We start from the raw sequence: 121,896 nt of genomic DNA, 5'->3' as shown, positions 1-121,896 counted from the left end.
ACACGCGAGGAGACAAGTGAGAGAAACACCCAGGACCGATCGAGTCCGATGAAGGAGAGGGAAGACTCCCAACGAAGAACTGTATTTAAAAGACAAAAGCCGACCTTGATGGCAACCACAAAACTGTGAAAAGAGCGCAACAAAGCGTGAGACTACGACATACTAGGGAGCAGCGAGCCGGGCGACCCGGCTGTGAGGCGATCAGGTGAGATGAACAGGTGCCCTGATTAGGGAAAGGGCAGGGCACCCAGGAGCTTCAGAGCGAGAGGGCTCCCACTACACAACCACCCACCTTTATAGACTGCGCCCCCTAGCAGAGATATGCTGATTCTGCAGCACTAATTAACGTGGCAGCAAGATTGCAGGCCCATACTGCTACAGAGGCAAAGGTGTTTGAAACGGTGGGCACAAAGCTGTTCTGCAGAGACAAGGAAGTGGCCTTTGAGGACAGCAGCTGTAGCCTTTACCGTTTTCTGGAATATAAAGTGTTCATGTTCATATCACGTTCTTTGTCTTTATCTTGCTTCACCGAAAAAAAAGAAAAAAAGTATGTTTTATGACAGCTTTACCACAAGCCACAATCAATGTGGAATCAATGTGATCATAATGGAAAATCATTCTCATGTTTGTAGAAACCACAGACAATTCAGGTGAAGCGACTTAAGTCTTTTACTTTGAGCCCATACTTGTCAGTGTCCCAGACTGAAAGGTAATTTGGCAGATGCTGTTTTTGTTAGAGTACTATTAATCCCAGTACCATTTGTTAAGATCATGTAAAGCTTGGTATCTTCTGTTCTTTTGTAAGTAACTACAAGTCCTGCAGGCATTTTCTTGGCCAAACCTAAACCATTGAACTTCATACCTGTTTTTCCAATTGAAGTATTTCATGTATTCAGTAATATTTCGTTCGAGGTAAAGTATCCTCTCTGCCAACTCCTTTGGAGTGGAAAAGTCATCGACATGAATGAAAGAATCCGCTGGGGTGTGGTCCTCATAATCTTGTCTTGGAGGTCCCAAAACTATTGGTACACTTCCTAGCTTCAGAGGACGACATAACTTCTCTGTAATATAGTGTTTGTGAATAGAGTTTTCAAAGGAGAGGTAGAATTTACAACTAGACATTATCTTCGTATAGTCTTGATCACTCACACGTTGGCCAAAAGCCCTCCCGTAAGTGTTTATCTGGACATGTTTTTTCAGTTCATTGTAGAACTGAACTCTTCTCAAGTTCGGATTCCAGTTGCTCACAATCCAACAGACCAACTTGTCCTTTGGTGGCAGTTCAAAACCCTCAATGCCAGATGATAGTGGCAACAATTGCCCATAAGGCACAGGAATATTTGAATCGGGGCGATAATTGCATGTCAAGTTGAATAAGTGATTGATTTGAGGCTTTGGACGAGAGAATGTAGGTGACTCCATATTAAACCACACCCATTTCTGAAACCAGGGACGTTGCTCTTTCGGTAAAGACTCAACCTTTAAGCTCCTGTGGTGGAAGATGACCCCGTTGGCTTTATGGTAGAGAGACTTGTCAACTGTCAAGTGGCATCTGATATTGAATATACTGCAGTTGAGATCAAACTTGTTGCCAAATGGCCACATCCAGATCAACAGAAGAGTGTCGAGCTCAGCGTCCTCTGATGCAGCCTGGACCCTCTGGGTGTCATTATGAAGTGAGTTGATGTGCTGGTCTGCTGAATGGTTCGAGACCTGGGCCTGTGTTTCCTTTGCACACAGATATGTGGGGAAATTGATTTCAGGCTTGTAGTATACAAAGAAAAGGACTAGGACACACACTGCCAGCAGGCAGCTGAAGGCAACCTTGTGCAGGGAGGGCCTGTGGAAGCTTGAGGACATGGTTCACCTTTGGAGAGAAAATAGATCTGGTTATTGTAGACAGAACATTTGATCTGACAATACATTATGTTGTCAGGTGTCCTATGGGCAACCAGTGTAATAGCAAAGCAAAAAAAAAAATGTTATCATGCAAAGTGAATTCATAATGATACCAAAGTTATGAGCCTTATATCTTAATTAAAATAGATATAATGTTATGTGTTAATTTAACTGCTACATATGTGCAGGGTAACCCGTGAGCCAGAGAGAATCTTAACACATCAGGATGGCAAGAGGCAAATGATGTTCCTAAAGCAGGTTATTTCCATATAAACAATAGCTCCTCATTTGTTTGACGATAACACATTAAGAGGAACTGGTGACAAAAGGAAATAGATGAAACCCCTTGGGCTTTATGAAGAGGAGTAAATGACATTATTTTAACCCTAATGTTCAACACGTCCTTTCAACATTTAAAAAGTGAGATGTGCTTTAAAAGTAATAAGTAAAATCATATAATCAATCTCTTCCACCTAAAACCAGAAGTTATAGCAGTACTATGGTAAGTGAGAAATACTGGAGCTAAAATTCCATTCACTTTCATTATTTCGTATTTAACTTTTTGTCAGATTTCTGATGAATCCTCGTCTGATATCAACCATCTCAAGCAAAAAGCACTGGACGTGTAGTTTACTGATGTACTCGACGAGCTTAATGAAATGTTCAACTGATGTCTGGAGAGGGTTGCACATATGGAAAAAGAACAATGGACAAGAGACAGTAAGAATTTCTCACAGGCATGATACAGACAGCTCTGTACTTTTAACTTTGAAAATATCTGATGAAATGATCTAAAATTTTTACCACCATTAGAGTCAATTGAGGCAAAGCAAATATTCTAATGCGAAACAGACCAGCAATCTCACCTTCAAGTAGAAAAACGCAGGTAAAAAAAAATACTGCAGAACTTCTGCTGATGGTACAGATCCTGTGAATGTGGTATTTACAAAGTAGTGTCCCCTTATGTTTTTTTTTGGGCCTCAAATATCTTTCATCATTTCATAAGCTGGTACTTCACTGTAGTGGCAAGAAGTTTAGTCACCGGACTTTATACCGAAGCTTTCAGGGCAGGGACAACATTTGAAACCAGATTCTACTCTCATTTAAAGCAAGAGAGATAACACTGCCCGCTGTAGGGAAACACCTACCTTTACATTTACCTCATACAATGACGAATGCAAATAGGACACCATGTTAGAGAGACACAAGACATGAGATGTTATTTTGCAAATAGAGAATGTTATTAATCAAATTCATCTTTTGTGTAAGCAGGTGGAGACAGAGTTTCTAACCATGAATGTGTAACACAAGCACAAGCAAACAAGAATGACCACTCAGCAGTTGAATGCCTCTCTCAGTTTCAATAAATATGTCCACAACCTCCCTTTCTTGAGTTAAAGCGTTGAAGAGTGGAATAATTTTGCAGAACATTATGTCACAGCAAAGTTTACCTTTAAACAATTGGATAAAAGATATTGCCACTTCATCACTTTATCCTAATAAACATTTGTGTTTAATTTTGTCATTCTTAGTGTGACGGTCACTCCGTAGAGGGCCACAGGAAATGATACAAGTGATGGTCAAGAACAGGCACGGACAAAGAGTTTCCCCCGGCTGGGCACGGCCGCAGGCATGGGGGGGGGGGGGGGGGGGGTGGGGGGGGTCCGATAGGACAGAGCACTCACCTCACTCCGTGCCCAACACATGCACACACACGCCAAAACAATCAAAACGTAAGGGGAAAACCATAAATTGTGAAGGACGTGCAAAATTACCACCACACACAGTTAAAGGGGTGTGAAGCTGGGGTGAGAAACTCTGGACACCGATCCCTCCACCGTCCGGACAGTTGTGACCAGGAGGGTCTTTTATGACCAACACACCTCGCTGTGGTATAACTTTTCCAAAGACTGTGACGTCCAACTCTACATATCATACGTAGGGAATTTCTAGGCCATTGGCAGCGCGCAGCTGCAGCCAGCGGCAGGACCTAGGGGCACTCTGGAAATGTTGGCGGAAAAAGCTTTCAGTGATGGTTGTCACCATCGACCCTGTGTCTAGAAGGAGGTTAACAGGCACATCTCCTAGGCTAGCAGTTACCTTGGGGCAAGGTGCTACGAGGTTAAGGGCAGCGGTCAGAGTAGTTGGTCCCTGTACATCCGAGCCAGTGTTCTCCCCTCCTGATGTTTGGCTCCTCACATCAGGGGGGGGAAAATTTCCCGCATCCTGAGCGGCAGAGGCGGCTGCTATAGGATGTGAGACCTGTAGCTGCTGAACCTGGGGATCAACACGTTTGTTATTGCATTCATTGGCATAATGACCTGGTTTTTGACAACGCCTACATTTAACAGTGTTTGGGCGTGCTGGTCTGGTGGGGGGCTTATTGTGGGGCCTAGAAGCGGCCTGTAGTGCCAGTAAACCCTGTGTCAATTGTTTAAGCTGCTCCTGTTGCTTCTGTAACATATGCTTTAGCTCTGCCATTTCTATGTTACTAAGACTAGTAGCTGCCCTAACCTCAGGGCACTGAATGGCACTAAAAGAGGGCACAGAATAACTCCTAGCCCTAGGCTCATCAGGTCTTCCCTCCGGCTCCCAGCGAATGGCCTCTGCTCTAATAGCCAAGAGAGTATACTCAGGATGTTGCCGCACTATCCCTTTTTAGCTCCCTGCGAAGGTTAGCATCATGGACATGTTCAACGAACTGATCTCTAAGAAGCATAGGGACGCCTTGCACTCCGCTCGGGGCACAGCGTTCAATTTTTTCCATGAGACAGTACAAAGCATGTGAAAACTCTTGAAGTGACTCTCCCTCCTGCCGCCTTCGAGAAAAGAAACACTGCTGGAGAGAAACATGAGACTTAGAACATCCATACAAATCTTTGAGGACAATGAAAATTCTTTCTGGGTCCTCTCTTTCTGCTCTAGGCTGGTACCTAATCTTGTCCTTGGCCTCTCCCTCCAAGTGATCATGTATAAAATAAGCTTGCTCAACAGACCTCATATGCCCAGTTCTCAGAGTTGCCCTCATCTCTTCAACCCAATCCTCCACTGGGATCCCAGAAGTCCCCCTGAAGACTGGACATTTTCTTTCAATCTGGCAAAGACTGATTGGATCGGTAACAGGTGCACAGGTGTATTGGCAGAAGGAGGGAAACAGAGCACCATGCAAACACACAAAGTCAGAGAGTGAGAAACAGGAAAAACCAAGAAGCACGAGGTGGTGGAGCACAAATCAGGGAGAGGCTCAAGGTCCAAATGAGAGCCCTCCCCCAGAATTTTGTTTTTTTTAAAGTGCATTTCCCACAATTCTATGATTTTTTTGAATTGACCATCTGACTATTCCCTTAATTTAAAGGAATAGTCTGCGATTTCTCTGAGATAGTAGCGAATAGGATGTAAATATTGTGATTGGAACGACCAAAAGTCCATATCACACGATGGACTTTTAAGTCCAAGTTAATTTGTATTTTGTTGATTTGTCTCAAAATAAATGTCTACACATTTACACTGAAAAGTTTAATGTGAATGAAATCATAGATTTGTACAAAACAGTGAATAATGGTCAGAAGTTCTGACTATATATATGGCAGATATTCAAGTCAGGCAACAAAACACAAACAAAAGAAGTCTGAGTTATACAAAAAAAGCACAACAAACGAACGATTTACTTTTCTTAGTTTCTTAACTCCACTCAGTGCATTCTCTATTTTTATTTATTATTATTATTATTATTATTATTATTATTATTATTAGCGTTGCATGTATTGTTCTCTGTGTTTAAAAATGGGGTGAGTATGTGTAAAGGTACTGCAACTACAGACAAGGCAGCAGGGGGCAAAGATGGAAGGGTATCATCTAAATAAATGATCCGAAAAAAAACATGGAAGCGTTCATCGTTTAACTCAACTAGTCTCTGACAGATATGTTTCCTGGCCAATGCATCCAATTTCTCTTGATGCACATGGCAAATGGCAATGTTGTTTAGCCGGGTCTGCGTTATTGTTGTTCTTAGCCATGTCTTTAGACATCTCAAGGCGCTGAAACTTCGCTCTGCATCTGCTGAGGAGGCAGGAACAAACATCATCTGCAGGTTTAGAGATGTTACAACCTGAGATGCTTTGGAGTAAAGCTGGCCAAAGTGCTCTTCTGATCTTTTAGCCTGGATGCTTCTCGTCACATGCTCTACAGCAGCCAGCATCCCTGATGCCGTTTGGCTTCTCTGCTGCAGAGAAAAGTTCAGCTCCTCCAAAACAGCCATGACATCTTCTGCAAGAATGATGCCGAGAATGGTATTACCCCTCAAAAAGCTGTCATGAAGGCCACTTGCTTATGCAGACATTTCCATCGTGGTGGATTGAGACATTTCTTCTGTGGCTGTGAGCACAGAGTTGTATTGGGTGAGGACAGAGCGCATAGCCAGCGTTCGCACTGTCCACCTGGTGGGGCAGAGAGGCTTTAGAGATGTGTGCGGAGATGTGTGATGACTTTGCTATAGCAGTGAAGATAGCCTTGAACTTCCCAGACTGATTGAATAAAACGCCCAACTCATGCACTAAATGCATTGCATCTCTTATAATAGGGGAAGATGCACAGGTGGCTTGGGTAATCAGACTTACACAATGCGGCCCACAATGAACATACACAGCAAGAGGCTGTTCTTTCTTGAGATTAGCTTGCACACCTTGCATCCTACCAGACATATTGGCTGCCCCATCATAAGTATGACCCCTTAGTTGTGATACTGGGAGATTTAGGCGAATTAGTACATCTTTAGCTACATTAGCTATGTTTTCTCCAGTAGTGGATGTAACCTGATATAGGCCGCTGAATTCCTCTCTGGGTTGCAAGTTTTTGTCAACGAAGCGCAGACAAAAGGACTCTTGCTCAACTCCTGCTGCGTCCTGTGTCCCATCAATGATAAGGGAATACTGAACTACTGGCAATGATTGGATCTCGTTTGTAAGTTCATGTACAATTGTGTTACTGACGATTTTCAGAACCTTGTTTTGAATTTTGGGGCTGGTGAAATTATTGTGCCGCTGAAGCCAGCTTGTAAGTTCTTCATCACCCTCTGCCTTGTACTTAATCAGCTGGTGGAAGTTGCCCTCTTTGTTGTCATGCCCCCTTAAAGCATTGCCCTGTCTTGCCAAGCACATCACCCCTCCCACAATCTTTAAGAGATTATTTCTGGCTACGTGCTGCTGCTTTTTTAACTGAGAGGAAAGCTGTATACTGAAAGGCTGTTTGCGGTGCAAATGTGCCGTCATCGCTGCTGAATGACAATCACTGTCTTCATGTTGAGAGAACCTTTGGAGTGCTTTTTTCCAGTTGCTAAATCCTGTTTTAATAAAAGCTCCATCAGCCTTACAGGCTAGAGAGGATTTCTGATCTCCAAAATATTTGGCACAGTAAAAACATAGCACGCCCTTCAACAAGGGGCTGTAATGAAGCCATTTGTACTGCCTAAACCAACTGTCCTGACATTTGAGAGTCTTTTTTGTCAGGGACTGAGTCTCAATGAAGCAGGTATTGGGCTGGTGTGGGCAGCTACCAAGCTCCTCCATGCGCTGATCACTGCTCTCCCTGTCTGGTTCTGTCCCTACATCCCTGTTAGTCTCCTGAAAAATACATACCATGTAGTGTTGAAATAACTGCATTTTTAAAAAAAAACTTTTTACTATCTATGTGCTCTACTAAATTACATTATAGTTCCCATCATCCACATCTTCAGAGACTGTCCCTGTCTGGCCTTACAGCATCCCTCTCACTGTCTCTTGTGACTAGATATTATGATTGTACCAGAAGAACAATAACTGACCCTGAAGATCATTTTAATTTGAATATTATGTTTTTCTTACTAGTTTTATTTACTGCTGTCATGTAGGCCTAGGTTAAAACAAATGTCATCAAGCTGTTGAGTCTTGTACTCCAATGTCTCACCTGATCTTCCACATCTTCAGAGACTGTCCCTGTCTGGCCTGTCCTTACAGCATCCCTATCACTGTCTCTCTGTGCTGCCTGCATTGTGACCAGATATTATTATTGTACCAGAAGAACAATAACTGACCCTGAGGATCATTTAATTCGATACATTGAATATTTTGCTTGTATTACCTATATTTCAATGAACAAACTACAGCTTTCTAGATTTGGTCATAACATAATATATATGGAGAATCAAGGACAGGATCCATCACAAATGATTTTTCTCTCCTTTCTGGGAAAAGGAAAGAGGAGAGAGGTGTTGTTTGACAGGAAAGCCAGATGAGATATTACACAGGGACAATAAAGGAAAAAGAAACTGACATTGATTAATAAACCTTGTGGCCCAAACAGCCTACAAGGGGCACGGGCACAGGAAAAAAATATGTGGGTGGTCAATATGTTGAATAAGTTTGGTGTAGAGTTGTATGTGAATTTGTAGTTATGGAAACTAAACTACTAAATAAATAATTTCAATTGAGAATGTCATTATTTTTAGCCTAATTTTTAAAACTGGGTAATTGCTGTGTGTATGAAAATCACATGCAAACATCTCATTTCTGTATGGCACATGGAGACAGTGCAGCATCCTGCAGGAAAGGATGTAAATAAGATGTGAGCAAAACAAGCCCCAACAGTGAACACCTGACCCAATCTGTGACCTGAGCGTACACCAGATCATGGTCCAGGCTTAAAAAAGTACTGGAATAATCATAACATAAACCATGGAATACAGATCTTTCATTATTTCATCCTGGAATATACAAGGTCTGAGGCTGACTGCTTTTGCTGTAGAGCAGAATCCCAGACATTACCAAAGTTGCAAACTCTGACATCATTGTTCAACAAGAATATGTAAAACTGCATGTAAGACTCAGCACTTCACATTGTGTATGATGCTGGTGTCAAGTCCATTAAGTTCATCTACACCACTGCTCCTGAAAGGTGTAATAGACTGTCAAGACCAAGCTGTCAGCCATCTTGAAAATCTACTACACCATTCAGGATCTGCTTATTTCAGATTCATGTGTAAAACAGGGTCAGAATTCATACTTGTAACTACAGCATCACACACCGTGAGTGTGGAAACCGTGAGTGCTGAGTTTAACACACACTCTGCTTTTTATCTTTACACAGATCTATCTTTGTCTTACCTCGCCAGTGATATCATTTGTTCATAGTTTTGAATCACATGCAATCTAATTTTTTAATAATTTTTCACATATGCATGCTGTTAAAATAATTTGCATTTTCATTTTCACATACTTGTATTTGTGTGTAGGACCATATGAAAATGAAATTTCTGTTCATTTATGTAATATACATAGTCCACACTCCAGCCCAGTAGGTGGCGGTAATACACCTAATTGTTAGATGTCAAGAGCCTTACAGAAGAAGAACGTGTTTACGTCACACGGGGGAGCTCATGATGGCGGTTGATTTGACTCCTCGGTTCAGAAGACTGAACAGCCAAACAAGAAGTTTTCGTGAAAATATACAACCTGGTAAGGTGACGCTTAGTCAGTGTGAAGTTAGCTCATGTCCTTTATCTCAGTACAACCAGACAAACACATTTCCGTGCTGTACAAAAGAATTGGCTCTATCTCTAGAGTGTAGCATTGACAGAGGAATGCGTTAGCCCTCGCCGCCCTGTTGTTGCTGTTAATTCTGGGAGAAATGTCTTAATGTTTAAAATGTTTTTGGAGACGCTGACACTCAGGGACTTTGCTTTATGAGTTCGCATATAGATTCTACAAACCTAAAAGTAGCGTTATTCCTGATGCTGAAGTGCTCCCTGAGAGTGTTACACCATTATATATAGTATTATTGAATTATTATAATGTATGGAGTTTATCGAGGTGGAGCTGCTTTGAGCTACTTTATATACTGTTGGGTAGTTTAATATTTTATCTCATATTACAAATGCATAATGTTTTATGAGCTCATCTTATGTTTTGGGTGTAACATCTTAATTTGTAAAGTAACTAGCGCTATAGCTGTCATCAATACAGAAAAAAGTGAAAAGTAGCAAAAAAAATAAAAATGTAAATATTCAAGTAAAGTTAAAGTAACTCAAATTTGTATTTTGTTCAATACTTGAGTATTGACCTAATATTAATGTTAAAGCTTTCATGTGTACACCTTCAATAATGTCATGCAGTAAAATAAACACAACTGAAGTAGAGACCCCTGGACAATTCTTTTTCTCTGTTTTTACACAAGTTGTTAGAGGTCTTATTTTTCACCGTGCACCGTTCTCTGTGATTCATGTTCACCATTGACTTGGGACTGAACATGTTTACTACTAATCTGTATAAATACTTTTTTCAAGGTACACAAATGAGCTGAATGAAGTCCAGAACATTTAAATTCTGACATGATCTCTTATTAGGTTTCTCAGGGCCCTTTGGTGCCACTCAGCTGTGGCACAACATCATCCAGGCCCTGCAAACCCAGGTGGAGGTGCGCCGCTGTAGGAGGCATCTACGTGTTCATGCCGAATGTTTCACAGGCTCAGACGCTGTGGATGCCGTCCTCAGTTACTTGATGCAGAATGTGGTGTTTTGCACAAGTGAAGTATCTCGCCTCAAAGCTGCTCGACTCTGCCAGGCTCTGATGGAGGCAAAGGTGTTTGAAACGGTGGGCACAAAGCTGTTTCGCAGAGACAAGGAAGTGGCCTTTGAGGACAGCAGCTGTAGCCTTTACCGTTTTCTGGAATATAAAGTGTTACCCGGCTCCTCCATGAAGGAGTGCAGAAGTGACACAGAAAACATGCCACCAGATGAGCCAGAGATTAAGAGGAAAAAGAGCTCCAGGTTGGTTGTACATTTCATCACTAATTCTGCTCAGTATGGAGGACTTGTTGCAAAATGCTAAATCTGTCCATTGGTGAATATTCAGATACAAAGCAGAGCAGAGAAATACACAGATATTCAAAATATTGTCCCATTTTTGTTCATGTTTGAGTGAAAATTAGGTTTGATTTTTTGTTGAGTGTTTAATAATCACCAAAATGATTCTCTCTGCAGGCTGAATGAATTGAGAACAATTTCCAATCCTCTTGCTGTTGGACCATCAGACCGGAGGGTTGAGAGGCTGCTGAGGACCATCAACCTGCGACCTTCTGTGTCACCAGCTTTAAACACAGCCTCAACCTCTTCTGCCTTTCTGTCCAAGGCTGGTAAGACTGAGCTAGTCTCTCAGTATCTGCCAGTACGATGGGTTCCCTATACAGTAGAATAACCTGTACAACATTTACAAGATTGATTTGGTTCCTTCTTTGACAGTGGTGGACGAGGTCTGGAAGCAGCAGACACTGCTGCAGTTGCTGCAGATTGTGGAGTTGCCAATGCTGGACTGTATCCTGACATCTCCTTCCAGGGTTCAGCCTCAGGCCTGCAGAGCTCCTCTGGCCACCCAGGACCTGGTTATCTCTAACACATGTCTGGAGAGAGAGCTGCCCAACACCCTTAACTTGCCCCAGTTAGTGCTATGATTAATACTTAAAAGATTTTTTCCCATTGGACATAAACTCATCCTGCTAAAATGCACTTGCAAAAACTATGGAGAAAATAAAATTAGATTATGCTCTGCAGTTCAGATAACAAATGTTTATATATTATGTATGTCTTGTATTTCTACTGTGACAGTGAAGTGACATTTTCTTCTCTTTCATCACCTTTTCATTTCAGGTTGGATGGTTGGCTGTTGGCAGCAGCAGACTGCTTGGAGCTTTTCCCCGACCAGCTGATTGTGGTTGCAGGGGAACAGCTCAGCCAACAAGCCCCTGTAGAGGATGGCAACGCAGAGCAAATGGCAAGCCAGAAGAGGCTGCTCTTTGACACTATTTCCAAGTACTACAGTGGACAGGAAAAAGCTCCACTCCTCTCAGGACGCTACCTAGATATAAATGCTGCGATTCTGAATCTATTGGGTCAGAGTTGAAAAGTTTTATAGTGATTTTATGATTTATATGTGTGTCATCTTGAAAGTTTAGGAGATACATTTGAGAACACATTCTGGTATACTTTACTGGCACAGTTTTGTTCCAGTCATTCATGAAGGTCAGTACTTTTTCTGTGTCGGTGAGAATCTTACCTGTTTGTCTTGTTTCTTCTTAGATGAAGGGAAGGTGCAGGATGCCATCAGAGCATCTCAGTTGTGCTTGCGGCTACTGGAGACAAGTGTGAGAGATGAACTGCGGAGGCTACTGGCCCTCATGGCAACAGCAGCTCACCCAGATGCCTGCCGTCTACAGAAACAAGTAGCTCGCTAGTCATCTTCTCCAAAACACACCATCAGCTCCAGCTTTTTCTCTACACTTTTAGAATAATAAAAAAGAAATAAAAGATATTGAAAATAATTGAAAAAGCATATATGTTGCTTATAATTTCACTGAGTTTGTAGATTAGAGTGTAGTGCTATTTGTAGTATTACAACCACTGTGAATAAGTGGTTAACATGTTGGGATCTATCATTGATTTTCTGGTATGTTTCCTTTCAGATTGATAACAGGGCCTTGGTCTGCCGCACTTTTCAGAAAGCAATTGTCCAGAATCACGAGCTGACTCGATCCCAGAGCGAAACCCTGGTACTGTTCCTAATGGACAATCACACTGAGCTCTTCAAGGTACACTTCTGCTCTTTCAGAATCATTTTGGAATTTCGGTATCACAAACATGCATTCTTAAAGACAGTGGAGAACTTGTACTTATTCTGTAATCTTTGATGGAAAAATGAATTAGTGCTCCACTTTATGTCAAGCTCTTTATGTACTATAGGCTGTAGGCCTACAGGCAGTTAATGATAGGTCGATTTAATTCTTCACAAGTTTGGATTCGACCTTTTTATATTCCTTTCTCCCTCTTACTTCCTGTTATGAATACAGACTCCTACATGTCTTATTGAAGCCGTGAGGAGAACACTGACGACTGTGCAGCAGGGAAAAGACCCTGATTCGATTGCCAGTAAGTCAAATACAAGTACAACTGAATATACACTCTCTGATGGATGTTACATGTTACACTATCATTGTCTAACAACTCAGAAATGATACATCTATACAGAACCACTCAAAATGTAACGTGTTTGTCCACATGGAGGCACTGTTGCTCCACACCAAAAACTAATCACTTCTTCGATCAGTGTGTGTTATGCTCCAGTCAGTCACCCTCTTCACTGTGCTTTGCAGCATTCACCTTCTGCCAGCAGGTGACACCACAGGAGTACGAGGACCAGCGTGAGGCTACCACCCTGGAGAGTCTCAAACAGCTTCTCCATGACATTTCCTCCAGCAAGCGCATGCCTGTCAAGGAGAGGAGGAGGCTGCTCAAAGAGTTTGAAAAACATCACCCTGTGGTTTTCCTCCAGCATTTCTCCAGGACCTTCTGAAACACAGTTAGGGGGTATTGGTTTGACTTCCAAGGTGCACTTCACAAAGCCAGTCTGAGATGGCAAAGCGCTTACACTGACGAATGATACTACTTAAATGCACATTGTAGATCTAATAAAACCCAGTGACCATATAATTCAGGATGATTTAAAAACTGGAACACAGCCACGCCTCTAATCTCACATAATGTCTAGTATGTATAGATGGAGAGACACTGCGGCTATTCCTATAATAAATATAAATGGTGTTGCATGCCTGTCCAAAGTAATTTAAATCTCAAGGGGCTAGAGTAGTTGAGGTTTGATTGTAGTTAAGCTGTTATCTTTTTTATGTCCCATAGCACTGGGTCTGTTATCTGACTGATGAACTGTTTGAGATATAGGTCTATTTGTTGAAGGAAACGGGCTTAACTGTAGCTGTGACTGGTTTTGCACTAGTTTATAAACAATGACTTGTCAGTTCATCTGAGATACCAAGTGTTTAAATAGGGAGTAGTCTGTGAGCTGTGTAAACTCTAGCTGTTAGTAGCAGCTGACATTTGTTGTAGATTTTTTTTTCAGTTCAACACTGGTGACACTGATTTTATGTTCTAGAAATGAATAATGTTTAAAGGATTGTTGCATTGTTCTGAAATTACCATGAAATAAGAGTAAGTTATAAAAATGATAAAAGGGATCACTGGAATAAAATAGTGTTGAGTTTCTTCAGCCATTTAGCTAGCTGTATTCAATGTACAGATAATGTTCTAATTAATTTACTTGTTGCAGGTATTTGGATAGAGCTAATACTTAATTATCCTAATTACCCTTATGAGTTCTAATTTAAGTGAGGTTGATTGGGGCTTTGGAAATGGAATTGTTTTCAGAAGTAATGCTGTGCACTTGATCAGGCATTAATATTTCTACATATAAAATGAAGAAAAACAATATTATAGCTACCATTTTGTTTCTTGTTTTGGGTTTTCAGTTTTACTGTAGCATGCTATAGTATTGTCGAAGAAAAATACTGAGTATACACAACACTAATGCAGCTGAATGAAGTGAAACAGTATGTAATGTGTTTTTGTTTGAGATGAAGCACAAAGTTTGTTTGTTTTTTTTTTGGGTGAAAAGTTTAACTTGAAATTAAATATGAAATGAAAGTAGAAAGGGTACAAAAGTGTGCTAGGCTAACCATAGCTCAGGTTAATATATTTTGATTTTATGGGTATTAAATGCTTTTAGTGGCAGTAACTTGGTCAAATATCTTTTAGCTGTAACTTTTTAGGATTTTACTTGAAAAAGGCATAAAAGATACTAATTTAATCTGTGGTAAAGCACAGTGCTCCAGTTGGATTTTATTCTTTTAACTGACGAAACTGGTCAAACAAAAAGTAATTTGCAGTCAAGTCTCATGTCTGTCAGCATCTTTTGTTTTTTCCAAACACTGAAATCATGTTAGATTGCACTTTATGATGCTGAACCATGCTTTACTTTCTGTTGAAATAACACGCCTAATAAAAGTTTAATTGATCTTAAGCAAAATGTTCGTGTTCATATTCTTTAGTGTGTGCATATCCTCCTAGGGGAGTCCATACACCTTCAGGTGTCCTTGAAGTGGTTATAAGGAGTGCACAAACCTGAGAAACAGTTTGGTCACACATTTCATGCCATGTTAGACCAAATTATGCAACCCACTGATTACGACTATCAGCTAAATAACAAATGCAAATCATTTCATCATACTTTACACATGTACACATAAATCATTTTTGTATGTTACAAAATGGTGCATATTTTTAAGATGGTGACACAAATTTTCCTTATTTTGTACTTTTTGTATTTGTGTGCTGCTGACAGACCTAAACACTACAGTTTCTACATTTGCATGTATTACTAAATACTAAATAAGTAGGGTGCACAAACTTATGCAAATGCCCTAATTACTGTTGTGTCTTTTTATTTGTAACATCCTGAAATAAAAAGTAACAGTGTACTAGCATTTCTAAAGTCGGTTTTCTGCAGGGCCTGTATTGACTGTTTTTCACTTCAAACACCAACATAACATGTAATTTAACCAAGGATCCACAAAAATTTGCATACAACTATAATTGTAATTTTATAATGAAGAAATTTGATGTGCAGTTTATTTTTGAATACTGTAGAGTGGTTGCAAGTGTGTAAAAAAAAAAAACACTCAGATGACGTTGATGCACCTGACGGCATTAAAAAACCCGGAAGTTGGGTTGTTCGTTCACTAGCGTACTAAGCTAACTCATTTCGTATGCTACTGGAAGACATGGGGGCTGTGTTTCACAGCCATTACTGACAGTGCGTCTGCTGAGAGTCCACATATCACAAGAAATAAAACAGAGAGCCCTTTTCATATCAAGGTAAGTAGCTGGATGGTGTCGGAGTGAAAGTTTTGGATTGAAACAAACGGTCTTTGACTATAATAACAGCGGTGACAGTAACGTCACTGTCTAGTTGCGCGTTGTTGGCTAGTTAGCTTGGGTATGTGACTACCGTGATCTGTCTGTGGAAAAAAGCCATTCATGGATTACAACGATGATGTCAGTGTTCTGACCTACAAAGGTAGATAATAGGTTAAAAGAAGGTTTGGAAAGATAGTTGTTAACGGCTAACGACAGTGTCACGGTGCTGTGCTAGTTTTGATGTGTGCGTACAGGCTAAACCATACGGTTAACTGAGCTAACATCAAGGTATTTCCCAACCAGACATGATGAGAGTCATGCGAAGCGACAAATATAACATTAAAATACTTCAATCCAGAGCAAAGATATGCTTTAATATTCTGACGTGAATATTGCGTCAAAATAAAGTTATAAAACTGGTATTAATAAACTGTTTGGTATCTCGCGGCTAACATGCTAATGACTGTGCTAGGCTAGGTGGGCTCTGTGGTGCAGGTGGTTTGGTGAGGTGAATGTCCAAAACACTGCACTCACAGTTTACCTCTTTTCATCTGGCCACTAGCTGGCAACTGGTGTCGATAGATGTCAGTTCGTGTAAAGTAAATTGACTGCCATCGAAAGATAACATTAAAGCAATGTCGGTACTTCTTCGTAAAAACCCTTCAAACTTGTTGCCGACAAAAGCTTTTTTGGCTCACCCTAGGGGAAATATTTAACACAATATTGTTTAATAATTAAGACTCATGGCCGTAGAGCTGCATCTGGTATATACTGATCCCTCTGGCTTTGTTGCTGTAGCCCTTGTGTCCATCACGAAATGAATAATGAGCAATGACACAGTTATGCTACAGTGTTGACTGCTGGTTCCCCCATAGCTGAGTAAATCAGGCCAGAAATAACTGCTATGTCTATGAGCGCAGTTGCACATCTTCTAATGAGGCTACATTGTTTTGGGTGAGGCACAAGTAGATCTGGCTGTTCCAGAAAATGTACAAAATTAGGGAGACAAGGGGACTGAGAAAGCCTGCCACACTGATATAAACATCAACAAAGCTGACAGCATCAGATCCAGCCATGCTAATTGATAGACTCAGTAGTTTTATGTACCCTTTATTTGGCTGGTCACATATTGTTACAGCAGTTGGCACTGGCTGAGCTTACACAAGCTTAAGGGAGGTACTGTATAGTACTGCATTGTAACATTATATATACAGTACAAGCAGGGGTTCTTATTAACTGAATTGGTCAGTGTGGGTGTTGACAAGAACCTACAAATTTGGATATGTATTCAATGTGCTTTGATCCATTTTGTACTGACGGCTAACTTTTTATGCAGGTATCTGTACAGCATTAATTATGCAAACTGTACAGTGTGCATCTTGTTGTATATAATAATGATATATATCTATATTGGTATATATTATAAAGCTTACTCAGCTGTGTTTCAGTGCAGTGAAATAAACATCAAAGTACCAGAAGCCCACTCAAGACAGATAAAAAAGGATGAAGAAGCAGTTCATTATTATTTGGCCATATTACTGTCGGCCATGTTCTTTTGTCTGACTTCCTGTTGCCTAACATGCTTTCAAGTCACTGAAGTATTTTGAAAGAGAGCCTAACTAGTGTGCTTGAGTTTGCTCTGAGTCGTGTTATATTTCTGGGAACAGCTTGGGCTATTATGGTGCTTACTCTCCTCAGCCAGCACAGACCAGACGCTGGTGCCACTTTGATGTGCAAATTTTCAAGCAGGTGCATTAGAGTGCATGTCTAATGGATTGTTGAAGGCTTTTGCTTAGCTAGAAAGGGTTAGGCTACAGCTGTCTCTTTCAGTGATAGCAAAAACTTATTGTCTTACTGGTCTAGGTCTATAACTCTTAGTTAAAACCTGTATATAAATGCTTACCTGTCCTGGACAGTCTCTCATCTGCCACTGTCACCTTAGCTGCCAGGTCAGGCCTGAACATGGAATCCATGCTGAACAAGCTAAAAAGCACTGTCACTAAGGTGACAGCAGATGTCACCAGCGCTGTCATGGGCAACCCGGTGACACGGGAGTTTGAGGTTGGACGACATATTGCCAGCGGGGGTCCTGGCATGTGCTGGAGGATCTACAATGGCACCAAGAAGTCCACCAAACAGGTGTGTGTAAATATCCACTCCCTGATCAGACCAACTCCAATTCAGGTTCAGACTTAGATGGATAAATAACTGATGGTGCTTCTGCTGTTGATGAAGTCAGCTGAGGACTTTCCACACTAGAACTAACTGTCGCACTTGATATAGCTAATTTCAGCACCTTGTTGTTTGTCTTTAATCCTCCAGGAAGTGGCGGTGTTTGTGTTTGATAAGAAGATGATTGACAAGTATCAGAAATTTGAGAAGGACCAAATCATTGATTCACTGAAAAGAGGAGTGCAACAGCTGACCAGACTGCGTCACCCCCGTCTCCTGACTGTGCAGCATCCTCTGGAAGAGTCACGGTGATTAACACACATATACAAACACACACTCACAAATACACACAAACACTTATATCAAGGGCAAATTGAATGAGTCATACCTCTGAGAGGGGGCTTGACATTCAAGAGAAAAAAATTGATAACAAATCTGTTTGTCTGCCTCTGTGTGTGCATATGTGAGCAGAAGCTTGTCATGATCAAAAGAGTCTATAGATTATTCCATGAATAATGTACGGCCCCTGGCAAAATAAGGTTGAGGCTTTCTTGTGCTTCCCTTTTTTTATACTACTGTTTTTTTGTTGTTGTTGTTGTTGTTTTTTTTTGCTTCCACCCAGGGCAGTTCTCACTTCACAGTACTTTTCTGTCTCTGTTTTTGCCTATCGTCATGTTGATAATCGGCTCTTTCTGTTCAAGAATAACTTAACATTTAAAAAGCAGTTATTTGATGTTATTTCTTGTGTGTGGCCCTCAGAGACTGTCTGGCGTTCTGTACAGAGCCGGTGTTTGCAAGTCTGTCCAATGTGCTGGGCCAGTGGGACAACCTGCCCAGCCCCGTGCCCAACGACATCAAGGAGTACAAACTCTATGATGTCGAGACCAAGTATGGCTTGCTACAGGTGAGAGTGCAGACAGGTTAGGTTGCAACTAAGTATTTTTTATTATTGATAAGTGACCACTTATTTTCTTGATTAATTCTTTGCTCTGTGAAAATGTCATATCTATGAATGTTTATAAAAATGCACATCACAATTTACCATATCACAGGTTGACATTTTAATTGCCTTGTGTTTCCCCGCCAACAGTCCAAAACCCAAAAAGAATCAGAACCTGTTGATTTTTAGGATTAGAAAAAGTTACAGAAATATGTTATCAAGCCGATTAGTTTTCGGGTTAGTCGACTAATCAATCATCAACTGTTTAAACTCAAGCTTGATGTGTCAGGAACTTTAAGATTCCTTTTACCAAAGGGCCTCTTTTGAAACCCAGTGGTCACACAACATACAATGCAGACACAGTAAAACACATAGGAAACTATAATAAAGAAAAACACTTGTATTTAGTGTATACATTATATAAAATTTTTTCACCCTTGTAAACCATCTTCTGTACACATTATCTATGACACAGTAATCACATTCATTGTCCAACACTAAGATAAATATTTCCAACATGCATTCATTTGCTGTTGCTTCACAAAGTTAGTTTTACGTGCCCAATTCCACACCTCACCTTTCAGTGTCATGCTGTGGTTTGACATGCTGCAGTGTCAGTTAACTTTTTTGCCAGCCTGTATTTTACCCATCTCCCTCCTTTTTGTCCCTTTAACCCACATTGGTCGTAATTTCTGTTTAACTTACTTTTTCCATTGCTTGTATAAGTTATTTAAAGGAGGACATTTATAGCTGAGAGGCCTAGAAAATACCTGTAATGTTTATCATGGATTAGATAGGGTTATGGTTACACTATTTATTTTGTAATCCTATAATTATTACAGAATCATGGTCACCTTTTCATACGTCAGTTGAGACATGCCAGATCCAAACAAATTCCTGGCTGTAATGTGTTGACCCATTCACACTGATGGCAAATACAGGTTTATCCTGGGTGTTTGCCCTCGTTTGAAATGTGTATTGGTTTACTTTTGCTGCAGTGTTTGTCTATAATCCTGATCAAGCGAGTGAAGTGCCAAACTGTTTGCGCCTAAATACAAACAATGTGCTTGTATCTATCATACTTTAAATTTTTCCTGACATTTTCATTTTTCTATCTCTTCAGATCTCGGAGGGTTTGTCCTTTCTCCACAGTGGGGTGAAAATGGTCCATGGCAATCTGTGTCCAGAGAACATCATTCTCAACAAGAGTGGAGCATGGAAGATCATGGGCTTTGACTTCAGCATCTCCTCTACAAACCCCTCAGACGCAGAGGTATCTGCAGGAGTTTTGTTCCCTCAGTTCAGTCTGTCAGGCAGGGCTTCGACCCAAGCTTACTGCCTGCAAGAGGCTCTACCAAACTGATGTCTAGCAGTGCTGTCACATCTTTATGTTCTCATATCCTCTCATCCCCTTCAGCCCAAGTACACATGTAAAGAGTGGGAACCCAACCTCCCTCCACTCTGCCTCCCCAACCCTGAATACCTGGCACCTGAGTATATCCTGTCTGTCAGCTGTGACTCTGCCTCTGACATGTACTCGCTGGGTGTGGTCATGCATGCAATCTTCAACGAGGGCAAGCCTGTTTTCCAAGTCAACAAGCATGACATTTTTAAGAGCTTCAGCAGGCAGCTGGACCAGGTGAGTGGAGGTGTGCGAAATGTGGAAGCCTGAAAAATGACAGTGCAGGCAGATGTCTTGTCCAGAGTTGATTTGATTTTTGAAACAATTCTGATGACTATGATTTGACACAGGCTCAGATCTGCCTCCCCAAGTAATGTGTAATTGATATTTTTTTCATAAATCAAGTCATTTGGCACATCACAGCTTCAGTAGAAATAAAAATTGTGTGCCATACCTCAAGAGTGTCAACCACTGATTTTTATTTTCTCTTCCTCTTATGTTCTACTCCATCATTTGTGTTTTTCAATTGTAGCTGAGCAGCATGAGTCCAGCACTGCTGAACAAGATCCCTGACGACGTGCGGGAGCATGTCAAAATGCTGCTCAGTGTCACGCCCAATGTCCGGCCTGATGCTGACCAGATGACCAAGGTTTGCACTGTTATTACATGCATGCAGATGCATTGAAATGATCTTGTTCACTGATATTGTTTTTGTGCATGTGTTGGAAATATTTTCTGGCTTTCGTTTGATGACGCATTTCTTTTTTTTTCCCCCATGTTTTGTGGAATTCAGATTCCATTTTTTGATGACGTGGGTGCTGTTACTCTTCAGTACTTTGACTCCCTCTTCCAAAGGGACAACCTACAGAAGTCTCAGTTCTACAAAGGCCTCCCCAAAGTCCTGCCCAAACTACCCAAGGTAAATGCCTGTAGATTTTGTAAAGGAAATGCAGTGTGCCCTGCAAATTTAGTCCTGAATGCACATGTACTGACAAACAAAGCTCTTGGTGTTCCCATATCAATTAGAACACAATTACAAAAATGTTCATTTTTGTATAAACTTTAACACTAACTCTTACACACAGACTAACTATTGCGACACAATAGTTCTAGTACTGCTTCACGGAAAGATTTCTGTTATTTTTGTTTATGTTTCGTTTTGCTTTTTCTCTGTTCTTTGTTGAACATGCAGTATTACAGTTTGAAGTCATCTTTAGCTGCTACTTCAACTCATTCTTATTTTGCGTTCTCACAGAGAGTGGTCGTGTATCGAATCTTGCCGGCGTTGACCTCTGAGTTTGTCAACCCGGACATGGTTCCTTTCGTGCTGCCCAACGTGCTGCTGATCGCCGAGGAGTGCACCAAGGAGGAATATGTTCGTCTCATCTTGCCTGACCTCTCACCTGTTTTCAAGCAGCAAGAGCCTATTCAGGTAGACAACCATGAAACACTTGGCATGTGCAGTAGGCTACCAACTGGTTGTTCTAGTGGCTGTACTATTATAATTAAAAGCATTTTTTGCTAAGCTAGCAATGCACTCAACGAGATATGTTCTCAGCTCATGTGTCTTTTAAATAATCCTCTGAAAAAAGTAGTTTTCTCTTCGCATGATGTTTTTTCTCCCCTGGCAGTTGTGTGATTGAGAGTTTGAAAGTGAGATTAACCAGTTAAATACAACTGAAGAGCATGCTGTTTGGGCTCAGTCTGTTACTTTATCAACACTTGTCTTTCTCTGTATCTTTCTTTCCATGCCTCCTCAGGCTAGTAATATGGTGAGTGGTCTTGCTGTGAATATGCTCCACTTACATTGGCTAGTGTATGCGTTGTGTTGTTGGTGTTGTACTACTAAAAGCTCTACTAAAGCCACTGCAATCACAGTCTGTGCTCATTTTCACTTACCACCGTACTCATGCGTAGACGATAGGATAGTACTCTCTTGCTTTTGACTCTTGTTTTTCTAACTGGGTCCCTGTGCTGTCCAGATCCTGCTGATCTTCCTGCAAAAGATGGACCTGCTGCTGACCAAAACACCGCCGGAGGACATTAAGAACAGCGTGTTGCCTATGGTCTACAGAGCTCTGGAAGCCCCTTCTGTACAGATCCAGGTACAGCTGCTCAATATTAACTCAATACGGTCAGTTGTAAATCCTTTACCAGGGAGGTGACCACCAGATCAACTGCAGATGGTGCCAAACTTTTCCAGTGGAAGTTGCCTTCATCATCATCATCATCACCATCATCAAATAAGTCATGACTGAAGGAGCTATTGCATACTTGATTTTTGACAAAGCCAGATGCTGGATCAAAAATATTTTTAGGCTTGTCTTAGACACCACCAGTTTGAAGCATAAGTAAATATTTTTAGCATTCCACTTGGAAACCTTAGAACATTTTTTTTTTTTTTTTTTTTGTCACCTGCTGATACTCTTCGTCTCTTTTTAGTGTTATCTTGAGAGAACAGTAAGAATGGATGCTGTATTTGGCATCATAAAAATGTCATATTTCATAACATCTTATCTGCGGCCGAGCAGGAGCTGTGCCTGAACATCATCCCGACATTTGCCAACCTGATTGACTACCCGTCCATGAAGAACTCCCTCATTCCTCGGATCAAATCAGCCTGCCTACAGACCTCCTCACTAGCTGTGAGTCTTTATCAGTTATTCTCTGCTCTCAGCTTGTACCCGCAAGCTATCTGCTTCCACTAAAGTTAGATTTTTCTTTAGTTATGTCTTTACTTTTGCCCTCCCCCTCTCTAAAATTATATTCTTACTTCCACCACTGTCTACAACCAACTGTCTTACCTCATTTAAACAGTATATGTATTTTGACTTTGTCTATATATTTATTTTCCTTTGTCACTGTATAGGTACGAGTGAACTCTCTGGTGTGTCTGGGGAAGATTTTGGAGTATCTAGACAAGTGGTATGTCATTGATGAGATCCTGCCCTTCCTGCAACAGATCCCCTCTAGAGAACCAGCAGTTCTCATGGGCATTCTAGGTAAAGGAACTGGACTCTCTCTACTCCACCTCTTAAACAGTTGAGCTGCCTCTTGATTTGCTTAGTGATCGGTTATTTAACTTCCTTTATCCTCACTTTAGGAATCTATAAATGCACCTTCAGCCACAAGAAGCTGGGCATTCCCAAAGAGCACCTTGCCACCAAGAGCCTGCCCCACCTTGTCTCTCTTAGTATAGACAACAACCTCAACCTGAATCAGGTACTCCGCGGCCAACACACCTTTTTTAAAATTACATCTCCCAGCAAATCGGTGAAAAACACATCTTATTTTCTTCATCTTTTTATACCGCATTGTGTTTTCGGGTTGTCCCTTCGTTCCATTCTCATCAACGTGATATCTCAGTACGCCTGGAGGGAATCTCTTCAGATTTGGGACAAACATTCACTTGGACTCAAAGTGAGCTGATCAGATTTTGGTGGTCAAGGTCACAGTGACCTATCAAAACACGTTGTTGCCAAAACGCACAAATTCATACACTAATTATGATGCAACTCAACATAAATGTCTAATAAAATAGAATGATTAAGTGATGATGTTTTATATCCAAATGGTCAAAGGACATCATAATATGAAATCATAATGTTCTGGAAAAACTCTTCGGGTCATTATTCAGCACTGACTCAAAAAGGGGAGATTGTGACCATATGTCCTGCAACTTGGCTGGAGGCATGAAAACTGTGAGGCGGTAATTGTAGTTTTTTGTGGTTAATGCATTTTGTATCATCTGCTTAATCGTATTTAAATTTCCTCTTATTTGCTATAATCTGATACATTCTGTGTTTCAGTTTAACTCGTTCATGGTGGTTATACGGGACATGCTGAGTCGCATGGAGAACGAACACAAGACCAAGCTGGAGCAGCTGCATGTCATGCAGGAGCAGCAGAGGTATCTGTGTTAATTGAATTCACCCTGTACAGTAGACTCTCACTTTGATTATTAATCAAGTAGACATAAATATTAATGTAAATTTTTAATACAAATTAGATAAGACGTCTGGGTTAATTGGATCTCCAATAGATAGCAATAATCAGTCGCTACTGGTCACATGAATATGATAATGGTATGACTAACCAGGTTTGCTTTTCATTGTTTCTTCTAACAGGAGTATAAACATTACAAACCCAGGGAACCAATCAGAGGAGACCAAAAGCCCGCCAAGCTCTGGCAACCAGGTGAGAGGTTTATTCTATGTCATCCGAGTAACAGATCAAAGATCATGGGCATACTTACTGTGAGAGAAATATCTTCTTTTGCTTTAAAAGATCCTGAAAAGGCTGAAAATGTTTAGCCATGTGTGCTGCAGTGCTTCCATTTTCCATCTTGTTTTTTCTTTCAGATTGACGATATCTTTGGCAGCACAGGGGTTAATGGGAAAGAGAATGGATCTGCAGCAGCAGCAACCTCACAGCCTAATAGAGTATGGGAATAATTTCACACCTCCTTTACACAAAATTTCACCTTTGCTTATTTAGCATGTAGTCCAGTCTGTTCACTGTCTCTCTTGCTTTGAACTGCCCTAGATGTCTCTGACTCTAGAGGAGAAACAGCGATTGGCTAAGGAGCAGGAGCAAGCAGCCAAACTGAGAAGCCAGCAGCCGTTAGCACCACAGACTATCAAACCAGCCACCACCACCAACTCACAGGTAAAAACTGCATACTTCAGTGCACACAGGCACACAGTCATCCTCAAACACTAATGGCTTGTGAAGCTAAATCTCACCCTGTTTAATGTTGCAGACTAAGGATCTGACCAGCAGCCTTCTCAACAATATGACATCGCTAAACAGCCTGTCCTTGGCCAACACAGCACGACCAGCCCCAGTGCAGGGCACCACCATCTCTGCCTTCCCCTCCTCCAGCCCCATGGTTGGCCCCATGGGTGCCCCAGTCTCTAATGGCTTCAACCCACCCATGGGCTTCCACGCAGGAGGCATGGGGATGGGCATACGGCCCACAGGTCCTGGCCTCTATGGTGGCATGGCCACCACCACCAGCACCCCAAACTTTGGAGCACTCACACAGAATCAAGCACCCATTGGGCAGACAAATAAATCCCCCGACTTATCGGCCTTGGACAATCTTTTTACACCCAACAAGCCCAAAGTCACCCTCAACCAAATGGGTCCCACAGCCGCACCTGGACCCAACACCCCTTGGCTCAATCAGTTCGGTTCAGCCCAGAACGCTCAGACTCAGATGCAGGGTGCAACAGTAGGTATGGGAGGGGTACCAAGTGGGTTTGGGATGCAAGCAAACCCTTTTTTCAGCCCCCAAAACTTTTCTCAACCTGCCGCTGCCCCTAGCATGAACCAAAGTGGAATCAAACATAGTGCATCTGTCAACAATGATCTGAAAGACTTATTTGGCTAATTGTAAATGAAAAGATGCCAGGTTAAGTATATTCTTTTAATAACTTTGGACAGAAGAGCCTTCAATTCTCACAGAACAAGACACTGATTGAATGTGAAGATTTAAAAATCGTTTCAAGGATGTTGCAGTCTGTGTTTTTAATCTAACCTGGTTTAAATTGTGAATCTTGCTCAACATCAGCCGGCAAGTCAGCCTGCACCTGAATTCCATTTCTACTTGACCAGAAGGACAAAAAGCTTTGGGAACTACTTCTTCTATGCTGTGTTCTTTAAATGCTGGGGGTTTCCTACTGTTTTGTACTTGACATTCTTGGGAGTCCCAAAGTCATGGGTTGAGGTGAATCCCAACTCGGTTTATTCAGGAAGGTTTTGTGTTCATATCATGAATGACTGAGTGGATTGAGTGTATTTCACTTCCTGAACAAGTTGCATCAGAATCACCCTTCAGAATTGGCAGAACAAAGGATGGAACAAAAAAAATGGCTTCCATGCCACGCATCTGCTCAGTTTCAGGCTTCTGTACCTTTATCCTTCCTCTCGACTATTTTAGGATTTGCTGCATGTCTAAAGTGATCAGAGGGTTGGCTTAAAAACAAATACTGCATACACCAAAATGTCTTGAGCCCCCTGGGAGATAGCTTGAAGTTAGCACCGACAAGCCTGCAGTCACTGATCTGCATCCAGGAGGCTCCTCCGTGGAGACAGTCTGAAAGGGGGTGTGGAAAACCGACAGCCCAGCAGTTGCGGTTTTAGTGGGGCAAACAGAGTAACCCCTCTGCAGTCCGTCTCCATGGTAACTGTTCCTCTGCAGCACTTCCATTTTGAGAACAGAAATTGGACTTATGATCCAGTCTGGTCTTCATTGTTTCCCCCTTTGGACTCATTCTGTTAGTGTTTTCTTTTTTTTCTCCCATCACTTCATTTGACGTTTAAGCAAACATGTTGAAAACAGAAGGGTTAGTTTTGTCTGGTCAAAGTTGCTGACAACCATTTCACCTCCTTTTAGTAACAAAAAATGATCAGTTTCTATAAATGCAGTATGAATGACTTGTGTCTGATAGTGGCTTAGGATGTGTGTAGTAGCTATTACAGCAGTGTCCTTTTTAACAAGACGCTAATGCTGAAGGGGTGAAAAAGGACCACATGCACTGCTTAGGCTATTGTGCCTTACATGGGTACATGTGTAAAGCCACAGACAGCTTTCATCTGTAACTCAAGTATTAATATTTTCCCTCTTAATCAGCTGTCTGAAGTATGCTTTTCAAATTACTTGCTTTATTGCATGTTACTGAACTTGACCACTTTTTTTCCCCCTAATGATTCCTAAATATTCCAGTGACCAATGATGTTTTATTTCACACATCCAGCTCCAGGATTGGCTCTGGTGAGGTTTGTGAAGGAGCTCTGAGTCCTACAGTGTACCATTTCTGTTGATCAATTTGTACAGTGAAGAAGATATCACTATATATTTTGATTTCAGCACTTTCCAGCTGTCAGAGGATCTGTGCTGGTGACATGTTATGAAGTGTAAATATATAGTTATTTAAAAAGCTATTGCTCTGTGAGGGCGTTGGCATTTCTATGTTCTTGTGATAATGGTTAAGAGGCCTTAGATGAGTCGTGTGCAATAATCCTTATTGGTTGTTGAGGGTGCATATCGATTGGTTTAAGCAGCTTTCGGTGTGTCCATACCTTCATTTCCACTGACTTACAATAACTAATAATAGGACTGTCAGATCTTCTAATCTGCTAAACATCGACGTGTACTCATTCTAAATCTTACATTTTTGAAGGAAATGACACCATTTTAGGGTTTTTAGATGCACCTTGGTCACACTGTTTCTGCTGACAATGATTGTTGTTAACATGCTGAAGTGTAACGTCTTTTACTGAACTAACTTTTGTTTCTGTGTAACAATGCCACCCATACAAGGTGAGCTTTCTCTCCGGCCGCATGGCAGTGTTAACGCGCTTGTGAATTTGGCTCTTCAGGTTCTGTTCACTTCCTCATTTATGTCACACGACTAGATGACTGTGATTGGATCTTTTTTTTAGTCTGTAGATCGACATATACTGTGTGGCAAGTTTTGATTTGGTCACAAAATGGGATGTGATCTTTGGAGCGTGTGTCACATATCCTGGCAGAACCCCAAAGCAGAAAACTAAATCTTATTCTTCTACAAGATTGTTTGTATACTACTGCTGTCATATATGTGTAGTGTGGCCCGTGTTTTATGTGTTAAGGTGCTGGTTTCTGAGGTGGTTCAATGAAAATCTGTACATATAAAGGAAAGTACACAATCTACTCTCGGAGCATGGTCATTATTTGTGCAACGATATACAAACACTACTTACAGAAAAGAAAAACAAGCCAAAGTGTGCTGATTACATGGCAGTATTAAGGGAACATTTTGATATTAACATGCACAATTTAATAGGCAGTATATCACATGAGACATCAAAGTTAACTTCCCTTTGGTTTTAGGTTTAAAGTGGTATCTTGTTGAAAGGTAAACATTGAAAACAGTTAAAGTGCACTGATCACTGACTGAATCTTTGGTTTGAGGTTAAAAATGAACGAAAAAATTAAGGGAAGAAATGCATTCACAACAATTTAGATCAGATGCTTTTGGAAAAGGACAAAGTGCATTATACTCACGGACACTGCTGAATTAAGATTTAAGTCTTCCCTGACACCTTTTAGTAAATATCCTGTTTAAATAACTGGTGTGTAAGATTGTCCAGACAGCAGACAGAGGAGGCAGCTTGTGAAAAACATTACTGAATGTTTCCAGTATGTGACCTGAGGCAAGCAATTGGTAAAATCAACATTAATTTATCCCGACCTCCGATTCTGTCACTGGTTAAGTCGTCGCACTGACCTGGCGGTGCATGTGGACAGGTTTCTCTGCATCATGGCTGCAAAAGACATGAAATATCAGTCTGAACCTCAGATCTACAGAACAATCCTTTACTGTAATATTGTGACTTATTGTGTCCCTGTTTTCAGCTCACCTGAGAAGTCCAGCTCATAGCTGAAGTTCTTGGCGGTGAATCTCATTATGCCTGATGGGTCCTGTTGGTACTGGAGCTCGATGTCCTGACTGGAAATGCTGCAGTGACGATATCCCTGCACGACACAGAGAGCAACACCGAGGAAATGCACGTAAGAAACGTACCGTTAAAGTCTGGCTAGCTCACAAAATCAAGAACATAATAGCTGCTTACATGGCTGTCGACTCATATTCTTGTTAGTCTTTATCTTATTGACTGTTATTTACACATCAACAAAAGAAATTAGTGTCTTACTTTGGAGTAATCTTTCCATATTCCACCGATATCTTGGAACTGCCATCGCGGCATCGTGCTGGAACTGAAGAGCAGAAGAATGAAAGCTGAAAACACTTACAGTGGCATACGCATATTTTACAAGTACACTCTTCACACACTGCTGTTCAGTGAACTGAGCTGGCCAGGCTATGCAGATTTGGTGTAGAGCTGATAAAGATAATATATTGTATACTTTTATGTAGTAATCTGTTTCACATCAAGGTTTTTATTGAGGGGTTTGGCTTTTGCTTTTTAAGAACCCAATATATACCTTATTAACAAACTAAATTCATAATTAAGGGATTTGTGAGATGTTTGAAATTTAATTTGTAAAGCAGAGGGAAAGTCATGTACCCCTTAAATCATACTTAATTTGTTCATTAAGAGCTTTCTTAAGTAAGGTGCTTTTAAGGGCTTTGGTTTATGCCCATTCAAATAAATGGACAAATAAGGGATATTTTGCTACTGGTTAAGGTGTCTGGCATGTTTTCAGGAGTAAACTGAGGATTGCTGTGTTTTGTATATTCAAGTGTTCTGGTTTCATGGTGAAATGTTTCTCCTGACCTGCTGTTCTGTTGGTTGCCGTAGTTTAAAGTCCTCCTCACTGTTCTCGTAGTCCCGATTCGGTTATTGACTTGACACATTCCTATATATATATAAAAAAAAGAAAAAAAGTCTTGAGAATGTGTCCGTTTTGGTTCAGCAGAAGAGCAGCTTAGTAGTTGTCTGTGTGTGCGTGTGCGTGTGTGTGTGTCTGTGTGTGCGTGTGTGTGTGTGCGTGCGTTACTTGGAAAATCCAGCGTGTACGAGTATCTCTTGATCTTAAAGTGTAGCTGGCCCTGTGGGTTCAGCTGGTATTGTGTCTCAATGGCAGTGCTGTCAAACGAACATATCTACACACAAATACAAACAGGCACAAATAAATCCACTGTAGAGAGGAATACACATAAAATACACATCCCTGAGAATGAGATTGTGTGAGCCGGCTGAAAGCAGCTTCACCTCAACACACTTCATTCTGAATTCATTACAAAGAATTAATCATCTTAGAGGTATTTTCAATTTGACCACTAGATGCCACTGCTGACTCTGACATTATTTACCAAGAGACAAAAAGGAAGAATGAAAGTTGAATATCTTTATGAGACAAAGTTAAGTTTCTGCTTCGACTACTTGAAACAGTTGGATGCCCTACTTACATGTGCTTGGTATTCTGTCCATTCCCCCTCATCTCCCATGAATTCCCACTTGTAGCTTCCATCAGCGGGCTGGGAGGAGGAAGCTGAGGGTAAGACTAAAGTCGAGTACAGGCTGCAGAGAAATGAAGACACCATCACGCATGTTCAAACCGACATAGAGGGGCTTTTAAGGGGCTTTTAAGGGGCTTTTAAGGGGCTTATCTGCAGTGAGGCTCCATGAGGATTCGTATATTGCTCAGAGGTTTTTTTACTTTCCTAACTACCGTCTATTCATCTAGCCTCTATATACTGACTTAAAATTCTGTTTGCTGAGGGTGTTTATCAGTGGACAGCTCAGTAGATTAAGGCTGATCTATTTGGGGTACAGAAGATGCAAACAGTCGATGCAGGGAAGAAACATTTTTAGAATCCTCTTACCTCCCGGTGCTGGAAGTGAATTTTGGTCGCCTGCGTACATTCCTGCACAAACCTGTGATGCAGTTTGTTTGGGTCATGGCTGCAGAGTCAAACACCATCAGTTAGATTTAGCTCGGTAAAGACACATTCATTGAAATTAACTAGCTCACACAAGCAAATCGCATACTGGAGAAGTCGAGTCTGTAGCTTGTAGAGCCCACTGTGAAGGTGAAGGCTCCCTGAGGGTTGAGAGTGAACTGATGCTCAACGTCTCTACTGCTGATTGATGACGACAACATGGTGGAGCCCTGAGGAAGAGGAGAAAGGGGAGGAAGACTAATCAAGAATGCACATGGAGAATTTGTCAAAAAGCTAGACCATCAAATGAACCTGAGGCTTCATGCCAAAGATGCTCCTCACCTGAGATCCATATTCACGCCACAGCTGGTCGTCTCTGAAGTACCAACCCACGTCCTGTGTTTGGCCCTGAGGTACGAAGCTCAGTCTATGAACGTTTAGACCTGTGTTGTGAGTCTGCAACTTATCAAAGTCAATGAACACCGGCCTGTGAAGACACATGATTCAGTTTCAGACGTTTTTTAGCGGCGTCAGTGATGTAATAACTGACATTAGCCAAACCTTATCTGCAGCTTTACGATCCAATATTTCCACATTATACCTAAGTGCTTCCTGAATACAATACCTGAACTTTAAAGTGATTTTTAAAGTTAAAATCACATCACTGACCCATGGCTAGTGTTGATGGTGATTCCTTTAGCTCCAGGTTGGCAGTAGTGCGTCTCGATCACATGGTCATTATCAATTTTGAGCCACTGATGTCCATCTGACAGCTGCCACTCATAATGTTTCCCACTGACTGTAAAATAGAGGAACAAAAGTTCTTGTTATAGATGTGTGTTCTCTAAAAAAAAAAAAAAAACCCCTGACAAACACAGGTGTCCAGCTGTAATCCAGCCTGAGCCCGGTTAATGTTTGACACTGACTGTTTATGTCTTTATCGTTTACTGGTGCAGGTGTGGCGATAATTACTGCTGAATGTACTTGTATCATAGAAACATTCAAATGGCAACCTAAATATTTTTCCGTACATTACATACAAGAATTTTCTCTAGGCAACGAATGAAGAAGGGAAGTATGTAGAATGAGAGCGCACCATAACCTGGGCTGCAGTGGTAAAGGATGGGTGAACCAACCTTACTTCAGCTACTCACTCAACTCAAACACTATATATATATATATATATATATATATATATATATATATATATATATATAAATAAAAATGACTATAATTAATTTGTTTAAACTTCTCAAATAACTGAAGAGTTTTACTTAGATGGAAAATATGTGTTTTGTTTTTCTCAGATATTTCAGTCTTTTGTGGTTTTTAGAGAAATGTAATTACTCACTGAACTAAACTGACTATATTCGTTGCTTTCAATTCATTGTTAGTCGCTGAAGTGAAGAGAGAATCAGCTAAAAGGCTCAATCGCAGGCCTACAAGTTAAAACAGTAAAAGTAAAACAGCAGGAACTTCACTTGTCTTGTGATACAGACCTGGAGTCTCATGGAAACCCCCATCATCTTCATTTTCCTGTAAGACACAGATAGAAAGAGTGTAGAAGGCACGAAGACACCCTTGAAAACTTTAAGGCAGATAAAAATCAATCAGACTGATCCAGTAATCTAGACTCACCATGCTCTGAGGAAAATACACTGTAATAACAAAAAGGCAAATTAAACAAACAGCGATAATAATGTCTTTACTTGCGGTTTAGATGAAAACTTTATATCGTTTCATTAAAGTCTCATTTACTTACTCGTTCTCGGACATCGATGTTAAAGGTTTCCTTTCACAATAAGCGACGTCTTTCACTTTCGTTTTCGTGCTCAGGCCCACAAGAGTGACGTCTGTGATCACAGTGATTTACTGTCATTACAGCTACTTTCTTTGTTTTGGTAGATGCTAATTACAACATTAATCACAGTTTGATATTTGTGCATTTGCATTTGGGCATGTGAGTTTTCGTTTGCATTTGTACCAGTCAGACAGTACAGCTTTACTCTACATACGGGGCACAGTAGATGAGTAACTGGGTGCAGGGAAACTGAAATTCACCTGTGTCTTACAGACTCAAAAAAAAACCCAGGATGTTTTTTGTTAAAATTTGCAATTGTGTTTTTTATTGTCCATTACATGATATTCAAAGCAGAATACATATGAAGCAAAAAAATAAATCTTCCAATACTTAGAGAAAAATAATATGAGCTGAAAGACTGTAGATCCACAATCACAGGGATTTGATTGAATAATGCAGCCACCTGAGTTACAGCTTCAGAGGTAAAAAACCTTGAAGGTCATGTGCAAAATGGCCTTCAATTTGCACTATATTTGGCTTACGGTCAGTCACAGCACAAAAGGCAGTGGGTAGATATGTAAAAAACATGTCTGATCATTTATGAAGTGTGTGTGTTTGTACCATAGTTTATTTTCTTCCTCAGATTTAGCACCCTGAAATCATCTCTGTGCTATGGCAGTGTGTAGGGAGTAATGTCGTTAAATGAGATGTATCAAAGTGGAGATCATGAAAAATTCAGTTTTTAAGACAAGCACTTTAAAACAATCATTTCTAAAAAGGCAAATAGTAAATAATGTACTGTGCACATTATCTGAGAGCAAGTTTGTCAGGCAGGGTGTGTGTTAGTAAACTTCAAAGTGTTTTGACACCATCTACTGTGGCAACCAAGTTACAAATAAAATAAAACACAGCAGCCTTCAAGATAATAAAAACGTATCCTCTTCTAATTTAAACACAATATTCAAAATGTCATAAGGCCAATATAGATCCAAATCCAATGAAAGCCAACAATAAAAAGTATGCACCCAAATAAATGAATCCCAGATTAATGGCATTAATACAGTATTGCACAAAGGTTTGTGGATCGTCCTGTGGAGGTCAAAATCCTCTATGATGCTCACACCAGCACACGTCTGACCTTGCGGATGTGCTTGGTCTTGAGGTTGGTTTGGGTCATTGCTGTATAAAAAAACAACAGTAATAAAAAACAGAATGAGTGTATGACATCTGACTTTCTTCTTGTGGACTGTATTTTCTGCTTATAATAATAGGTTTAACAGCTAGAGGGTTTAATTCGTACACTTTCAGGTAACACACTTCACCCAGAAGCAGCTCATTAATTAACACGTTAAATTGATTTTTAAATTAATGAACTTTGAACAAAAATGGAGTAAAAATGACAAGTTGACGTTTTACTGGGGGTTATGTGTGGGACTATAGTCTTTATGCTAACCTAAGCTAACCAGCTGCTTGTTGCAGCTTCATTGATCTTTGCTCACAAACTCTCACCAAGAATGCAAAGTGTAGCCTGGTGTATCTTTAAGTCAGTGCATGTGTGTCTACAAGCTAGCATGTAATTCAACATACAGTAGATGAGGAATAAAATTCCTAATGATAAATTATTAATATTAGTATTTACTTGAGCACAAATTGAACAATAACCTTAAAATAAAATGTCACTATTTTCTCTTCTTACAGTATTTAAAACATAACCTAACCTCTGAAGTCTAGACTGTAGGAGTCTCCCTTCACTTGGAACACCATGCTGTTTTGGGGGTTTTGCTGGTACTTCGTCTCAATGTCATCACTGGTTACTGAGCATTCAGTCTTAGTGCCGCTCTGTTGAAACAAGATCATTCGTGGTTGAGCTTAGCATTATTATGTAATCACACATGAAGTCTTGGAGATGATCATAACCTCAACTCCGCAGATAACTTACCCTGCTTTTGAAGTTGTGCCACGATCCACTCTTTCCTTCAAACTGCCACTGTGGTTTGGTGCCCACAGAAACATTCTTGAGAGCTGAGACTACTTGAGAAACTCTGTAACAACATCATTTTTGAAAATATAATTATTTGCTATCTTACTTAGAGTTAGATGAGAAGATTGATACCACTCTGATGACTGTACGACAAATATAAGGGTAACCAGGTGCTGGCTGTAGCTTCATGTTGTAGCTTCAGTGGTATCAATTTTTTCATCTAACTGTCAGCAAGAAAGCAAATTAACAGATTTTCCAAAAAGTCATACTGTTCCTAAAATTGTCTTCATAATTTTCAAATATTTATTATTAACTAGAATGAGATTTGATCAGTTTGGTCAACAAATAAAATCCAAACTCACCCTGCCCCTGTTTGCAGTTTTCGGTACAGTGGTCGACGAGTCACTTTCCTCTTCTTCTTTTTACTCACCTGTCGCATTTCTAATAAAAGACAAAACAGAACAATGAGGTTAGCAGCTGAGAAGGAACCAACAAGCAGCTGAGAAGGAACCAACAATATCATATATATATATATATATATATATATATATATAAAAATAAAAATTGGAAAACAGTCATAAAAATGAACGTGCTGCGAGTGTATCCTTCACCTCTGAATTTAATTTCAATGGTATCAGAACCGATGTTGAAAGTGAAAGAGCTCGATGGGTTACTCTGAAACTCCCGCTCTATGTCAGAGCTCTTCACGGGGCTGGGATTGCCCTTCGAATCCTGTCCAGAGCAAAAAAAAAAAAAAAATATATATATATATATATATATATATATATATCTTACAAACTGACAAAGACAAATAAAATCGCAATATATTCAGGATTTTGGTTCAAAGCTGTTGCCAGTCACTCTTTAAATTTTGGTGTATTTGTGGACACACAAACAAAGCTGAGAAGCCATTTACCTTGTCTCCATACTTATTCCACTTATTACGCAAAGTGCAATACCAGGTCCACTCGGTTTTGCCATCGTCCAAACGTCTCACTCTCAGGCTCTTTCCATACACTCTCATCCTTTTAAAATCTATGCTCACTGCCCTACAGAGAGACAGATAAAAAGTGTAGAGTGGCTCTGCTCAAGAAGGATAAGACTGGTTTAATTAAAGATTTTGTTTTATCGACAACTTCTATTAAAAGACCAAAACCAATCATGCTTTTTCTGAGGTTCTCAATACTTTCCTAACCCCTGTCACGTGTTTGTTTTCCTGGGCTTTGGGATATGTGAAGCATTGTGTGACCTGGTTTTGAAAAGTACCGCATAAATAAAGCTTCACTTACCCACTGACTGGACAATAATCAAGCAGACATTTTAAGCTCTTACCCGCATGGTGTGTTGTAGAGTTTAATGCTTTTGGTATGGGGCAGGCAGTACTGAGCCTCGATTATGTGATCATTGTCAACATCCATCCAGCCAGTTCCATCATTCAGCTGCCATTGGTGGAATCGGCCATCAGTAAGGACCGGATCTGGTGAAAAGAAAGAAGACACAATATTGTCAGGAACATTTGACAGGAAAAGACGGAGAAACCTCAGAGCAACAGGGTGTGGTCCCTGAGGGGAGAGATCCCTCCTTCAGGATCAACAGAAAGACGTACAATATGTGCCATGTATACAGAGTAGACCGATTGAACAGTATTAGCATTACAATATGGAGAAACAGAATTCACAATGTAAAGTAGCTAAGATATAATATGAAAGAGTTTCAGGGAAACACCTTTCTCTTTCCCTCTTCCTCACCTCTAGATGTTGATTTATCCGAAGCCCTGCTGCCTGCATGAGACCCATCCCTTCCACCACTGGGGTGATTCAGTTTACAATTCGACCCATATTTGCAGTTTCCGTTCAGGGCATACTTGCAGACGTGCCTGTAACGGCACCTGTTTCCATCCCGACAGCGGCCACTGTTGTAATACTTGCAGGGCTCCTTCACAATAGACTTCAAAATGAAAATATACAAAGGTTTTCATCACTAGAGGTAAATATACTTATGTGCTGTGTGTCCACTCGTCACTTCTCATTGTGTTTATGAAATAGATGCTGTTTCCAACATCGTCTCTGTCAATAAACAAACCTGACAATCGTCCTCTACATCTGAATCCTCGTCACTGTTTGACCTATCGCTGATCTGATCGTCAGAGTCACTGGCCACAGAAAAGGTGTCATTTTCAGAGTCTAGGAAAAAAAATAGCACAACATTGGGAGAGAATGAGACACACAATCATATGTTTACATGTTTAGTGGACGCTTTTATTCACAATATCCAGTGTTTGATATACAAATGAAACAATGTGGCGTTCAGCCTAGACATGTGTATACTTCACACACTGTTCATCTACCACCTAATACAGTCCTGCACACAACATTGATAGACACTGTATGGCCAAACGTGTATTAATGCTATCGCATACGATGATATTTTAGACAGCAGTGTGCCTCCAACTTTGTGGCAACAGTTTGTGGAAGGCCCTATGCTGTTTCAACATGACAATGCCCCCCATACACCAAGCAAGGTCTGTAAAGAAATGGTTTTTCCAGTTTGCTTTGGAAAAACTCGACTTGCCAGTTCAGGGCCCTGACCTCAACTCTGATCGCCAGGAATTTTATGCCAATAAATAAAGGTTTTTCTAGATCATGGCACCCTTATGATAACACCTAGAGAGTAGTACTGTCCACATGTACTGTAAACAGCCAGTCGGTGGAAATTATAAAGTGGTGAAATATAATGAAGGTACTGATGATTATTGATGTGCTTAAGACATAAAAAGCACTCGGAAATTGGTAATATCAATGATTAGCCTACATTATAGTTGGTCCTGGTGCACCAATGTATAGGAGTAGCCTATCTGGAGTTTTAACCACTTACTGTTGGGTAGTTAAGTTTCCAACCAAGGGGTCAGGCCCCTATAAAGGTCACAATATAAATCCAATGCATGTTGAGATGATTCATGGGGCAGGAAAACATAAGTTTCTCTAATCTATGCATTTATGGGATGGTTTACTTCTTTGGCTCTCTAACAGTTATTTAACTGAAACCATCTGAGAAGGGGATTTCTCTTGTCAAGAACTCAGACATCTGAATAGTGACAAGGGTTCCCAAAATAGACACAGATTTTTGTAAGGGGTCACACAAGCCAAAGAGGTTAGGAGCTGCTCATTATAAAACAACATTTCCCTCTAACATGTAGTGGAGAAGTATCATAAAATGGAAATACTCAAAAACAATTGTACTTGAGAAAATGTAGATGTTACTTTGCTCCACTGGTGAAAAGAGGGCAATATATATATTTTGTAATAACCCTGTTTTTTTAATTATTAGAATCTGTAGTTATTCATTTCTTGTATTTATTATATAAATCCACAACAATTCCCCAAGTGTATTGACTTTAAATCCCCCCCCCCCCCCCCTCACAGCGTTGCGCCGGAATACTCTGCTTCATGCTGCCTCGGCTGGCTAATTAAATTGCATACTTTGTGAAACCATGACATACAAGTTGGAAAATAGTTGTTAAAAGTTATATTAATAATCATAATGAGAAATTAAAAGTAAAGCATGATTTTTATAATACAAGTTTAGGCTATAGTTGAACGTAAGCCCTGTAGGGGCTTCATGAAAAACGAAACTGAAATTGTAAAGTCATTCTACATAAACAATGATCAACACTTCTGATAAATCTGTGTATCTGACTGAGAGATCAGACTCGCGTCATTCCTATCATAGGCTATTAAAAAAAGGCATTTATTAATTATCCTGATGGCTTTGTTTTCATTTGATCTACTTTGACTCTAAATGTCTCATACAATAAATACACACAGTGGCCACAAGAAGCTCGCAAAAAAGTTGCGTGTGGTTTAAAGGAAAAGGGCAGCGAAACACACACATGAAGCCAATAAACCCGCAAATCAACAATAAACACACAGTCAACGCTGCAGAGACAAACACAAAGCCATGATGTGTAAAGGCTACTTACCGGGACCTGTCGCCATTCTGTACACTGCAATATAAAAGGTCTACTTTCGTTTTCATTCTCAATACTTCAGACCAACCACTCCCATACAATGTGAATTTTTTCCCAGAGAGGCTGGTTCTGCTGAAGGGCCCCCCAAATTAAGTATTACTGTCCACATGTACTGTAAACAGTCAATAGGAGGAAACTATAAAGTGGTGAAATATAATGAAGCTACTGATGATTATAGATGTATATGATATAATGTATCATATACATATGATATAAAAAAACACTTGTTCTATCGAAAAATTTGGTAATATCAATGATTAGCCTACATTATAGTTGGTCCTGGTGCACCAATGTATAGGAGTTTTAACTACCTACTGTTGGGTAGTTAAGTTTCCAACCAAGGGGTCAGGCCCCTCTAAAAAAGATCACAATATTAATCTAATGCATGTTGAGATGATTCATGGGGCAGGAAAACATAAGTTTCTCTAATCTATGCGTTTATGTGATGGTTTACTTCTTTCGATCTCTAAGTTATTTAACTGAAACCATCTGAGAAGTTTAGAGGGGGGATCTCTCTTGTCAAGAACTCAGACCTCTGAATAGTGACAAGGGTTCCCAAAATAGACACAGATTTTTGTAAGGGGTCACACAAGCCAAAGAGGTTAGGAGCTGCTCATTATAAAACAACATTTTCCTCTAACATGTAGTGGAGAAGTATCATAAAATGGAAATACTCAAATACAAGTACCTAAAAATTGTACTTGAGAAAATGTAAATGTTACTTTCCTCCACTGTTGAAAAGAGGGCAATATATATATTTTGTAATTACCCTGTTTTTTTAATAACTAGAATCTGTAGTTATTCATTTCTTGTATTTATTATATACTACTACTACTTACACTTTGATAATTTGATACATTTGATATATACAAATGTAATGTCTATACATCTTTTTTTTTTTTTAAATGTTTGTTAATCAATATAAAAATGAAAAAGGTTTATTTGTAGTGTGCTAAAACCTCCACAGCGCTGGATGGCGATAGTGAGCCGTTTCTGCCACTGGTGCCTCCCTGTTTACAGGCGGCGATAGAGCGCTCAGCTATAATACAAGAGAAGAAGAACGTAGGGTCCCTCTGAAGGAGGAACGACCTACGAAGGGCACTTCACAAAAAGCCTAAACAAAGAACGGAGAATAGGCGAAAATGGAATTCCAGGATCACGCTTACACCAGCACCACTTATGATAAAGACAGCCCCATGGAGTTCACATATAAAAGTAAGTAATGACGACAGGAAATGACAGGAAGATACGTTTGACACATTAGAGTTAGCTTAGCACCTAGCAAGTGGGCTCCACCGTGAAAAGTTACTCAGTAAGCACGCCTTCATTCATTTCATTCAACATTGAGAAGTGAATGTAATTAACTTACAGTTTTCAGTCGGCCTCCGATGTCAGTGACGTTTATATCTAATGTGCACTAGTCATCCAAATAAACACAGACCAAAACCAAGTTTATAAACTAGTTGATTGATTGTGACGTGACACCTGTTGCAAAGTTAATTTAATGGTTCTCACCTGAATTAAAAAGGGGAAGAGTACATTGTTTTTAATAAGAAAAAATGAAAAAGCCCATTGAATACACTTCTAATAAGATAAAAAAAAAAAATCAAGCAAATAAATCACAGTTTGCACACTGTAGTAAACAATATGATATGTAATTTTCTCAAAGGGCTTATGTTTTATTGAATTGTGGACAGGCATTTTTTTAAAACTACACTTTTAAGCAGCTCCAGTGAAGTTCTACATGTTTTTTTCCTTTCTTCTCTCTCAGTGAGTTCAAAAGAAGTTGAAGACTTTGTGAGACTGAGGGTTTCAAATAATTACCTCTTCTCTGGAAGAAGAAATACTTCCATGTGGGCATGGAGGTAAACCGTCAAGTCAATTTTCTCTGAGACTCTAGTTTGTGATGCAGGAATACACAGTTACTATAAGAGGATATTTTACTTTCAGATGAGTCTTTGCTCAAGAGGTTCTATACCAAGGGAATATAATTTTTTTCCCTCCCATACCTACCATAATTTTGCCACATTTTGCTCATCATGTTCCAGTGTTGAAACTGTGGGTTGTTTATATTAATTTAACAACCTCTTGATAGTATAGCTCTATTTCTGTGCTCTGTTTTTAATTTATCTTTTTGCTATTTTTTTCTGCTGATATCAGAGGAAGCTCTTTTAACCTTGAAAACTTGGCGCAATATTAAAATACATTTGTAAAGCACTAAAATCATTATATTTTCAGGTCCATCCTCAAACATATGGGATTGCAACACAAGATGACCCATAGTCAAGCATCCAAAAAATGGGAAAACATGAAGAAGCGGTACAAGGTATTCATAGTTTTGATTTATGTCAGAATTTTTTCATTCATGAATCCTTCATAAAGCATTCTGACAGGTTTTGTTCTTGTCTTGATGACTTGATCTCTGTCTCCTCAGGAGCTAAAAAACCCTCCAGATGGGGTGAAAGTGTTCCCTGAAACGTGGACTCATTTCACCCTGATGGACGATGCTATAGAGGGTCGGCTGGAAGGCAGTGCCCCCATCCTCAAGGCTTTACCCAGCGACAAAGACAATTGTGATTTCTTATCCATCTCCAAACCCAAGAAAAGGAAGGTATCCATGGTGATATCCTCCCCTACAGCTTCGGTAGCAGGTGGGCCAGAGATCGAGGTTTCATTAAATGGAGACGAGGATAGGGAGGAGGAGATGGGTGAGGGATGCCAGGACATAGATCGCATCATGCTGGAGGTGGACAACGAGAGGAATGTGATGGAGAGAGAAAGACAGGTGATGGAAAAGGAGAAACAGATGATGGAAAGGGAGCGGCAGGTACTGCAGAGGGAGAGGGCAGCACTGGATCGGGAGGTCGCCGCCCTGGACCGAGACCGAGCCTCGCTGGAGAGAGAGAGGGCGATGATAGAGCGAGAGAAGGCGGTGATGGAGAGGGAGAAGGCGATGGTGGAGAAGGACAGAGATGCTGTGTGCAGGGACCGACTGGCTCTGGAGCGAGAGAAGGCCAGACTGGAGAGACTATATGCATCAAAAGAAAGGACTGAGGACGTTACAGAAGACAGCAGCAACATGAAAGACACCGATGTCATGGACAGGAAGGAACGGTTCCTTCATTTGTTTGAAAAACTTATAGAAAACTTATAGAATCTTTGGAACTGCACTTCCTTATGATGTACCATTGGTATATATTTAATTTAAAAACAATTATTTTTGTTAAGCAATAAAATCCTCTCTTACATGGATTTTTTCTGCACAAAACTGCCTCTGAAGAAAAACATTTTTGTGTTCACCTCAGCTGCATCTGCACACAGTTTACTGCAGTTCAAAATCCACAATATACTTACACCTATAAGTTGTCAATGAAAACGTTGAGCCACTTCTGGTTCGGAGAGGTCGTCAAAACAACTTTATTCACTTGTGGTTATTCCATACAGAGCACACAATAGCAAGCTATTAGCATTATTCTTAACCCCATCCACAATCAAAATCAACAACCCCCCTCCCAAATCAAACAATAGTCTTTAGTTGATCGACTCTAGACATTAGAGTCTTCGGTATAGGCTATTGTGCACGGTTAAAACATCACTTTTTGAAATGTAATATACCAAATATTGCAGTTCATGTAAAAAATCTTTTTTCAGAATATATATTTTTATATTACAGTACAGACTTTACAACAAATGATTGTGTTTAAATGCGTCTTTTATTGCATTAGATACTCAATTTACCTTTCGTTAAGCTCCAGCTTCAATAAGTTTATGCTAGTATACATTTCCAAAAGTGTTAGATTCATCATTAATAATAATATTATTTTTTATTTTTACAAAACAAACATCTTTAAAAAATATTACTGATTGTTTTTTTTTTTGCCAGTCTTGAACAGACACTGAACAGAAACATACATGTTGTTTGAGGGTTTTTAATAAACTGATTTCTCCAAATGCCACCTATTGTTTACACTTAATCAAGTTGCAGAACAGTCTGGCTTTTGACAAAGTTCTGCTGCGTATGTGTGTGTATTTGTATGTGTGTGTACATGCATTTTCTTGTTGGTGAGGGAATATGACGATCGAGACGGTTTCAGTGTGTGTGTGTATGTGTGTGTGAGTGTGTGTGTGTGTGTGGTTGTGTTATACTTGGCATGGAAGTCTGAACAACAGGAAGGAAAAAGGTGCAGTAGAGCAGTGTATATGTGCTTGATCAACATAATCCAACTCATAATTTACGTGCTTGTGGAGGTTTATGAAACATACAATTCCAAACAAAGTTTAATTGATCTATAGTATTTGTCAGCAGCATGATTGACAGTTGTATGCCGTTGTAATTGATTGACTGTTTGAAGAGTGAAAAAATAGTATATGTGTCTGCGTGTGTGGTCTTGTGTGTCAATATGTACAAAGATGTGTGCATGTGGTTGTATTTGTGGGAGTCAGTGTGCAAGAGTGTAAGAGTATGTGTCTGTGTGGTTAAATGAGATCCCCGATGGGTATACGGGGCAGGCAGATGTAAGCCTGCGGGGTCCTGCTGAGGTTGATGGGGTTGCCGTCCAGACGGATGTCCTCCAGTGCGTTCCTGATGTAGTTGAAATCTTTCAGGTTGCAGAACGTGTCCTCGTGCATCGTTTGAATATTGTTACGCTGCAAGAGGAGATGGAGGAGGATCCATGATGAGATACATCCATGCATTGAGAGAATGAAAGCACATAGGGAGTGTTGACTAATCAGAATGAATTCTAAATGTTTTTTATTTTAACACAGCTCCACCCAACATCATAATGAGTAGAAGTCTAATCAGACAGGATAAGTGAAAACACCTGTGCGGTTGTACTGAGACCTATTATCATTTCTGACCCCAACTCACCTTTTCAGCGAAAGATTTTTCTATTTACATTGTTTTCATATCAAACTGGAACCAGAAAGAGTTTTAACCCCAAGAATGCAAAGAACCTGCACTATACTTTGAACATTTTGCTATCATTGTTGACCAGTGATGGGGAGTGATGACACATGAAGCAGATATACCTGTAGGTGTAGAGATCGCAGGCTGTCCGGTAGAGGCACAGGGATGTAATCAATGAGGTTGTCTGTTAGGTACAGGTACAGCAGGCCAGTCATGTCCTAGAAACAGGGACAAAGGATATAGGTCATTATTGGCCCTGACCCTTAAAACAAATGTTTTTGATATATATGGATCCCTTACATGTTCAACCAATGCACTGCAAGACTTAAGAATAGACCCCACAGCGCTGTCTGGTGCGCAATCTATGTAATGGCTTTGCCATTTTTTTACTGCAATATTTTATTAGTTGTTGGCAAATATGCGATTTAAGGCTTTAGTGTGTGACAGGAACTTTAAGTTAAGAAGGTGCACGTACTTTGAACGGTTCTTTGTGAATACCCTTGGTGCCAATGTTGTTGTGGCTGGCATCAATCAGGGTCATGGTCTCTGGGAGGGCAGGCAGCTGTGAGATGTGATTTTCTCGGATCACCAGCTCCTCCAGCTCAGGAAGACCCATAAATGCTCTGTCCTCGATGGTTGTTATCTCATTGGAGGTTAAGTCGATCCTCTTCAGCTTGTCTGGAGGGAGGCGAGACAGGACACTGAGACACTGATATCAGCGTTTACTGACGGCTCACTCCAGTCCCGGTCAAAGGAACAGGTGTGATTGAATGCTTGACATTCACCTTTATATGTCGGTCTAATATTCATACATTTTCATTCAAACAGGAAACATACTCATGGAAGCGAAGTCAGACTTGTTGATCTTGGTGATTCTGTTGTAGCGTGCGTAGAAGTGAGTGGTGTCTTTGGGGAGAGGTGGTACACTGTCCAGCTTCAAGTCATCACAGTAGACTGAACCACCAAGGCACGTGCACAGCAAGCAAGTGGGCATACCTGGAGCACACGGGAAGAAGAAGAAGGAGGAGAAGAGGAGAGGAAAGGAGTAAAATATAAAAAAATAGGAGGCAGAATGATGGTAGTTTACTTAATAAGCCTTAACCTCATTCAAAGCCTCAAGAGGTTATAACCCACAGGGCAAAATCAATCAAATCAGGATTCAGGATATCAGGATTTTGCAGACAGGTTCCAAAGGGAACTGAGATTTTACATCATTGCTTGTCTGAATTCTGTGGCCGTGCTGTTCAGTACTGACCTCGTCTGTCAACCACAGGCTCATCAGGCTCGTCAGGTTCACCCGGCTCTGGCAATCCAGAGCTCACTGACCCTTCTACACCGCCAGTACCCTCCTGAGGGGTTTCTGGTGTAGTCGGAAGCAGCCCCTCCTCTTGTTAGAGACAAGATTAGGTGTTAAAGAAACAGGTTAGATTAGCATGGACATGGAACAGGAAGTCTGGCAATCAGTGGCCCACTGTTTGCCGCAGTGATAAGTTACATACAGTAGCTATATTAGCAGTATGCTACTAATATACTGTGTTTGTGGCATTTAACTGATGAATGGAAGTTAAATGAAAATATCTTTGGTGTTAATGACATGAAGTGTGATCTGCTGAACATGATTGTTAGCAAAGAACAAAAAACACTTTTTACGGAAGTCTTTCCAGTTAGGTTTGGTCTTAGTTTTAGGTTCCTCCATGACGGGCAACCAGGATGGATAACCACAGTGGACTTGGTATAAATATTTATGTGAAAGTAGATCTTGCGGTGAATAAGTCAAATATTCTCTCAAATGACATTACTATTGCTTTTTGACAGACAAGGTGCCAATGCTGGACCCAGTTCCCATTATAAATCTTGACCTGTTCGTAAACAAACAAAAGTCATTTTTCTCACCAAAATTAAGTGTTTTTATCTTCGAGGTCAAAGAACTACATTTACTTCCTCATAAAACATTTGCACAGCTGATTTCTTTTGTCTATTTTAAATTTGTATTTCTGCTACGTCCATGCATGTGTGTCCTTGTGCACATCATACAAACAAAAACCAACCCACTCATAAAAAACCTTGCTCTATAGTGGTACTAATGGTCAAAATGGTACCTTTTAACCTTGGCCAGTTCATTAAAAGATTCAAAGATGGCTCCCTGGCCCTGCACCATCACTGGCATCTTGTTCAATTTAAGTATTCACTTTTTGGCGTGTGAGATATGGATGGAGTTTTTACCCCGCCATTAACATATCTCACACAAGGCTAGAGTAGATACTGACCTTTATCAATGTCAGGGACCAGAGTTACCTCAGGGACCTCTGTGTCTCCAGAGACACCAGACCCAGAGGCTCCGGAGACATCTACGTCTCCAGAGGCTTCAATATCCCCTGAGGCCCCTGAGATTCCTGAAGCTCCTGAGAAATCCCCAGAAGCACCCGATGCCTCTTGGGGGATAGTGTCGGGAATGAGGGGCAGCTCCTCCTCTTGTTAGAGCCAAGGGTTGGGGTTAGGAGGTACGAAGTTAGGTGGGTGGGGGTGAGACAGACAATCAATCAACCAATTAACCAATCAATCAATCAATCAATCAATCACACTCACATTTTAGATGAGACAGGATGTTAGAAATGAGTAACACAAATACAATGGCAATCAATAGAACAAATAATTAAGATCAACATTTAACTACATTTAAAAAGGAAGCAGTTAAATGGAATGTAAGATAATAAATCAACATAAATCAGAGTGACAGGTTATTTCCACACAGATCAAGAAATAGTGTTTCCACAATCTGCTCTGTAAAGGTACTAACCTCCAGATATCAAAGTTATCCCAGAGTCCCCGGACTCACCAGAGTCCCCAGAAACCCCAGAGCTTCCGGAGGCCCCTGAGATCAAGAGATCTCCAGAGAACCCAGAACCAGACTGGTCCCCAGATTCTCCAGAGCCCAGGGGGAGTTCAATGGAAATCCCTGAACCTCCAGAGACAAGGTCCCCAGAGGCTCCAGAAGTTGCAGATCCCATGATATCCCCAGATCCTGAGAGATCCCCAGATCCCCAGAGATCCCCAGATATCAAGATATCCCCAGATACCAAGAACTCTCCAGATCCCCCAGAGCTGAGGAGCTCCTCAGAGGCTCCGGAGACTAGTACAATGTCACCAGAACCCCCAGAGCCGCCAGAGACCAGTAGATCTCCTGAGCCTCCAGACCCAGAGGCCCCAGAAGCTCCTGAGGCCCCAGACCCTACGGAACCCCCAAAATCCCCGGAGACATGAAGGATGTCAATGGGCCTCAGACGCAGCTCCACCTCTTGTTAGAGACAAGATTAGGTATTAATAAACAGACATATGAGACTGAAATGGATCATTAATCAGGTTTGGAGTTCACAATGATGATTAGGTTCAGTAGTAGGTGACAGATGGACACAATGAACATGACACATTTAAACATTAAGAGCTAGTTAAATGGAAGACATGCACGTGGAAAAGATGATTTGCTGAAGATGAAGACAATTAGTTTTTTTTGAGAGATTAGTGTTTCTTTGTTTTGGATGTTTTTGTTCATTATGGGTAATGCTGCTTCCACAAATCCATATGCCCAGAGAAGAGCGAGGCCGTCTGTCAATCTGTGTGAACTTTGTATATCAAGTGACTTTATGGGTGTGCAGACCTAAATGTAAATGTTTTTTTTCAGACCTTTCTGTGTGTCTGGGCCCATGAGAACCCCAGATCCCCCTGAACCCTGGGGGATGAGCTGGGGTGTCAGAGGCACCTCCTCCTCCTCTTCCTCTCCTTCCTGTTCCTCCAAGGAGGCCTCAGGTACAGGGTAGTTGTAGTCAGGTGGGGCCAGTGTTCCAATCTCTATCTGAGGGAAAGACAGCAGCAGTGAGGCAAAAACGTAAGAAATTCTGACTTTAGAATTGATTCCTAATATTCCAGCAAATAAGAAAACTTTATGTTGATGTAATTGTACACAGCCAAAATACAGGCCATACAGACATTTTGCTGTATTCCGAAATAAAATAGCTCACCTACACATTTCAACATTTGGTAAACTCTAAGATAACACGCACCCGCACAAAGTTATGAACTGAAAATTGGAGGTCAATGTGATGTTGGTGATCTATAATCTATGAATAATATACCAAATCATACATCCTGGTCATTAAAAAGTCTACCAATAACTACATATTATACAGATATATATCTATCATTATAATATACAGAAAATGGACTCTCCCTTATTAAAATGAATTTTGTAAATGTAAATGAAAATTAACACTATGTATTCATCCATATATCATGGAGGGCACTATAAAACCTCCATAAGATTGCATTAAGTAGTCCCAGAGTTACAGCGTTTTAGGAGACAAACAGTGCTCATGTATGCATGGCGTTGACAGTCAGGTGATTTGATACATTTCTGTAAACAGGAAAATCAAATGTTAAAAATCCAAATCTCTCACAGTACATCTGTTATTTTGTCAAAATCTACAGTACAATCCTTGGTGTAAAGAATTTGACATGTCAACACATTCGTCTCGCAAACAAGCAGTTACAGCCGAACCATTTAGACTGACGGGTCACGGATCACTCAGGGTAGCATCATTCATTTGGTAATCAAATGGCTTTATACAGAACATAAGCCAATGTAACTTGTGGATACTAACAAAACATTAGTAACTTTGACACAAAAGCTCTTTCATAACATTTTGTGAGGAGTATTAAAGTGTCTATGGTATCTTTCGCTCCTGAAATGACCTTATAAGTAACAACATTGAGGGAGAGAGTCAAGTGCAGAGTGAAGATCAGATGAACCTTGCCTGCTTATTGTTGAAGATTGATAATCACATACACAGTTCACCATAACTGACATCATGCTTCCCAATCTCTGTTCATAGCTTGTATTTGGCCCATCCTACGCATGGATGCCGCCCTTTAAACTGCTTTCCTCTACCCCCTCCACGCCTACCATAAACAGTGATGCAGTGGTTAATAGAAACTTGCAGTAAACATCTGTGATCACTGCTGGGAAAACAACAAACTATATGAGCAAAAAAATTTGTTTTATTTTATCATGAAAAATGTTAATTTAAACTACAAGAGATGCTATCCTAATATTGTTCACGTATTTGACAAGTTTATCACCCTTTGCACTCCGGTAAAAGCAAAGTCCCCTCTTCCCTTAACCCTGCACAGGATAATTAGGTAAACTGATGGATAAGCAATCGAGACAGTCTGGTGGTCTGAAAGGGTGACATCGTCGTTTCAAATCTGTTTTGGGATCTTGCGTATTCCTTTCTTTCACCCTTTCTCTCTGTTCTTCTTTTATCTTTTCTATGATTAGTTGAAAAATGCAAAAAAGGCCAAAAAGAACATTCAACTATAATCAAAGGTGATAAAGTTCAACTGACATGTCACTGAATCAAAAATCAAGGGGGGATCAGCACAGGTCCATCCAACCCAGGATTATAGCATAACTGCTCTGTCTCCACCAGTAGGTGGCAGCAAAGTGTCCAGATTGACGTATACACACTAGAGACAGCAAGGACTACTCAGATGCAAAGTCTAAAAGAAGCCATAGAGGACATTTCTGGGGTATAGACACCTTAAGATGACCACAGTGATTAGTCTTTGCGCCCACAACCAGACGACGGCGCTTTCTGCACGTACATCTTCTGCATGTGAAATATCTTAGCAATAAGAACAATCATGACACCAAGCGTACATGCCACAGGGAAAAATAACTTAATATTCAGTTACAAATGGAAGAAGACATTTTTTTTATGCGATCTTAATTATGAACTGACTTTTAAATCACTTTTTTTTGTGATATTTCGTCAGGTTTTTGTCAACAAAACTTTGACATTAATAAGTTTCTTAGTCTTTTTAAAAAGGTTTTTCAGATCATTCCCGTATTTAGTTAACCACTTTCTTTCACAAGTGATGGTGTTTGCAGACATTATTTTGTGCCCTTTAGTAAACTTAAAGTCTAGACAAACTGCAGGGAGTACACCCAAGGACTAAGAAATAAAACCATGTAAACGCTCCTGTCTACTTCATTTCAAAATATCACATTACTCTATAAACAAAGGTTTAGCACTTTCGTTTATCAAACAGTCTAGCATTTAAGTTTTATGTTGGGAAATAAATTAAAAGACAACTCTGCCAAAACAACAACGATTTATGAATTACAGCGCTTTTGGTTCCGTCATTAAAAGCTTCAGGTATATCCATCTGACATTATAATTGCATTTACAGTCATTGCAGTTGTACTTTTTGATGTTTTGGTGTTTGATGCAGTTCTATCATCCTCCAGACGAGGGCAATGAACCCCCACACACCACCACAGGTAATACCTGACACTCTCTCACGCCCAACAAGGCTGACTCAACCCTCTAAAAAGGGAATGGTCCTTGTGGATCCAAGACACACATGGTAGCTGCAAGAATCCATATTTGAGTTTTAGCAACTACTTTCAACCAAAGTAATCAGATGCCAACAAGCCAAAAGGTGTCAAAGTAAATGTACTCTATGTCCAGAGAATGAAGTGAGTAGAACCTTTATGTCACCGCAAATTGAAGTGAATAAAAAAGTAATGCAGTGACATTAAATGCAGAAATGAGGAGATATCTAGCGCTGAATGTCACGTTTTAAAGCTTGGCAGACACACAGTTTGGGATACAACAAGGTAGGCCTTTGACTTGTCTTGCACAGAGTTAGCTCACTGCAGCTCTCCCCTTCATTTCCCCCTTTCCCCAAAGCAAACATTTACACCCGAGGGGAAAAGAAGAGGCGAAAGGCTGGCAACCAAAAATATAGAAAAAAAAAATCTCTGGAAACAGCATGGGAATACAGAAAGCACAGGGAGAGACGCCGAATGTGAGCATCAAGCCAAAGCCAAAACGATGTGTCGCCGCTGTGTATGTTGTATATTAATCAGTAGATGCATTCAGCAAAGGATGTGAAGTTTCAGCTATACACTTGGTTCACCAGCTGCAGCCTTTAGCCTACAACAAACAAAACGGCAGAGTGATTTGCAAAAGTACTGGTCACACCCCCCCAAAAAATGAGCAGCACCAGGTCACCACCCTTCTGATGGTTCATCTGCATACACTGTACAACATGTGCAATGTAATTCATGCTAAGTCTTGAGTCCAATGAATAGCCATGTGGTAAATTTTGCATGCTAAGGTGCTGGTAGACATGAGCAGAGCCAGGCTAGCTGTTCCCACCTGTTTCCAGTCTTGATGCTCAGCTAAGCTAACTGGCTGCTGGTTGTAGCTTCATGTTTAACGCACAGAAATGAGAGTGGTGTCAATATTCTTATCTAACTCTCAGTAAGACAAATGCAGTGACAGCATTCCCCGGTGTTTTCAAGTAAGTAACAGACAAGATTATGATACTAATTATCAGTTTGTGGCACAAATGAAGAGCTACAGATGGCTGACAAAATAACTGCTCACTATATGGCCTACAGTAAAACAATCCAATACGACAACAGCACAAACAACAGTTTCGGGAATCAAAAATCACCAGTCAACGATGTATATAGCATACACAAATATTATTTTGTCCAGCCCTGGAACAAAGCAAGTTCAAAATTCAAATTACCAGCTGCAACGAACTGAGCCAGCCTGCTCTGAAGATGTTTGACTCAAGGAAAAATGATGAAAGACAGACTGAATGTCTGGGTCAAACAAAGATGCCTAAATAAATCTAAAGTTGGTGATTAAAGCATTTGCAGAGACTTTTGAGCGCAGCAGGCTGAGGACACTCTGCTTGGATAACGTCGTAGATGAGCTTTACTTCTCTCTAAAGAGACAAGCCTTGAGGAGAGAGAAGAGACATACAGTACTAACAAAGAGCTGGAAGTGGAAAGCAAAGACTCAGCATTCCAGAGGCATGGAGCTCATCATCGCTTCACTGCTCCCGTGACATTTGATGTGTGTTTGAATAAAATCCATTTACTCTTTACTTCTTCTCAAACAACCAGAAGATCTGCCCTCTCACCCTTAACTCTGTTGTCAACAGCAAACAACAAAGTGACAGATCTTTGCAATGTTCTGTTTCTCAATGCTGCAATTATAAGTTTGTGTTTATTCAGTGCGGACAACCAGATGAAAAAGACTCTTGTAACTCTAATTGTATTGTTTCTCTTTTTCCTGCTCCCGCAGACTCCCACAAAATCTTATGCAATGTGCTGTGTCATATCCAGGCTTGGTAACAGAGAGACATTATCAAAGCCATTCCCCTGCAACACATGACAGCGTTCCCACACTGAGCACTGTCCGGTGTAACACTCAGCTGTAAAGCTTTGCACACCACAATTCAAACATTTTAAATCTAGGCAAAAGGTTGTGCTTGTAACTTTTTGCGACCGTGGATGAAAAAATAATTTCACTGCTTTACGTTGTTAGTTCTGCTAAATCGGCATTGGATAGTGGGATAGGTCTTAGATAACAGCGGTAGTGTGAGTGCAATCCACATCAGGTTTGACTTAAGTCGCTGGCTCAGAGGAAGCAAGTTGAAAATCCTGTGTGGATGATTCGCCTCGTGCCATCTCGACATCGCCTTGGCCTAATTTCCTTGTTACAAAGAAGTATAAATGGGAACACGAAATTTGGCTTTATCTTGCCATCCCAGCATGCCCCGCAGGGTTGCCACATCACACTCAACTTGAGCTGATTTAGAGAGGGCACTTCTGGAATCCATTTTTCATGTTAGAAATCCTCTCTCATCTTTGGAAAGCTGTTGCGCAGAGCAGAATCTGAGTAGAATGAGAAGAGACGTGAGTCCCAGCATGCACAGCAGTCCTTGGGTTTTTCTCACTTTGAAGCAGGTCATTCCCTTATTTAACAGTGACAGCAGGTCACACATAGAGAAATTATTCCATAACAGCTGTCTCACTTGAAGCCCGTTGACATCCACTTGCTAAAGCCTCATGTAGAAAGTATAAGTTGTAAAATAATACATGCAAATGATGCTCCATCTATTTTTCTTGTACTTTTTTTCTTCATCTGTGGCTGTCAGGAATTTATATTCTGATGACTGAAAGCAGAATGAAATCATGCAGGTTGCAACTAAGCAATCTGCACACCAAGATAAAAAATAAATAAATATGTAAAAATGTTAGTATGCTGTGTGATTAAAAGATGTGTCCTTCCTTGATCTCTTTAGGCAAATAAAAACCATGTCCATAACTGAGGCATGAATATTGCTTGATTGCATAGATAAAACTACTCCACATGCAGATGGACCGCAGATTCTGGGGCCTGTCAGTCCAAGTGTCGGGGCCAAGGCATGAAAGTGAAATATTTTGGCCACAATAGTGCATAAAGCTGTAAAGCAGCTTGTCCACTTTCCAAATGGCCCCTGTTGCTGTCAGTGTGATGCCTATCTGCTCCATGAACCTAGTGACCTCTAATCAAAACCAGCCAGTTCGCCAGTGTTACACTGTCACAGCTGTGATTTGTGAAATCTGAAGGGAATCTGGATTTGGGCGGAATTTGATCAGCCTGTATGGTTTAAACTCTGGAAACCATTAAGCAGTGAAGAACACAAAACTGACTGTGTCAAACAACTAAAGTGATAAAGGTAAATGTTGAATAAATACTATGTGAGTCACAAATGGCATCAGTTAAATCTGCAATAACAAATTTTTGGCTACTTGAGTGCAGCAGAAAAAAGCAATAAACACAACACAGACATATAAAGCCTTTTAGCAGCTAAATCATAGACATCCTGGTCTGCTGCTTGGTGCCGTTTCATAAAAGATCTGATGATTTTGCTGACTTTCTGCTTAGCAGAATAAATGGCAACCTGCCATGACGCATGACAGCAAAAACAAATCCTCAATGAATTCGCTGATATTATCTCAAAACTACCAACTACCATGGTCTTGGACCCATACAGTTTCTTACCTGAGGATCATCAATTGTCAGCCCATCTTCGTAGTCATAGATATCCTGGTTCTCCAAATTCAAATTGTCTAGATCCACATCATAGTTGGCACTGTCGTATGAGTCCAAGTCCACTTGTCGGGAAAATCTGGGGCTGGCCACCACCACTTTGAGGACGAAGAGTCCCAACACGAGCCGCACGAGCATCCTCATTGTCCACCTTGACACGGACAGAGAGATGTAAAATCAAACAGGGAATGTGCCATTAAAAGATTTACAGTTGTAGATGCCTTACAGGGCACTGCATGGAAATTAAAGTAATTCCCATGCAACAAGCAAAATTTGAAATTGAAAGGGGAACAGACATGCAGAAATTGAAATTGAAATACCAAAGTGGCAAACTGTGAGGAGCTGTTTTAGATAATCACCTTTAAACTGATGTGCTTAGAACGGAGGACGTGTTATGTATTAAAATATAGTTCCACATAGCTGCACTTCAACAAGGCAGGTCTTTATGATATTGGCTCCATAAGCAGTCTATAATATTGGCAGAATAACATCTCTGTAGTGCTACAGACCAGGGCTTGACTTTGGGTCAGATCACTAAGGTCAGTGAATTCATTACTGAGGTGCAGACAGCTCAAGGGATCGAAATATGAGGGCCTCTTGCCTCAGTCGGCCAGATGCTCCAGGGAGCAGCCATCTTGGCTTAAATCAGTGCTATCATGTGGCGTGTCAAAGGTCAGAAGTCAGAGTTGATCTGATAAGGAACCATGGGAAGGTTGGCTTTAGTCTGCAGGGCTAAACGCCTCTAAGAAATCTACTTTCAGCTTGTAGGATTTTTCATTGATGGTTTTAAACGCATTCAAAGGAATTAAAATTTCAAGTCCCTTCTTTTCAATAAAACGCTGTTAAAACTACATTTTAATTTGTGTGTTTTTGGTTGGGGCTTCGATAATTTTTCCCATTCACACCAAAAAGGCTTTGGCTGAAACATGCAGCAAAATTCTTGGCCATGAATTTGAAATGAGGGCTCAGACAAGAGGGCCCTTTTCTAGTTGAATATAAAATGAGCAGGTATGAGTTTCACTGAGTGCAGATCTACTATGCATATCCCTGACCTAGATAGCAGCTCATTATCTCAGCAGCAAAGATCTGCCAAGCTTAGTGAGGTTGATTCAGTTCATAAGTGTGAATCCCAAGTGGGAAGGGTTAATAAGATTAGTATATGTTAATTACAGTTTAATTAGCTGTCATCACAGACATTAGGCTTAGGAATTAATCATCTGTCAGAGGGGAATTTCATAGCAGACTATTAGCAGGTGTAGCCACATCGCCACAGGCGTGAGAAGAGTTTTAAGAGAGTCCTCTAGGCCGGGGCAGAGAAATGGAGAGCAAGGGAAGTGAAGGGAAGAAGCGAAGAAAAGAGCAAGATGGAGAGAGAGGTGGACAAGATGTTGGCCCTCAGGGTTAGATGGAGAGAGTGAGGATAAGACTGAGTGGGAGAGAGTGAGAGAGAGAGAGAGAGAGAGAGAGAGAGAGAGAGAGAGAAAGAGCTAACTCGACCCCTCGCCCTTTACAGAGGGTCTTTATGAGGCCCGGTCGCTGCCTGTCTCAGCACTCAAACTCCAAATTCCACCGAGGTTTGTGGACAGGATGGCAGTGAGTTACGGCTGCAAGGAAAAGCTTCATTCAGCAGTGAGGGTGCTCAAACACACACACACACATACACACGCGAACACACACACACACACACACACACACACACACACACAGACACACACACACACACACGTTCATGCACATACTTGGAAAGACACATCCTCTCACAGATACACACTGTGTCTGAACACACCTATCTTTTCAGAGAGAGAAAACTGAGAAACCTCTGCTGCTATTTTGGGATGAGGACAGATATAAATTTAAAAAAAAGCACCCCCCCAGGTTAATTAAGTCATCAATCTAAACTTTAAATGAGAGGGATACACTAATTATGCAAATCAATTCCTTCGTTGCCCGTTTAAAATGTCTAACATGAACTTAATGCACCTGATTGAAAAAAGGTGAGCTGACTTGTTAGCATCTCCACTGAACTGACTTTCTGTCACGAGGCTCTGAAATCCAGCATGGCTACACTGAAAGAAGGACTATGCTACAGACAGAGGTGTGCTTTTATACAGGCCATCACAGTGTACAGTGTGTGGAAACTGTGTATGAGTGTAGCCTCCAGACTACCTCCGTGTTATGCTTGGCTCCGCGTTGGGCATTCCTGATATCCAGTGATTCTACCTTTTTCCCTCAAAAGCCACAAGTAAACTTGACAGACGTCCCTTTGCTAATGGTTGCAGAGCAAACTGGTGCATTTGTATCACAGACAATTTATAAAGGAATTTGAAAATCCTCCACTAAAGCAGTTGACAAACATTTTAAAGCAGAAAGATATTTCATGCACATAATTCTGTATTGAGAGAGGATGTATAAAAACAGTTCCCTACAGCAAATAAGATTTTCATCACTTCTTCCTAAATTTTCTGTCATATTTTGACTGAAAAAGTACAAGAATCTCGATTTGCTTCCTGATTTGAAATCAAAAGCAAACAATACTGTAGCTGTGGCCAAATAAATCAATATCACCAGGGTTGTCACAAAACCAAAAAACACCTGTTGGACACTCACACCTGATTCACATCTGCTGAAGCTCATAAAACTACCTGCCAACATTTCAAAATCAATATCAGTGCTCAAGGACAACAAAGAAATCCACATTTCAGACACCTGCAAACCTCCAAAGCAAATCCCTGAGTGAAAATAAGCAGCTGCATCACCAACCAATTAGTCAGAAGCTCCAAGGCAAACCCTAAATAGCAGCATTTTTGGAGGGGCTAGTTAAGCCTGCCTGCCTGTCTGCCTAATCCCCTACATCAGAGAGCCATTGAACCAGTATGAAGATAGCACCAAGAACGCTTACCTCTGTCTCCTGCTTTCCCGAATGGTCCCTTCAGCCGTGATGGAGATGCTGAGGGCTCAGGGACCTGGCCAATGGTGAGAGGTCGCGCAGGGTGCCTTGAAGAGGGAGGGTGCATGTGTGAAGTGTGTGAAAGGTGTGTATGTGTGTGTGTGTGTGTGTGTGTGTGAATGTGACAAGTGCGTTTGTGTGTGTGTATGTGAAGGTCTGTGTGCTCTGGCAGACCTGAGTGCCCTGCCGCTTATGTGTGAAGGTAGGCACTGAGACTGATTGGACTAGAGCAGATTGCTTTTGGTCGCTGGGACTGCACCCACCCCACACTGTACACCCATATGCACGACCCTCTGAAACACAGACGCACACACACACACACACACACACACACACACACACACACACACACACACACACACACACACACGCATGCACGCACACACGCACACACACAGACATCAGACACAGACAGCAAGAGAGAGCAAAAGCCCCCCCAGTGACAAAATACCTTTTTATCCTTTACAAGAGTATCCTTTATTTTTGTAAGAGTGTGGCTCTGAAATATTTGTCCGCCTTTTCCTGGGGTGAAACTCTGGCATCTGTTGCTTTCATGTATGGGGGGGATCCTCGGGGCCCTTGTACACAATGGGACCTCTGTGAGGAGCCCCTGTTAGCATGGTGCTGAGAGGAAGTCCCCGCTTGGAGGAAGGCCTCTGCCCTCCCTTTTGGTTGAAGCTGCTTTCTCTTTGCAGCGTTGCTTGCTAAATGTTCTGCTATAACTACAGATCTGCATTCTGTTGCAGGATAACATAGTTTGACTGATCAGGGGTCAGAGCAAGGCAAGTGTTTCTTTTTCAGTTCTGTACAGATCCAGGCATGCATTCAAAGAGATGCACACACTCATAGACAGTCATTACTGTCCATTGATAATACAAAAAAAAGAACACACAGGAAGCTACTGGCTAGGTTTACCCTGTCAGCTTGATTTGGCCACAACTTTGTCTCAACCTGCCCACCTCTCCCTCTCACTCGTATGGAAACTCTAGACCTTTTGATGAGTGAGGACGTAGCGGGACTGCCAGAAATCGTTCTGCACCTGCCACATCAGCTGGGATTTGTATTCAGAGCTTTTCTTCTGCCAAACATTCTCAAAAGGCAAAGAACTGAATGACATTTTGCCCAAAATGTCTTGACACAATGATTGGTACCCACAGTATATGACAGAGTGCATTGTGCAGACCCTGAGGAGTCATGTGATAATTGACAATGAGATGGAAATTTTAAGCCAGCAGAAACATGGATCATGTGTTGAAAATGTTTGGCCTTATTGACTGGCCTTATCTGCAGCCTTCAAATATTTAGGGGAGAGGAACAAATGACTGGGAGTAAGAAGCACTGATTTGTGCATTTTATTTCATGGTAATGCAGTTTCATCAGGTGAGTGTGAATGAATCACTTCAGACAGAAGCACAGAGATCTGTGTCAAAGCTACACAATTCCTTTAATGGGAGTCTACTCATTGATTCATGTTCTGTGGATGATGATCTACTGTATGTTCATTGTCTAATGATAAGATTAGTTATAATCTGATATGAATAAAATGTGGTGGAAAAACTCTTATGGCAAATATAAATAACAGGCTACCACAAATATTTTGATTATTATTTCTCACAAATATGAAAATTTAAAAAGATGTAAAGAGATGTAAAAAAAAAAGAAGACAAAATTACATTTTCATTTTTAGACATTTTATTAAAATCAAAGACAATTAAAATTAAATCTCTTGCTCAACTAATTAAAAAAAAAAAAACAATACGACCAGAATTAAAAACTGTGTTGGCATTTCTTTTTAAAAACAGTTATCACATTTCTTTTGCATACAAAACATTAAGGAATATTGGCCATGAATATTCACAGGACTTTCAGGTTTATACTTTTTTGTTCTTTTTTTCTCAAACAATATTAAATAAAAATAAATTACCTACAGTATATATGCATAATTGTAGAATAGAGTAATTTTCTAAAGTTAACAAGAACACAAGACCATTCATTTGGTTTCAAGTCTACAAATATAAAGCAGTCAAAGGTTTTCCTGAAACAATAGAAAAAAAACAAAACAAAACAAAACTAAAGTGATATTTCCCTATGCATTCATAAGGTCTACTTCCTGCTCAAGAAAGGATAATGACAATGAGTCCTCAAAGATGTCCACATGCCATAAATACATATTATCCCCCTTAATCACTGTCATGCTATGCTGTAATAGGTTTTGGTTCAGTATTCTACATGCAGATGTTTACACCAACATAAGGCACAACTAGTGGTCAACAGATTGCACCGTCAATTAACGCACCTAACCAATCAGTTCCTTATTGACCTATTGGCTGTTTCTTTCTGATTTTATTCAAATTCTACTAGAAAATTACAGTTTTCTGGAACTGAAAAAATAACTTCTCTTCAATAAAATAAGTTGATGCCAACTAGTGTCAAATATTTCACAAGCATGCAAATATTACTCATGTTTCCATTTTTGACATATGGTTTCACAAGTCTCATGAAACCAGCATCGTCAAGTCATAGATTGTATAATTTGCCAACACCATGATGATTTTCCTTTTCTTAGATGACAATGGACCTAAGGAGACGGAAGCAGAGGATGACATCCCTGGGAATCGGTGGCTTAATTTCGTTGCCATCCAGTCGGAGGTAGCGCAATCGTGGAACACTTTCATTGATGGAGTCATCAATAGCGTCGACGGAGACAGGGCACACATTGGAGCCAATTACACCTGTCAAAACACAAGGGGAGTTAACGTTACAAGACTTATGATACTATTGTAGAATACCTCTGTCATAAACAGTTCTATTCAACAGACAACTGAAATGAATGTCTATAATTAGGGAAAATGCCATGGACTCACGTTTGATCTTGTTGTGGTCGAGGTGAAGGTGTTCAAGGCCGGAGGGAATGAGGGGCACCTCAGTCAGCTGGTTGTGGGACAGCTGCAAGTCCAAAATGCTGGAGACGTTAAACACATTTTTGGGAATTCCACTGCTCCCAAGTTTGTTGTGGTTGAGCCTCAGAAATGCCACTTTCGGCAAACCTTTGAAGTAGCTGGCTGGGATCTTCTCAATGCTGTTGCCATCGAGGAAAAGCTGAGTGGTGGTGGGTGGTAGGCCAAGAGGCATGCTTGTCAGCTGGTTCTTGGCTAGGTTGATCTGTACCAGGTTGTTTAGACCCTTCAGGCTCACCTCAGTCACAGCATCATCCATCAACTTGTTCCCCTGGAGGTCCAGGAGGCTAAGCTTTTCAAGACCAATGAAGACGCCAGTAGGGATCGTGGAGATGCGATTACGAGAGAGACGTAGATGCTCCAGGCTGGCTGGCAGAGAAGACGGCACAGAAGACAAGAGGTTGTCATCCATGTACAGGTGCACCAGGTGAGACATTGTACCCAGGACACCCTCTTCCACTCCTTCACTAGTGATTTTGTTGCGGTTTAGGTTGAGCCAGCGCAGCTGTGTGGCATTACGAAAGGCATCAGCTGACAGCACTTCTATTAAATTGTTCTGCAAGTACAGATACCATGTGTGTGGAGGGATTTTAGGGATGCTCTTCAGGTCTTTATTGTCACAGTAGACAGCACGAGGGAAGTTGGGGGGACAGCGACACTCTTTGGGGCAGGCTTGGATCTGGGCCATATATTCCTCATAAGGCATGTCCTGGCCGATAACTGGCCCGACCAGGCACAAGATGCAGAGAAGGCTCAGGAGAAGTGCCATTTCACTGTGCAATCTATGATAGAAAGGAAGAAAAAACAATATAAGAACAATATAAGAGACAAACAGCTTTGTAATGTAACAGATTCCTTAAGGCATAGAGACAAATGAATGCTCCATATCTAAGGTAAAGATGAGCAGATAAGACATTATCATTTACAATTGATTGGGGGCTTTGAGGGATTAGGACCATACTGTAAACGATGACCCATGCAACTGTTTGCGCTGGAAAACCTGTGTCTGTTTTGTAATTCTAGTTTAACCGCTGTCTTGGTAAGGCCTTTAACACTGAAAAAGCTGACTAAGTGTTCACAAATGTAAACTGTGGCCCAATTTAGCCACAACCAGCGTTTGTTGCCTACTCTACCACTAATGTCATTATTACTGAATTCCAATCGCATCTGCCAGAGCTCTTTCCGGGTCATTTCTTTGTGACAGGTAAAGCTCCAAAGACAGGATGCAGAGCCAGGTCAACTTTAATTGCATTACTTGAAGACTTTGCATGTCCGTTGTAAGAGGTACACTGTTCATCAGGCTTTGATTGCAATGAATATGGCTAAGCACGCCACACAACGCCAAGCACAGCACAATGCATATGCATTTATTTGCAATGAGAACTGCAAATAAATGCATATGCAAACATGCACACATTTCAGCTAAGCATTGAACATATTCAACTGAAGAGAGATAGATTGCTTCCTATTAGGGATGACAGTTCTGGAAAAGGGCTATTGGCCTAGTAATAACCACTAACAGGGGTAAATTAGAGAGATGCAAAATGCCTGAAACAACAGAAGCAATGAAATGCAGAAGTACAAAAGCAAAAAAGAAAAGAAAGAAAGGAAAAAAGAACAAATTCCAATGTCATCTTCTAGCCATCCATCTCCTAATCCTCTACTTGATTCCTCTCAGCCGCTCATCTGGTGCTTGTTTAAAATTTTGATGCACTCCACGTTTGTCTGGAACTCATTTTGGGTAGGCCATGGTTTTCCATGGATGGGCGCACTTCAAAGACAAACCCAGCACACCTGTTTTGAGAGATGTGCCCCTGTTTTCTAACTGTATAGGGGTCAAAGCCTCTTGACCAAACTTTGGAGTACAAGGTGTTGCGTAAATGGTAAAAGCGTGATTCATGATTCCACACAGATAAAGCCCAGTCACTAAAGTTGCAAGACAAATGTCTACCAGACCAACCTATACCAACCCTGTCACTCAGACGCATCGATGGCTTGGCCTCTCAAAAACCCATCTTACCTTAAACTCTGTAAATTTCCTCTTTCCTATGTCCTCCTTCAGCAAGTTGTCGAGCGTTGTCCCAAATGGCAAGGCTCTACCTCTCTCCTCCCTCTATTTGTACCACTAGCTTTTTCATTCAGCTCGTGCCAGCCTGCAACTCATGATGACACCAAAGCTTCTTTTGGCCAATCAGATTCTGCAAGGATCAAAGGTCATAATCCCATGGTATACTGTGCTAAGCCTTTTCATCCAAGACATGGCCCACTTAGGAACAGACTAATGCAAGCCTACCTGTTCCTTGTTTGCTGATTTCCACATGTACAACCCTTCCTCCCTTGCATGCGTGATCTGTTTTTAACTAAACTCACAAATCCCCAAGTGTCCTTTGCCGACCTTTGGGCTAATTTTATGCTGTTGCTGTCCACAGTGTGATCAGGATTAATTAATCTGTTTGATGCAAATTAAAAAGTCTTACAGTGTTTGCAGTTTACAGAAGATATGGGATAAACAAAAAAGTACACAAATATAGTTCCGTACAATTGCGATGTACAGAAGATCCAAGTCTCCAGGTGCAATAAATGTAATTGAATATTAGACACTTCATGTATTTCTGTTTTATGGTCAATAAAACAGTTCAAGGGTTGTGATTGTGATTGTGTCTCATTTTACATTATTAAGAAGGTAAGCACATTGTTTGGGCTCTACAGGTAAAGCATGAAGCACAAAGATGACGCACTGTACTTATGTACAAAACACTGTCTGCAGACATGAGAGGTAATGGTGTTATGGGAGGGAGGTCAGGCTTAATCTGGGGGGATTTTACGGCATGCTGGCAAAGCAAATTGTTTTTGCAGAAGCTAGCTAGCGTCAGGATTGGTGACCTGTCAGCATGCCAGCATGACATTGTGCTAATTTCCAGCACTGACGGCAAAGGCTTGAATACAAGGATAATCCTAGCTGACTTGTATGAGGATAGCAGCAACACTTATCTCTGATCAGCCATGCAAGCCCATTAGAGCTCCTCCTGTGTTTACCCTGGTGCATTTGTGCACAGTGATCATTCCTCTACACATGTTTGTAATCTTGTATGATCAATTACACAGCCATACGTTAGTCCCGAGTACATTTATAGAAACTGTTGTTTAGATGAATGGACACTTGTTTGTATACAGTTCCTGTACTGCCCTAAGCTGTCCCAGCTGGTTAACCTAAAGTGACTCTTCTCTTTTTTTGCCTTCTCCACACCTTTATCTTCTTATGATAGCATCTTTAGTTATTTACAGATATGCCTAATTCTTGTTCTTGAAGTGTGAAGCATATAATAGTTTTTGAGCTCATAGTAAAGAAAAAAAAGTCCTGTCTCTGAGCATCATGCACTTTGCTGTCAGACTGCAGAGGCTTTTGACCTTAGAATTACTTGGCATGCAACTCAGTCTGTTAAGCAACAGGACAGCAGGCTTGTAACCTCTACACTGACAAAATGCTTCCTCTCAGCCTTTCTATTACTATGGACCAGCAGCCCAATAAAAGCTTTGTGGATGAAATTGTCCATCTGATAAGGATTTAATACAACAATTACCATTCTATAACTGCACAGAGGGTAGGCACATCTGTCTTTTTACAGGCACTTGAATAGTGAGAGTAACCAAACACTTATCCAAGGTGTCAGAAATGTGAATGAAGTTTAAAAATACAATTAATGATGTGTGAGGAACCAAGGATTAATGAAACTAACTGGAATTTATTTGCCCACACAAGGGATGGGATGCCCTTCCATTCACACAACAAAACAATAGTCATCAATAATGTATGCCAACACTTACAATTAAATATCCCAGCTGCTGAAAATGGTGAGTCAGGGCTTCACAGATCTCTGCAAAATGGAACATATATAACTTAAAACAAATGTTGGCTACAATCTGTCTGACAGGCTAAGGAGAAACACATGCAGAGGAATATGATAATGCTAATTTCCTGCCAGGGGCTTTGTGTCTGAGCCAGCTATGTTAATTACACAATGGGTTGTCTTTGCGCGGCATCGGTTTTGCAGGATCGGCTCCAGTTGATGGCTTTGCTGAAATCCACTTGATGACTTTGAGACATTTGGAAGGGTTAGCATTGCTTACTGCATACAGAGCTGAGAAAGTAACTGTGTTCATGGGTAAGTATTATGTGGAAAAAAACATGTCTAGCAGCAAAAGTGACTTTCCAAGATGTGTGTCATTTGGAAACTTCCAACAACCACAGCTGTTTTTTTTTTCTACATTCATTCATTTCCAAGTGTAAACGTGTTTGTAAAATAGCTGCAAATTGATTGATTACAAAAATGTCTATCTATCTTAATCCTGATATGAATTCATAAAATAAACTGACTGGAAGAAAAAAGACAAAACTACTTTTCACGACGGATACACCTACATCTTAATCTGCATGTCTTCTCTTCTTTTATTTGCAAAGCTGCATTACCACATTAATATATTACCTCTAAGTTTTGGAAAGCTGGCAGGGGTGCACCACATCAAAGGTAAAGATCAATCCAGTCAGATGCAAACCACTTGAAAAATGCACTGCACCTTTCACTCCTCCTCTCTCAAACAGATTTATTACAAAAGAAAGATAAGATCATCTTTACCTGCTTCTCCAACTGCTGTGAGTGGTCTGCATGCAGCCAGTTTCCTCTGCTCTCCCAGTGATTAGCTCTGATGATTGTCCTCAGCTTTGGTGTCTCTGATGTGGTCAAGACTGAGCTAACCCGATTATTCTTGTGTTGTTATTGGTTTGAATTCCCCAAGGCTGCACCTTGGACATACACCGGTTGAATTGAGAGGATGGAGTATGAATTGTTGGTGGGAGGACGATTGTGTGTGAGTTGGGATGTCCCTTCAGAGTTTGTGTTGCCTACTTTTCTGCCAGCCCAGCAGTTTTTTTTTTTTCTGCCTCTTTCGTTTTGTCTCCTCTTTTGTGAAGAATTTGAAGTCATCAGTGTGCTGTCGAGGGTTAAACTGCTGTCACCCCACCCAACTTAACCATTTGGTCTCCAATGGAGGATTTCCTCTTTACCCATCGCTCTGGGGGATGGGCGCATGACCAGTTTATGGCTCATTTCAGCTCACAGGCCTTTGGGGTGTGTTTGCAAGGCTGTCAGGTTATGTTAAAGAGGAGCATAGAGGGGTTTGCACTCACACCCAACTTTTTACAGGAAAATTCCCTTTTTTACAACCCAACCTTTCTTTTTGTAGTTTTTCCCATTACGGCTATCAGTGATAATATATTTCTCACTGACATCACCGTAGAGAACTTTTACACAAGGTCATTGCCAGAAACAGCTTCACAATACAACGTTGTCTATTGTGGTTGAACACGAGCCTCAGACCACAAATAAAGTGAACCACTTATTTGGAAGTAAAAATCTAACTTTATTATGTTTATAGTGACTCACCAGTGAGATATCATGGAAAATTTGAAGGAGGAGACAACCATTTATTCGACTCATACAACAATTGGTATTTATCCAAAGGAATCCAAACCCATATGCAAAGACAAAGACCTAACTCAAACTGTATGTGTGCTCATTAATAGTGCAAGTATATCTGCCCACTGCCCTGTTTTTCCAAGGTTACTGTCGAGTTTGAAGGAAGGTTGTTCTATTTTGTTGTTTTAGTCATGTCTTGCTCTAGGGATGGCAATGGTTGTCGAGCAGTAGGTCGGTCCACCTGACTCAAAAAACTACAGGATGGATTACTGTGAAATTATGATACCGACATTCATGGTTCCCAGATGATGAATCATGATGTAGCCCTGTGGCTATTATTTTCATTCATTCATATACAGATATTAAAATGTTTGTGTTGCTAATAAATAATAGTTCATGAAGTGTAAATATGTTTAAAAAGTCATTTCATATACAGTTAAAAGTCAGAGATAAAAGGGTGGTGTTAGTTTTAAAATCCATATGATTGTCGGCACAAAAGATGGGAGACCACGTTTGTTTGTGGGGTAGTGAAGCATCTCTTTAATCTCTCATCTTTGAATTTATGTAGCCTTAGCCAATCCTGTCCTCACCTTGTTCAGGTAGGAGGTGCTTAGCATCACCGACGTGCCGCAGCACATTAGCGACAGCCGAGGCTGTGTTATCGGCATCCGAGCTGGATAGCTGTACACTGTAAAGTAAATAAAATACTACTAACTCCCAAGACGGACGGAGAGTCGTCCCCTGGTTTATGTGTGAGAACTCTGAGAAGCTGCCAGAGGTAAATTCGTGTGTTTTAATGTACTTTGTGCTGTTGTGTAATTTGTAATGTGTTAAAGACGAGCTGAATTGCTAATCGCTGCTAGCCTTTAGCTTAGCCTGCTCATAGACTTGCCTATGGTTAATTCTGCATTGCAGTTAGCAATTGCTAATTCGTTTAAGACTTACTGTTGGTTTTTCGCCATGAGTAAGCCTGTAACTTAGTTACTAAGAAGAATTATTTGATTCAGGACCGGACATTTGCCATAAGAGGGAGAGAGTGAGGACCGGGAGAGCCCTGGACCTTTGGAGGGAGACTGTAGCTGCTGTACTTGAACGTGGCTCACCGCACTGTGTTGCTGCACGCTCCATTTGCTTGCCGCTGAAACTGCACCTTGCCTTTTGCCCCTTTTCCATCTTATTCTCTGACTGTTGCTGGACTCGTGAGTACACCATTAACACTGTGCACGTGTTTTTTTTGTTTATGCTGGTTAAAACCTAGTGAAACGGCCATTCGTTTTCGGCCTCCACGCTCACAAGCTTCGACCAGTCCTGCAACGTTTTGTTTACATTTAATAGCCCTGCGTGAATGTGAGTGTGGGCTGTGGACATTTGAGTTTACTTGTTTATTTTGATTTCACATTTTCTCATTGGGTTCATCATTTGTGTGTCAAACCTTCCAGACCAAATGAGAGTTTTGAATATTTTTATCAATGCATAGGCCTACTTAAGTCAACAGTGAACTATTTGACTAATTTGGAAATCTAATTCGTAACTTTGCAATAAATAATTATTGTTGTTTCCACTAAATCCTGTGTTGTACTTGCAAGGGTGATACTTTTTGGATAAATATTAAATAGGTTAAAGGGAACTTTAATTCTAAAGGGGGAGTACCAAAATTTGTGTTACTTCTTAAATGTTATTGGAGGCACCGCCAAGTTATTTTATATCACATTTATCACAGGTAGCGCCATCTCCAGATGAACTCAGGCCCCGTCCCACTGTACTACAACACCCCAATTATTTGTCAGTCAATATTTCCTAGCTACATGGGACTGGGGTTACAATGACATTGATGATCCCCTGACTTTTTCTTCCAGCGCCATTGTGTGGTTTTAAGCAAAATGGTTTGAAAACTATTGGATGGTTTGCCATGAAATTTGATTTAAAAAAAATGGAAAGTGGTAAAAATAAGAATGTGATCCCTCACTGGTTTCTCACCCATGAGCATTAGTTATATTGACCAACCAGACCCTCCCACTTGTGGTGTTTTTGGGAAACTAAGGATTTTAGCAAATATGGGCACTTAGGTAGGTTAATACGGCAGTTGAAGCAGGAAGTAGTTCTGCAACACAATAGATTATTAAAGTAGTCATTTTGTGGTAATACCATGTTTAAAACCAATGTGAGTCTCATGTTGCAAGCCCACAACAGACACAAGTGTAAAATTATGTTAAGTGGTGCAAGTGGTGCCGAAAAACTCTGCAAAGAAGCCAGTTAAAACAACAAATACTACAAATTTGTAAGGAAAAAAACAGAATGTTACTTTTAGAGCAGCACATAAATCTCCTTTCACTACACCAACGAATGAAACTTAAAAGAGGGCAGTCTTTTCTTCCTCTTCTGTCTCCCCGCCCCACCTTGTTAGTCTGTTACTCAGTTCAGCTCTGTGTTTGTGTGTGTGTGTGTGTGTGTGTGTGTGTGTGTGTGTGTGTGTGTGTGTGTGTGTGTGTGTCTATGTGTGTCTGTGTTAAGGCCACAGATGAAACATCTGGAGCCCATGTCCAAACCTTTGGGGACAAGGGTGAGAAAATAAGAAATGAACAAGACAGAGAAATTAAAGAAAGAGAGCTTGAAGTAAGAGAGGGAATGGAAATATCCAAGAACAATAAGGTGAGAACTGAAAGCTGAGTTGAGTTAGACAGCAGATCAGGGTGGCAATGAATAGATGTAAAAATATGAATAAAAACAGACAGAACAGCTGGAGACGGTCTGGACTGAAAGATGGTCTTTGGAGTTGAGCTTCCAGGCCGCAACTGCTGATTATACTTTCACTTACCGTCCCAAGTAAGAGGACGTGAAGCTTAAGGCTTTATAAAGGACTTTATTGTCTAGACACGAGCAGCAGGAGCTCTACTCAGGATTCAAATAAGGGCGACTCAGGGGGAAGAGGAGGAAATTGTCCTAGATTGGGAATAGGTACAAGTGACCATATGAAAACATGTGAAATGTGAAAAAAGTGGTTAGTGCAAACATGTAACATGTTGTAATGGTAGTGGCAGTGAGTAGACTGCTAATATTTTTACCTCCTGACTTGTATCAAGTTTACTTGGGCAATAATAGATAGAAAAGACCTTTAAATGATTCTAGTATTTGATGGCAATAGGAAGTGGTGAGATTTTAAAATTGGCTCCCATCCCTTAATGACAGCCAGACAGCTACTGACTCTCATTTACATGAGTGGGTCAAATTTTAACTATAACTGACTTATACAGCTGGATCTTATTACAAACACCTAGCAGGAATTAAATGGAACATCTGGAAGCCATTTGGATAATAAGTATAAATGCCATGAATCTAATCAACTAACCTACTGCCTTTAAATAGCGTCTGCTCTAATAAGGGTCTCTTGACTAATACTCTAACAAGAATCTAGTGGTTCAAGCACATATGGTACACATCAGCTAGGATTAGATGTGTCTTTATTGTTAGTGTACAGCTTTGCAAAGGCGCTATTGATATTGTAAAAAGAAGTGACAAGTGAAAGTCAAGTACACGCCCAGAGACAATGAGCCCCCGTGGTTTATTACCCATATGCATATTGCAAGGAACCTTTTAGAGGATGTAACAAGAGGTTGTAGTTTATAATAGTTTCAAGGGACTATTTTTGTGTTTATACAGCGGAGGGACAGGATGAGAGCAAAAGTTCTAAAAGAGTACAAAATCGCATTATTTCAGATCTTATGATCACAAACAGAGCATAACTTGTGTATTTTGAGAATTGCTTACTGTGGTTTCCAGACTTTTATGGACACTGATAGTCTTTGGAAAACATGAACCAATAATGAGAAGCAGACATTTTAAGCTCTGACATTATCCAGAGTTGCTTTCTGGTGATGTAGGCACAATTTGGTCCAGTTTAGTGGTCATTCGGAGTCAACGATACAACACTACATGCATAATAGCTTGTTTGGAGCTGCAGTTTAACCCAGCAAGAAGAAAAAGAGCTCACAAACACAATATCCAAGTAACATTCAATAAATGAATTACTGATTGTAGACAGCAACTGCTTAGTGTAATAACAAATGTGAGACAGCAGTGTCTTCGCCTCACCATGAATGTGAATCATATGTGCTCATATAAACAAAAAATGTTTCAAGTCAAAAAATATCCCAAACACCCTGCATCAATTCCATCATAAGATTTCTTTAATGGACGGTAAGCATTTGAAAGCTGGTGCAGAAACCAAAAGGAATGTGCTGGTTTTAGGGTTTTCTTTCCCTCTGGCAAACTGTTAGACATACAATTCTCAGACCTCTCCAATCACCGCAAGACTAAACGCACTTGGCCAAAAAACCTGAACAGAAAATCCCTGGAATTCTTATTCCTCTTGGTTGTTTTCAGGTAACCTACTGAGATGCAGAACAGTAGAGAAAATAGAGCTAAGTAACACTTCTCTCTGCAGGAAATAAGCATGCTGATACAACACCTCTTGATGACCCCACATGAATTGTTTCTAAAAATGGTTCAGTATCAGCAGTAACAAAAAATGTAGACAAAGGTTATAGAAGAATGACATATATCCACTACAAATGGTGGCAACAAGCAGACGGAGGATCCCCCGACCTGCCAAATATGCAGACTGAATTTTATCTTATTGGAAGCAAGACAGTCCTCTTTTCAGGAAACTGTTTGTAGTGAAGCTGTACAGACCAAATAAAGTACTTTTTAAACTGTCCTGGAGAATTTGTGGTTTTCTATCTGAGACAGTTGGAAGGGCAGATTTACCCAGAAAATATCTTAAAGCTGCAGTATCAAGTGAAACCCTGCAACCCCTGCATCCCTCCAGGACCAGCAGTTTTTGTTCGACTCCAGCTACACTAAAATGTGGGACTGAACAAAGATGATAGGTCCTTTATGTAGCTTCTGTAAATTAATGACTTGAGTGACACAAAGTCAAAACTGGGGAATAACAAAATGCAACTGAAGACCACAATGTAAGGAGCTTTGAAAACAGCTGGGGCATGAAAGAAAACAGTATATCCTTGACACTCTAACAAACTTTGGAGAATAAACAAAAGGATCTTTCTTCTATCTAAAAAACTCTTTTTTTTTTCCTTTTGGAAATCGCAGCAAATGTTATGACTTCATCACAAAGATATTGGCCAGAAAGGAAGATGGTAGCTGCTGAAAGTTGCACAGCACACTCCACAAAGTTAGTAGTAAACTGCAACCAGTCACAACCTGTTGTAAAGCTCAGGTGAAACTGAAACTCCTGGATATACTGTATTTTGTGTGTAGATTGAATGTTGTTTTGTTTGTTGGGGCAGAAAATAGGAACTTATATTTTCACCTATGTGTTTTAAACCATTATAGAGCAATATGATTCTTTCTATTCCAGCTCTGAGTACAGAACATTTACTGTAACTAATGGTTTTATTACAACAGCCAAACACACACACACACACACACACACACACACACATACATATATATATATATATATATATATATATATATATATATATATATATTACTCCCTAGCAGCCCAAGAGTTGTCTTTATTTGTAGCTAATTATAGATCTATAAAGAGTTAATATAGGATTTACATACAATTAAACTTTTGGTTACAAATTATAAACCCTTCATAAAGGGTGCCTTGTTAAAAAGTAGTACAGAAATTACATTTCTAAGCACAGTGTTCCTGTCAGCATGGTGTCTTTAACAATTTGTTTCCACAAATGCTAGACATTAATTACAGACGGTTTAAAAAGTGATATCATACAAATATTTTGGAAACATAGTTTATTCAACTGTGTTTGGTTTCCACACAGTAAATCCAAGAGCAGTTACTGAGTCAAAGGCCACATAAGAAATCACAATAAAAAGACAAATTAAACCTAGACAGAATGTGATATTCTAATAAAATAACTTCAATCAACACGACTGCACTGCCAAGTTGACTTTGTATTGTTAAAAAGCATTTATCAATTATGGTAAACAACAACGTAACAATGAGAGGACCTTAACTGCAAAAGCTGTAGTTTATTATCAAAGAATGGTACCATTGGATGCATGCAAGTAATGCAAATGTTGTATACAAATCAGCAATGTGCATGACAGTGGACAGCTGGGCATTAAGCAACGTGAAGAAACAATTTAACTTGTGATTTCTGAAAAAGAAGGAGAAGTTCAGTATGAGAAGTATTTACTTTTGAGGATAATGCCAGTGTCTTCTGTACTTGTGTCATTTATTGTACTTTCTAATGCCAAAGCCTGCAGAAATATGTAAATCCTGCTTTAGTTTGGGGAAGTTATTTCTCAAATGGACATTTCTAACTTCACCACTGGTGGGTAAGAAAAGACAGACACAAGTTATAAAGACTGGTATTCTCCTTAAAAAAAAATACTGAAAATTTCACTGCAATGTAACTGCTATTTTACAGTTTGATCATAATTTCTCACATAGGCATTACACACTGAGTATGCAATCCTCATTCGCTGGTCCTTTGCACAGCAATGGATTAATCATTGTATATCATACATGCTAAACACTGTAACATAGAAGACAGACAACAAAAGGGCACGACAAGTGAACTGAGACACTGAAGAACTTTTAACCATTGTTTACTCCATTATGTCTGTGTTCAATATAATCAAATACAAGTTTGGAATGTTTAAAGTGTGTGTTTTTAATCAAAGCACATGAATTAATTTCTATTCATAGAACTTTTGGTAATTTACTTTATACATTGTCTATTGTAATTTCATATTTCCCCCCCTCTTTTTTGCCTAATGTTTTCATGTTTTCAACAATTAGAATATTCATTCAGATCTACAAATACAAAGATTATGAATTTAACAAGATGTGTATGTTCAGATGTATGTATTGTATCTTAAATTCACCCAGCTTTAGATTGAGTTAAGATATATATACAAATGATGAAGATGCCATTACAATACCCCAGATTTGCATAATACTAGTTGTCAGAAGCAAGGACATGTCAGTATTTCAAAATGTGGGATAGTATGACATTGAAATCCACAAGGCTTTCAGCTGAGCTTTGTCATGCTAGTAGGGGGGCGGGGGCGGGGGGTTGGGGGGGGTTCAGGATGTCATAGATCTGAGGGAGGTCCTTATTCGAACATGATATCTGAAGCTTGGCGCAGGCAGTTGGAGGCGTCAGGGGGCATGTTGCTATGTGAGACATTGTTGGCGTCCAGACGCAGATGCTTCAGACGGGAAAAGTTCACGGGATCAATGTACTTGCAGAAACTTGACAGGTCAATCTCTGCAAAGAATCAAAAATGGAGAGAAAGTTATGGAAGTTTGGAGAAAAAACAAAATACTTAAAAGTTATAATATATCTTTTATGCCCCGTAATGCCTGGGGTTAAATGTACCACGTGGAGTTTTTTTTTACCACCAGCTCTACAGAGCAATGTTTTGGGGTGGGTCCCTGTTTTGATGACTCATCTTGAACTCCAGGTGACACATAAATTTATCCAAGCAAATGTGATTTGGGCTAACCCTGCCCATCATATAAAACCACACTGGAGCGTCAGCAATTTAGACCAAAGCAGGAGGTGTGTGTTTAGATGTCAGTTCTTTTCCAAAGAATGTGGTTGAGTTAAAATTCACCCCTGTCCTCCTCCTGATCTAACAATGTGGGTGAGGGACTTGTGGGTGGAGGCTAATCGTCCTGCAGTTTGCAGCTCCGTTTCTCTTTACAGCTTTGCATTGCACTGTATTTGCTAAGTCACGCCCACTTAAAAGCAACTCAGTTACATCTGATGGATTTGATTTAAATCGTTCTCATAATGAAACCCTGCCCACATATTCTGTTTCATTCGGAAAAACGTCACACCACTGAAGCTAAAGATGCTCTAACTTCCGTTTCACTGTGAAACTCTGAAAATATCTGAAAATGCTAATAAGTATAGATTAGCACTCACTGGTGATCTCATTGGCCTGGAGGTAGAGTTGCTCCAGCTGCACGTTGATCTCAGGGATGGACTGCAGCTTGTTGAAGGACAGGTCCAGCTCCACCAGTGATGTCACATTGAACACACCAGCAGGGATGCCGCTGTCCACCAGCTTGTTGTGGGAGAGCCTTAGGTACTGCAGCGAGGGCAGCTTGTTCAGATATCCGGCTCCAACGCCATCAATGTCGTTGTAGTCAGCATAGAGGATTTCCAGTGAACTGGGGACACCGGCCGGCAGCTTCTTCAGCTTATTGTGGCTCACATCCAGGGACATCAGCTTCTTCGGCCCTTTGAATGCCCCTGTGATGGCATCAGAGGTTAGCTGATTGTGCTGAAGGTTGATGGAGGTCAAATTTTCTTTGTCATTCAAGAGTCCAGAGGGGAACTTGGACAACTTATTGTACATTATCTTCAGCTCATCAAGGGACTTTGAAGGAGGGATGACTGGCTCTGTGAGGTTGTTATGGCTGAAGAATAGCTTCTCCAGGGCAGTGAGTTTGTCGATTGTTCCCTTTGCTATCTTAGCATTGGTGATCTGGTTGTTGTCAAGTACAAGCCAGCGAAGTTCAGCAGTAACATTATCAAACACTCCTGCCTTGATCTCTTCAATCTGGTTGTTCTGGAGGTACAGGTACTTGATCCCTGTTGGGACTATGGGAAAAAACTTGAGCTTGCGGCTGTCACAATACATGGCGGAGGGGAAGTTGATTGGGCACTCGCATTCTTGATTACAGTTGGGCCCTGATGGTCCTAGCATGGAAACGGGCTGGTAGTCATAGTCATAATACTGGCACAGGGCCATACTGACCAGTATGGCCAATAAGGGTACACGCAGAGGGGACATGGCTTCTGGGGATCCAACAGACAGAAGGGAAGGGGAGGCAGGGAATAACAAAGAAAAGTTAGAGGTTAGATTTGCCAAGAGCAACAAAATGTAAAACCATAATCTTAAACAGAAAAAGACAAATGCACTTGCTTTATTCAAACCCCTGCTATTCTTGGAGGTGTGGTGGTAAAAAGGGCCGTTTGACAATTTTAGCTGATGTTCACATAAATCACAATTCAAACGTGTTTGATTAGAATAAGGGAAATGAAGGGGAAAAAAATCTAATAAACTATTTCTTTAAACTGTAATGCAAAACAGATTACAGTCTTGCCCTCCAACACACACCATAGCCCAGTGCCACACCCACTCCCCAGAGAGTTAGTGTACAAAATCGGTCAAGAGTTCATGTCAACCGATTCGAGTCCTACATGCCTTGATTCAGTTATCTGTGTTGAGCCACATCATTACAGCTGCAGATTGAACCAAACGGTTCTGCTCCCAGAACCACTTCATCTATCAACTTGATAGATTTCTACATGAACCAGCAATGGGAGCAATAATGCAATGCAGATGTTCCAAGAGTACACAGACTGTATACACAGACAAATATTACACCACTTTTAAGGTATTTTTTGCATGTGAAGCAGTAAAAAAGTGGTTTTCATCATCATTTACGTTTATAAACAATGAAGGAAATACATAGAGGGAGGAACTAAAACCAAACCTAAAACTAGTTTAGGATCATGACTAAAAAATCAACCCTGCAGACAATGCAAAACCAGAATGATGAATTCCAGACCCATGAAAAATGCAGACACACACTGGATCCAAGTGCAACAGATTATTTTCCAAAGCCTAACGTCCCTTAAAATCTATGAAACAATCATAAAAGGCACCGTAGAGCCACATAAACATGTAAGATCTAGGCTCATACACCACTCTTGCGTTTCTTAATCCAATATGCAAATCATATAACTTATTTTTTCTTCCGTGCTCTGGTATTCTCGCCTACTCTGCTGCAGCACTAGCCCATGCCCAAAAGCCTAGCAGTGACAGCTGATAATCCCACCCGGAAAACAGAAATAAAGAGGAATAATCAAACAGGAAATCACAAATCCATGCTTCCACATGCAAGCTTACCTGTGCTTCTCTCTTTTCGTGTGTGTGGGGTGGAGGGCCAGTAGGTAAGAACAGTGTGGTGTTCAAAAACTGGAAGTCTCTGGAGAAAAACACAGAGGGAAAGAAGGAGAGAGGGGGAGGAGAGAGAGAGAGGGGTAGATGGAGAGACAGAGAGGAAAAAAAGGAGGAGGAGGAGGGGGAGGAGAGGAGGCTTCTTCTTCCTAAAGTCAGTCAGATCGTCATACAAATTGAAGATGTCATCGGCGTGAATGTCTAGGGGGAGCATCATCCAAAAAAGTGCAGTTACCTAACTATGAGCAGGTGCAACAGGACACAGGAATATTGCACTACAGAAAAAGCTTAAAAATGTATAATGGTGTTGATATTACCTTCACCTTTCCCACCATTTCTGACCTTTACAAATCAACCACTTCTTTTGCATCATTTAATTGTCCTCCAAACAATCACCCCAACGTGTTTGCAAGATGGTGCATGGAAAAATCTAAAGAGTAGGAGAAGCAATGTGTGGAAAAATGTGAAAATGATCTCTGGCAGCTATTTAAACCCAGCCGCCCGTTATGAGACTAAATTCAACTCTACCTCTTGAGACGTGAATAAGGCTTTGGAAAATCTGACAAAAAGGTTACGGGAGAGCCAAAGAAGACTTACATAACACTTGACGCAAACATTTCTTCTCTTCTGTTTTCGAACAAAGCCATGGTATTGTAAGGGGAGAAAGGTGGGCTGAAGCAGATCCAATTGATCCCATATGTCTTTGCTGTAAATTATTGTACTTTTCAGTCTTGCGCCCCCACATTCCTGTCCATGCACTTTAAAGCCCTGCAATCATCCCTCTCTGCAGTATACAAACAGTGAAACAAATGGATAAAATGGACCAGGGTGGTGTTTTACTCATCTCAAAGGTGGGGTTGAAGAAGAATTTGGTGAGAGAGAAAATGGCCAAATGTTTCTCCCATTTGTTGTGGACGTCCATCATGCCGCCAGAGCATGCTGGGAATTGACGCCTGGATTTAATAGGTCGTAGTGCGGTCTGTTACTCTACTCACATACCATTCTAAGGGACCATGTTGGACACAGTTGTGGAAAACTTTCATTCCTCACATTCTAACTCAAGAGCTCTGATTTCACAAGATATGTAATGAAAAAAAATATATGTCTTTGTTTTGCACATTTTTTCTTTTTCTCCCACACCAGATAATCAATTTAACAACATTTAAGTGGCCTTTTCAACTGTTTTGAGCTTGGGTTTTAATTGCATACTGTTGCTCTGGCAGTCATTTGGCTTACTCATTATTAATACTGTGTTCTGTATGTTACTTTTACATTGGTTATTGCATAAAACCACAATATTAGCAGCACTGCGAGGCATCAGTCATTGTTATGGCCTCCCACATTCATTTTAAACTGAATACATGGATGGAGAGAGCTTAACCCACTACAGGGTTAAGACTTGCATTGACTGACCCAAAGGAAGTCTAGCAGACGGCCCATGCATCTCCAAAATCTGCTGAGCAAAATGTTGGAAACTATCGGGCTGATTGCACAAACTGTGAAAATGAGGTTGAAAACAGAATGGAATGTCCCTTTAATGTGGACCACTTACATTTCAAACACGGGCAAAATCGTTTGAAACAGTATGAGGATGAAAACAAACTGTTTGTCATTCAAGTATACAAAGCACCTCAAAACCTCCACAATAAAAAGGCAAGCAGTGATCTCCAACAATTCGTCATATAAGCACACTTTTTAATGCATCTCAGTTTTTTGTTGCAAGACAATAAAAAATGTCCCACATCTATTTTCTCTCTCTGGAGCTGGATTCTCTGAATCTCAACTTAATTTGACCCATCCAGTGAAGCTCTATATTTATTTTTTTTTCCAGTATTTTTATGGCTTTGTACTTCTCCTTCTTTGAATCATATCTCTCTATCTGGAGGAGTTTCTTTTCTCTTTTTACTCCCATGTGTGTTACTCACATTCAGTGATGGATAACTGCAGAGTCACAGTTGAACAAACACCAAACACCAAGCAAGTCATTAGTATTGTCATTAGTAATGTTGAGTTAATAGTTCAAAGCCCCTTAAAGGTCACTTAACACATGTAAACAATCAACAGAGAAACTTTGAAGGAGTATGACATGTAGGAATATATCTTTTTAAAATCTCACTCATTTTATCAAGTCGTATTTTACCATTCATATCTTCTTAGAACAAAACTACTGTCTGAGCCCACAATGTTCAACTAAGCAATATTTGTTTTCTTCTATTCATTCTCAATGAAATGGCTCTCGCTAATGTAAAGGGTTGGACAGTACTACTAATTCCACTGAGAATCAACTCCCCATTCGGCAGCTTTCAGATCCCTGTTTAAATTGCTAGTCAGGCAATAAAGTACAAGTTGGGTGAAACGACCTTTGTGTGGTTCATCTGCTTTGTAGATTTCAGCAAGTCTTCAAGTTTATCCCAATCTTAAGGTGAGTCCTTTAGGATATCAAATGTGTTATGTGATAGTCCAGATTTTTAGAGTTGATTGATCGATTTTAAGGATTGCCCAAACTCAAACATGAAACAACTGACTGATGAACAATGGACTGTGGGATACCAAGAATTTATGTCCTCTATATTCAGGCAAAAGAAAGCTGCACTTATGAAGATCCACCCCTTAATTAAAACCCTTGATAGTCACCTACATGGTAATATAGAAAAGGGCTGACATGTGGGTTGTCTGCACACCCGGTGTCATGTAAGGCCATGAAGCACATGTGGTTCATCAAGCTTTGTCTTTATTTTGATTCTGTCCCCTTTTTGTCCCAGTTTTGAATCCCTATCTCCATGCACTGCAGCCTTTTTGTGTCACATTCACAACACACCTTGATGTGTTACCTCTCTGATGCATGGTGCTGCCAAATGCTTCATAACACATGGGAAATACAGTTATCCAACTTAGTTACCACCTTCTTTTTTTTTTTACATGCTCCATGTTGATGCCCCAACCAACAAGTATGAAGTGCAACTGCACTCCTATAATTCATTTAATACATCTAATTACTCAACTGGGCCATCAAATGTTTAATTTAAGGGCAGGAATGCCTAATTTGAGTGTATAAATGATCAAAAACTACCCTCTTCATACAGGGTAAAAGATGGACAAACCTCTCAGATTGTGCTTCCCATTCATACGGACACAGTTCACATTCGGGCCCTTCATCAGCAAACTGACAAAAATATTTATTTCTTTGAGGTCGGCGTGTTTTTACCTCTGTTACAGGCAGTGTTCTTGTGTCAACCCAGACTTCAGATGTTCCAGACTGTTCACATAGTGGAGGCTGGAAAACAAACATTTTGTCAGATTGCTTAGTCACTGTGCTTCTCGTTGAATGTGTTGATGTCTGCCTTATGCTGTCATATCCTTTCCATTAGACCAGATGGTAGACATTGGCTTTTCTGCAGTTTTTTCCTAATACTTTGTTTGTGTGGTTTAATTTCCCTGTAAAAAAAAAAAAGAAGCCAAGTGAGGAGTTATATCAGAGTTTAAATTCATTAAAAGTGAACAAATCCTGTTTGGATTTCAGTGATGTTTTCTTTTATGCAGTATATGTAGAAAAAGGACACAAAACTTGGATGTGGGATGGAACAACAAAAACTTGGATGAAACTTTTTCCATTCATTGAATTTGAACGGCTGACCCAGATATTTTTTCTTTCCAAAGTTAAAGTAACATGCAGCAAAGTTCCTGCCTAAGTTCCTGCCCCACACCTCCTCCATTTTTTTCCTTTGAAAGGTCCACTTCCCCAACCAAGCCTGCAAAATAAACCAGCATTACTCTTTAAGCTACATTAAGCACTACAGTTCACAGTGAATAATGCAAAGGTAATAGTCCTACCTATTCCACTGAGAATCAACATTTCAGACTACAGCTCTGTGCAGCTTTCAACTGCCCAGATATTTTTAGCCATGCTAGCTAACTAGCTTTTCAGTGGCTTTTAGTCTTGGTTTGTTGGTTTGAAATATAAAAACAGTATCTTTTCATAGAGTGCTCTGGTTGCCTAGGGGTTTAAGATGCAGACCATGTAATCAAACAATATAAGTTCATAAAAATCAAAGGGCCGATGTACCTAGCTACATGCAAGCTAATTTTATGCCAGCAGCAAGAGTTAAAATAAATCAGCCAATTATATTTATATAGCCCAATGTTACAAATCACACAAATTTGACCAGTAGGAAATGTGAATATCGTGTAAGTCAAAGGGACCTAAATTGTAAATTTTATAAATCTTGTATTTGAGTCTTGTATTTGATTGTTTGAAATGCATTAGGGAAAAATTTCATACCCTCTACTTTTTTAAATTACATTTTTATAGATGCATTAAACATGGGAAATGTATTCATTTCTCCTAGAGGTAACCTACGGACAAAGCCCTCAGATAAAGGAAAACAAGGGGCTGCTTTTTCTACAAGGTACACATTGTGCCCTTCTGTGCATGAATGTTTGTTTCTTTGAGGGTTGGCTGCCTTTAACTGTGTTTCTGGCATTGTTTTTGTGAACTAGAAAGCTGTTCCAAACTGATCTTATTATGAAGGCTGGAAAACACATATTCTAACATTTTCGCTTAGTCAGCCTTCCTCCCCTTCAAATACTGGCTTCCTTACTGGCTTTTATCACCGTTTTTCAAACAATTTATTTGTCCTATTACATTGAGTTCCTTGTTATAATGGGAAGCGATGGATGACAGCCTCTAACATAAAAGATAAAGGTTTTGGGTTTTTGAATGGTTCTGACTCAAATTCTGACTTATGTTTAAAGTTTGATTATTTCCATACACAGTTGCAGAATTATGTGAAACTATTCACAGGAAAGCATTGCCAATAATGTTACACAGCATATGCCAACTATAGACATTTGGTTGCAGATGTATGTTAATCATGCTCTGTTAACATATGGTCTTTTGCATATAAGCAACATACTGTTTTTAAACACTGAGTGTCTGATGAGGGTCAACATAACAATGGATTAATTGCAGTAAAAGGCAAACAAAAGTCAGTATATACAGTAAGTTATATAACTGATATAACTAATCGTTTGCTAATCCCCACCCCTGTTCAGTGATATATTAGCATTTTTCCACATGAAGCAGTGTACATGGGGCTATAGTAAGAGCAATGTTTGGCATTTAAACAGTTTGGAGGATGTTGTCTTTTTCTTAAACTTATATGAGATGGATTTAACAGCGTGACTTGTCTGCTCTAATGCACTGAAAGATATTAGCATGTCCAGCTAACTAGTTACCGCTATTATTTTTTACGGTTACTAGCTTGGTCATGACTTGTACATGTGGAAGTTGATCCTGGATGCTGTTTTAGCTGATGTCTGCAGCTCTGCCCTAATTAAAAAGTAGCTTAGTTGCAGTCAGACCTTCCATCTGTCCTTATCTTACACATGTACTTTTAGGGACTAACAAGCTCTACATTGCAACAACAGAACAATGCTGTTGCTTTATTTTGCAAGTCCTCATTAATGGTGAGTTTTTCTCTGGGACATATAGCTTTACCCTCAGTCTTTTATCACAGTATTTAGACACATCAAGTGTATATTTAAAACCTGTTTCTTTTTTCAATCTAACTTGTGTTAACATTATGATATATATGTATAACATATAACAATATGAAGCTTAATATAATGGCAGCTTAATCGGTTAGCCTAATCGGCTAGGTAGCCACAGATGATAACATTAATACTGATCTTGTGGGTTGAATTTTTTTCTGATAAAATTCATCAGTTGAAAATGTGAAGAGTGCTTCTGTCTGTAATCAAGGAACCATTGTTTTGAACATTGGTAAAAAAAATTGTAGCTCTGCTCCTGTAATCACTGTAAGGAGCATACGTGTCTTATTTGTAGGCATAGCAACAGTAACTTGAGGTTCATATATCTTTCTTGTATATGAAAAGGGGTTCTTTAAAAAAATATTTATTTAAATTATAGTTTCATGATTATAAGTGCAACTGCTTTTTACTATAGAAAAACATGCACTTTATATATATATCATAGATGAAACATAAAAGATAAAACCTGGTATGTGAAACAATCTGGCACATGTTTTAAAGTGCAGCACAAACTATCTTCCCTGTCAACAACACATGCAGACACATTCACAGACACATAAATACGAGCACATGAGAAAAAAACTTTACAACTGAGATACACATGCACATGCCCTGACAGAGGTACACAGATGGAGATCCAAGCAAGCATATTAGCAAAGAGGGATATTCTTGGACTTCTTGGCACGGACACACAGAGGCTTCTAATAAAATCTCAGACAGCACCCAGACACCACCTTCTGTTCCTACCATGTGGTCATGTGGAAAGCACTGTGCTTAAAACACTCATCCCCAGGAAGGCCAAGTGATTCCCTCACCTTGTCTCATGGGCTCACATGTGCTGCAAGAGTAAACTGGCTCTAAAATCAGATGACAAGATCTGCTTAACACAACATACCTCTGTTCTTTTTTTGGTCTACATTTATCTCCTACCTTTATTTTCTTACAATCCATAATTAAGGGATACAGTATAAACTGGGCCAGCTAAGGTGTTTTGTTTTGATATAGAATATCCTATAATAACAGGGCTTAACACATCACTGTGATGTTGATATGAGGATTTCATTGAGGAATTTAGTACCGCATTGCCAGTGCCGATTTGCACATTGAAATAACCATCTGTATAAATCTGTGGCACATCTGCTCTTTCGGCAGGATCTCACCACTCTTCGCTTAACATGGTGAAGCAGCTCAGATTACTTTGGTTGCATAAGTGCCACAAGACAGGCACTTCACCTACAGACGCACTCCGGCACGCATGTGAAAACACACACACACACACACACCAAGCAATGAGTGTATGAGCAAGTTGTTACGTTGATGGAATCATATTTTCACACAACAAATTTTTCTCTGAACCATTTCTACGGACACACACACACACACACACACACACACACACACACACACACACACACACACACACACACACACACACACACACACAAATATTGGCACAGAGCCTAAAGCAATAACTCTAAGTGCTTATGGTCTAGAAGATAGACGTGTGTTTAGGAGATCAAGTTGCACTGTGCTTATATGTGTGTGTTTCAGGGGGAAAGAGAGAGAGAGAGAGACAGAAAATAGAAAATGCTGTACTGATAACCACCACATGGGGGCAACAGATTGAAGTACATTCATGTTTGCTGTATTGAGGCGCCGGGATGAGCGCCAGAGCTCAAACACTAATGCTTTTCAGACTGTCCTTGTCTTAAAAAAAACAAAAAAAAACAAGACCTAAGTCATATCAGAGAGAGAAGATTCAGAGCCAGTCATAACTCTTAAATGTCCTGTCTTTTCATCGCTTCTTGTTTTTTGGATGGGTCGTTTGCGTTATTGTAATTTGAATCCCCACATTTATCATTTTAAGCGAAGGAGGCAGTTTTTATGGAGTCCCAAAAGTGACAACGTTCACTACTGGGCCTTAGGCTGAATTGAAAATGTAAATGAATTTGGGAATACATAATTGAGTATAAGCTAAATAATGGAAAGTTGAATTTACCATTTATTTGTCACAGTACTCATTCAGTTATTAATGTATATTTCATTTTATCCATCTCCGTCCAAATCTCTAAGTTATCTCACATTTCACATTTTTTGTTGTTGCTTATGATAATGAGAGTTGATTGATTGCTGAAGGTGCATGTCTAATATCAGGGGTTGATAAAAATAGTAGTAATGAAACTAACTGCGTTAATTAATAATTCATAATAATAATAAAAAGAAGGTGCTGAATTGTTAAATATGTGTTGGGACCAAGAAAAAAGGAAAAGCAACAATTCTTGGAGGTAAATTTAGAAAAAGAACAGAGTGTTATGTGTTCACTGCTTCTTTTGATTCATCAGATAGCAGGTTATTGACATTTGTCTCCGCTGAGATTCCATACAATACCATAAAGTGTGCTGTAAACTTAGTTTAAGAGGGGACAAATGGAGAAAATCTAGATTTCTAGGATCATTGATCATTAGACTCTGTATAACCTCCTTCTGAAATAGGAGTCTTAACCACTACATGTCTCCAGGGAGCTCTGTCTTTTTTCTTTAACCTAAATATTCCCATTACAGTCACGTAAATGACTGAAGGACTATAAATCACTAGTGGCTCACAGGCCAGAAAAGGTCCTTGTGCAAATATTTTTTTTGCCTCAGCCCACAAAACCCATCAATATGAATTGAAGGCTGCAGGGGTAACTAGAAGTGAATTAATCTTTTTTAGACCCTTTACCCAAGTGTTTTTGCTCACCATGGGACCTGAATGTGGTGGTATGATGGCTCAGTGATTCACATTATCGCCTCGCAGCAACAAGGTCTATTAGCAAACCTGCTGCATGTTCTCTCTGTGTCTGTGTGGTTTCCTCAGGGAGCTCTGGTTTCCTCCTACAAACCGTACATGCAGTGGAATGGAGACTCTAGATTGAATGCGTTGTCTGTTTATTTGTGTATATAGACACATATATGTCCTGTAAATGTATACAGTACATCCTGTGATGGACTGGCGAGCTCTCCGGAATGAACTCTGACTCTTGGCCAATGCATTATGGGAATGGCCCCAGCCCCTCGAAGTAGTAGTTTGTGAGACTTGAGTTTATAACAGAACACTGTCACAGATTTAATTTACAATGCTGTTTTAATTTAAGCCAAAAAGGAAGCTAAGACCCACCTATTCCTGCACGACTAGTACCTGTAATATGCTGAGAACTTGCACTCGATGAATGGCCCCTATGTTATAACTTTTTGGAAACAGAAGAATAATCTGACCTACATTTACTCTTTGACAGGAGTACAGTGTGTCGAAACAATTCTAATGTGACTTATTGTTACCAGATGACAAGAAAGCAGTACTTTGTTCACAGACACCGGATAAAGTTAAAGTGAAAATGATTGATGACTTTGAAAAGTGCCCATGATGTTGAATATGTTTAAAGCCAGACTTTGTTTCAGTCTATTATTTTTGTTGTTAGCTGGTCAAACCCCTTATGAAATATCTAAAATGAAACATCTGTTGTTTGCATCCATTTCACTTCCTTTTAAATCCTTATAAAAATCATTTCTGTGCACAAATATACCTTATAGATAGAAAACATTTGGCACAATTTAAACATTTGATGAGCCAGTCCAAGCAGCCTTATTGCACAAGTCTTTGTCAAGGCTTTCTATCACTGATATTTCCCTTTTTAGATGAAGCACTGTCACATGATGTATGTATATCTTGCCTGTAAGAATAGGTTAAGGTTTCTCACCTGTTTCTCAGTACATTTTACCTGTGCCTCCTCTTGACCTTGTTCGCCAGGAAGTCGCTGCCCTAATTGTATTTGTGCTGTAGTTACTGCAGTATCATCCATTGACCGGGAGCATGAATATCCATGCACATCATTGATAATATGCAAGTTCTGGTCATTACATCCATCAAAAACTGCTACTTTTTCCATTAGTATTTTTATTTTGTTCAGGACACCTTAGCTGGAGCCCCTGCTCCGGAAAAAAAGAGGAACACCTTTGTTGCTGATATATTAAGTCTGAGCTATGGTAAGTGCTTGTGCCTTTAAGTGAAGAGAGGTTTTTTTATACAGCATTTATATACAGCGTCTATACATACAACATTCACACCAACATGGGTGCTGTGGGCATGCCAGTCCACATGCACCCTCCAATTTTTCTTTACTCTTGAAAAAAAACAAAAAGAAAAGAAATAAAGGGCAGGGAAACAATGAGACATACATACACGCATTAACAAGAGATTCCAGAAAGCACCAGGTTCAAGTTGAAAGGAAAAAAATAAGAGCATGCATATAAATCTTTGGGAATGGCTTCTGTTTAAAACATACATGGTTTATTCTACATTTTTTAGAAGCTATTTTCACCTTGTTTTTTTTTTTGTTTTTTTTTTAACAGAACAACATACATGAGGAGAGAAACAGGGGATGGAATGTGATGAAGAAAAACTAAATCAACACTGAAGTAAGCACAAGAAATCACAATGTGATAGAAGTCACGTTGCTTTTATCTCTACTTGAATTGAATACAATACAAATAGAAGTTCAGAGTTCTTTTATGGAGTGCAGCGTGGTAATGTTACACTCTGAATGCTATTCCTAGTACACAGGTAATATCTAGTACATTCTAGTATACCAGTTGTTAAAGGTATTGTGAAACACAAGTTAACCCCTTGCTGCCTGCTCTACAGGCCAGCTTTCTCATAAGTCATACAATGGATAATGGGATTTATAACATTTGCCACTGAGTGAGATTTCAAATCTTTTTGGTTAGGGTTCACCTCTGAATTTCGATTTGTCCACTGAATGAATTGCACATATTATACACAATAATATGTTACAGTATGAATGTGAGAATGTATTTGCAATGTTAATGCTTGCTAAACTGGTCCTATGAATGATGTGCTGTGTGTGAGAGCATCACCATAGTATGCTGGTGTTTGCTGTAAGCTGTGTGTACTACTGTTGCACCAATGTCGAAGCTAAATAATGAAAATGATATGTTGTGTTTGAGGTCCATGTCCACGGAAGTTTTGAAATGTGTGCGTGGATTAATGACATCATCATTTGTGGGGAGGCAGTGTTGGTAAGGGGGGGTCAGTGTTTGGTGGGGGTGGCTGTGGTCAAACACGCACGCTTACAAAACTTTCACACACTCATTTACAAACACACACTTCCTTGCAGAGGTGCGCAGGACTCTCTACTTCTTCCTGTAGTTGCCGAGCTGGATGGCGGAGCGGTCGAAGACGCAGCGGAAGGTGATCGGCTGAACTTCCCAGTAAGGCACGGGGTTGCTGAACAGGCTGATGCCAGAGTACATGGCCTTCTTGGTGTTGAAGCCAGGAGGACAGAAGTCCTCTGTTCCCACAGCAGCAATCTTGTTGACATGGAGGTAGACCACCTAGAGAAGGGATTAAAATAATGACAACCTTCGGTCACTGACTAGGACGTGGATGGCAATAATTTAGATTTTCCAAAATAAAGCAGATAAAGAGGATAATAATAAGTCACCAAATGAATAATAACAGTTCAAGGAAGCCAAATAGAGTTTTTTTTCTCTTCAGCATGTTTAACTAAAAACAGTAAAGAAACTTCCTGTATGGTCATACTTCAAATTACCAAAGAGATGATGCTGCTTGATGCTTAAGAACAAGCATGATTTTACATGCACAGGAAAAACAGAAGGGCATAAAAAGTATATGAACATGAGAGCGGCTGAAAACATCATGCAGCACTGAGGGTGAAGAGAAAGCTGCTAGAAATAAGAACAGAAGGAGGGAATTGCCACAAACTCACTGAGAGAGACAATATAAGGCTAATTATAGATCCAAAAACACCAAACTATACATGGAGGAAGATCATAATGAATTACAACTGGCAAAATATTAAAGAGAGCAGGTAAGAAACAAAAAGATGATCAGAATATGAAAAAAGCACGAAAACTAAACATATCATAAAGTCCATTTGGATATGTAGTTCCTAAAATAAAAACCATGCTGAGCATATGCTTTCTCTTTGAGGAGGTTTGACATTCTACTGTAATTGTGATAATTTAGTTACATTTTAGATTAGTTTATTATTATATAGTTTTCATATAATACATCTGAAATTGAAAGTGCTGGTTGTTATATTAAAATCTTCTCATATTAACACTATGTCTTTTTGGGTAACCAGACACTATTACTACAGTGTCCCAGTCTGTACTGGGAGAAACTTCAGTGTAGAAGAAACTGTACACAACATTTATCCAAACTTTAAACTGAGTCCTTTCTCTCCACAGTCTGGTTTGTTATGTCTGCTGAGGACAATGTCATTAAAACTGGGGTGCTCACAAATATATGATCCCAACCTACTACAGCAAATTACCCCAAACTGCTTTATGGGTATGGGATCGATGCAGCAGTTGCTGAGGCTTGAGAAGCCTAATGACATGATGAAATAAACTGAAGCAAAGCTCAAGCTGAAGAGCCTGGAATCAGGCCTGTTTACACTCCCCCCTACCGCCAAAAATATGTAATACTATAGTATGACAGGCTACTAACACTTTACTTAATAAACAAACTAAATGAATCCATGTGACTTTTGTTATGAAAGCCTTGGTTGACTTCTAATCGGGCAGTGTGATCCCAAACAAACCAAATGCAAAAATGCAACAAAAGAAACTTTTCCAGTATGGTTTAGATCAGAGAAAATGAGCTGTTTATGATCACACCATAAGAAAATAAGTAACATAACTATAAGCTTCAAGCAGAGTTAATTTGCTGGAACTAAATGGTTGCAATAACAATCTTCCTGTGATCATGTTGTGTATTCAAAACTGGATCAATAGCACTGACATATACAAGCACTGTACCTGGATGTACTTATGGTCGGGCAGGCCAGGAGGAACGCCGGTCAGAGCGTTGTTGTCGAGATGCAGCTCTCGCAGGTGGGGGACGTTAGCCAGTGTGCCGTTTTCCACAGAGCTGATCTCATTGTAGCTCAGACCCAGTCTGCAAGAAAAAACAGCAAGTAGATGAGGCACTGAAATGTGCAAATGTGCAGAAGAACAAAGACACAAGAGCACAAAGTGCATGAGCGCAGAAACTGAGATAGTTACATCAGTGTTTAGCCTACTGCCAAAATTATAGCCAGTGAAATAGTAAAAAAAATGGAACAAAATATCAACATACTCTACTCATGCTGCAACAAAGCTCTCTTTGTTCGAGCTTGGTATGTCATCGTTGGCACAATCTGAGCAGTGTTACGAATTTAATGAGCAAACCAGTTATTTTGATTATCCAAAACTACTGTTTAGGTCTTAGGTTTTGTTCTTTAGTAAATCAGATGGATGGTAATGCCAGAGCTAGCATTTCAAGTAAAATTCATACATGTCAAACCAAAGACTAAAAACAAGAGACAGCATTAAAAAATCTGTGCAATAGCAATGCATGTTTTCATTTTTCCAAAGGGGAGTTTTAAAGCAAGACTATGTAACTTTTGAAAGATTGAATAATGCTATGTTCCTATTACAAATGAAAAGCTGAATTCAATAACAATAAAATGCAACTTGCTTAGTAACAACTTGGTCTTGTATGAGTGGGCAAAGTAGGCAAAGTCAGCTAACCTAGCCAACTGTAAGAAATCAAGTTACATAGTTTAGCTTTAAAACTTAAAGTCAAAAAGAAATGGTAAGGCTATTGTGGATTGATGTTTTATAGAAGAGTGGTAAGTTTCAGTACTTAGCCAGGTTCCTCAGGCCTTTGAGGCTGTCGGCTGTCACCTTGGTGATCTTGTTTCCATCCAGGTGGAGCTCAGAGAGAGAGCTAGGCAGACCTGACAAGACAATCCAAAGACAAGGATTACAATCTAAGTAACTAAGTGATGACTCAAGACATATACCTCCGTACCTTGGGGGCTTATATGACATTATGAAACCACTTTTACATAGAAAGTGATAGTTACCAAGGAGTGGCTATTTCCAAGTCTGTCAAACCAAATTATTTTTCAAAGGCTTCTCATTACATGTATCATTTCACTAAATACACCTCACATGTTCCCACCATGAGATGGGGTAGTTTTGAATTACTATGCAGTACAGTTTGTGTGTTTTTTCACTTTGAGCCCATTGTTTGACTGTAGACTTAAATCCAACCGTGCATTCTTTTGATAGAAGATGGTTATTTTTGGCTGAGCCTGACTGGATAAAACTCAGATTAAGCCAAATCCCTTAATTTAGGATATATTTGTGGAAAAAGATATCAGTACTGTACCTTTGGGGATCTCTGTGATGTTAGTGTCTGCAATACGAATGTAAGAGACCCTTTTCAGGTCAGCAAAAGCACCGGCTTCAATTCCGGCGCTCTTCAGAGGGTTGGACCCAAGCTCTGGAAAAAAAAAAGAGAGAAGAATGAATAGACCCCAGTAAGAAAGAAAGAGAACATCAGTAGTGGATAACGCCTATGAAGTTAATTCCCCTCCTGGTGTGTTACGGGAACATAGAGCTGAGTCATGAGTAAACAAAGTCTTGGGCAAGAGAATGGCGTGTGTTTGCAATGCGGCCTCGCTCCATGCCAGATTCCCCGATTTGTCATGGTGGGATCATAATTCTCAAATCATTGAATTGTTAGGTGACTGAATCCACATTTTCTGCTTTAGCAATGTCAGAGTGACACTTTTTAATTTGTGGAACAGAAAGTTTTACAAGTGAGAGATAAACTGTGCAGTGTAAATCTGGTTTCAGCAGTCAAACTTTCAGTCAAACTTTAGCTCAGTTTACAAGAGCCTTTTTTTTCCAAATGAAAATGAATCCCATTGACCATTCCCATGCATGTGTCTTTTCCTTGTTAACTTACTGTATGGTTCGGTTCACATACTCCACAGTAAAGGCCTTTACATGCGTGTTACAGCTGTTGAGGTTGCACCATGTGACCTGGTAAAGTTGTATGTTCACATACCCTTACTTTCACCGTTTGAGTGGTTCCATTGTGTGTCTTGCAAAATATGCAGCATGAAAGTATCTCTGCTGTGTTTTTCAGTTAATCTTAGTGGCACAAAGAGGTCAACTTATTTGTAGAGCACTCTGAAAACACTGAACAAAGGCTGAAAGTCCAAGCTCTGTAAAAGCTTTTCCAATGAAAGTTCTGTATGTAGCCCCATCTGTTACCTCGACGTAGGACTCTGTGCCTCTATTCAAGCAAATAGTTCCAGGAAATAGGGAGCCCCAAGTCAAAATGAAAGACTACAAATTAGATCTTCATGCACATTCTAAATAAAAAAAGCTGCGGGCTAAAAATGGAGTAAACTATACGAAACAAACAAACGTCTTGGACACTGCAGGGCTCCAATTTTCACTTAATTATTGCACCACGAACCTGGTGATGTTTCAAGCACAACTGCTCTTTATCAGACAGGTCTGATTTTTTTGATCCGGGTTTATAGTGCAATAAATAAGTGAAAATTGGAGCCCTGTAGCGTGTGAGCGCTTTGTTTGTTTCTTAAAATTAAAGATGCAATTTTTGCTAATGAAACTGAGTCATTGTGTTGTTCTCTTTAATATACTGTTGCGCAACTTGAATGTTTCCCGACTGTTGCAAAGGAGACATACAGAGGCGGAGAGAGACTGAAAATGTCTGAGCAGGGACATTTTGTTCTGAGGAATTAATGGCCCAAAAACTAAATTTAGACCCTGCATCTTATGGTTGAAACACAGGTAGAGTTCCTAAAAAGGTTCCTGCCTCCCAGGTAAAACTATTGTGATGGAAACAAATAATGCAATTCAATCAGACGGCCTTGCCTGAACCAACCTAAGAGACAAAACAATCCAAAAGTTATTTTTTTACCTATTTTTCAGCAGCAGGTTACATCTTCAGAGGCATCAATGTGTTACATCTTTAAAATTGACAATACTTAATTCAATATTTGCACAGACTTCCCCAGAGAAAGGAACTCTTATTGTTGTGATGCTACTGAAAAACTCACTACAGTCACTACTGTTGCCATCCACAAAATCACAGACGTACCTCGGAAGATGTGACCTATTCCTGGAAAACATGTGCTATCCTCCGTAACTCCTCTTCAAACTACTTGTGCTGTCCAAATAAATATCCCCATTCACAAACATATCAAGTGTTTTGCATTTCATACCCATGACGATGACATGGGACATGCCCTGAAAGGAGGCCTTCTTGATCTTGGTGATCTCATTCTCGTGGATGCGCAGCTCCTGCAGGCTCTTGGGCATGTTGGCTGGCATGTCCTTCAGCACGTTCTTAGACAGGTAGAGGCGCTGCAGCTTGGTCAGAGGGCTGAGGGCCTTGGCATGGATGATGGTGATTTTGTTGTTCACCAGGATCAGAGCCTATAAGGAGGAATATCAGGGAGATGAGATACTGTGTTTAATATCTTAATAAATTAGAGCTTTTACCACTGTCTCCACGGCGTTCTGGGTTAGTGAAAATGCTGCAGCAAAAGATAAATTCAAGGGATTCATTCTGGCACGAAACATTTAATGCATCAGTGAAGTAAAGTCAAAACTAATGGTATTAGTTTACAGCCGTTTTTCTCAAATCCAGTCTGTTCTTCTTTAAATTCACATTATTATGGAATTTGAACTTTATTTGAAACTCTACACGTTAGTGGTTTTCACTGCTCCCCCGCTCAGAAACATTCATTGCTACAAATGCACCATGGGACTGAAAAAAAGAAGAAATCTGTACTTTCCAGATGAGACTCAACAAAAACACGACGCTCAGCGCTCAGCAGCTGTTAGATTATCCAACCTGGTGCCTGCTCCGACAAGATGGAGAGCCAACTTCAAAACCGCTATGAGTTATCCCCAGTGCATTTTCAGAGGAATCTCACTGCTGGTCCACTCTTGTGCAAGCGGACATGAGTCAATGTGAGGTATGAAGTCCAGTCCCCTTGAGAGGCCATTTACATTGGAGTGGAAACAGCTATGGCCGTCAGACAGAGGTATTTATTGCCAGCAAGAAAGCTACAGAGTGTGTGCTGAGAGGTGTGAGGCTGTGAGACTGTAAGGCCTACGGGTGAATAGTTTCCATACACCTGGTGACTGTTCTGTATGGTAAAGGTAATGTGAGGCCCCAATTACTTCTTGGTGAATGATTGAATTTTGCTCTGTGAGGCTGCAAATTGTTTGACAGTGTTTTGGCAGCGCACTTATCAAAGCTTGTTGATAACCGGTGTAACCTCTTCCCAACATCCTGGAACACTTTTGTTTTTTCTTTCTCTTTTTGCATCTGCACTTACAGCACAAATAAAATCCAACAAATGTTTCCCCATGGGGATCATCAGGTTTTCATACCGAAGAGGGGCTACGGTTAGTGTAACTGTTACATAAGAACACACATTACATAACTTATATAATACACAGCGAAAAGACATGAAGCTCTACAGATGGAAGTAAAATGTCTCTTACATGCAGTCCTTTGAGATTCTTGAAGTCGTTCTCCTTGATCTCAGTAATCTTGTTGTTCTGCAGGTCAAGCAGAGTGGTGTCATCAGGGATATCCCCAGGAACTGACTTCAGACCTGATGGTGAATTTTTAAGGAGACATTGTTTAATTAGATGTAGCCTTCTGTACGTGGGTTAACATCCAAACACAATAAATCCGCTGGAATGATGGATGATGAAAAGTTTGACGCGAGATGGTGACAGCCCTGGTTGAGGTGATGAGAGGTTAACCACACTCTGACCTCAACAGGAAATGGATACAAAGTGGTTACCTCTTAGTTGGAGTCTCTGACAGTCAGTTTCTATCTGACTGTTCGTTAACAGTGGCAGATTCGACAAATCACATCCATTTTGAAAACAATGGATGTTTGATTAAACACAGAAGTAAACAAAATCAGAAAATTCATTTCTAGCCAGCGACTGTGTATTTTTGCAGCTTAAACAGTAGCTACACTTGATTTTATCAGCTATAGCTAGCTAGTGTAAACTCAACCCAAATCTGTGAGTTGTATCTCCAGCTTTCTTTTTAATGTTTCCAGCTGAATCATTTTAACATGAGAGCCCCGTGAAATTGTCTTAAATATACACACAATAGTTGCATTCGTAATATAATGCTAAAATACTAAAGTTACACGCTTCAGGCAAAAAGTCAGCAGTTATGGTGACTAAGCTAATGACTATACAATCACTGTTTGCGGGCAGGGTTTAGTGAATGTAGAGATTGTAAATCAAGTCTAGTGAATGTTATGTCTCATTAAGTTTCTTACGAGCAGTTGGGTTCTGCATGAACTCAAACATTTCTGCCAGTTAAAAGTTAAAACAGTTTCACTTGAGCGATTTATGCATTTGTGTTTTCATCCTTGCTTTTCTCACAAGTTTGAAGTGGGTAAGCCTGCATTGGAAAAAGGTGATGTCACATATTTCCATGCACTAATCAGAGTTTAAACTGATGACAGTTGTTTGGTTGTTTGCTTTTGCTGCTGGCGTTATCAATCCAACCAGATCCCACCACACCCACACGGTCTTGATTAAGCAGATTATCTAACTTTATGAGTGTTAAACTCTTTATAGTAACTAAGGGTGTTTTTTTTCTGAACTTAAAATAAAAAGTTAATGTTATAGAGAAGCACTGTAGATTTCTGAAGCACTTACAAACTGTTATGGCCTGCACATACTGAAAAAGAGAGAATCAAATCTGGAGGAGCAGGACACAGTAATGGGGTTTACAGTAGCGACACTCTGAAATAACAAGGTCTGCTTTGTCAACGTAGCACGCTACATAAAGTCTCAATGATAGGGACTTGTGCAGTGGGTTTTATGGTGACATTCCAAAGGGACCAAATAACTATTTGATGTGCTCTGAGGCACACATGGTGGAAATGGACCTTAAAACAAATTTCCTTTGGAGTAAGTAAGCGACTGCATACCTGGACACTGAGCTCACACTAAGCCGTTTTGCTTGGACTATAGTTTGGCAAGTCATGTGACATAGAAAGACTATTTGGTTGAGTGGACTGTTTAAAAAAAAAAACTGAGCGTAGACAGCTGGGAGTTATTGTGTATGCCCTTATGCATCCGTGGCTACACAAAAAATACACGGAGATTCATAATGTGCAGTTTACATTTCAGAGGAAGAGGCGTAGAATAAACTGTTTAACAAAGAAGCTTACACTCCGTATCTCCAGTCTATATACGTATGTCTCTGTCCTAAAAGCTTGTGACGACTCCCGTTCAGCTCACCCAAACATTACTTCCAGCTAGGTTTGCTTTTCTGTCAGCTTTTCCAACTCGGCAGTGGATGACCCACAAACCATCACAGCTGTTTGTGGTCACCACCATCATTACAGCACCACACTGCTTACCTCTACAGTTGCACACACATTCTGTTTTATTGTTATTCTCTCATCGTCAGACTGTCTCGGCCTTTATAGCTTCAATGTTGCGTATTCCTTTTTCAATTAGTATTACATTTTTATGGAAATGCAAAACCAAAATAGCTGGGAAACCCTTTAACAGACTTTTTCTAGCCACTGTACAGTATAAATTAGTCTAGTGTGTGTAGCATCACTGAGAAGTTAAAGATATCATGATGTCAATAAGGGAAATGGTTTTCGATTTTTATGCAGCTTTCTCAAATAAAACCCGATTTGTGAAAAAAAAGGCTTAAAACCAATTTATCACACAGATTTTATGCCCTTATGTATCAGTTTCTAACATCACAAAAAGTGATCAGTAAAATAACATCTGTCATGAAAACAGCTCACAAATGCTTCCTGTGTGAAAATGGAGAAAAACTCAAGAATTCTACTCAAGAAAAACTCAATTTAAACACAGATAATTTCTGACTTTTTAAGATAAAAAGTGATTGACATCCAGCTGTTAAATGTACTCCTTTTTTCAAACAAATACTTGGTCATATGACACCAAACAATAAGTGGAACACTAAAAATCTGTGCAATGACGACATCAACATGAACAGACCAATCAGTATAAATGATCTGAATGTCATGTTTGGGTCAGCATCTCACTTTTCAGGTGATAGCCACTTGGCAGGAAATGAACCAGAGAACTGGGACTTTAAATCTCACCCCTACTATTATGATCACTATCTATCTCTCATTTTAAACAAAGTAATTGGGATATCAAGCGAATGATTGCTTTGGATTGGATTCATTTCAGCACTTCCAAGCATTAATGACAATGTTTGTGGTGTTTATTTTCTTGTCTGGCACTTGATCTGGTTGTCATCAATGGCCTGATTGCCTAATGGGTTAGAGTAAATTTGGAGTTTTTGGCAGGTCATTCGGAAGTGTGGGAATGTGACAGTGAATGTTACACAATCACTGAACATAAAATATATATTGTTTTTTTATTGAGGGAATATGGTGATTGTACAGATGGTAAGGGTGAAACGTTACACTTCTAACCGAGAACAAAAGGTTGTTGTTTTAGTCTGTCCATCAGCGAAAGCTCTTTCTAACAGAACTAGCAATGTAATCACAACTCATTTGAACCTTAGGCTAAATTTTCTCTCCTGAATGTTTTAGCTGTCAGCCTGCCAGCGGCAAACTCACTGAGGAAAATCCACATCTACAAAAGCTAAAGAGTGCTTTGGGATGGTGAGCAGACTCTCTCTGCTTTGCCCGGGCCTGTGTGTGTGCGTGTGCGTGCGTCCAAATATATACATGTGTTTATTCCTGTGTGTCTGAGTGTGTGTTTGTGTGCATGCCAGCAGGTCTGGGGAACAGATGGAGGCTTGGGGCCAACATTGCTGATGCAGAAGTTGAGAATCCAGCCATGGAGCTGCATCTCTGGGGAAAGTGCTGCTGCTGATGACTGGGGCCCCGGCTGGAGCGCTGATGTAATGGAACCAGTCTTTTCCTGGACAACACTCTCTCCAACTGTCTGCGTCTTTGACCGCCTGTCTATCGCTCTGACTCTTCAGCCACCTGTCCATCTGGGCCTCCGGTTATTCCTCACACTTTCTGCGATTGTTGCCCTGAATCTGTAACATATTTCACTTCACCGTCCCAACCCTAGCCGTCTTAAAGCTTACAAAAGGAAAGTGGTGATGAGCTGGTTATATCTGTCTTCTCCTCTTTAAAGATTATCCTTCTGGTTTGTCCATCTGTGTCACTCCCCCTCTCCTTCATCTGTCTCCTTGAAGCTTGTGCCCCTCCCTTTGCAAACAACAGCGGAGCCAAAAAACTATCAAACCCAACTGCGCTGCAAAGCAGTTTTATGTAATATATGAGAATAATTGAGGTCAGGGACTTTTCTGTGACAAAGTTTGTGAGATTACTAAAGTTCTTGTATATGCTATTGATCAGATTAGACAAACAGAAATGATAAACTCCAAACACTGTAGATGACAACTGAGTAAATTGTTGTGACTGTCCTGAAGCAAAGAGCTGACTAAGTAATTGTAGACTTTGTGAATGAGTGTTACATTGAAAAACAAGTTTAGGAACATTTGAGGAACTGGGATTTGTTCAGGACTTTCCAGGCTATCCTTTAATCTTCACTGTTGTATAAGAAAACAAGTTGCCCAGAGAGAGAAAATAATGTAACTGTTACAGGATGTGAAATAAGACCCACATCTGTGAGCATTTAACTTATCAACACTGGTGTCTTGTTCTCAGGGTGACTTCACAATAATGTGTAACATAATACACCCCTCGAATGACCCCGTGGGTTTGGGTGGATTGGTGGAGACACAATAAAAGTACAGTAAAACTAGTGCAGACACCCGTCTGACCTCAGCCTCTGACCCATCAGAGTGAGCTCAGTTGCTTGGAATCCAGGCCAGTACACTAAATGGAGGCGTGGATGAAGAAAATGGATGCGAACAAGAGGCTTGTGACTTTTTTTCTTGACTTTTTAATTCAAATCAAGTCACACTGATAAATTAGTACTTAGATCTGATAAAGCACACACACATTGTATGTGTCGCTAAACACCAGCAGCAAAGTTTTGAGGTTGTAATTTTACCATTGCTTGAAAAGTCTCTCCATTTTCTCAAATGTGAATTTGTTGCTTTTCTTAGTTTTATATGGTTGTGAGATTGAATAACTTGAAGTTTTAGACAAAACAAACAATCTAAAGACATTATTTTCTGACACAAGCAAAATGATTGATTCAACAAAATAATAATCAGAGTTCTTGCCCTAATATATTCAGGTAAGAATAACAATAGAAAAATACTGATATATACAAGAATATAATGTAGGACTATCTGTTCTTCCATTTATAAATACTGACTCGGGTTTTTGTAAAAATGTTACTTGATTTCTTTTCTTTTAGATATTTTGGATAGGCATGTGATGAGTATTGGAGACTGTAAATTCAAACATGTACTACAATAATACCTTCATACACATTTTCAAAAACACTGGTGCTTTATCTATCACTAAGGATACTGCCATCTGTTCCGTTGTATGATGAAAATAAGAGATTTCTTATAAGGTTAAATTTTTACCTTTGTTTCCAGTAATTACACCTTTGCCTCAGAATCAGTGTGGTTAATGATTCATTGATGCTATAATGCTGCACATTAAAACTTTAATTATAGGGATTAATAGTCTAAAAAGATGAGCGAGAATCCCACACATGTTGAGATAATGTGTTGGATCAGTTTTGTCTTTCTGTCATTTCACAGTAAAAGCCCCAAGTCTTTTATTCAAGATCACAGAAATATGCTTTTTATGAGGTATTAATCCTCTCCAATTATACGCTTGCGTGGAGTTTGATTTTAACCCTGTGTGACTGCCTCGCGGCCACTGTATGCTTTGGTATGCTCACCTGTAACCCTAAAGAGGATATGGGGGGGGGGATGGGATCACACACACAACCATCAACCATCAGTAGGTGTCTTGTCTTACCGAGGTCAGAGCACTGGATTACACGAAGGTGGCACTGGCATCTGAAGGGGCACTTGGGTCCAACCGGCATGGAAGGAAAGCTTATAGTTATAGTATCATCCACACCTGATCCCACCTCATCTTCCATCATGAAGTCTAGGAAGCCCGACTGGCGGAAGGGCAGAGCCCAGCAGGCAGTAACCAGGAGCAGAGAGAGACAGGCCGACCTCATGGTGCTGCTAGCAGGGAGCCTGGAGGACGAGAGGACACAGTTCAAAGGTTTGGGTGGATACACTTTGAAAACGGCCTGTCTATGATTACTTTTTAAATGACTCCGTATAACTATCTGTTTCTGATTTAATGTTATAATCGGAGGGAAAGTAGGCAAAGAGAAAATAGATTTTCAGCATGGCAGTGATTCAAATGCAGACGGACGGACGCTGTGTAAGAAAAAACTGGACAAGCCACACTGATTGAAGTCCAGAGAGGCAAAGGGCAAAGGTGAGAGGTGGAGGGTTGGGGGCTACAAGGTTAAGCACTTGGGTGTAACAGTTTAGTGGGCTTGGCCAGATAAGCTATTTAACTGTGACGTTTTTTTTGCAGAAGGTGAAAGGTGAAAGAGGAAGGGTTAGTGCAAAAGCCAAATGAGAAAATTACACAATATTACTTTGTCAGAAAGGACAAGCCTTAGGGATAACTCATTCATGTTTTTCAAGAATAATGAACAAACAAAAACACACTACTACAAAAAAATTCACCTGTGGACATACAATATCTACTAAAACTGTGGTTCACAAGTTTTTCGTCAGATCCCATTCCATCTATCTAAACGATTTATCCTTTATTTTTTAGCTATTTCGTCCATTCAGCCTTTACTTTTAGCTAGCTAAAAGTTTCACTATTCCCTATTTCACTATCTATCCCTTTGTATTACTATTAGCTGTCCCTTTTAACCATTTTTTTTTTTTTTTTTTTTTTGCTATTTCGCCCATTACATTTAGCTAACCATTTCACCATTTATCCATTTTTATTACATTTCAGTCATCTGTTTTAACCATCATCCATTATTTTTACCTAGCTACATCCATGGCCTTGACCATGCCTAAACCCAACCAATCCAACCAGCGAAGGCGACGATCATTAGCCAATCAGAGGCAGTGTCGGGCGGGTCATGTCAACTCCAAGTTAGGATTCGTAAGTTTACAACCGGCTACTGTAGCATTGATAGCTAATTGAAGGAAAACGTCACAATGGAGGAAAACGTATTTCAGATTGCAGATTCCATCCCCAAACAAGAGCTCTGTTTACAGAAGCTGAAAAACTCTCAGTTATGTCCATATCTGTGCCTGCCCATCTCTGTGGCCTCATCCGAGTGGGCCATCTGCACCTAGCATTGCGTGAAAACATGGATACGCAATACCATGACCCAGAAAAGACAAACTCACCTCTCCTTGATGCATGTCCACACTGACATTTTGAACTCATTGGACATCCATGCCCTTATGAGAGACTTCATTTCCGTAACACCTTATGTCAAGGCCACATTTGGATAATTATAACTACTGGAGCACCTGACCTGCAGCTCAAGGTAAGTTATTTGGTTTAAGCTGCCGCCGAGCAGTTTAATATTCAGTTGTCAATTACTTTTAACGTCACACCGACATACCTTTTGAAAAAAAAAAAAAAGGTATTCTCGTATGTGTTTTTGAATCTGCGTCGTTTATGAATTTGCGGCTTGTTTCTCCCAATGGAAATGTTTTCGGCCGTTGCCCTTGTCGGCCACCATAGTTAGTTACAATAGAAGCATTTATTTGATGGTGTAGTATTGTCAGCTGCCACCGAGCGGTTTGATATTCAGTTGTCAATTACTTTTAACATCACACTGCTATATCTTTGTTGAAAAAATGAAATGTTCATATCTGGATATCTTCTTGTGTGCCATGAGCAATGGGCTTTTGGATATGTGTATTGCAATGCCATGGCATTATTGTGCAATAGCATTTGCATTACTGGGTCTAGCATTGCATTACTAGGTGTTTTATACACCTGGCTGTTGTTGTTGTTATTGCTGCTGCTTTTTTGGTCTGTGTTGCAGTAGTATTGCTGTAGGCCTATGTTGTAATTGTATGGGTTGTATTGTATGGGTTGGGGTAAAATGCTGCTCCCACTACAGCAGTTAAAACATCTTATGGCAACCCTGGCTATATTCATTGCTTTTAGCTAACTATGTATTTAGCTGTAGTATCAGCTTTTTCTCTAGTAGGTTTCACACACTCTCAATCGTGGCATGTAGTGTTCAGATGTTACAACTGACAATATGCTAATATATTCTTAAATATATTAGTTATATTTCTTTAAATTGTAGCTTTAATTTTCTCCAGTCAGTTGAGCTAGTCTATCATCTACACACTGTGGAAACTGTAGAAGTACCCCAGGTTGAGAATTACTGTACTCAGATGCAGTAACGATTCCTTTTTTCTTTCAAAATGATGTTCCATATAATTCAGTTTTACAACAGAGGAAGAAACAGCGCTAGCTGCTGAATAAGTAACATCTGCATTAGCTTTTACAGTAATACACAGGGGATACACATGAGACATTTCATGGCTGCCACTGTAAACTGCTCTACTACATCTTCTACTCCAAAGTAATGAATCACAGTGATGATTTGTTTGCCAAGTACTTCATGGTGTCAGCGTGTGTCACAAAGTACAATAAAAGCAGAAGCAAGCATCCGGAGTCACTGGGAGAATCCTGCTTCCTTAGGCAGTTGTCTATTTCTAAACACAACCACAACCCAATTGATACATACACACACACTCTCTCTAACTTAAATCCAGTGCAGACTTCCACACAAACTCCCTGACCTTTTACATAGAGACGCACACACAAGTCTCAAAGACCTAGCAATCTGCTTGTCATGCATAAAGCCAAAAGTTGCTCCTTCCCTCTTGGTGCCACAATAATTGAAGGGCGGATTTGAGCCACAGCTGCTAACAAATGATTGGGGAGCAGCTGGTCTGCAGCAGACCTTGACCTGAACATCATGACCAGGATGATGAAACTGACCCAAAACCATCAGTCGGCCAGAGCTGAAAGTGTCCCTGGGCTGGTTTATATGGCCTGTGTGCATATGATGCTTATGTGCTGCATCTTTGTTTTACTTTATTTGTGTGAGTATTTTAATGTTTTGAGGCGTACTAAAGCAGGTGCACATGATGTATGTATAACTTTATAGGTGCACATAGTGTATGTGTGAAAAGCAATAAAAGCACTGTTAAATATTTTTGTGCACTGTGAGAATGAGAGAGAAACCAAAAGAGAGATGTGCTGATGCAGTGTTATCCAGGTTAGGGTTACATCAGGTCAAGGGGATCACGGCTGAGAATGACTCTCAACACAAGCTGTAATTATAGTCCTTGTCCACAAGACAGCCGCCGCTTTGACACACTGTACAGCCTCAGTCCAGTGGTTACAGTGCTTGCATACAGTATGAGCAAGCTTGAAATCATTTCTATTCAGAGGGGAATTGTGTTGGATGGGATATATCTGCCTCATAATGTTTCTCTTTTACTCTTGTTCTGTTGCTATGAAGTGGAAAAAGCCGAAAAACACTCAAAAGGGTGATTTCATAAGTCGGCACTTGGAGACGGGAATTGTGTCACATCAATGTTTAATGCAGTTTTTCCACTTGGAAACATGGAGTATGTACTGTAAGAGGAGGTGCTGAAACAAAGAGCCCTGGTCTGAACATACAATAGATCCAGAGGACATGTTGTTCTAGTCATCGACACACTGAGTAATCTTGGCTGTGTCAGGCTCTCTTATCTAAGCGCAGCTGAAAGCTCTATCCAACAAAAACCTTGTCTGCAGACTTGGCAGGAATGTTCTGCCGTCTTTTTGGATTTAAGGATGTAAACCACTCTTGGGTCAAATAGTGCTTGTGGATGCATTTGAAGGTTTATTTTATCCTGTTTAGATACCAGATGAGTTGGGTTTTTTGTTGTAGTGTGATGTCGTACGGATGTCGTGAACTCCTCACATCTGGCACATCTTGCAGGCTGAAACATCTACGGAGCCAGTGTACCAGCTCTGTTTGAAGGAACAGCAATGCACACAAAATAACAGAGGTTTCACCACAGATTACTGAACCTTATCTCCCTGCCTTGACCAATGGCCCAAAAGCACATAAACAGATATACATGCACATGTGCATTGTTACTGGATTTCAGGCAGCCCTCCATGTGTCCTGCCATCAATCCATCAACCTCTGTCTATAAACATCTCATCAGCTTTTAATGTGAGCCAGACAGGCAAGAAGAAGAAGAAGAAGGAGAGGGCAATTTTAGACTAAGCTCTGGGAGCGTTTAATGGTTGCATCTTTACTGCAAAGTCAAGAATTACTGCTACTCTGTGAGTCATAATCAGACCCAGGAGTTGTTGATGAGAATAAAACAAGATTTTGAAATAAAACCAAGAAAAAGGAATACAAGAGATTTTCAGGGATTATTGTTTGTGACATTAACAAACAATTTGTAACTGCAGAGTAAAAGTGGTACTAATATAACTGAGTCTGGAGATTTTGGATTTGGAACTGGAGGGCTGTATATTATGGAAATATATGGCTTTGTATTGTAAGTAGAGCGGTGAAATAATGGGTACATGGTCATCCAAGGTTTGCCTGTGAACATAAAGGTCACTCTAAATTGAAAACACAGAACAAGTAATTACGCCCGAGTGTTTTTGAACATATAAATTCAAGGCTACTAGCAGCTTTCCCAGCAGGGATGAACCTCTGAAGAAGATGCATGAGACAACCTGCTGTGCCCCAGGCATAGGTTCTTTCATTACCAGTGTGCTCAGATGTGCCCACAGGCCCTGCAGGATGGCCTGCTCTACGAGGATGCTCCCACCTCCATGTGCACATACAGACCTGAAGAATCTACTGAACACACGACACAGGCTCCTCAAACAACACACTTGTGTGTGTGTGTGTGTGTGTGTGTGTGTGCTCAATCCAGAGGGCTGTCAACACAGCATGCTGGAACATGACTTGACCATGTAAGCTGGTATCAGCTTTTCAAATCCCTTCAAAGAAGATGCAGCTTTCTGCTATGAGATAAAAGCCATTCACCTTATCATTTTCAGTTTCACAGAAGAATCCTAGTGATCACACCAAGCTGGAAATGAAACCCTGCTGTTACAAAAAGTTTCAGTTTTCTTCCCTGTAGCTTAGAAAATATGATCTGACTTAGTTTTTTTTTCCAACTGATGCACTTTTGAGATGAAACATATATTATACACATATTTTGTGGTGATGTAATGTTTGTAGCCTCACCATTGATGCAGTGGTTTTGATATTTGGCTATTAAGGATTTCGAACATGTAAAAAACATCTGTATTATTTGCGTGAATTCATGCAGGAATATTCACAAAGAGTAATTGCATTTAATGTGTAATTTCAGTGTGGCTTCATTCGAACATGGCCAGTATCACGTCGTAGCAAGATGAAAATGGGACAGGCTTTATTCATGAGAATTAGACTGACACTAATCAGTGCAAATGTGGCAGTAACTGGCACACAGTCAAGATTTCTAATGGACCTTTAAGAACCATGCAAGAAAAAAAAAGTCGTACTGTAAAAACCTTTAAACAAATGCAAAATGTGAGGCTCAAGGACAACAAAAGAGCTCATACTGAAGTAAAAAGAAGCTGCACTTCACAGTGTTGAAGAGACATCCGGTCTACAGTGTCTCACATACTTGAGCTGCAGTAAACACTGGAGGAGGATGCATCTGATGAGTTTGGCCATTTCAATTTTGACCAAATTCGGATACAGTAATGTTGAACAGGATTTGCATGAGGATGTTTGTGTACCTGGAGAGTTAGTCTGTAATGTAGGTTCAAGGCTCTCCAAAGATTTTGAAAAGGCTTTGAATGATCAGCAGATGCCTGTTGAAGTGCTGCACATGAAACTATTGTAGGTAGAGAAAATATTTATCAAAAAATAATAAGCACAGGTGCCTGTGATAAGGTTTAGTCTGTATTTTCAAAAGATTTACAACCTACCATGTCCCAGAAAAGGACATGTGGTAAATGGTACACCAACCATCTCTATCTTTCATTTTTCGTGTCTCCGAAACCTGTGATTCATCAACCCATGTCAGACCAAGAAAAAAGGGGCGGAGGTTGACATTTCCTGCGGCGGCGGCATCCTTGTCAATTCTCCTGTCTCCCTCTTTTGTCTCATCTCTCTCTCTCTCTCGCTCTTCCCTCCCTCTACTTTCCCCCAAGGCTGGCCCCAGCATTACTAATGATTCCCAGACAGGAAGCAGAGCTCGCATGAGGGAGTAAAGTAATTTTCCCTCCTTTTGCTTTGTCACTTTCTCCTCTTTGTCGCAGCCTTTCATTGAAACTTTAGAGCCTAAAAAATCAATGAGGTACCAGAGGAACAATCACCACCTCAACCAAACTTAACAAATCATTCAAATGTCTGCAGCATGAAGGAAACAAATTTGAGCATTTCACCATAGTATTTCGATTTTAGTAATTCGAATAATGTTGCAATGAAGAAAAAAATACAAGGCAGACACCAATTACCATCCCACCCTGCACCCATCCGCTACCTCCCCCCTCCCATCTGACTCTCCACAGGCCTGCGTCTGACTCTGCAGAGTGTCTGTCAGCAATGAATCACTGGAAGGTATTTACAAGGCCACAGGACATTTAAAACACGTGTGGCCCTTTTAACCCATCAGCAAATGAATGTGAGCTCCCCTCCCACATGGTTGCAAAAACACATCTTCTCAGACTCATGCGCCTGATTGATGACAATGCTAAGATGTAAAAATTTGTGATTTTTATGAGCTCTTCCTTTGGCAGTGGTCTGAGGAGTCAGTGGTCATTATTTTCGCTAGATGTCTGATATATCGGGGGATTTCGTGAGTGAGAACATGTACATCTGAAAATATGCATAGACATAGCCAACAAACAACTTCAGAGCCAAAACATTCCTGTAATAGGAGTTTGGCCAAATCTGTCGTGTCTGGAAAATAGCCATCCATGCTCCCATGTCTGCCTGCATGGGAGGATTCTGACTTCAAGAATGCCGAAGACACTCCCTTTGCCCACTACAATCATAGTGTTCCCTTATGCAGCAAAAATAAAAAAGTGTCAGAGCCATAACCATTATTGAAAGATCAGTTTAAGTCTTTAAAGCATGCCTGATGTTTAGAGCCATAGCATGGGAAAGCCAGCAAGTGGTTAAACCACATTTCAGCTGTTCCATGAGAAGAGCTGTCAGCCTGCCATCAACCTCAGTCCCATTATCAACAGTCTGCGCTGCACAGACGTGGACGAACTGCCCAACCTTCTCTCCCTTTCTTCTCTTTCCATCTCCTCCCATTTTAAGCTCTTTCCTTCCATCCTCGGCTTCACTCCCATAGCTTATGGTATTCCTCTCTTTCTCTGTCTGACCCTAAAAACTTTGGCCAGAAAGATTGACATGTGGAACTTTCTGGTATTCCAGTGAGCGAAGGAGTGGAAAAAACGTTTATGGCTGATATCCATTCAATTCCATTGTTCTATTGCTCTTTTTTGACCCAGAGAGCTGAAGTCCAGATGGAAAAAATGAAGCCCCTTGAGTGCAAATCTGGGCCTTGTCTCCTCCAATGCTTCCGTTCACTCATTCCTGGTCCGAATGCTAAACATCTGCTCGGTTCAACTCAAAATTATGAACTAGTGATACTTTTATTGCTCTGAGTGTATTTTAGTTCAGTGCTTATGCTTCTTTTAGCCTTTATTCTATTCTGAGTTCCACTTTTCATTCTATTTCGTTTGTCTCAGTTTTTCCCTTGTTCAGTTTCCCTCCAGTCCACTCAATGCAATTCAGTGCAGATGAGCCTTATTAGTTTTTTTTTTCCCTGCTGGCAAAAAGGATGTAATGAGTTAGCTGGGAGTTGTGTGGTGGCTTGCCGGGAAGCCTTCAGACCTCTCTTTGATAGAGGAAGCTGTACCATTATGGGATTAATGGCTCTCTGCGTTGCCAGGTACAGCTTTTTTTCATCTCCTCTTCAAAGCCTCTCACTTTAAGTTGCCCCTAGCAATTTGGGTCCTGTTCTGCTCCTGTGAAAACACAGCAGCGCACGCCAAAGTGTGCAGAGAGAAGGTTCATATACTGAGAAGTAACAGAGCAGACAGATAAGAGATTGGGGTTAAAGCAGTCTGGTTGCAGTCTCAAATGAACTGCTGAAATGGAACATGTGAGGAGCACCAGAAACAACTTTTCCAATCACAGTCTTGACAAGCAGTAATGGGCTGAATCAACACAAAGAAATCCACATTGTTGTTGCTTTTTTTTTTTCTCTGCCCTCATTTCCTTGTAGACAACCCAAACGCCACAGGGAGAGAGAGAAAAAATAATGAAAGGAACAAATTAATGCAACAAAACATAATGTTTTCCCCTGATGTTGGCAAATGAAACAAAAAGAAGAACATTTTCTGCCTTCCCTTCTCTCAACAATTCTGATTCTAACACTCGTGGATCTAACTTGAAGAATGCACTTCTATATGGGTCACATCCAAACAATCAACAAATAAGTGTCCAAACACTGCCACAAAAAGACACATAAAGAAGAAAACTGAAAATGTAAACTGAATAAACTGCTGAAAATATCACATGGCACTCAGTGGTGGGTACTTTGGAGATTAATAGTGGGCCAGAAGAATAAGGCTTTTGGCAGAGGAGTGAGGTACCAGCATCAACAGCACCACCACACCCCCTTCCCTAGCCGCTGCTCTTTTCACTGAGCTGTATGCAGATTGGACTGGAAATGATTAAAGGTCTCTCATCACAAAGCCAAAAGTGCTGTGGGAACAAGACCTGGCAACATATCTGGAATATATACACAACACAAACACACACACACACACACACACACACACACACACACACACACACACACACACACACACACACACACACACACAAAGCTGCAGAGAGAGGCAGAAGCAACATAATGTATGAAGATGTGAAACAAACTTACTCAATCCATTTTACCAAAAAGACAAATGTGCAAAAATAAACAGTCATTTCATAAAATAAAATGACATCATCAGCAAATAATGTGACTCTTACAAAATGGATAATATATTTTGTCATGCTTGCATTTATGCAGAAAGTCACAATCCAGTAAAAGCTGAGCCACCTTCTCAAAACTTCTCCCTCTCTAAAGATTTGTCCAAAGTGAAACCTAACTCCATATTCCTAACCTCATTTCACCCATTCATATCCCTACTTTTCTCCTCTCCCAGAGTTAAAGGATTAACCTACCTGTTCTCAGTGAAAGCAAGGCAAAGAGAGTAGAAATGGGCGAGATGAGCTTGACTCCCAAAATCCAGTCGAGTGGGGGGATGAGACTGTGGAGTGGCTGCGAGGGCCTATGGGGTAATTGGACTCGGAGCGCGTGCAGCCAAGATCAAGCAGGTGTGCTCTGTCACAACAAGGGGAGGAGAGAGAGAGAGAGAGGGCGAGAGAGGAAGAGAGACAGAGGAGAGAGAGGGGAGAGAGACAGAAGGAGGGAGGGGTCCGACCGCCGAGCTCCTCTCAGGACCGAAACAATTGGTGGAGAACTTCCCCCGTTCTCGCTGCGTGCTCCAAAAAAACAGCTGGAAATGGAGAAGGGAGGAAGAAGAAGAAAAAAAAAAAAAAAAAAAAACAAGAGGGAGAGAGAGTGCAGGAAAAAAGGAGACAGAGAGAGGGAACGAAGAGAGAAAAGAAGAAACAAGGAAAGAGAAGAAGAGAAAGAGGCAGTGATTCGGCTGGCAGACACCCTCACTGTGACATCTGGTAATGATAGGTCCTGTGTGGAGCTCAGCTGAGAACTCTGCACACAAACTCTCTCTTTCTCCTTCTTTCACGCTCTCTGTCATTCATCCTCATTCAGGCTCTACACCGACTACCCCCTGGAAAAAAAACAAAAAAAACACAGAACACACAAACGCACACTTTTTTTGTCACTTTCTTAGTCCTTGTGGTCTTTTTTTAAACCCTATTGCCGGTCCTGGAGCCAGAGAAACCTTCTTGTATGGGCATCTGACTTCCTTGGGCATCTACTTTGTTATTTATTTATTTATTTACCAACCATACAATCATTAATTACAACTATTAATGTGAAACACTGGAAATACTCTAGATGTCAATAATATTGAAATACAGAATTGAAGAATTCAGGGATGGATAGATGATTTTTTTTTGCATTTAATTTTGTGAAGCTGCTGCACCTGTTGCATTATGGTCCTATGGTCCACAAAATTCACAATAATTTTTCGATGTGTAATGGGGGACCCCCGTCCTTTGCGATGGGCCCACCTATCGCCATAAAAGTACTTTGACATTTGATAATTCTTCCAGTTTTGTCTCTCAACATAATCTGCCCAGACTGAGGCAGCACAGCGGCTTAAAAGGTTGTCGGTATTTCGTCATCAACCAAAGAATTTTGACAAATTAAAAATTTTATCTGATAATGGTGCTATGTGAAATTCCAGGAAATGACCAAAGTTATTACACTTGACTCCCTGGGGACCATGAATTGGTCTACCAGATATCATGGCAATTCATCCAATAGTTTTCCCGACATTTCACTCAAAAGCACAAAAATCAACCTTATGGTTGCGCTGGAGGAAAAGTCTGGGATTCACCAAAGTTATCGTGAAACATCATATGGGAACCATGAATGAATGTGCCAAATTTTGTGCTCATCCATGAAGTAGATGTTGAGATATTTCACAGGAGAAGTGAAATCTTTGACCTGCAACAGTAAAATCATTAGGCCACTACTTCCTGCATTGGCATTGGTAGTTGGACTGGACCTGCCAAAGAAGTATCTAATCAGGGCAACAATGGGGGAAAGGCTTAACATCTGCATTAGCTAATGTCTCGACTAACAGCCATGTGCTCAGTTGGTAAAATGAGATTCTCATCTTCTATCTGCTTCATTGTTGTAATGTACTCTGGGTCATAAAGCCAGCCATCGAACCTTGAATGGAAATGATGATGCCTCTAACAAAGTCTGATATTTCCATACAGTCAGCACTCACTGATGTGTGTCATAAACTGAAGTTATTGCAGGTGCAGTCCCAAGTTGAGATAATGCATTTAGGTGATGTCTCTTGAGGAAGATCTCTTTGAAAAATCTTTTTTGCAGGAAATGTGATTCTTGAATTCTTTTTAAGGGGAGGTTTGAGGGAGGATAATCAAACACCTGTCACATCTGCATCGGCTGAAGCTGTTACATCCTTTCACATTGTTTCCAATCAAACCCGTGTCTCATCACTTCCGTGTCTTTATTGAAGTCTTGATTTTGATCACTGCCAGGATCAAAAGGACAATTGCTGCATGACTTTTTGCACGGGAAAAAAAGACAACCTCCCTCAGCTGCTCTCTCCATCTGCCTTCTCTTCATCTTTTGCTCTTTTTCTTCAAGACTACAAAGGATCAGATAGCAGAAGAGCAGGTTTCGTCCTGTCTGGCTTTCCCTCTCTTAACTTGACTATCTTTCCCTGCAGACGGCAAAGGGCAGACCACACACGATGAGGCCCCAAATGTGTTGAAATGGTCCATCTTGGTCTCAAGGAGACTGCGTTTTAAAATTCTTGTTCAAAATAATGACCATAGCTAATGTGCATTTTGTCGCCTGGGGTTCGAGCTGTAATCCATAACAGATTTAAAGAAGATCGAATTGAGTCCACAGAAGGAAGGAAGGAAAAGAGGAAAACACAAGCATGGAAAGAGGTCAGAGGCCAGGAGGATTACAGCATGATGTGAAGGATTGGATAAAGCCAGGTGTCCAACACAAACTCTGAGATCATACCTGGCGCATTTTTCAATAACGGGGTCGAGAGAGGAGAAAAACCCGTCTGCATCCTTCAATCTCTGGCAGACGATGGAAAGCAGGCCCCTTATATTAGAGCAGGGAAGCGGTTTTGCCGATGACACGTGGCTGTTGTGGAGACGAGGACGTGTTGTGGAGATCTAACCTGTGACCCTCCGGTAACTGGGTGGCCTCTGTGGAAGAGTTGCAGAGAGAAACTGAATCCTAAAAATGATGTTTGACCTTCCTCAGAAAAACCAATGCAGAATATTTTAATGGGGAATCAAAAGGGTGTCATATTACAGACATATTGGTAAAGATACACTGACACCTTTGTGCTCAGGTGTTAATATCCCACTGCAGAGACAGAAGACAAAGAGAAAGAGAAAGTTTCAAATGGACAGTGAAGGGTTTGATAGGATCAAGAGGCGAAAAGAAGCTTAGGGATGTCAAATCAAGAGAAAGAGTTATAAAGGGAGCGGTGTCAAAGAAATCTACTTTTTTAAAAGTGGGATTTCAGGTATAGCCTCAAGTTTTCTGTGTTTGTCCAGAGGAGAGAATGAAAAAGCGAGGGGAGATGAGCAGGGTTTTACAGGTATTATTACCTGTTCTTAGAAGGAACCAGCTCTCAAGGAGAGGTTGAAGGCTCCCTATCAAGTTGTGACCTTGGTATCTTTACATTTTGCTGCGAACCACAGAGGGTTTGCCAAACCCTCAGTGATCTCCATGTTGACAGTTGTGATGATGGGATCAGTGAAAGAAGGTCCATAATCCTTGAACTTGCCTTAAGGAAGCTACGAGGGTTGATGTGTGCACTTCATCTCAGGAGGATAAGATCTGAAATAAAGTTTTACAGGAAAGAAAAATTTATGAACAGGCTTTTAGACACTTTGTGTGTTTGTTTGGTTAAATTGCTGACACAGCTGTTTATTAGTTCATATGTGAAGAAGTGATGTATACATATTGAGACATATTGGGATTTCTTTACGTTGCTTTGCCTGTGTGGACGTGTTGAGTAGTGGCACTAACCTGCACCTCATTGCCCCATCACTCAACATTCAAACACACATACATAATTTTCTGGAAAGAGCTGTAGGCTGTATGTACGCTCTGTTTCACCTCAATATACCTACTGGTCTCTATTACCTGGCACTCTGCCTACCATTGATACAGCTTTTTTTCCTTCAAGAAGAATCTGTCTGGAATATTTCCCCCATTTGTCTTTATTAAATCTCACATTTTCCAAGTCATACCATTTAAAACACCACCATACCATTCTCTCACACACTGTCTCTGCTGTGTAATACAAATAATAGGGCAGAAACAAAATCATTTTAGGCCCATTAAAGTCAGTCAGTGACAGCCTAAAGTGACAGGATGTATGAGAATGTTAATGAGAAGACAACATGTAAAAAGGCTATTATGGGTTACATCTTTGGGTCTGGGCAGGTTTGATGATGGAAGCTAGACGACGGGTGTGGTTCGGATTAGAGACGTAGCCACAGGGCACGTCTAGATGAACAACTTGTTTAAACACCTTGCCCTATTTTGGTATTTCATTTTTATTCATTTATTAGAATTAAAGTCATTTTCCCAATATAAGAGAAAGACAGCAGTTTTTTTCATAAAGAGTATAAAGAGAAATCGGTGCCTTTCTCAAGAGTAGTTTGATGGCAGCTGCTGGGTGAAGGGAAGGCTAGTCACCCACATGTTGTTCTTAGATTATATTAGCTGTTTGTGGACGTAAACTGGTGGCATTTACATCTGTTAACATGACAGCAGTGCAACCCGCAGAGTCACCAACTCTGGGAAAAAAAAAAAAGCCTTTGTCATGTTCTCATATACCGAGAGTGACCCTGCCTGTCGTTTGTGGTCAGCTAGACTGCTAACTCTACTTTGCCATAACAAGCTAAAATGATGTTTCATTTACAGAGTCAGTGCAGGAGAAACTTTGAAGTGGCTTGAGTTACCAGGGAAAGGGGATATGATGGACTCCGAATTGCTGCATGTGTATAACTGTATAGCCAGATGGAGCATGATGGAGTCTCCACTTACAAAGTTTGCTTCAATTAGTTGCATTTTTCTGAAAAATGCCACAAAATTAGCATTTAACATGATTTGTAAATATAATCCTTCCTATATCTTCAATAGACATCCCAACAAAATACCTACAGCACCTTTATCCTGCATTATAGCTCTATAGTAAACATGCACATTGGTAACATTCCTCTGCAAAGACAGTTTTGTTTGTCTGTGCTCGTCATTCTCATCGACAAACCAACGGAAGCCTTTAAAGTAGAAGGATAGTCTACACAAATCCCATTCCAGACTCTAAGTAATGTAGCAGCAGTGAGGTGGAGGAGCTCTGTCATTCCCATCTCTGACTGGAGGATCTCAGCTGTGATGGACAAAACAGACCCTCTCTCTCTCTCTCTCTCTCTCACACACACACACACACACACACACACACACACACACACACACACACATACACACACACAGACACACAAATGCAGAGCAGAGGCACCAGTGATGGCAGTGACAGGCTGACAATCGGGTTCTGGGCCAGTGGTACTGTGGGAAATGACCTTGTTTGGACCAATCAAAGTGAGACTGTGTGTTGATACTTCATTCATATGATAATTGCTCTGGAGGAATCCCGTCAGTTTGGTTCACTGTTTACACCCTTTTCCTTTAAGTTACGAAGGGCCACACACACACACACACACACACACACACACACACCCACACAGCTTGGCCAGCTTTTAATGGGTATTTTTCATGTTTGAGGTGAGATGAGTGCCATGTTGCCAGTTTGATAGACCATTACTGCAAAAACAAAAACCAGTAACTGTGCCATTAGTGGCTTAGTGATTTTTTTTAACAGGAGAGTACTGAAGGCCGTAATGTTCCCATTAGCAACCATTTATCATGCAATACTTGACCCTTAATATCAGATTCTGCGGTCAAATGGACACTAACATGGAGATTGAACTCACAGTGGATGAACAGGAGAACGTGCAGCTGCTCTGATTGTGCTTCATTTCACTTTTAGGATTTTACTACTAATTAGTTCCACTGAATGTGGGAGAAGGTGGATGATGAAAACACTGAATAGCATCTATGTAAACTTAGAGAAACATTCATCACCTATTGTCATAACAATGTCCACCCACACAAAGGCCTTTTTGGGGAGGCGACTCATTCACTATTCCTCCTCAGCCCCACATAGCTCTAGGGAAAAAAAAAAAAAAAAAGGGGGCAACGGAAACGCTCACTCAAATAGTGTTTTGGTATAAACGTGGCCATTCAAGGCCAGTGGGACTTTTTGTCTCCATGGTGACAGACTCCTGCTTGGCAGAAAGCGAAGTAAAAGAGGGAACACTTCACAAGCGGCCAAGTTTACATCGGACCCTGTAATAAAGGAGAGGGATATGGTGAAATAGGCAAACACAGCTGCCTGGCTGGTGAGCAGCGTAGCATTAAAGCATTGATTAATTGTGATTGCATGGTTTTAAAAAGAAGGGAAGGATTTGGGTTATTATAGATTGAACATTTAAAAACTCAGCCTGTAGAATAAAAGAGAAAATAGGGACAAATATGAGTTAATGTGCAGTCCTAAGGCAGTACTGTCTGCCCAGTGCAGCCCTAGTATAATAAAATCATCCACGCAGTCTCATTATAAATACCTGGTCAAACACAGCTGCCAGGCAGCTGAATATTATGGCATTAAGGAGCTGATTTAATGTGATTACATGGTTTTAAAATGGGGAAGTAGGATTAGGTTTATGAACAACAACAGCAGTTATGCAATGTGAAATGGAATCTTTGCTACAGCAAACATTTAAGGAGTGTACAAAGTGGATTGTTTATAAGGAACCTTGCAAACATGAATTTTAACTACCTCAGCACCCTGTTGATCTTTTTTGATTTTCTTAAAACAAAATCCCACAGTTTCTTTCAGGTTATTCACAGATCTCTTCAGCCTACTTATGTGCTAGATTAAACCTTTATGTATTTTGGATTTGAGTCACAGGGTGCACAGTCCATACTGTCGAAATATGCTGCAGGGCTAGGCTGAAACTCCAACCTACACATGAAGTCTTCTCCACACAACCAGAATGGAATGCATTCTTCTTTGCATCAAGTAATTAACCAAATCACATCTTGTTAATTGTATATGAGCATGAATCAGTAGGTAGTGGATGAAGGAAGAGGATGAAATCCATTTATGATGAAATCTAAATCTCATGTTTGTTTTAGTTTGATGTGTTGAGAAGCTTGTGTGGTGTTGGATAAAATTTCTGTGCAAACTCTTGATCCCTTTAAAATCTCTCCATCCAAATTACTGGAGTTATTACAGACAAAAATATTGGTTTTATTCAAAACAAAGACATTTTGTAATCAGATACATTTTTTTTTGCAGGCAACCTGCCTGCAAAAACGTGGACCTGGAATAATCGAGTCTGCATCTCCTACAGTTCAGTAAGTGCACAGTAGTTAGGGCAATTTTTCACTTTAAGTGCAACAGTTTTGTCAGTTTTTATTTTCTGGATCTCTGGAAGCAGTTTTCAATCTGCAGCTTTGTCTGTTGACAGTTACTGAAAATGAGAGTCAGAACTTTCTGAATAGCTGTGATGAACATGAATACACACAGAATCTTAGTGTATTGTCTATTGGATTTAGATTGCTGGTGAACTTATGTCATACATTTGCAGGATACGTTGGAAGATGTCAAATGCCACTTAGGAGGTAGCTCAATTTGCACTCCTGTTACTTAAAATGCACTGTTGCAGCTTCATTAAAGCGCCACCACTGCCAAAAAAAAGTAATTGAATTTCAGTGTGGCTGGGGTTCAGAGGAGTATAAGAATATTCAAAGAAAATACACACATCCATTGGAAGGTGTTGCTGAGGAATTACCGCAAATTAACTAGAGAAAGAAACTAAAGAAACCCACACTTTTTTGTTCCAACAGTTTGAGGCAGCTGTTCCACAATGAAGGAACAGAGTTTATAACATTTTTACACCACAAGAGGATTATCTGAAGGACGCATTTTTAAAAAAAGGCAATAAATTGACACCAAGATATTGTGAAATTGCTGGTATGGAGGTTAAACTGGCCAATTGTTCTCCTTTTTAATTTAATCATGATGCTGTTAACTTTACTTAAGTGGTTTGAGTTGCGTTTACTCTAATCGTAAGCTTGACCAAAGCTGCTTTATTTCCCCTATAAGCTTAACTGCCAGTTACTCTTTTCATGTGACCAGCACATAAACATTTGGTATGCAATCTGTGCTGCTGTCAAATAATCCTCTCATAGTGGAGGAACACAATCTTCTCATTACTTATGTCCACAAATCTGCTGTCCCGAATTCATCCTCATTTAGTGAAGTCCTGCACCGTGAGTGCAAATGTTTACCGGGCTTTCGAGCGACTTCATTAATCTATCGCATGGGTTCAAATATATTTGGTGGGCATTTTTCTTTCTTTCCATCTCAGTCTGGTTCTGCTTTACTGGGCTGAGTTGAGCAGCCAAGCAGCTCTCCCGTTTGCCAACAAAGCGGCTCCGACCCTCTCTGACCGAGATGATACGTTTGCTGCCAAGGTTCTCAATGAAACGAGCTTTGAGATCTATACATCAACATTTTCCCTCAATCCTATAATTATGTGTCATGGAAACAAAAGTATAGTGTTAACACTGTGGTGAATTCACAGATGCTGATGATCCCCAAACTCTGTACCTGCCAAACACTACACCTACTGTTTCTATATACAGCTTTATCATCATTAATATCGCACCAGGCTGGAAAATCTATAGGCATCCAAGCTTATACTTCTTTGTAAAAGTTTTATATTGCACATTCGTGACGTAAAACAACCCCACTGATTTTTTACAGACCTCTGTGGTGGAAGTTTATCACTGACTTGTGCTTGAAGGAGCAAAATCAACTCCTCCAACTCCAACATGAAAACTTAGCCTGGGACAAATATTAATTTGTGCTGCTCTATTATTACCTAACATCAGATGCATGTTTTGTAGTTGTGCTTTAAAACCATCAAAGAACCCAACATCAAGGCAGCTTCATGACAGTAATGTATGATCAAATTTGATGGCAGTTAATTCCCTATATTACAAATGAGAAATTGGTTTCACATCTCTTTTAATAAAAAAGGAAGGATTAAAGTGTGCATACTTTTCCTCTTATGTTAAACAGATATTTTCACGTTGTCAGCAAGGTGGATGTGATCTCTAATGGTCCAGACTCAAAAATGATGGAATTCCATTGGGAGGTTGCATTAATCCGTCATGACGGAGCATATACAGTAGACAAGGAGCAGCACCGAGTCAGCATTTTGAGAGGGTGGGGAATCCGCCATAGCAGGATGAATTCTGTCACAAACACTCACTTCACATATAAAATAAAGATGGCAATGCATTTGGACTTGCTGAGGCAATTCAGCATATCAGCATGAGGTGCACAGGGTGTTGAAAATATTTCCCCTGTGGATAAAAAGGTGCACATGGAGAAGAATCAAAGGCGTTTGCTGATAGCAGCAGCAGCAGCAGCAGCAGCAGCAGCAGCAGCAGCAGAGGCCAATAAACATTGGCCCATATGGTGAATATGAGCATGAAGGCCTTTAGAGAAGATGCCAAATCAGCACAGTGAGATGTTACAGTGTGGTTGCAGAGGGCTAAGCTGTCAGCTTACACAGTGTACTGGGATATGTGGATATGTGACCTGAAGCATCCTGCTAAAATGAATTAATTCTTGTTATCGTCCAATAACCCGTTCAGATGTTTTCATCCAGGAGTGTCCAGTCCCTCTGCAACATCTACAATACTTAACTCCCCCTGTCAGTTTTCTAGAGCTGGTCAATCAGTCTGATCATGTGATGGTAATGCAAAAGGTTGATGTTATTCAAAAGACAGTTAATGTTGTAAATGCTTGAATGGCATTTAGTATGCAAAGCTTGGCTTGGGAGAAAGAGATGAGACTTTACAGAGCCATTGATTTATGGTCTTTTTTCCCCTCAGGAGTGTTTTGAAAATGTGTTGTACATGCACACACAAAAAAGTTAATTCAAACCTATACCCTTATGTGCTTGGTAACAGCACAGTGATCGTACAGTATGTTTTCTCTCTTTTTGCATCACTGTAACATTTTCTCACATGTAACTTTGACATATTTTGTGTGAATCCGGTATTTATATTCACAAGATGCAGATTTACATGCTTTTAACTTGGAAGTACGGTGAAAATATAAGAGCGGTTTAATGGAAACATTCAGACTGGCTGTAAAACGGGTGATGTCTTCACCAGGCGATCCAAGGCTCTCGGGTGCCATTTGGCCGGCCCGAGTCAGAAAGTGTCTGACTGGGAAAGACATCACGAGCCAAACCCTGCCATGGCATCGTCGACTCACCATGGCAGAAACAATCATCCCTAACAAGGGCTGGTTTGTGTCCGATCGCCACTATGTATGTCTGAGTAAGTCAGAGAGAGTGTTTATGGACATAAAGAGCGCTAATGTGGTGATGATATTAGGGAAAGAGAGAGAGATTATGTAAAAGACTTAAGTGGCAAAAGAGAGTGAATGAAGTAACGCAGGATTTTTTTTAAACATCCCCTCTGCTAATAACATACAATATGAAATTACAGTGAAGTGTTGTGAGCTAGTGAATGTGGATTCTTGTGAGCCAACTCTTACTTTGGAGGAAACACTACTGCCAAATAACTAGATAAACAGATGTTGACATTACAAGTGCGCACACCCACACACACACACACACACGCATGCCATTGGTATTATTATGCAATATTTAATGCACCATTCCATCGCAGATAAGTCCTGTCTGGCCAGTGCAGATGTTCAGATGAAGGGCCAGACATTTGTTTCTCAGTATTTTTCAGCATAGCACAAAAGCAGCATTTACATAAAGGACAATATGACGGCACTGACATCTATTTACTGTCCATTTGGAAAGGGGATTCCAGCAATCACTGCAGGAGGTCAGTGGAAAAACAAAACATTGTTTGTGCAAGTGGCTTAATGGCTGTAAACAAAGAATTATAATATAAATGGAAAATAACACATTATTCCCCTCAAGTCAACAATCTAGATTACTCACTGTCATAATTTCCATTGCAGTCACTGAAGGTGGAAGATATTAAAATTATCGTACTGTTCAGGTCGCAGCTTGATTTGACAAACAACTCAAAAAGGGTTAGGAACTTGCAGAACTTAAAGGACTAATCGATATTTTGGAGATGTGACTATTAGCTACAGCGAGCAGGTAGTTAGCTTACAGTTGCTTAGCACATAGAAGGGAAATAGCTAGCCTGGTTCCACCTACCGGCGCCTCTAACACTCATAAACATATTATATCTAATTAAAGAAACATGAAGTGTGGTTTCCCCCCACTTCCTGTCTTTCTGCTAAGCTAAGCTAACTAGCTGCTGTTTGGCTTCATATTTATTGTACGGAATATCAAGCTATTCTTTTAAAATTCTGGTCTGTTTCCCTTTATTATTTTTTATCTCCTTCACGGTGAATGGATTTTATAAGTAAATTAAAGAGCCATAATAGAAATGAGTAAACCACAATTTCTTTTAGCTTAAAGGGTTTAATAGCGTTGGATCCTTCTCGTTTTTCCACCCTTTTCCTGCTCCTCCCCTTCTTTCCTAGAAGTATTGACAGTGAATCTCACAAATCAGATCCACAGCAGCCAAAATTTTCAGGTAGGTTCAGAGTCACAGATGCAGTCAACGCTTTTATGGATGCCTTCAGTTTATTTGGCTTTAGCCTTCCAGTTTCAGTGGGATCCTTGAATTTGGAGTTTTTTTTTCCAAGTGTGTGCCACAACTTGAGTGTTCTGGCCTGGTTGTTGCAAACAGACCACTGCAGGCTCTATTGATTTTATCACCGACTTGGCAAAACATTTGCTACGTTTGGCTAAATTTTCAGCAGATCTGCAGGAAAATTCATAGCAAACATCTGAAACCATTATACAACAACCTGGAAACTGTCTTAATCTATTCATAGACCTAAGAGTAAAAAGGAACAAATCAACTGATGTCATCAAATGTTGAGAGATTACTGCAGTTTTGAGAGATTGTAACTTGTAATGTCTAAACTTTTGAAACTTTACTTGAACCTTTTCTTTCCTCTAGTTCAAACACATCCATAACATACTTCAATGTGGTATCTGGCCTACGTAGTCCCTCATAAGCTGTCACAGTGTCCACACCCTGCATTGGCAGGAGCAGCTTTCGGTGAATAGAAGGTCAACCATCTTTCTACACTGTGAATTTAGGTCACATGAGTCTTAAGAGTCAGCACTGATCCTAATTGAACAGAGAGCGCTGGGTAACTCTCCTCAGACAAAACAATTCCTTTGTATACGTTGGAGGCCTGTTTCCAGCCAGACTGACACTAAGACAGACAGATGGCACTGTTTGTATTCTGAGAAAGGTTCTCCTGTTCTATCTACATTTATCATCCTGCATGCCAGAGGAGCAGCAGTCCGACTTGCCTTTTTAGCTGTTCAGTTTATTTCTTCAGAGTGTGTGGTAGGAACCTGCCGGTTTGTCACAGAGCAGTGTGTGACTGCGAGGGAAAGAAAGTGAAGGAAAACACAGGAGACACTTTCCTTTTTTATTTGCTACTTCTGAGAATAAAATAAATATTCTGTGACTTACTCTTTACAGCACAACTGACAGAGTTAAATAATGTTTGTGTATTTTGGTTAAAGAGCAAATGTTCCTCATTTCCTCTGTTTTTTATTTGATAGGGCATGCTTACTTTTCACTCCCATTTCCTCCATGACATCATAGCACAAGTATGAAGCCATATCCTATCTCACCTACTGCTACACATACATCCACAATCACAAATTCCACAACTCACAAGAGGTAGAAACAGGGTTGGTGGGAACCCTCCATATTCCATGTGATTGCATTTGAGGTGGTAGGACCTGTTTGTACAGCGACACAAGGGAACACTTGCCAGACGATAGAGACTGCTTTCTAGTACTTGTAATGTGCAAGACACATGTTTAGGCCGACTTGAAAACAGTGATGGATGTTGCACAAAGTGTTTGCTGCAGAGGAGAAAATGAATGCTGGTTTTAGGGGAAGGGAGTAGCAGGAGAAGGCAGAACAAGAGGGGGAAAAGGATCAGCAGACGGAGAGAGTGTTGGTGGAGCCAATTAGGTGTTGGCCACATCTGTTCTCTTCCAGACTCTTGATAATTTATCTGTGGTCAATGGCAGACCAGCTTTGCATGGAACGGATGAGATGTGGTCAGACTTTTTCTCCAGCGTTCTCATGGCGCTTTCCAAAACGCCCTGAACACTCCAAACCTTTAAACAGTCCATGTGTATTCTGGTTTAAGATGAAATTAAATATTCTTGGATTGGACATCTCTGACCAACTCACTGGTGCTGTAGCAGCCAGCACATGGCAGGAAATCAGAGGCTCGGAAGCCAATGACTAAGTCTAAGATTTTACTTATTGGGCCCAGCGTTTCTGATCCAGAACTTCTGCCTGACTGGTTGAATCTGGATATTTTAGTTCTTAAAAGACCAGCAGGCCAGAGGATCATTCAGTTGCTCTTGGATCAGTTTGAGTTTACTCTAGAGTCTGCCCCCATTCTTTCCACATAGTTCACATTTTCACATCCAAGTTTGCGTGGCTTTGCAGCGTCTATTCCGTCTAAAGTCTACAACTGATGGGAAATATGACCACACAAAAACAGAGGTGTGGTCACGGTGTTTCCACCTTAAAAATGTCTGTATTGTCAACTTGGACAGGAGCAACTTAAAGAGCTAGGTGCAGGTGTTTATATCTCCTCTGCTGGGCTGTGAAACACTTGTCTGCACTTTCTCTTGTTATACATTCTACTATTTTGAAGTCATCCTAGCGCAGATGTTGGTGTTATTAGAGGCCTTGACCATAGAAGGACTGAGGTAATGAATGGCAGAGGAGCTGAGTCAGAGATCATCAGGTTTTGATAAAGTTCAAGGAAATTTGGAAAAGTACAAGAGGTGGTTAGACCAAAAACAGATTCAGATGCTCCAAAGGTGAGAACATTGAGGGTAATATAAACACACACACACTTAGCCTGAGATGTTAAATGATTACGGCCTCATGAACATAGTGGTGGGCGTCTTTATCCTACAACTTATGCTGCAGATTTTGAAAACTTGTGAAATTTGTCACTGGAAGAACGACTGAGCAGATAAAAACAGCTGTATGATGTCTAATGACTCTGGAGGAGATAAGTAGGGTTATCCGTTTGTACAGATGTGAACAGACAGAAAAAAACACTACAACCTGTAAATGTCTGGATCTGAGTCAGTCAAGAAAATTCAACGGTCCACTGGCATGAGATGAGGCGTTTTCCTATAATCCTTCTGTGACATTCCTTCTTTGAGACACTTTGATACTCCTGGAAGAGAAAAAAATGGGCAGATGTTAAACTTGGCTGCAGTATTTTCACACAAAAATGGATGAAATATCTGAGTTAAATAACAACCAGTGTCAACTGTTGTACGAATACTGTAAAGTGTTTGGCATTAGTTGTCAGTTTCACAATAGCTGGCACAAACAGCTGATCTGTCCATGAATCATTGTTGAAAAGGCACACTAAACAAGTGCAAGTTTTTTTTGTTTTTTTTTTACGGTAGGTTGGCTGTAATGCTCTGTGTTTGGGAACTGTTGAATCAGACATTAAGGTGTTTCCACTTTACTGTAATATGTGTGTGTTTCAGTGCTGTGGGATATAAAACTATTGTGAATTTGATATTTTCAATATTATCATATCTGAACAGAAATAACTATAAAGATACATGAAATGCAGTAAGTCCAGTTGTTTTTAATGGTTTCACTGGTTTCTTGAAATTATAAGGTACGCACTGTGTTGTTAGAAGACACACACATTAAAAGGCATACATCACTAGTAAGGATAAATCATTGGTTTGTATTGAAACACCCACACCCACTTTGAATTTTTGCTTTTTAATGGAAAGAAAAACTTGAAAAGTTACAGCTCTGCTCTAGATGAAGATGGCTTGTTCAAATGAATAACTGTTTCAGCGTGAGACATCAGTCACCATTCTGCCCTTGTGTCTATGAAAGTTGTCACAAATTTGACACATCTGTTTTCTGTCTCCCAGCTCCTTCTTTCTGGAAACTTTTCCCCTTGATGAGGAGTTAAGTGTATTATCTGTTGCTGCCAAGTGTTGCTTCACTCTCTGCTGATGCAGCAAAAGTAGTCAATCTTTGAAAAGGGATCAAAGTCGCCATGACACCGGATGAGTTTGTGCAGTCAGGGTCAATGTATGTATATAAAACATAGGATTAGGAGTTAAACTTATATGTTGTTTTATAACCAAGATACAACTGAATAGACCTAAAGTGCCTAAGTACAGCGCACAGCTCCTAGCATGGCTGGAGACTCTTAGTTTTGTTAGCATAAGCAACGCTAATGTAGACTGTTAAAGACAATGGGTGTAATGTTGGCTAAATCATATCTGGGTGAAGTAATCTTGAGGTACATGGATGTGTTCATGGTGCATCATTTCCTCCAAGCACTGACCTTAATGTCTGTTACTGAAAACCAGCCCACTGTTTCTGCTGTTATATTCATGTTCAAATGACTCAGTTCATCAGTTGGCTTTTGTTATAATGGAAATTTTTCCGTTCTCACTAAAGTTGTTGATGGAATTAAAAATTAGCCGCAAATTTTTTTTTATTTTGGACCATCTCCCAAATGAAACAGCAGTGTGTGTGTGTGTGTCATACACACCGTTTCATTCCACTTTGTATGGCATCTCCTTGTGTTTAGACTTGCCTCCCTTTCAGCAAAGCTTCCAGTCCCCCGTGTCCTTGCTCCCCATGCCTTCCCTAGCTTGCGTCACATCCACCTACTGTTCACATTAAAGCAATGTAATACCTGCTGTGATCAGAGAAACAAGTCACTACTAATTTGCCATCTTGTTGCCAGTGTTACTAATTCATCTTATGGCTGTCAAATTAGAGG

General features: G+C 40.3%; 10 protein-coding genes across 13 annotated transcripts; 3 read left to right on the top strand and 7 right to left on the bottom strand.

Annotated features, from left to right (window-relative positions):
- Positions 1 to 418: 418 nt before the first annotated feature.
- On the bottom strand, positions 419 to 1,860 carry LOC130163849 (4-galactosyl-N-acetylglucosaminide 3-alpha-L-fucosyltransferase 9-like). Its single transcript, XM_056368279.1, has one exon. It carries the CDS (start codon positions 1,858 to 1,860, stop codon positions 745 to 747), a length of 1,116 nt encoding a protein of 371 aa, XP_056224254.1. The 3' UTR covers positions 419 to 744.
- A 7,440-nt stretch (positions 1,861 to 9,300) lies between these two features.
- depdc4 (DEP domain containing 4) lies at positions 9,301 to 15,205 on the top strand. The gene is made up of 9 exons (XM_056367110.1): positions 9,301 to 9,386; positions 10,274 to 10,697; positions 10,911 to 11,062; positions 11,169 to 11,364; positions 11,574 to 11,815; positions 12,003 to 12,145; positions 12,386 to 12,511; positions 12,770 to 12,848; positions 13,073 to 15,205. Exons 1-9 carry the CDS (start codon positions 9,308 to 9,310, stop codon positions 13,270 to 13,272), a joined length of 1,641 nt encoding a protein of 546 aa, XP_056223085.1. The 5' UTR covers positions 9,301 to 9,307; the 3' UTR covers positions 13,273 to 15,205.
- Positions 15,206 to 15,525: 320 nt separating this feature from the next.
- Positions 15,526 to 27,899, top strand: scyl2 (SCY1 like pseudokinase 2). Of its 2 annotated transcripts, XM_056367519.1 has the most exons (19): positions 15,526 to 15,644; positions 17,629 to 17,825; positions 18,009 to 18,166; positions 18,618 to 18,762; positions 19,922 to 20,071; positions 20,216 to 20,437; positions 20,733 to 20,849; positions 20,994 to 21,119; positions 21,456 to 21,632; positions 21,961 to 21,972; positions 22,183 to 22,305; positions 22,732 to 22,845; positions 23,070 to 23,202; positions 23,304 to 23,422; positions 24,010 to 24,110; positions 24,328 to 24,397; positions 24,562 to 24,642; positions 24,746 to 24,868; positions 24,963 to 27,899. In XM_056367519.1, the coding sequence occupies exons 2-19, from the start codon at positions 17,649 to 17,651 to the stop codon at positions 25,593 to 25,595; spliced, it is 2,781 nt and encodes a 926-aa protein (XP_056223494.1). In that variant the 5' UTR covers positions 15,526 to 15,644; positions 17,629 to 17,648; the 3' UTR covers positions 25,596 to 27,899. The 2 variants fall into 2 exon arrangements, with proteins under 2 accessions (XP_056223494.1, XP_056223495.1); XM_056367520.1 differs by lacking the exon at positions 21,961 to 21,972.
- Positions 27,898 to 32,431, bottom strand: si:ch211-244b2.3 (uncharacterized protein LOC557230 homolog). The gene is made up of 13 exons (XM_056367523.1): positions 32,360 to 32,431; positions 32,236 to 32,255; positions 32,097 to 32,133; positions 31,267 to 31,396; positions 30,940 to 31,084; positions 30,707 to 30,827; positions 30,541 to 30,619; positions 30,124 to 30,235; positions 29,712 to 29,817; positions 29,489 to 29,570; positions 28,904 to 28,967; positions 28,610 to 28,724; positions 27,898 to 28,513 (listed from the first exon to the last, which is right to left on the bottom strand). Coding segments are annotated over exons 1-13 (1,074 nt in total). The 5' UTR covers positions 32,361 to 32,431; the 3' UTR covers positions 27,898 to 28,451.
- Positions 32,432 to 32,693: 262 nt separating this feature from the next.
- si:ch211-244b2.4 (uncharacterized protein LOC541512 homolog) lies at positions 32,694 to 38,830 on the bottom strand. The gene is made up of 10 exons (XM_056367521.1): positions 38,359 to 38,830; positions 36,462 to 36,562; positions 36,128 to 36,326; positions 35,712 to 35,856; positions 35,296 to 35,428; positions 34,991 to 35,111; positions 34,742 to 34,820; positions 34,338 to 34,440; positions 34,117 to 34,237; positions 32,694 to 33,577 (listed from the first exon to the last, which is right to left on the bottom strand). The coding sequence occupies exons 1-10, from the start codon at positions 38,372 to 38,374 to the stop codon at positions 33,516 to 33,518; spliced, it is 1,080 nt and encodes a 359-aa protein (XP_056223496.1). The 5' UTR covers positions 38,375 to 38,830; the 3' UTR covers positions 32,694 to 33,515.
- Positions 38,831 to 39,451: 621 nt separating this feature from the next.
- On the top strand, positions 39,452 to 42,819 carry si:dkeyp-38g8.5 (uncharacterized protein LOC568385 homolog). 2 transcript variants are annotated; one of them, XM_056367088.1, is made up of 4 exons: positions 39,452 to 39,621; positions 40,178 to 40,271; positions 40,645 to 40,732; positions 40,841 to 42,819. In XM_056367088.1, exons 1-4 carry the CDS (start codon positions 39,549 to 39,551, stop codon positions 41,558 to 41,560), a joined length of 975 nt encoding a protein of 324 aa, XP_056223063.1. In that variant the 5' UTR covers positions 39,452 to 39,548; the 3' UTR covers positions 41,561 to 42,819. The 2 variants fall into 2 exon arrangements, with proteins under 2 accessions (XP_056223063.1, XP_056223064.1); XM_056367089.1 differs by lacking the exon at positions 40,178 to 40,271 and having other exon boundaries at positions 39,484 to 39,621.
- Positions 42,820 to 42,876: 57 nt separating this feature from the next.
- Positions 42,877 to 56,432, bottom strand: epyc (epiphycan). The gene is made up of 10 exons (XM_056367090.1): positions 56,171 to 56,432; positions 53,224 to 53,422; positions 46,997 to 47,165; positions 46,113 to 46,610; positions 45,583 to 45,786; positions 44,571 to 44,702; positions 44,153 to 44,311; positions 43,791 to 43,993; positions 43,438 to 43,533; positions 42,877 to 43,053 (listed from the first exon to the last, which is right to left on the bottom strand). Exons 2-10 carry the CDS (start codon positions 53,413 to 53,415, stop codon positions 42,883 to 42,885), a joined length of 1,824 nt encoding a protein of 607 aa, XP_056223065.1. The 5' UTR covers positions 53,416 to 53,422; positions 56,171 to 56,432; the 3' UTR covers positions 42,877 to 42,882.
- A 1,470-nt stretch (positions 56,433 to 57,902) lies between these two features.
- On the bottom strand, positions 57,903 to 64,063 carry kera (keratocan). 2 transcript variants are annotated; one of them, XM_056367925.1, is made up of 4 exons: positions 63,810 to 64,063; positions 63,001 to 63,050; positions 59,083 to 59,957; positions 57,903 to 58,950 (listed from the first exon to the last, which is right to left on the bottom strand). In XM_056367925.1, the coding sequence occupies exons 3-4, from the start codon at positions 59,942 to 59,944 to the stop codon at positions 58,781 to 58,783; spliced, it is 1,032 nt and encodes a 343-aa protein (XP_056223900.1). In that variant the 5' UTR covers positions 59,945 to 59,957; positions 63,001 to 63,050; positions 63,810 to 64,063; the 3' UTR covers positions 57,903 to 58,780. The 2 variants fall into 2 exon arrangements, with proteins under 2 accessions (XP_056223900.1, XP_056223899.1); XM_056367924.1 differs by lacking the exon at positions 63,001 to 63,050.
- A 6,352-nt stretch (positions 64,064 to 70,415) lies between these two features.
- lum (lumican) lies at positions 70,416 to 74,881 on the bottom strand. Its single transcript, XM_056368133.1, has 3 exons — positions 74,577 to 74,881; positions 72,581 to 73,459; positions 70,416 to 71,917 (listed from the first exon to the last, which is right to left on the bottom strand). The coding sequence occupies exons 1-3, from the start codon at positions 74,842 to 74,844 to the stop codon at positions 71,763 to 71,765; spliced, it is 1,302 nt and encodes a 433-aa protein (XP_056224108.1). The 5' UTR covers positions 74,845 to 74,881; the 3' UTR covers positions 70,416 to 71,762.
- Positions 74,882 to 84,090: 9,209 nt separating this feature from the next.
- dcn (decorin) lies at positions 84,091 to 106,648 on the bottom strand. The gene is made up of 8 exons (XM_056367790.1): positions 106,313 to 106,648; positions 97,003 to 97,232; positions 91,586 to 91,698; positions 90,292 to 90,505; positions 88,419 to 88,532; positions 87,888 to 87,981; positions 87,020 to 87,158; positions 84,091 to 85,567 (listed from the first exon to the last, which is right to left on the bottom strand). Exons 2-8 carry the CDS (start codon positions 97,211 to 97,213, stop codon positions 85,367 to 85,369), a joined length of 1,086 nt encoding a protein of 361 aa, XP_056223765.1. The 5' UTR covers positions 97,214 to 97,232; positions 106,313 to 106,648; the 3' UTR covers positions 84,091 to 85,366.
- Positions 106,649 to 121,896: the final 15,248 nt, after the last annotated feature.

Source organism: Seriola aureovittata, chromosome 22 (assembly GCF_021018895.1).
Source record: "Seriola aureovittata isolate HTS-2021-v1 ecotype China chromosome 22, ASM2101889v1, whole genome shotgun sequence".
In the NCBI taxonomy this organism is placed as follows: Eukaryota; Metazoa; Chordata; class Actinopteri; order Carangiformes; family Carangidae; genus Seriola; species Seriola aureovittata.
This window is presented reverse-complemented; position numbering and strand designations above follow the sequence as displayed.

Excerpts from the sequence above, each read along its gene's own strand:
- LOC130163849 (XM_056368279.1), bottom strand. The coding sequence starts at position 1,860 with ATGTCCTCAAGCTTCCACAGGCCCTCCCTGCACAAGGTTGCCTTCAGC.
- depdc4 (XM_056367110.1), top strand. The coding sequence starts at position 9,308 with ATGATGGCGGTTGATTTGACTCCTCGGTTCAGAAGACTGAACAGCCAA. Across the intron at positions 10,698-10,910 it reads AAGAGGAAAAAGAGCTCCAG|GCTGAATGAATTGAGAACAA; the intron begins GTTGGTTGTACA and ends TTCTCTCTGCAG. Across the intron at positions 12,512-12,769 it reads ATCACACTGAGCTCTTCAAG|ACTCCTACATGTCTTATTGA; the intron begins GTACACTTCTGC and ends TTATGAATACAG.
- kera (XM_056367924.1), bottom strand. The coding sequence starts at position 63,841 with ATGCAGACCACTCACAGCAGTTGGAGAAGCAG. Across the intron at positions 59,958-63,809 it reads CACAGCAGTTGGAGAAGCAG|ATTGCACAGTGAAATGGCAC; the intron begins GTAAAGATGATC and ends TTTCTATCATAG. Across the intron at positions 58,951-59,082 it reads CGACCACAACAAGATCAAAC|GTGTAATTGGCTCCAATGTG; the intron begins GTGAGTCCATGG and ends GTGTTTTGACAG.
- scyl2 (XM_056367519.1), top strand. The coding sequence starts at position 17,649 with ATGGAATCCATGCTGAACAAGCTAAAAAGCACTGTCACTAAGGTGACA. Across the intron at positions 20,438-20,732 it reads TCAGCAGGCAGCTGGACCAG|CTGAGCAGCATGAGTCCAGC; the intron begins GTGAGTGGAGGT and ends TTTCAATTGTAG. Across the intron at positions 22,846-23,069 it reads TACAGACCTCCTCACTAGCT|GTACGAGTGAACTCTCTGGT; the intron begins GTGAGTCTTTAT and ends GTCACTGTATAG.
- si:ch211-244b2.3 (XM_056367523.1), bottom strand. Across the intron at positions 31,085-31,266 it reads ACCATCAACACTAGCCATGG|GCCGGTGTTCATTGACTTTG; the intron begins GTCAGTGATGTG and ends GTGTCTTCACAG. Across the intron at positions 29,571-29,711 it reads GTACACGCTGGATTTTCCAA|GAATGTGTCAAGTCAATAAC; the intron begins GTAACGCACGCA and ends ATATATATATAG.
- dcn (XM_056367790.1), bottom strand. The coding sequence starts at position 97,213 with ATGAGGTCGGCCTGTCTCTCTCTGCTCCTGGTTACTGCCTGCTGGGCT. Across the intron at positions 88,533-90,291 it reads GTCCCATGTCATCGTCATGG|AGCTTGGGTCCAACCCTCTG; the intron begins GTATGAAATGCA and ends TTTTTTTTCCAG. Across the intron at positions 85,568-87,019 it reads CCGACCATAAGTACATCCAG|GTGGTCTACCTCCATGTCAA; the intron begins GTACAGTGCTTG and ends TCCCTTCTCTAG.
- si:ch211-244b2.4 (XM_056367521.1), bottom strand. Across the intron at positions 35,857-36,127 it reads GGATAAATCAACATCTAGAG|ATCCGGTCCTTACTGATGGC; the intron begins GTGAGGAAGAGG and ends TCTTTTCACCAG. Across the intron at positions 35,112-35,295 it reads GGAATAAGTATGGAGACAAG|GATTCGAAGGGCAATCCCAG; the intron begins GTAAATGGCTTC and ends TGCTCTGGACAG.
- si:dkeyp-38g8.5 (XM_056367088.1), top strand. The coding sequence starts at position 39,549 with ATGGAATTCCAGGATCACGCTTACACCAGCACCACTTATGATAAAGAC. Across the intron at positions 40,272-40,644 it reads ACTTCCATGTGGGCATGGAG|GTCCATCCTCAAACATATGG; the intron begins GTAAACCGTCAA and ends TTATATTTTCAG. Across the intron at positions 40,733-40,840 it reads ACATGAAGAAGCGGTACAAG|GAGCTAAAAAACCCTCCAGA; the intron begins GTATTCATAGTT and ends CTGTCTCCTCAG.
- lum (XM_056368133.1), bottom strand. The coding sequence starts at position 74,844 with ATGATGCTCCCCCTAGACATTCACGCCGATGACATCTTCAATTTGTAT. Across the intron at positions 73,460-74,576 it reads ACGAAAAGAGAGAAGCACAG|AAGCCATGTCCCCTCTGCGT; the intron begins GTAAGCTTGCAT and ends TTGGATCCCCAG. Across the intron at positions 71,918-72,580 it reads CCAGGCCAATGAGATCACCA|AGATTGACCTGTCAAGTTTC; the intron begins GTGAGTGCTAAT and ends GATTCTTTGCAG.
- epyc (XM_056367090.1), bottom strand. The coding sequence starts at position 53,415 with ATGAGGATGCTCGTGCGGCTCGTGTTGGGACTCTTCGTCCTCAAAGTG. Across the intron at positions 43,994-44,152 it reads GTCTGACTTCGCTTCCATGA|ACAAGCTGAAGAGGATCGAC; the intron begins GTATGTTTCCTG and ends GCCTCCCTCCAG. Across the intron at positions 43,054-43,437 it reads TGCGATCTCTACACCTACAG|CGTAACAATATTCAAACGAT; the intron begins GTATATCTGCTT and ends CTCCTCTTGCAG.